Raw genomic sequence first — 144,179 nt, forward strand, 5'->3', positions numbered from 1 at the left:
GTTAAAATGGCATACCGGAGAATTAAGGCGATGAGAAGTCTGGTCTAGCCAAAAGAGCAGCTGTCATCTGAAGATGGAGAAGGAGGGGAGGAAGTCGCTTGGATTCAGCTGAAGGAAGAGCTTTCCCTCATCTAGCGGCCTCCTCAAGCCCTGTAAGTCCTCCCCGTCTTGCATATGGAAGAAGCGCTTCCAAAAGGCCTCTTAAGGGGAGTAGGAGCGCCAGAAGAGGCGTACTGCAAGTGCTAGTGAAGGCTCTGGAGAAGGGAGGGGAAGCAGAGCGTGTGTCAGTGTATGCTTGTAAAAGCTGAGGGGTGTGTGTGTGCACGCGTGTGACGGGAGGGGGAGATTTGTGAAGGAAATTCAAAAGGATCTCAGTCTGAAACTTCACAGAAGCAAACCACCTTTGCCCAGAATCAGCTCAGGCAGGAAGGGTGGGGCAGGAGGCAGTGGAACGACTGACGTTCCCTCGCAAATGAAACTAACTCTCCAGTCCAGTGGCAAAGAACTAAGTTCCCTCTCTTTGTGAAGCCAGCACCTGATTTAGTCTCCAGCCTCTTTTTTCACCATAAAAGAGTAAGTCTACTAACCATTTTAATTTGGGCTGACAGGCTTTTGTGTTGGCTGTTTGAATGATTGCTGTTTTTGTGAGGGAGATGATGCTTTACAAATATTTTAGGAAAGTGTTTTCAGCAACTTAATTTCCAGCTGAGAGTTCCCACTGCCTGGGAGATTGGAGGGGGGTGGGGGGTGGGAAGGGCCCCCTGGAGGCTCAGCTTCTTGGCTGGAACCCTCTCACCTTGGAATAGGTTGCCCAACATCAATATGGCTTTGATAGGTGTATATTTTCTGATTGTAAGCCACTTAGAATCTATGGGGTATGAATTTATTTGTACAGGTATTTATACAAATACTGTGTAAATAAATTCGGTAGGAAAGTAGGTAAATAAATACCTATGCTACATGTTGTATATGAATAAAATATAATATTCCCCAGCCGACTTACTATGAACAATATCTTAGTAGAGCCTGGCTCCTAACACTAATAGTATCTAATTACAAATCGATGGCTGTTTGGAAGTTCTGCAGTTGGTTTTTAGAAAACATCATTCACATCTTCTCATCGATTGAATGGGTAATATTAGACAGCAACAACATTATGATTTTTTATTGCTTCCTCTATTTTGACCCAGTTGGCCTATACAGTTTTGCCAAATTCTTTCACTTGGATTTCTGAGGAGGTGTCAATAGTTTTTCATGGTCAGCAGAACTTCTCCTCCCTTGCTCTTGGTCTTATTCCTTTTAAAGAAATTGTACCCTGGGCATGAGGTGGAAATGGCACTGGTTGCTCTTGTTGACAGCCTCGGAGGGGGACACTCTGTGACTACAAGACCACTGATCACGATGTCCTTTTCGACTACCTGTGAGGGTTGTGGATAAGGGGCACTGCTTTACAGCAGTTCTGTACCTTCCCAGTGGATGGTTTCAACTCGCGTTACTGGGGGAAGAGAGGCCAAGCCCTTGACGCTTTCAGGGGGTGGGGCCCCCACGCTCATTCCTCACATTTATTCTCTTTAATATTTACATAAAGCAGCTGGAAGGGATTGTCTGTCAGTTTGGGGTAAAGTCTTCTTAATATGCTGATGAGACCCAGCTCCACTCTGGGCCAAGCAAGACAGAGTTATAATTTGTGCAAAAGTCCTCAGGTACCAAGAAAGTTCAACCTTTCACCAAGAGAGCAGTTGCACAATCTGGAGTCTATCTGGATGTATGGCTTGTGCAAGAGCAGCAAATGGAGGCTGTGACCTTCAGCTGATTCCCCTGGTGTGAGCTTTCCTGAACCAGTAGGGGCTGATAAAAGGGACCTATCCCTTTCACATCTCCTGCTTAGTATTGTAATCCACTTTATATCAGTCTCCCTTGAATAGTACAGCTGGTGCAGAATTCAGACATCTGGAAGCTGCTTTAGGAAATCAGCTTGTATTTAAGGAGCTGTAGTGACTGCCATTAGGATTCTGAGCCCAATTCAAAGCGATGGTTATCATCACCAATAAAGCCATTTCTGGCTTAGGTCCTTGTTACTTTTGGGGTTCCAGATGGAATCTCCCCTCCCAATATATGCAAGTCAAGAGGAGAGCTCTGGGCTCTACCATCTGATAGGTTAGGAGGAAACCCTGTAGGTTGCAACCGCCTCACCTTGCAAAAACCTTGCCCTTCCAGCTTAGAATGACTCTGGGCAGCTTACAAAAATAAGTATATATAATGAGGACCATGAATTTTGGTTCATAATGGTTCACCGAGCAGTGTGATAAGCGGCATTACACTAACACTGCAATTCCTTCTGCAGTTTCTAAGCCTTTTGCTGAGGCAGCTACTTCAGTTTTTTACTTTCAGCTTCCACTAAATTCATTTGGAAGCCATCTTAATGATGTGTGCCATGCTTCAGCCAGACAGTTTTATGTCAGTACTTGTGAGATGGAAGCCATCTTGGGTCAGCAGTCCCTCAAGTCATGGTCCAAGCAACTAAATCTCTCCATGTCTTGAATTCTCAGTATCAGAGAATCCTCTCAGCTGCTGTGGGAGAAGGGTTTTGCTCTTAGCCAACACAATAAGGCATTAGCAGAAGGGGAATCTGCAGAAATGGCTACCCACTCCAATTGTGAGGTGTTCACAGACCTTGGCCAAGTGCCCCTCCAAAGGTGAACAGAATGGAGCAAAAAAGGCCCCTGAATCTTTTACAAAAGAAGAGACGTTAAGCAAACTCCCTAGAACAAAGCAATATTATTATATTCATATCCTGACTTTTCATTTCTACATACATTTAAGTTGGTCACTATGTGTGCATGTATGCATATGCATGTGTGTGTGTGTATATATATTCACAAAGTGTGAATCATAAGAATAAAAGCAACACAATTAAAATCAATCATTAAAATTGTTGAATCAATTGTTACTTAGATGAACACTGGAAGAGTTGGGACCAAAAGCTCCTTCATTTGCCATCCACAGTGTGAGAGCCCCACAGCAGAAAGGCCCTTCCCGTCTCTCAGAGAGTTCCAGTCTGTGGGGAGGCTGCCCCTGAACTGTGTTCAGAAATCTTACTTTCTCCTATGTTTTTATTTTTGTTTGGAGGAATGTCGAATATTAGTGTGAGATGAGGTGAAGTAGTAAAGGTTAATGACAGGAACACCACGTTCTGGGTGTGATTGTTTTTTTTTTCTGATCTGCGCTCAGTCGCTACCGACTCTGCAGTAACTGCTTGGACGAGTCCTTGCAGTTTTCAAGGCAAGGTGTTTCGGAAGTGGTTTGCCAGAGCCTCCTTCCTAGAGCAGAGCCCAGCTGGCGAGCGCAGGAGGCGGGGTTTCCGTTGCTTTGCGCCCTTTTCGAGCGAGCGCGGTTTCGCGCTTAGCGGCAACTGCTCCTGACTCCTTTTGATGTGCATTGGGACAAAGGGCTGTATAATTTTAAGATGAAACAAATCCATTTGTGCTAGAGGAAACCCCCTGGAAGTCAATGGATCTGCTTTTTGCTGTTTCTGCTTGAAGGAGGGATAGATGTAGATACATATGTTGGGTTTCTCTTCGTGAGGAAGGTTTGTCTGTATGTGAGAGAAGTCTTGGCATATGCAGACTGGGATGAATTACTCAATCTCCAGTAAGGTGGAGAAAGTGGGCATTGCACAGGATTTTTGCCTGGGTTTAATTCTTTTATTCAGTCTACTTTCCTTTTGGGGGCAGTCATAGTAATTTCAGATAAATAGAGTCTTCCGCTTTCCCACTTTGATGGCATTGTTCTACCAGTGTATCTCTCGTCTGCAAAATCTACAGCAGTTTTGGTCCTTGGGCAATAAAGGTGATTTTCTCACTGTCAAGAAGTGACCCCACTTGGAAGTGTATTGTAGTAGTTCTTGTGTAATTATCACTGATGATGTTGATTATTATGTGCCATGAAGTTGTGTTGACTATTAGCGACCACATAAATAGGTTTTCTCCATGACGAACTGCCCCTAACCTGGTCCTTCAAGTCTTCCAACCATCCATTGGCACTGTAACTGAGTCCATCCACCTTGCTGTTGCTGGTCCTCTTCTCATTCCTTCCACCTTTCCCAGCATTAGAGCCTTTTCCAGAAAGCAGGTCTTTCCATAACATCTCTGAAATTGGATAATTTGAACCTGGTCATTTGTACTTCGAGTGAGAACTCTGTGTTGATTTGTTCAATGATCCATTGGGTTTGTATCAATCCTTTGGCATGAGCAGATCACTGCCACAATCAACTTCTGTGGCAGGTTGGTGTCATTCAGTGGGCCATCCGAGAGATTTTATGGATCTGACTGGTTTCCGGTGGGTGATTGGCAAGTTTCCTGTTGGGTGCCTTGTTGAAGCTTGGAACAGAAAAGGGACAGAGGGGTTACATTTGCTTCCCCTTGAGTGGCTTTTTCCTGAACAGCAGTCCTAGACTGCTCCTTGGCAAACCAAATTGCTCTGGCAGATGAAGCATCAGAAGAGATGCCTGAAGTGGTGCTTGTGAAAAAATAAGGAGGGAATATAAACAGATACTGGTACAAGCTCAGGTTTGAACTTACATTGTGGTGGTAAAATGACAAAGTGTCCGTGCTTCTCTGCATACTTCATTTCTTCAGAAAGCCTTCTAGTGGAGTTCTGGGGAGGTATGGCGCACTGAAGACAGCACTGCGAAAGCAGAGCTGACAACTGTGGCCAAGACCAAGGAACCAATAAGTAGACTAGTTTCTTGGAACCTCTCTGGATATGGAGGATGCGGGAGATTGCCCACATGTGTTCCGGATGGCTGCTCCCCATGAAGAGACCGCAGGACAGTGGTTTTCTAGGGGTCTGAGTGCTGGAAGATGCCGGGATTAGCCATCTTGCTCGCAACCGCGGCACTGACTTTTAAAAGACACTAAGTTCTCAAATTTCACTTTCTAATCAAAATAACAATATACTATCAAGAAGAAGAAGAAAAAAACACTAAAAAGTGACAAAAATACAAGAAAATAAAAAAATTAGCATAGTCTATTATTATAACAGTAAATAATTACAAATCTATACAGGTAGTCCTCACCTAACAACCACAGTTGGGACCGGAATCTTGATCGTTAAGTGAAGTGGTCATTAAGCAAGCCACCCACGTGACTGATTCATTCAACAGCTCTAATCCTGCACACCCAGTTGCAGTTGTTAAGTGATCTCCTAGGTTGTTAAGTGGACGCAGCGAAAGAACTGTCTGCTAAAATCCTTCTGGCAGGCAGTTGTTTGAGAGTGAAATGGCTTCCTGCCAGATGGTTTCAGCTCTGCATGGAGCTGAAATCCTCCTGGCGGGCAGCCCTTTCACTTTCAACCATTCCTAAAGCCGACTGAAGTGTTTGCCCTCCAGTCTGTTGACGGAGGGGAAATCCTTTGTGGGACTGGAGGAACAAAATTCAAATTTTCAGGGTTTGAGCCCCATTCTGGCCCAACGCTGAGAGGTTTCCCCTCCGTCCATGGAGGGGAGAGGAAACTGCTCGGCGGTGTGCAGGAACATAGCTCAAACCTGAAAATTTGAGCTCCGTTTCTGCATACTTCTGAGAGGTTTACCTCCGATCCCATCATCTTGCAACTTTCCCTACATTGACTTTCTGGGGAAGCCAGCAGAGAAGACTGCAAATGGCAATCACGTGATCACTGGGCACTTGGCAACTGGTTGTAAATGTGAGCCAGTTGCCAAATGCCCAAAATGCAGCCATGTGACTGCAGGTGGGGGGGGCGTGGTGTGATGTTTTACGAGGCCATCGTAATTTCAAACTGTTGTTAAAGGAACAGTCATTAAGCGAGGACTACTTGTATATATTTATCTAATGCATATATTATTCAGATGCATATATATATTTCCAATACATTCATGTGACTATCATTTTTTTTTACCTACTGTATTTTGTATAAATCACTCCCATATTTCATTGTACTTGTCCGTACAAAGTCTACATCTATAGGCAATCTGCTCATGAGTGGCAAGAGCAATCACGTCTTCAATCCGTTGATTAATGGGGCCATATATTTATCTTTCCAATGCTGCAGTGTCAGTCTTTGGCCATAGTAAGGGCACAGAGAATCCATTTACATGGTCCAGATGTCAAATTCCACGTACTAGGTATATAGTTCAAAAGAATAGTATCCTCTGAGGATTTTAGCTTTTGTCACACAATCATATTCATAGAGTCCACTACTTCCTCCCAAAACTTACAGTAGGACATTGTAAAAACATATGGTTTATAGAGGCATCATTACATCTCCAACAAAATACTGTTTTTCACAATCTTTTTCTATACAAGTGTAGTGGAGTCCAATAAATTTTAAATATTATTTTTTGTTGTATAAGTCATAGTTTAAGCTCCATTGACATTCTCGCTATAGAAGTTATTGTCTAGGCAATATAGAAACCACTAATTCTTTATTCCACTCATCCCTTAATATCTCCATATCAAATTGATTTATTGATAAGAAACATCTGTAAAAGCTAATTGTAGGTTTTTTAGTTCTAAAGGCTTTAACAAGTTGTTCTATATCTCAGGCTCTCAGAAGCTGAAAATGCTACTGGTCCAAACAATGTTAAAAATGTTAGAGTTGTAGATTTTGCCACTGGGATGCATCTGATAGATGATATTTATCTCTTGACACAGCATATGTTAAAAATTCATCTTCATCATCTATCAGTTGGTCCAAAGTCAATATCCCTGCTTCCATCCGATTTTTCTATATCGCCATCTTTTTCCCAATTTTTAATGTTCTGTTTCCCCACAGAGTCAATTTAGCATGAGAAAAAGGATTGAATCTTTTTTTTTATTAGACATTACATTCCATAGCTTTCTTACTGACAATCATTTCCAAAGATATAAAAGTTCTGTTGTATTTAGCTCCTAATACTGTCCATCCAACCAAAGGTGCTATATATGTGTGGAATCAAAACGCAGGACACAAATGCAGAATAATCAAGGCTTCACTGCAGTGTTTATTGAGCAGTACGTACTGGAGGGGGACCCCACCAGAGGTTAGTGGGAGGCACTCCCCTATAGGCAAAATGGATGCTCTGATATTTATGCAGTTCTATAAGAAGGGGAAGGGAAAAAGAACTCACACACATACATATTCATATGATGATACCTAAATAAGCAATAGTTCTCAAGTTACTCTCTGCCCCTCTGTTATCTGTTAACTGCTAGTAAAACAACAGTGTCACAGAGAAGAAGAAACAAATTAGTTCAAGGTGCCAAATGCCAGGAAGAAGGCATCCTCCCTCAGGGCAGATGCCTAGATTGCTATGGGGATGTTTGTTGTAAGGAGTTTACAACTGGCCTGGTTCACATCAGCTTCAAGGATGCTTCCACATTCCTTTCACGATCCCATTCCAATTCCAAGGCGATCCCATTCCTCGGAGGGCCCTAAAAATTTGTCTTTTTCACCCAAAGGTTCACCCAAAGATATATTTTTCTCACATATGTATACTCCAATGTTGCATCACTTGGAAATCCTAAACCTCATTGATAGAAAACTAGAGGAATTATGGAACGAACTTCAAGACATTGTTCAGGATGAGTTTGAAAACAGACTGCCAAAACTGAAGAAACGGAAGAAAGCAAACTGGATGTCAGAACATACTGTGGAAACTTCCAAGAAGAGAAGAGAAGCCAATGCCAAGAAAGACAAAAATCTCAGGAAGGAACTTAACAAAAAGTTTCAGAGAGCTGTTAGAAGAGACAAAAAGCAGTATTGCAACAACATCTGTAAAGACATTGAAGATAGAAACAGAGATGGAAAAACAAGGAAAGTCTCTCAAAAGATCTCTGAACTCAGGAGGTTTCATCCTTGAATTGGCATGCTAAAGGATATCAATGGGCAGATAGGAACTGATTCAAAAGAGATCAAACGAAGATGGAAGGAGTACATTGAAACACTATACAGTAGAGATGTCAACATCCAAGATAACTTAGAAGATATTCTCTACTCACAAGAACATCTGGTGCTAGAAGATTAGGTTAGATCAGCACTCCGGTCATTACCTGGTATTTGAGAAAGCCAAAGAATACAAAAAAGAAGTTACTACATGCATCATTGATTATAGAAAAATGGGAATCCCTAAGCATCTCATTGACTTCATGAGAAATATATATACAAGTCAATGGAGAAGCTGGCAGGGAAAGTCACAAGTTGCTGGGGTAAGTCTTCTGTGCCTGCACATCCTCCCCAACCCCTCTGCACTCAGGCCACACCAGCCACTTGCACACCCCTGTGTGCCCTCCCGACTCATGCAGCTCCTCTCACTAACCCCTGTGCACCCCCACACACACTTCTTGACTCGCATGGCACCTCTCGCGCATCTCCTCACATGCTCCCTGCACCCCCATATACCCCCTTGTCCACTTACTCATTCCTGCTTACTGGCCTGGGACTTGTAACTTCTTGCTGGCTTCCCTGCTGAAGCTGGCAGGAAGTTGCCTCACCTAATGACCATGGGATTCAGTTAACAATGGCAAGTGGGGCTGCAGAGGTTGCTGTCATTAAGCAATGCTGTTGCACTTTACGACCACACCATTAAGCAATGGAAATTCCAGTCCCAATTTCCATCATAAGTCAAGGACTACCTGTAATTTGAACTGGACTTTTTGATAAAGATTTTTGAATATATGGACTTTGGGGAGAATTTTATTACATGGGTGAAATTGATATATACTATGCAAGTGGCAAAATTATTCTGAATGGGGAACTGACTAAAGCCTATCAAATACAGAAAGGAACGAGGCAAGAATGCCCACTTTCACCATTGTTATTCGTTTTGGCCCTTGAACTTCTGAACAGAAATATAAGACAAGACAAGAGAAGAGTTGGAGTGAATGTTAAAAAATAAATATATAAATTAAGGGCATTTGCTGGGGATTTGGTTTTAATTCTGGAAAATCCTATAGAAGGAATAGATATATTAATGGAAAAAATAAAGGAATTAGCTGGGTTTCAAATTAATAAGGAAAAAAGAAAGAAGTTGACAAAGAATATGAGGATGGAAGATCAAAAAGTAAAAACATTTTTGTCTATAAAGTAAAAACAATTTTGCCTGTAAAAACAAGGTTTCAGGCTGAGAAGGGTAATATTATGACTAATATGAATTGCATGTTGTTTCAAAATAATTATGCTAAGGTATGGAATGAAATTAAGAACGATCTTAGCTATCTTCTTCAGGACTCAAATCCAGCCATTACTCGTGTAGTAGCTAAATTTTGTGCTGCTGCAATGATAATAAGGCAAAACTGGTTAAAGAAGTAAGGATTTTTGTTTATATTTTTACCTCCACTAATACTTTGTTTAGCTATCCTTTAATAATTTTTAGAGGATATATATTTCACACCATAGTTTTAATATATTGGAACTATTAATGTTTAGGTAAATAAATATGTAATTATTATAATAGGGATCTATAGATTATACTATAATTGTTCTATTTCACATAAATAATTGTTCTATTTTATAGCTGTTTATATAAAATTGTATTCATTTGATTTAGTCTGATTCTTTCTGTTACCTTTTATTCTGATCTTTATTAATTTTATGTGGCTGGTCATTGACCGAATAAATATTACTTACTTAATTTTTGCTGGCACCTAGATTGGAAAACACGTTGTTTATTGGATTTGTCTAAACACTGGAACTTTGGGTTACGAACGCTTCTGTTAACAAATTTTTTGGGTTACGACCAGCTCCGGCCGCAAAATTTTGCTTCTGTTTGCGAACTTCGCCTCGGGGTACGAACAGGATACGCGGCCATTTTCCCTCCCGTGACACGGTCCACGGCCATTTTCCCGCCTGTGACACATGGTCCGCGGCCATTTTCCCGCCCCGACACGTGGTCCGCGGCCATTTTCCGCCCCTGACACGTGGTCCACGGCCATTTTCCGCCCCTGACACGTGCTCCGCGGTCATTTTCCGCCCCTGACACGTGGTCGTAGGGAGGGGGACTCTCCCTCCAAGCAATAGCCGCCTCCCTGTCCTCCACGCCAGAACGGATTAACGGTAATTACATTGAACCTTATGGGAAAATTTGCTTCGGGTTGCGACCAATTCGGGTCGCGACCAGAGTCGCGGAACGAATTAAGTTTGTAAACCGAGGTACCACTGTATTAAAAGTTGAGTTATGAGATGAAGAGTTTTACATCTGTTAATTGTTAACTAAGAGGAGGTGAAGAGATAGTGATTTTTTTTAAAAAAATATAATTTTTATTAAAGCTTTTAAACAAGAAACTAAAAACTAACACAAACTAATATACAGTAAGGAAGAAGAAGAAGAAGAAAAGAAAGAAATCAAAGAAAAAGCAAAAACTGCAAGAAAAGAAAAAAGTTAAGAAAAAATATAAAGAAATGGCATCCAATATTCTTCACAGCAGTTATAAGTAAAATATATTTCAACCTCTCTCTCTAATGGTTCATCATATTACTCTTCTTTCCATAATTTCTCTTGTCTAATCATCAAAACCATAAATCACAAGTTCATTTTTTTTTCATTTTTACACAAGAAGTCTATAACAGGTTTCCAGTCACCAATAAATGTAGATAGTGTCTTTTACCTGGTCAAAGAAGTCAATTTATCCATTTCAGCAAAATCTATCAACTTCACCAACCATTCCTCCACAAAGGGTAGTGTCGAATCTTTCCATCTTTGTGCATATAACAATCTCGCTGCAGTAATCATATACTGAAATCATCTTCCATGGCTTCCTTCTTCCATTTCCTTCTTAGCTGTTGCAGTCATCTTTGTGCCAAATTCTTCAAGCATTTTCTGCAATAATCCTAATGAAATAGCGTGACTGGTAATTTGTTCTAATGAACCCCTGCATTCTTGCCCCAATTTGGCAGATTTCCTTGTGGTTGCCATGGTGAGAAAGTGAAAGTATGTCCATAACTGCGGGAGAAGTAAAAGGCAAGCTTCTTCTTCTTCTTCTTCTTTTCCCCCGTTTTGCTTTTTTCTGTCTTTAATACTTTAGTCCCAACTGGCGCTCCATAGTGAGAGTCATACAGTCTAGCTCATGTTACTGTTATCTTCTTGTTTTATAAAATCCACCAATTACTACTGTCCTTAAAAATAAACAAACAGCATTCCCATGAAGGTCTGGTCTGTTAGTTTAATTAATTTTACAATTTTTAAAGGCACTTTCATCAGAAAAAAATATTTATTCTATCTTTTTTTAAATCACTGTCCTCTTTGTCCGTTTGAAGCTTTCTTATTTCACAGTCTTATTAAGCTTTATGCTTTTAAATTAAAACCCTTGAAGATAAAGTTTTCTTTTTTTCTCTTCTTAATTTCAAAAAGAGAGTTTTTGGATCTTCACTTCTGTTAGGAATATCTCTCTTATGTTGTAAAGCAATTAAATTGTAAAGTGATTAAGAAGGTGAGGCTTTTGCCAGTCCAATGTCCATAAAGGCTGCACAGTGATTTAGGGCGCTTTGTAAATCCCGGCTTCCAAACTGCTCAACCCACAATTGGTCACAAGAAACTAAATTCCTGCAGTTTTCTCATGCGGAGCAGCTCTTCCAGAGCACCAATGGTTCATCCCCCAATTTCTCCTTCCTCCGGAGAAATTCCTGTCAGCCAGAACCGTCTCCTGGCTGAAAATGCCACCGCTGGGCTGGCCCTGCTTGCAAAGCCACTCACAAAGACGACTAACTGGCCGTAATGCCTCACCCGGAAGCTGATAGTGAAACTGTTTATACTTCTTGTGATGAGGGTGGAAAGTTGTTTTCTTAGCCTTTTTTCTTTTTCTTTCTATTTTTTCTTTCTATTTTACTTTCTTGCCATTTTTATTCTCTTTTTCTATTTTTTTCTCCTTAGTTTGTGTTACAGGTAGTCCTTGCTATCTGAACACAATTGGGACCGGAATTTAGGTTGCTAAGCGATGTGGTTACTAGCAAATTATCACATGACCGCTTTGCTTAGCAACTGCAATCCCAGCACTCCCAGCTACCATCATTTAGCAAGAATTGCAGGTCGTTAAGTGGACAGAGTCCCAGGTAAGGAGTGCAGTGATGCCTCAGAGGTTGGGGGAGGCCCGGTGCAGGCCATGCGCAAGTTCAGGGGGTGCTGCAGTGTGGCACAAAGCCGCAGCCGCCCCTGGAGGCCTCAGCTGCCCCTGCAGCGCTTATGACTGCAGGGGCGCTGCAGCGCCTCCCCCCCATCTATGCCCTTTTGCCTGCCCTGCACAGTGGCACTCAGGAGCAGCAGCGCTGGGGCCGGGGCTGAAGTAGAGGCCCGAGGCCTTCAGCAGTTTCAGCCAGCCGCCGCTGCCCTCCGGCCTTGACTTCAGCCCCAGCACTGCCACTGGCACTGAGAAATGCCGCCTCATGACTCATGCCACTGGCCTGAGATTGTTGAAGGTCTCGGGCCTTTACTTGAGCCCTGGTGCTCCCACCGCTGAGTGCCACTGTACAGGGCGGCCAAAAGGACATAGATGGGGGGGGGAGATAGGCGAGTAGGGTGAGTTGCAGTGCCCCAGCAGTGGTAAGTGTGGATGAGCTGCCAAGCACCCAAATTTTGATTACATGACCGTGGGGGGTACTACAACGGCCATTCCTTCCGGCACAAGTTGTAAGTCCATTTTTTTGGTGCTGTAAGGTTCACAGCTACCCAGAAAACTTGAAATCAATCAACAGCACAAAACAAAAGACTTCAAGCAGGGACTTCTCTAAGCAGCGTTTTATTTGGCCAAGCAAAAGTCTGGGTGCTCACACCATGCACCAAGAGAGAGCAGGGTGGCACGCCCTCAGAGACAAAAACACAGCCTTTTATAGTATTCTTAAAAGGGCAGAACTAATTAACATTATGATGAAGATGAGGTTTTTTCTCATGCCCTTATATGGTTTGGTTCTCTTTTTCTGGTCAGTCACCTACTAAACATTCCTGACATTCCTTTCCCCCTGACCTCTCCTCAGCAGGTATCAATTTACACAAAGCCCGCTTCTCAACCTTCTGGCTATCATTTTACACGAGGCCCCTTTTCTCAACATTTTACACATACACCTTTTTCTTAATAATCATGTAATCCTTCATTCAATAGTTATTCAGTTTACACATAACCCTTCATTTCCTCCCTTTTAATTTGCCTAGGATGCTTCCTAGGGGTCAAAAGGGTCTCTGGGGAGTCCGGTTGGACGGAAAACATTTCTGGGACCCTGTGGTCTCATGGCCAGGTACACGTTCCCCTTCTTCTGTATCACTCCTTCTACAGTACTCTGTACTATACTCCTAATTAGGGGAATCAGGCACCGGAGGCATATAAGGCCCAAGAATATAAGTGCACTCACCATTAGGGCTTGCTTCCAGTTATTAAATATTCCTCAGAGCACTCCTTTGGAATCCAAGACTCCTGTCCAAGTCCGCACGGGTACGCGTACCAGTTTTCTCAGATCTGCTGCCAGGAGTCAGTGATTCATTGTCTTATTTCAGAAACTTTCTCTTTTAGTTCCCTGACTACATGCCGAACCACTCCAGATTTGTTGACACAGAAGCAGCACTCTTCCCCAAGGGAGAGGCATAGACCTCCTTTCTCAGCTGTGAGAAGGTCCAATCTTCTCCTGTTCTGGAGAACTATGGCTGCTACTGAATCTAGTTGGTTCTGCAGTTCCCCCAGACTCTGTGCTATTTGGTCCAGACCACTCTGGAAATCTCGTGACAATGTCTGAATTTTCAATACCAATACCAGTGACTATTCTGCTGCCTAAGTGGTTAGCCCCTGTTAGGCTTTAGTTACTGTCCCATCAGGGGCGGTTGCTGGTTGTAATAAATGTAGTTTATCCAGTCCACATTCTTATTTATGGTTACCCACCAAAACAAGAATGATTCAAATCCTGCAGCTATTTGATTCCTAGCCTTGAACTCATCAGGAACTCCCCTGGGTACCCCTATAGCATCAATAGAAATTCTGTCATCAAAAGATGTTGCTAGAGCATCTCTTCTTTAACTCCCTTTCTAGCTACTGTTTCCTTTTTAAATGCCAGGGTAAATGGAATAGCCAATTATACAATTGCACAGGTGCCTGTCCAGAAGGGAGGAAGTCTGGATCTTAAATTTCTTCTCCACAATACCACCATAAATCAGCCCTGGGAATTTTCAGGTTAGAGTAATTCCCATATTCACCAATTATTTTACTTACATTCAGAACATCAGTGCATGTTTCTAATTCTGCTACAGCTGTGGTGAATACTACACCCTGCCTGGTAAGGCATGCCGTGTGGTTCCCATACGCTGCAGAGAATGAGGGTGGCATTTTCCTCTTAAATTCTGTTTCCATCCCAAGGGAAAGGGGACCACTTGGGCTACAGATTTACCAGAGACACATGCATAGCAATTGCTCTTGTTTAAGCTTTTTACTGTATATTTGACCCATTCTACCCAGACATTTGCATCTCCATACTCTGTCTCTATTTCAGTAGTTTGTTGCAGATCAGTTACCTCAATTATTTTTACTCCTACTGGATCACTAGTTAATCTTACCTTAGATCTTGGGTCTGGTTGTCCAACTGTCTGCCTCTGTTCTATGATTATCTGGAAACAACAACCTTGCACTAGTGTTGTCCTGTGTAACCTTAAGGACATCCATACTTCCATCCCAAAAAGTGTGCCATTAGATTTAGTAGGCCTTTCAGGGTCTAACATGAAAGATATTATCACAGGGTTACACTCATATTTCTCACACCAGGGACTGGCAGGCTTTCTATAAAGCTTTGCAGTTAGTCCCCCCTTCCCGGGTCATATGTGGAATTGGTTTCCCATGGACAACCTAATTTATCTTCCACAACACACAGAATCTTATCTGAGGTTCTGAGCTCTCTGTGAGTAATAAGACCCCCTTCAAGACCAGTACACTCTAGTACTTTGCAAGCATCAAATTGAATTACCTGGGGGTTACTGGTTTCCTATATCTGCACTTAATCTTTATCCCTTCATTCCCCTTCTTACCCTGAGTTTGACTCAACATCAGGCTCAGAGGAAGTATCAAATAATTCCACATTTTCACAATTCTCATTTTTCTCCCCAATGATAGTATTTAAATCTATATTATCACACTCCCCTTGGTACACTCAACATGTACCACACAACAATCCACAGAATGAGCACAACAACAATTAGTTATACACTTACAATCACAAAATACACATTCTTACACATTGGTCGTTTCCACACGATCTGTTTCCTCTTTCACTTCTTCCCCACAGAAGAACTGACGTTGCACACAGAAAACCACAATCAACCCGATAATGACTAATAGTACAAAACCCCATCCCCAGGACACCATACTCCAGCATGACTTTATTTTCTCTGGAACGTAAGGTCCATCGGGTCCTCTTAAGGTTTGGATTGCCCACTCAGGTTTTGGCTCTTCCACTGGGCCCTTGACTCTGGTGCAGTGGGTCCACCCTTTTTCTTTTGTCCTTACAGATGTCTCAGTGGTTAGGAGCACTTGGAACGGCCTCCCCACTCTGGTTGCAGCGTGGACTCTTTCCAGGACTTGATCAGGACCCAGTCTCCTGGTTGGATATTGTGGACTGCAAATTCTAAGGGTGGTGTTTGTGCTAGAAGACCTTTATTTCTGAGAAAAGATAAAGAGGACAACCCCAGTATATATTCCAACACAACCATATTTCTTAAGCATTAGATCATCCATTGCTTGTGCCCCCCACCCTTTGGCTTCCTTGATGTAACATTGCCATTAATTCTCTCATAATTTGTTTATTTACCATTTCTCTTCCATCTAGGAGAACCCATTTCCCCATTAACAATTGCATATAAACAATCATGTTCAAGATCTTGGTTCTCTGTTTCTCCTCTCCACAGGAAGGTGGCTGGATTGAGGCAGGAATCAGTCATCAGAATCGCCTCATATTTCAGAATCCTTGAATCTGTAAGCCACCTGCCTGCCCTTTGAGTTAGAATTGTTCTAACTGACCTGGTGGGGGTGCTTACCACCAATGCACCTCCAAAAGTTAACTTTCTGCTTTAAAATAGGCCCCTGGTTGTCACTTACCTCTCCATTTTTGAGCTACGACTCCTAAAGCTGTTCCTCTGTTCACCATGGCAAACAGATGGAAGGGCTTGTTTAGGGACGATAAAGCCAACACGAGGGTAGTAATCAAACTTTGTTTTAATTTATGCACCAATTCTTCCTCCTGAGGTCCCGCCTTTAAATTTTTCAAGGGTTCTTGGTGGGACCTTAAGAAACTCCTGACTCCCCTATTCACCATCCCCAGATGTCATCAGGGGAATGACTCTCTCTCCCCTCTGTGAGACTGTTAGGCACTCGCCTTTGCTTATTTGTTTACCCAAGTTCAGAGAACCAAATAGAACTTGAGATTCCTTGAAAGTAAACAGATATATTTTGGCCAAGACACATCTGGGTGAACCCAATCAACATAGTGGCAATGAATGCTGATTGAATCACACCTTCCAAAAGCAAACATCAGGAATTTATAGACAGTTACAAATGCATTCAGATAGTACATCCCCTCATGCCCATACAAGGGATTTTTGGGATGGTCTAAGGAGGAGTAAAGGTGGGTCCTAAAGAGGTGAATCTAAGTTTAACTTTTTTCTTCTGGTTACCAAGGAAACACCCCATGTCGGTCCTTATCTCTTCTTTGGAATTTGAAACTTCTTCTGCCACTTTTCTTTGCCTGGTACCAGCCTGTAATGAGCTAATTTATGGCTTCAAAGGCAGTCAGGCATCTGGCTAATTGCTTCTAAAGGAAATGGGGTGGGGAATGCTGTGCTCTTTGTAAAGCAAGTTAACCCTTTATAAGTAAGATAGAGTGCACTGTTACATGTATGTTTATACATTATGTGAAATATATAGAGAGAGTATAAAATTGTGTATTAAAATAATGCCCTTCAAGATTAGGCTGAAGCTGCCATAGCCTAAAAATGAATCAGGCACTTAAGCAGAGAGGAAAAAGCTAAGAAACATATCTGTAAGATCCCTTCAGGGAGTTAAAGAAGGAAGCAAGTCATTAAGGAAACAAAGGACCTGAACCAGACAAAAGAAGTTGGCCCTGAGCACATGGAAACCCTCACCCCAATCCCGTCAACTTGTAAATCAACCCAGCAAGGACCTTTGGGGATAAAACGGGTCCCAAAGCCCGCCCACTCTGAGTCACCTTTGGATCCAGACTTAGCTGCTTCCCTTCCTCTAGCTAGTGCCTGGCAGCCTAGTTGGGGAGGACCTGGGTAAGTGTGGATGAGCGTGTGTGTGTGTGTGTGTGTGTGTGTGTATGAGAAAGAACAAATGTACCTTGCAACCAGTAGAGTTTTACTGTTACTTTAAATTCACTGGGTCTCCGTGTATTACAAAGAACCTCTTGTGCCTCAACAGGCTGTGAGTGGGTGAGTGGATGACCATAAGCCAAACCTGGGAGCAGCGTGTGTAACACCTCACCTCCCTTTTAACAAATCCTTTCTGAGCTTCTTTTAACAATTCTTCAAGTGGTCTCTTATCCCAAGCATCTATTTTCTGAATCTTTTTCTGAATATCAGGCCATGCTTTGGTAACAAAATGGATTTTTAACAAACTTTGATTTACTGGGTCCTCTGGATTCATATCAAAATATTTCCTCACGATCTCTCAGACGCTATAAAAACGCTGAGGGTGCCTCTCCTTTTTCCTGTTGTATCTCAAATACTAGGACGTCAACTAGGACCAAGTATATAAATTTGGCCCCAAAACCTGATCAAATTGTTCTGCCAATCCAACTGGATCCTCTATAAGATTCTTCATTTCCTTTTTAAAATTCCTTACTTCTGCAGCCACTTAAAGGGGCACTTACATATCCAATTTGCCCCTGTCCCATAGGTACTTCTCTTAAGGGACACATTGTATTTTTCTCAATGTTCTTAGTTCCAGACGCCAGGGGGAAATTAATTAAATCCGTCTGGCATTGTCTTAACTCTTGTTGCAATCTTGGATACAAAGGGGCCGTAGCTGTTTCAGGTCTATCCACGCTCTGCCCCTCCTGATTTGATGGTGATGTTTCTGGAGGTCTTGCGACCCAAGGAGGATTATGGGGAGCTGGGAAATTATCCAGTGGCTCCCAGAATTCTCCTTTTTTACTTCTACTTGTTTACCTTCAGTTTTACTTTTCACCACAAACAGTTCCATTAGAACTCCCTACCCAACAGGAGGCATAGTCTGATTCCTCCTGGGACCAAGGTTTCTTGATATTCACATATATATTTAAAGTCTGACATACCCAATCTTTATCTGACCCAAACCTTGGCCAAAATAGAGCCGGGGGTCTGATATTTTCTTTAGTTCACACAAAACATCAGTATTGAATCATCTTTTTTCTTATCACCAGACCCCTCCTTCCTTTTCTGAGATTTTTCACATGCACAATCGCTACCTCTCTAGGTAGCATTAATGTCTGCATTTCTGCTAAATTATTTCCCACTGCTTCAAAACTACCTCCTTTCTGATGTCCATCAACATACACTACCGCTATTTCTGTTGGTAGCATAAGGGCTTGCATTACTTCCTTTATCAAGCCCTCATGCACCAATCCCTTTCCTTTACTGGTCATTAACCCTCTTTCTGTCCAGATTTTCCCAAAAGTGTGCACTACACCATAGGCATATTCAGAGTCAGTATAGATTGTTGTCCCTGTTGTCCTTCTAGAAGCAGAAGTAGACCCTGTTGTCCTTCTAGAAGCAGGAGGGCTTGCTTAAGTGCATATAACTCACAGGTCTGTGCAGACCAGTGAGTCAGTAACCTCCCTGCTTCCAGTACCACTCTCTCTCTACCATCAATTACAGCATATCCATTCTGCCTTTTCCCCTTTATTACTCTAGAAGATCCATCTATAAATAGGTGGCATCCCTCCTCTTCAGGGTCTGGTTTGACTTTTGTTTGTAATTCAATTACATCTACACAGTAGTGTTCTAGTTCTCTTTCATTTTCATGTTCATTGGCTAAGAACTGGGCTGGGTTCACATTTGGATCTGTAATCAAGATCAAGTCTGGTTTTTCCATCAAAATGGCTTCATACTTTAGGACCCTTGAGTCAGTCAGCCACCTCCTTGCCTTCTGATGCAGAATAGCCCTGACCTGGTGAGGGGTGCTTACAATTAAAGCTCCCCCACAATGTTAGCTTTCTGCTCTCCTGCACCAAAATAGCAGTGGCTGCAACTGCCTGTACACAACTGGCCATCCTCTGATTACTTGGTCCATAATTTGGATAAGAAAGCCACTCTCTCTGTCCAGCCCACGTCTTAGTCAATACCCCCTTTGCTATTCCATTTTCAGTATTTACATATTCACATAAAGCATGCCACTGGAAGTAGTCATTAGACCCATCCTGGGGCCATGCAACTTGTTTGTTTTCCCACCACACATAACAACACAAATTTACCACATTAAAAAGATCACTGTACAAAAACTAAATTATCCCCCAAGGGAACTTGCCAGAGGGGTGCCATTGTAGACGTTGCAGAGACAGAGGGGCCATAAAACTGACCCACTCTGATGTGGGACGGACTGGCACGTTCAACTATATCCCTCAATGGCTGAAATGGCGAAGGGGGGGGGCAAGTTCTCAAAAGAAAAAACTGGTGTAAAGTTCCTCTTCTGACTTCCCCTCCGTGGCCAAAGATTAGACAAATTAGTTAAAACTTCCAGATTCAGGGTCCCCCCACCACCACCAGGGAGGTTGCCTGAATCCCAAGAAATACATTGGCCAAAAGGAGTTACAAAAGGTCTTCAGTTTTAGGATATTCCAGTGAGACAAGACACAATCTAAGGGGGTACATAAATTCTTAATTCCTACACTTAGGCTCTGACTTTTGGACAGGCAGGAAATTTTATTTCCCATCGTGACTGTTACTATTGGCCACCGGGGGAGGAGTCTTCTTTCACCCAGATCTGGTCTCTTCCTCGGCTGTGACAGCCTGCCAGCAGACGCTGGTCATTTAAAGGCACCACTCCAGGAATTAAAATACCCCAGTCTACCAGCAGGCACTGGCTGTTTAAAGACTGGCAAGATCCAGACTAAGTAAGTAAAAAAAAAAACCCCTCCCCCTCTCTCAGGCCAATACTCATGATCCCCAGGAGATTTCTAGGAGCCACTTACAACAGTTGCGTTCGAGGCATTCAAATGCCCTCCCTTTCCAGGGATTTCTCGGGCCGGGGCCTTTTCCCCCACTCGAGGCACCAACGCCCTCCTGCTTGCGGTTTCTGACAGCCAAACTGGCTAACCACAACCCACGGGGAGGATTTCTCGGACCAATCTGATGGGCTAGGGACTGGCCAGGTCCTCTCCTATATGGGGATCCACATGGAGCTTTGATTTCTCACCAGTCACTCAAATCTCACATTGCACGCAGATCCCTAGGGGACGTTTCCCGCGTCTCAGATACACGCACTCACTCAGCACTCCCCCCAATACTTCCCTCTGAAGTATTAACCAGCTCCCCAAAATACTTACACCGTGGGCGCCAAAACCTCTACTGCGTCACCGAAGGGATTCTCACAACCTGTCCAATGAAGATCAAGAAGTCCCTTAACATTCAGGTTCAGACTCGAATCAGGGTCTGCCGGCCCCGCCCGGCACAAGGTCGCTGGAAACAAAAGGTCCAGGAGCGCTCATGATCTTGTTACCGGTCTGGGTCGGTTTCCCCTGTGAGTTGTCACTGAAGGCAGAACCTCAACGGGGCTCTGAGGTGGGGGGGGGGGGGAACATTGCCTTCATCAAGTCCCTGTTCGGGCGCCAAAAATGTAAGGTTCACAGCTACCCAGAAAACGTGAAATCAATCAACAGCACAAAACAAAAGATTTCAAGCAGGGACTTCTCTAAACAGTGTTTTATTTGGCCAAGCAAAAGTCTGGGTGCTCACACCATGCACCAAGAGAGAGCAGGGTGGCACACCCTCGGAGACAAAAACACAGCCTTTTATAGTATTCTTAAAAGGGCAGAACTAATTAACATTATGATGAAGATGAGGTTTTTTCTCATGCCCTTGTATGGTTTGGTTCTCTTTTTCTGGTCAGTCACCTACTATAAACATTCCTGACATTCCTTTCCCCCTGACCTCTCCTCAGCAGGTATCAGTTTACACAAAGCCCCCTTCTCAACCTTCTGGCTAACATTTTACACGAGGTCCCTTTTCTCAACATTTTACACATACAACTTTTTCTTAATAATCATGTAATCCTTCATTCAATAGTTATTCAGTTTACACATAACCCTTCAGCGCAATCATAATTTCAAAGATTCACTGAATGAATGGTTGGATAGTAAGGACTACCTGTATCTTCTATCACTGCAGTCAAAACTTTTATTTATTTATTTATTTATTTATTTATTTATTTATCATATTTATATCACCGCCCATCTCACACAAGATGACTCTGGGCAGTGTACAATAATTAAGAAAATAAATAAATAAAAACAACTACACTTAAAAAAAAACTGTAAAAAAACTGTAAAAACACACAAGATAGGAGGGGATAAAAGTAATAATGGAGCCATTGTAAAATCTGCCTGGCCCCCTGGGAGCACCAGGCCTGATGACATAGCCAGGACTTGTGGAATGTTAAGAGGGGTGGAGTTAATCTCACTTCTGGGGGGAGAAGGAGGGGAGGAAGTCGCTTGGATTCAGCTGAAGGAAGAGCTTTCCCTCATCTAGCGGCCTCCTCAAGCCCTGTAAGTCCTCCCCGTCTTGCATATGGAAGAAGCGCTTCCAAAAGGCCTCTTAAGGGGAGTAGGAGCGCCAGAAGAGGCGTACTGCAAGTGCTAGTGAAGGCTCTGGAGAAGGGAGGGGAAGCAGAGCGTGTGTCAGTGTATGCTTGTAAAAGCTGAGGGGGGGGGGGTGTGCACGCGTGTGACGGGAGGGGGAATATACCTAGTACATGGAGCTTGACAATTGGACAAAATAAATGGATTCTCCATGCCCTTACTAGGGCCAAAGGCTGATACTGCAGCATTGGAAAGATAAATATAGGGCCCCATTTACTCAGTGGACTGAAGACCTGTGTGCACTTGCCATTTATGGGCAGATTGCCTATAGATGTAGACTTTGTCTGCACAAGTATAATGAAATATGGGACTCATTTTTACAAAATACAGTAAGTAAAAAAAGGATAGTCACATAAATGTATTGGAAATATATGTGCATCTGAATCATATTTGCATTAGATAAATATATACAGGTAGTCCTCACTTAATGACACTTCATTTAATGATGGTTCAAAGTTACATTTAGTGATGGTTCAAAGTTGCAATGGCCTCATAAAAAGTCACGCCCCTGCCCCCATCTGCGGTCATGTGGCTGCATTTTGGGCACTTGGCAATGGGCTCGCATTTATGACTGGTTACCAAGTGCCCAGCTATCATGTGATCAATATTTGCAATCTTCTCTGCTTCTGCAGAGGGGATGGAGGGAAACCTCTTAGTGGTGTGCAGGAACGGAGCTCAAACTCTGAAAATTTGAGCTCTGCTCCTCCAGCCCCACAAAGCATTTCCCCTCCATCCATGGGAGGGGAGGGCAAATCCTTCAGCGGGCTTTAGGAATGGTTGAAAGTGAAAGAGCTGCCTGCCAGGAAGAGCTGAAATCCTTTAGCAGACAACTATTTTGCTCTGTCCACTTAATGACCTGGGAGATCGCTTAATGACTGAAACTGGGAGTGCTCAAATTGTGGTTGTTGAGTGAAGCAGTCATGTGGGCATCTCAATTTTGGTTAAGATTTTTGAATATATGGAAGAATGTTATTACATGGGTGAAATTCATATGGAAATACAGAAAAGAACGAGGCAAGAATGCCTACTTTCACCATTGTTATTCATTTTTGCCCTTGAACTTCTGAATAAAGATATAAGACAAAATGAGAGAATTGCTGGAGTGAAAGTTAAAAATTCTGGAAAATCCTATAGATAGAATGGATGTATTAATGGAAAAATAAAGGAATTGGCTGGGTTTCAAATAATGAGAAAATGAAGATGTTGATAAAGAATATGAGGATGGAAGATCAAAAAGTAAAAACATTTTTGTCTGTAAAGTAGAAAAAAGTTTGTAAAAACAAGGTTTCAGGCTGAGAAGGGTCATATTATGACTAATATGAATTGTATGTTATTTCAACATAATTTAGTTAAGGTATGAAGTGAAATTAAGAAGGATTTATTAAGATGGGAAAAGTTAGAATTATCATTGTTTGGAAGAATTTCTGTGGTGAAAATGAATGTCTCACCTAGAATGATGTTTGTATTTCAAATAACCTGTTTTGAGAAATGATGCACCCTTTAAACAATGGCAAAAGGATCTATCCCAATTTATATGGCAGCAGAAAAACCAAGGGTGAAATATAAAAGGAGGAATGGGATTGCCTGACTTGAAATAGAATTTTGCAGCCTGCTGTTTGGTGTGGACAAAAGAATGGCTGTTGCTAGGAAAGAAGAGAATATTAGAATTAGAAGCCCCCAACTAAGGTTTGGATGGCATGGTTATTTGTGGTACGATAAAGTTAAAGTTAATGTAGACTTCCAAAATCATTATGTTAGGAGTGCCATATTAAGAATATGGATATAACCCAGGTTGTCCCAAAAATACCTTTAGCGGCCTGAGCACAAGAAGCATTTCATAGAAAAGAAATTGCGGCCTAAGAAAAATGCTTAACATATCAAGATGTGCTAGTAGAGGTAAATGGAGAATGTAAGATGAAATCAAGAGAACAGCTGACTGCAGAGGGATTTACTTGTCAATGGTTTTCATATGCACAACTAAGGGAGAGATTTAGTATGGATAAAAAACTACCAGATATAGAAAAACATATGATAGAGTTTGGAACGGAATTATATACAAATGATGAACACGTAATTGCTAAACCTCTGCTGATATTTGAAATGGAAGAACAAGTTAAAGAGTGCATGAAAAAATGGTCTAGGAATTTTGGTTATAACATTCAAATGGATCAATGGGAGAATGTCCTCACAAGGTCAGAAATTCACACTGTCTTATAACCTAAAAGAGAATTTTTATAAAATGATGTATTGTTGATATATGACACCTGAGAAATTATTTAAAATGTATAAAGATATTTCTAAGTGCTGTTGGAAATGTGAAAAGCATGAAGGGACATTTTACCATGCATGGTGGGCTTCTGGAAAAGTGAAAAAATATTGGATACAAATATATATGATGATGCAGAGAATTTAAAAAATTAATATTCAGATGAAACCAGAACTTTTCCTACTAGGACTTATGGATAGCCAATGAGAAAAGACTTATGAACCATTGGTTTTATATATGGTGACTGCAGCGAGGCTATTACTGTATATGCAGAAAGATGGAAAAATATAGAAATACCCAGAACGCAGAAGTGGATCGTGACGATGGTAGAACTTGCAGAAATGGCTAAACTGACCTGTTTGATTAGTGAAGGAACAACAATCACTTTTACAAAAGAGTGGAAACCCCTTATGGGCTTTTTACTGAAAATGGATAAAAATGAACTGGTGATTTCTGGATTTACCAATTAAAAAGGGCTATATACTGTATGTGAAGAATGGAACAATGTTATGCAATTTTGAGGGGGGAAATATATCAGGTATGCGTGTAACTCCTGTAAAGAAGATCGGAAGTCACTTCTTTAAGTAGTTTTTCTCCTTTTCTTTCTTTCTTTTGTTTTCCACACTTTTTTGTATATCTTTTCCTTTATTATTTCTTTTTTATATCTGTGTTCATCTTTTAAGTTTGTAAAAGATTATCTAATAAAAATTATATATACAAATTTTACAAAATTATCTAAATTTTCTTAGATAATTTTTTATATAAAGCCATCACTTGAGCCAGCCATTTTAGATAATTATCACCCTATCTCCAACTTCCCCATTTTAGGGAAGGGTATACCAAAGGTAGTGGGATGGATCTACAATCATAAAGGTTTATTCATCCAATCCCCTTCTCAGTGCAGGATCCATCTCTGACAGATCCACCTTCTCTTTGAAGCTGTCCACCAAGGGGCCACCCTTACTACCAAGGGCTCTGGATGAAGCAGAGTATCTCCATCTGTTCATGCCTGGGTTCAGGTCTGGGCAAGGGATGGAAGTCACATGAGTTGTGCTTATGGATGACCTACACAGAATTGGATAGTGGGGGAACACCCTCTACGTATCTGTGGCCTCCTTTTTGACAGTCTGCAAGGGGCAGTTTTCAGTGTTTCTGCACCTTCCAAACTGAGACGTGCTACTCAAGGTGGAATCTGCCTGTCCATTACATGCGAGTCAAGAGGAAAGTTCTGAGTTTGCATCACTGGATAGGATAGGGGGCACCCTGAAGGGTAGGCTTCTTGGTTACAGCTTTCCACCCCAGGTGAGGATGAATGATGCCTAGAATGCATGGAGTAGGTCACATACACAAACTTGTAGAAATCAAATAATAAATAAACTGCTATGCTAATGGTAGCATAATATCTCTGTGAATGTGTTTCTAGTTTAACTTGAGAATAAAAAAAATACTGTTCCCTTCAAACTTCATTTTCCATAAATATTAGTTTAATTCTCTAATTTTAATTTTAGATTGGATGTAATCCACCATGACTGATATGAACAGCATTGTGAGAGAAGATCTTTACAAAGCATTGAATGAACTCCTTGAAAAGCAATTTGAAGAATTTAAATGGAGGTTAAAATATATTGACTATGATGAAAAGTCAAACATTCCTCCAGCTTCATTGGAGAAAGCTAATCAACAAGAAGTTGTAGATCTCATGATTCAATATTATGAAGAAGATGCCCTAAAGGTGTCCATTTGTGTTCTTCGAAAAAGTAATATAAACGATGTTGCTAAAAAACTTGAAGAAACTCTACAGAAAGGTAAGAAAACGCAACATATTACACAAATGTTCTCTCTCCACTTAAGGTCAACTGAAAATAAAGACCCATTGTGATTTGGGAAGCTGTCTTCCACTGAATCTTGTTCAACTGATTCATTGTTGTTGACTAGGTGGCAGTGGCTCCCTGGGATTTCAGAGGGGGGCTTCCCTTATAGTCTGAGATTCCATGTCTGGAGCCTGGAATCAAGCATAAGAGAAGCATCTGCTCTCTCACTCAGCTTGGCATTTTCCTCTCACTGTCAGAGTAAAATTACTAGCCAAGGTCAAGCAAAACAAGCTAGTCCATTGATCTAAATTTAAGGGAGATGGTTAAAAATTGAGCATCTATAATCAAACATAAGGAAAGCATCTGCTCTATCACTCAGCTTGGCCTTTTCCTATCACTGTCAAAGTAAAATTATAAAAAAGTACAATTATAAGCCAAGTTCAAGCAAAACAAGTTAGTCCATCCTTCGAAGATCCTTAAAAGTTGAATTTAGTCCATCCTTTTTTCAAGCATGCTTCCTGACATGATTCAGTATTACAATACCTTACAGGTGGTGATGCCATTGTTGCTACTAGGGAAGAGAACAGAGCATGTAATGCTGGGGGGAGCCAGAGAAAAAAGAAGGGAAGCATTTTCTTCCAGGAGTCCCAAGTGGAAAGGAAGTTAGAGCTGACCTTGGGGAAGGACAGCCCCCAAATATCTCAAATCCCGTGTGTACATTTCTGCACTAGGGACCCCAAATCTGGGAGCCAAGAAGTGTCCCAGAACCAGTCCTAATCCCAAGAAGAAATGAGATTCGTGCCTTGTTGTGACCTGTGTGGTTGCTTTAGTTTGCCCCACGTTCTGTTGGAGGGCATCAGACTGGTCTATGCAGAAACAAGAGCATTCCTGAAGGAGGGCACAACGCCCACCCCTTGAAGAGCTGTCCAAAGATCTAGGGGACTGCAATTTCATCCAATCACCCAGGCTAGAGAAGAAAAGACTGAAGAGATTGGATAGCTGACATGGAGTCACTGAAACCCAGTTCACGTTCAGAGGAAATGTGGTGAGGAGCTCATTCGGCTTCTAAAACTGCAATGCCTGAAAGAGACATATGCACAGTTTGATCTGTTACCCAAAGGGGGGCTTTGCTGTGATGAACATGGTAGGCAAAGCTCCCCAAATTTAAGACATACTTGGAAAATAAATTGTGGAGGATTGTAATGTTGGGATATACCCACCTGACACTACAAAGTCCTCACTGTTGGGCTGGCAAGGATTCCTACACACACCATCCAGATACTGTATGCAAAACAAATCAGGATAGAAAAGTAGTGGTGAAGGTAATGCAGGGTGGGGACTCTATGCAGAGGCCCACAGGATGAAAAATGCTGCCCAGTAGGGTACTGTCACTAAACACTGCTGCAGGAGGGATCGGGGGGCCCTGCAGGCAGAGCCATTGAGCACCCAGACCCACCTCTTGCTTTCCCAAAAGGAGGGGATTGGGGGAGCTCGGGGTGAGGAGACAAGTCAGCGCTACTTTAGTAGGAGGTAGCTCAGGCTAACTGATTTTTCTCCTTCCTGACAAGAGAAGCTTTGCTACACAAAAAGAACACAATTCCTGATATTGATTTCTTGGCTGCCCTTCTCACTATGTGCTGTGCTTCTAATTCTGAGGATTCATCTTTATAGTTCCTATGAATTGTTATGAACTCTTTTCTCTCTTTTCCACTTTTCCTTCATTGTCAAGCTGGAGTTGCCTTACACCTGTGCCAAGCAACTGGCCTTGGCTGCTCTCTCAGCTGTGACTCGTGGGTTGACTCCTCTTAGCCACCCTTTACTTACCTTAGGTTTCATTGGTGTTTTAGTATTTTCAGCCAAGTTCTGGTTCCTGCTATCCCAAACTTCGGAAGGGACTTCAGCATCTCATAGACTTTCAGCGTTTGGCTGGGTGGGGAAAGGTTCATTACCAGCTGCCATATGGCTGTTCAATATTGGTATTTCTCTGCTTCACCGATTTCAGCTGCTGGTGCATCTGAATTCCTCAGCTGATTTTCCCACACTGTCCGTCACCCACTGCACACTGCATAAGCCAACTTGTCCTGTCATTTGAACCAGTTAGCCTTGAGGAAGGGGCTCAAGTCCTTGGGGGGTTGAATCCTGCCCTCTTTTAGATCCATGTCCCTCCTGGCTGGTTAAGGCCTTCCAGGAGACCACACGTCATTGAATCCAAGAGATGGTAAATCCTTCTTGATGGGAGGGGATGATTCCACCTGGTTAAAAGGAAATGATGGTTCAGTCTCTTCTTAAGAGCCATCACTGGATCCAACTTTTGTTCGATTTGCAAACTTCCCTTTTTAGGGATGGTTCTTGAGAAGGTGGTACAATTGCAGCTTTGAAGAGCCCTGGAGGAAATGATGATCTAGGTCCTTTCCAGTCCTGTTTCAGGTTGGAATGTAGCACTGAGATGGTGTGATGGACTGGAATGGAGGAAGGGGGGTGAAAACGGTGCTCTCGTCTCCAGAGCAACGCTCTGGAGATAAGCGGAGAAAGCTGGTGCATCCCTAAACATTCCAGAAGATAGTAGAGAGTTGTGCCTGGGAACTACTGGTCAGTCTGAAAAGATTCTGTAAATAAGCGCTATCTAATAAACCTTGCTGATTGAACCTACACGGTCTCCAGGAGTTCCTTGGGCTGGGCCTGACATCAATCTTTTCAGAGTGACCAGTAGTTCCCAGGCACAACTCTCTACTATCTTCTGGAATGTTTAGGGATGCACCAGCTTTCTCCGCTTATCTCCAGAGCGTTGCTCTGGAGACGAGAGCACCGTTTTCACCCCCCTTCCTCCATTCCAGTCCATCACAGATGGTCTTGATAGCATTTATGGATGGCCTCTGACAGGATCAGGACATGGGGAGTATATCCATCCTAGCCCTCCTTGATCTCTGGATGGCCTTTGATACCATTGATCATGATATCCTTCTGGAATGGCTTAGTGTGTTAGCAGTAAGGGGAATGGTTTACTGGTGGTTCTCCTCCTTCCAAGAGCAGTTCTGCAACCCAGAGGTGGGAGAGAGGGCAAGGGCATGGTTAGCTAATCCTGGTAATTTTCACAGTTATGAGCCATTCAAGCCTACCTATAGAAGAAAAGAGGGAAAGAGGAAAAGAAGTTTATAGAAGTTCATAGGAATTATTAGAGAAGAAATGTAGTATACATAGTAAATATAGACATCCATAGAATTTATACACCCATGCATTTACCTATTTTAAAACTCATGCTTTGTAATTGATCCATATTTATCATCTATATTTCACTAATTCCAGTCCTTCTTCACTTGCAGATGTTGAAGCTCAACAACTGCCAGATTCATCAGGTAAGGCAGGAATCATTCAGAGGATCACAGAATTATGTGTGGAATCAAAACTCAGGACACAAGTGCAAAATAGTCAAGGCTTCACTGCAGTGTTTATTAGACAGTACGTACTGGAGGGGGACCCCACCAAAGGTTAGTGGGAGACTCTCTCCATAGGCAAAATGGATGGCCTGATATTTATACAGTTCTACAAGAAAGGGGAGAGAAAAGAACACATATGTATACATACATATTCATGTGATGATGCAGGCATACCTAAATGAGCTATACTTCTCAAGTTACTTTCTGCCCCTGTTCTTGTCTGCTATCTACAAGGACAGAACCACTGCTATCTATGAGGAAAGCAATAGTGTCAGAGAGGAAGAAACAAATTGGTTCAAGGTGCCAACTGCCAGGAAGAAGGCATCCTCCCTTACGTTGCTAGGGGGATGTTTGTGATAAGGAGTTTACAATCAGCCTAGTTCACACCAGCTTCAAGGGTGCTGCACATTCCTTTATCTTTCAATTTTATTAAAGCAATCCCGTTCATCTGAGGCCTCTAAAAACTTGCTTCTTTCACCCAAAGATATATTTTCCTCACATATGTTTAAAGCTAATTCAACATGGTCGAGTCCTCCCCCCACCCCCAACTATGCAAGAAGCTGTTGTAAGTATTACTCACCATGAAACTCTTAATGGGAAAAGCTCCAGGGTGGTTTTTGCAGTCCTGGCCGGAAGGAAGGAAGGAAGGAAGGAAGGAAGGAAGGAAGGAAGGAAGGAAGGAAGGACCTAACTTTCAAACATTTCAAAAGATTTTGTAAACTCATATCTATTGGTAAACTAATGAATTTGGAGGAGAAATTACAGCCCTAAATTTAAGTTTGTTAAGTATTACATAACAGCTGCAAAATAGATTCTGAACTTAGAAAAAAAATTCTAAAATATTATAATTTGTACCAACAGAACAGTAAAAAGAGAGAAACCAATAATAAAAGAAATATATGTAATCATCTCTTAGTTTTACATAGAAGCTTCAATAAAAGATGGTCTTATTACATTATAATTGTTCATTCATAGTCTCTTCTGAACACCTAACTTGTTCAGAACTTGCAAGTAACCTGAAGTCTTCAGTCCTCTGGCTAATTAGGGCCATAAATGTATCTTTCCAATCTTGAACAACAAGTCTGCTAGTGATAAGAATGGCCCAGAGAATCCATTTCTGCTCTCCAGCCACCAGTTTCCATGTAATAGATAGTAGTTCAAAAGAAAATAGCCATCCCCAAATATTGAAACCCATCTCAAGTGAACCTGATACACATAATAACCTCTTCTCAAAATATAATAATTATAGGACATTGCAAACATGTATGCTTAAATGACACTTTATTCTCATCATATCTCTAACAAGGCAATGACTTATGGATTCCTTTTCTGTAAAAGTGTAATAGGGACCTATAAATCCAAAACATAATTTTATGTTGAATAAATTATAATCTAAGATATATTGAAAATTTTGATACAGATGTTAAGAAAATCTTCTGTGTTAGATTAGATTAGATCTCAATTTATTTATTCCATTCAGTTTTTAAAATGTACATATCAAACTGATTTATTGGAAATCAGTATTTATAATGACTAATTTTAAGTTTCATAAGATTTGATTATCACTTCTAATCATTTATGTGTCTCAGAAGCTGAAATGCTGCAGGTCCGAATTAACATGACAGCAGATGTTGTAGTTGTCAATATTGTCATTGGAATACTAAAGTAAAAAGATATTTACCCTTTAACAAAGGAAATAATAAAAACCCATCATTATCATTCCATAACTGTTCTAAAGTAAAAACCCAGCATCTATTCAAGTCTTCCATATAATACAGTTTTTTAAAAAAAAAAATCAGTTTTCAGGTCTGGATTATTGCATTGCATCAACTTAGCACAAGAAAAGTCATGAAAATGCAGTTTTCCAAAAATAGTATACCACAATATTCAACTTGAGGTAATAATGACAGGGGTTATGTCTAATATGTTATGACTGGAAGGCAGTTGCATCTAAGTAATTAAGAATGCCATAGATAAATATTCCAAAAGGGCCTAGGAAGGAGAATTTATACTGAATGAAGTTGTCCCAAATTTGGTATGATCAGTAGATATGCATAATGGTATAATTCAGAATTTGGGAAACCCAAGCCCCATCTTTAAATAACAACTGCATGTTTTTCTAAGATATTTTGAGAAAGTTACTTTGAAATAGATAGTTGGTATTGAAGAACCCTATAAAAATTTACAGTAGAAGATATTTAAATTGTGGTACATCTATCATCTCTGTGTGTGTGTGTCTTTCTCGGAATAAAAAAAATTCACACAAAATATAAAGTATACTGCGAATTACATTCATTCTGAGAGTATTTACCATATCCCAACGGGATGAGGTTTAAAGAATGTCCAATCAATATCCAAAGAAACACCTATATTTAAATATAGATTGTACACACACAAACACATATACATCTGTATGAATATAAAGTATGCGATGAATTACATTCATTTTGAGAGTATTTACCATATCCCAAGGGGGTAAGGTTTAAAGATTTCCATCTATCAATGTATAAAGAAACATCTTTATATAACATATTTAATGCAATTATTTGAGAAATATTATGTGAAATAATAAAAAGTAAATAATTAATATATGCCAATTATTTAATGTATTGGTTAACAAATATTTGCCTATTCTGATAAAGTTCTGATTTAGAACAATTAACAGAGTATCCTGCAACTTCCCTCAACACATTAATCCAGGGGGTAGATGAGGGTGGCTTCAAGGAGAAGATCCAGAAGCAAAACCCCTAATTGAGTGGCTTGTGCAGGCCTTACTTTCATGCTTCCTTTTTGAGTCATCCTTCCTTTTGATTTCACACTTCTTTATTGATTCATCCTTCCTTTAGATTACAGAAGCCATGTTAAAAAAAAAATTCAAAGAATTGAAGATCCTAATTCTATTCCTGGTGAATACGTGCCCCTAAACCAGAGATACTCAAACCTAATCGTCCTAGATTATCCCTGGTCTGAAGAGGAGAGAGAACATGAAATTACGGCAACAGGAAGGAAACATGCTGAAATCATCAGCAAGAGAGTCGAGTCTTCAACCAGCATTGAAACATTATTTAACCCTGATAAATATGGTCTAACTCCACAAGTTGTTGTGTTGAAAGGAGCTGCAGGAATTGGAAAAACCACAATGGCAAAAAAAATCATGTTTGACTGGGCTTCTCAACAACTTTACAAGGACAAATTTAATTATGTTTTCTATATTTCCTGTAGAGAGATGAACCTCCATGCAGATTCAGAGAAGAGTAGTATTGCAGGGATAATTTCAAAACAATGTCCCAACAGTCATGCAGTGAAAAAGGTCATTCAGAACATACTGAAGAATGTGGAGAAGCTTCTGTTTATAATTGATGGGTTTGATGAATTAAGGTATTCCTTTGATCAGCCTGGAGACTACTTTTGCACTGACCCCTGGAAGAAAGAGCCAGTGAAAATTCTTTTGAGCAGCTTATTTCAAAAAAAGCTTCTTCCTGAATCCTATCTTATAATCACAACAAGACCAACTGCTTTGAAGAAACTCCATGGATGTTTAGAGCACCCACGTTATTTTGAGATATTGGGGTTTTCTCTAAAGGAGAGGCAAGAATATTTCAATAGATTTTTTGAAAAGAAAGACCAAGCAACTCAAGCTTTCAGATTGGTTAAACAAAATGATACCCTTCTCACCATGTGCGTGATTCCCCTTGTGAGCTGGATCATCTGCACAGTGATGAAACAAGAGATGGAGAGAGGCCAGGATCTCCAGAAGACGCCATACACCATCACTGCAGTCTATATGCTGTATCTCTCCAGTTTGCTAAAGTTTCACCATAATGCATCCAACCAGGATTTCCAAATAAACATGAAAGGCTTGTGCTCTTTGGCTGCAGAAGGACTCTGGAAACAGGAAATACTGTTTATGGAAGAAGAAGTCAAGAAGCACAATTTAGATGAGAAAAACTCCCTCTCCCTCTTTCTGAATCAGAGCATCTTCAAAAGGGACATTGATTGTATTCAAACCTACAGCTTCATTCACTTAAGCTTCCAGGAGTTTTTTGCTGCTTTGTTTTACGTTCTAGAAGGAGGAGAGGAGCAGCATTCTGAAAATGTCAGTAAAAATTTGCAGACACTGTTAGAACAGTCTTTATCTTCTAGGTTTGATTTAACAATGACAGTTCGCTTCCTCTTTGGTATTTTAAATGAAGAAAAAAGAATGACACGGTTAAAACAAGAATTTGGATGGAAAATTCCTCCTAAGAATAAAGAGTTCTTATTAGACTGGGTGAAAAATGAAATTCAAAACGGGGGAATTAGTACCGGTTTGGAACAACAAATGTTTAGTTATTTGTGTGAGACACAAGATGACAGTGTTGTAAAAAATGCATTGTATAATGTGACTGCAGTACGTTATGAGTGTAACTCAGTTATGGAATTGATGATCTTGGTCTATTGTGTACAACACTGCAAGAATTTGGAGGATCTCACTGTTAAAGGCTGTATATTTCTAAATGAGATAGAGGAAGAAATATTTCCACCAGAAAATGCGTAAGTATTTTTGAAAATCTGTTGAACATTTAATTCAGTTTATGATCCTGGCACCACTAATCTCTAATGTGCCATCTTAAATATAACAATAGGCTAGGAAAAATGCCACTTAATAGTATGCATAAATGTCTTTGGGCAATTAAGTTAAGGAGGGGTTTCAAATCCTTAGCGAGATATTGCTTGGTTGGGTGGGTATGGAAGGATCATGAACTAAAAATGAGCACTTGTCCATTGATGAGGCCAACCCCAATCAATCCCACTTCAACTTAAGAAACTGATGGTCAAATCACCAGGAAGTGTTCAGCTCAGCTCAGTTGGTGAGGCAATTGCTGTTGAAATCTAGAGGCTTTAACAAATTTAAATAAATAAATAAATAAATAAAAGAATAATGCCATTTAAAAAATGTGAACATCTTATACATAGCCCAACACTGTCTTTGATAACTGCATGCTAATTCAAGGTTGGAACCCCCTTCTCAGTTCAGAGATCTTTTGAAAAACTATTTTTTTCCATGTCTGTTTCCATCTTCAATGTCTTTACAGATGTTGTTGTAATACAGGTAGTCCTCAGTTTATGTCCATTCATTCAGGAACTGTTCAAAGTTAGAGCAGTGCTGAAAAAATGGACTTATGACCAGTCATTGAAGCTGTAGCTGTCACAGCATCCCTGTGGTCATGTGAGCGCAATCTAGGCACTAGGGTGCCTGGATTGCAATTACAACAGTAAGCTTCATCAGGTGGATTGCCATTTGTGCCCTTCTCTGCTGGCTTCCCATAAGCCAAGTCAATGGGAAGCTGGCAGGGAAGGTCGCAAGTCACTCCAGTAAGTCACTCCTGCCGCTTTTTCTCCTGAGGAGCTCACTATGATTTATGAGATCCATGGGCTCTCATACTCCGTAGCACTCCCTGCCTGCCTGAACTCTGTAGTGTATGCCCACCCACAGCAAACCCATGCCCACATGTAGCCCCTGCTGACCCACCTGCACCTCCCACCTGTCCTCCTGCAGTATCCGCCAACCTGCCCGAGGCCTCAACTGGCACTCCTGCAACACCCATAGCCCTCCCTCTGGCCTACCTATGCTCTGTAGCACTTCACCCCTACTTGGACTTCCAGGTTTGCTGTCGCTAAGTGATGCAGTCACATGACATCATGCTTTGCAACTTCATCACTTATGGGTAGCAATCCCAGTCCCAAATGCCATCATAACCCGAGGACTACCTGTACTGCTTCTTGTTGCTTCTAACAGCTCCATGAAACTCTTAAGTTCCTTCCTGAGATTTTTGTCTTTTTGATAATAGCTCAGGAATAAAGTGACTAACAGAGCAGTTAATCTTCAGAACTTGTCTTGGAACTCGTATCATCAGAGTGGTCTGTTACAGTCCAGTATTCAAGCACCAGAGAATCCATGAGCCAGTCTGAATGTCAGGCCTGGGATCTGGAGGCTGGAGGATCACTACTGGAGCTGCTCTCATATAGTGCCATGGGCTGACATGTCTTGATTAGGTGCACTGCTGCCACCTTCTTTCAAGGAGATGCACTGATTGCCTCTGCTCAGCCCTTCATAGCTCCCAGTGTGTCCTTGCCTAGGCTCCCCGCTAGAATGCGTTCCCCCAATATCTGAACTGGGCCTCATCTGCTCTGACTCTTTGTCCCCTGAAGCTGTCATGGGTGCATGATTGCCTGCTTGCTTTTCAGGCCGACAATCGGTCTGGTCCCCCCTTCAACCCCTGACTCAGAAGACTGATAGAATCATAACAGTATTAGGGAAGCAAGCACAAATCCGTCACTTGTGGGGAGGGGGGTCTTGGACAACACCTACTTAGACATTTTGTACTAGCACTCTTGTCAACTTCACATTGCTTAAAACAGATAGGTCCACCATTTGCTATTCCATCTGTGAATAGCAGATGGTGGTTTTTTATAAATGTCCAGCCTTTCCAGTGATTTTGTACAATTAAAAAAAAAAAAAACCTAAAAAAATGTCCATGGAGGCAACAGCCAGTGACCAGAGGGAAGAAGGCATTCGTGCCAGAGTGCAGAATAGCCAGTTGGAGCAGAGATGTTTGCCTAAAATAAAATGAAGCTCAGCCAGTGATCGAGACAGTCCCACTTGTTTGTAATTATAGGCAATGGTTATCCTTTGAATATGAATAGATATGACCACATATGAGTGTGGTATGCATGTGTGCATGAGTGTGTCATATTTAGACATTCCTTCTCACTTCTAAGTTGTGGCACTTAGAGATTCCTGAAATATTCTCTCTGCTTATTCCTTTTCTTTGTATCTAGAATGCCATGCCAAATCTTAATTCCTTTAAGCGATGCTCTATAACCATTTCATTTACAAAATGGTCTTTTCTTACCAGTATTTTCCCTTACTACAACATGAGTGCTTTCTTTTATGGTTACTTGACAAATAGACTGGAATGCCAATTGTATTTGAAAAGTAGAGGAAGTGGAAACACTGAAATCAAAGTCTGAGAGTAAAAATGTCTTTCCCCTTTAGGGAATGGAGTATGCGTGAAAGATATATGGAAGACTTTTTTAAAGCACTGATGGAGCTGAGAAACTTAACAAGCCTAGAGTAAGAAACTGCTTGCATTTTATCACAAATGTTTTTGATACAAAACCAATACATGGCATTAGAAGCTTGCATATTATCTTAAATATTATGGTTATAGCAGTCTCTCATCAATTTCTTATGATATGAAAAACTGAGAAGAAACCACTCCACCCTCAGTATTGATTTCAGCTCTGAGCATAACAGACCTGCTGTGGTCTGCTGTTAGGGAGGCTTAAGCTTCTGAAGCCTGGGAATGATCTTGATGCATGAAGTTCTTGACACATGATAACAATGATCTACTTTCATCAGCAGGTAGGTCAGCTCCATTACAATGATTGTTTCCTTGAGGAAACATTGGGACACAAGCTCAAAGGGTTGTGAGTCAAATCTTTCTGCTTGAATTGCATTTTTGAATGTGAGGATGAGGAGAAAGCTCAGGGCTGCCGCAGCAGATGAACAATCCTGGGACTGGGTGTTGTGTCCATGGCTTCAAGAGGTCTACTTGAAAGATGCAGGACTAAAGCTTTCCAGTGTCAGCAGAGATTTAACAAAATAGTCAAGGAGTTTTGATTTATGACTTTGAGCATCACTAATCAGAACTCCAACTCCAAAAAGAGGAGGAGGCAGGAGGCAGGACAGTGGTGTGGGCAGAGGAGCCCTGACTACTTCTGCCAATGCAAGGAGCGATAGCCAGCAGACTGTGGAGAGCGCAGTGGGACAAGCCGGTGGGGCATGTGCACTCTGTCGCCGGGCGAGGCAGGAGAGGTGGCAACGGTGGCAGCTGTGCTGGAGTACTGTTGAGGGTGGTGATGGAACTGGAGGAAGCAGAGGGATGAGCGCTTCCTGGAGGCACAGCATGCACTCTGCAGCTTATGTTGGAAACCGCTGGTCCTTCACGAGGCCTTGCAGGAGGAAGGCTGATGATCGTGGCTTCCCAATGCACGCAGTAAGCTAAGCCTTTCTGGGAACTCCAACTCCAGTGCCAACCTCCAACCTCCCAGAAGGCAGGGGAAGGAGGGAAAGGGAACAGGTCTGCACTACCCAAAGTGGGGAGGGGGTGGCGGCCCTGACAGAGAAGGGACTGGATGAGAAGAGGACCAAGAGGATGGAGAGGGAATGGAGGAGAAGAGGGCACATCTGCAAAGCAAGGATGGGCAGCCCAGAAGAGGTGAAATGTGTGTTGAACCTTAAGAAACATTCAGAAGCTTTTAGACAGAGGCTTCATAAATACATGCAGGACATTTTTGTCAAGTGAAGCTTATATTCGAACATTCACACATGCACATGCTTGGAACAAGAACAAGATACTGTATGTGCAAACAAGCTGCAACATTTCTTTATTGTAATCCAGTGTAAATAGTAATCAATGTCACCCACCTCTGTTTGTGTCTGACTTGGTATCTATCCTTACCCACCTTTCAGCAGATATAAGTACTGTAAACCTTTCCTGCCTAAGCTGAGGAAAGACATACAGAGAAACTGTGCAACTAGAACAAACATTCTTCCTTTCTCTAAGCCTTTGAAACATATACCTAATATTGGACAGGTTCTATTCCCAGCAGGTTGAGATGAAATCTTTATTATTACCGCCATAAGGCCAGAAGTCAAACACAAACTGGCAATGTTGCAAAGGTCAGTAATACTGGAAAATAATTCATTATAGAACGGAACAAATTTTGAAAGTCGTAATCCCATTTCATCCTGAGATATTTTTATTAAATGCCACTAAACTACATTTCTTCAAAATATACTGAACTAGGATTGAATATGTCAACTGCTGCAAGGATTTTATACACTTTATTCAAAAAGAAGTTTAAACCCCTCTGTTGAAGAATGGCTAACCAAACTGTGGGAGTATATTTCAATGTTGAGATTAGTTTAAAGGAAATTGGATTTGGAAGTCAATTCTATTTGGAAACCGTTTTTAGATTACAACAACACACATGAAATGGTGCAACGTCCAACATCTGGGTTTCAGAGTCTCTTTCTCTGACATACAATCTACATATGATTTACAGGATTCTTTTAATGTATTTTTTATTATCTCTAGTGTTTCTCTTTCCATCTTGTTGACTCCAGTTTGTGTTAACCGAGTATCTTTAGAGTTCAATAGAGACATGTTTTTTCACTAGAAATTGGGTATGAAATGCCTTGTAATATTTTAATATGTATTAGTCATATAATATTTTAGATTTGTTGGTTATCTGCCCATATTAATTGCTTTTATTGGGGGTTTTAAAATTATAGTTATCTGTACCATCTATTGTTATATATGATACTTTTGTATCAGTATTACTTTTCCTCCCATTCTTCTTTGAAAATTATAATAACTAGCTTTTAAAACTAAATAAAATGGAAAGCAAACCCGGAAGATATCATTTTAATTCTTCTAAATATTTGCTGCAGTTTTTGGAGATGGTCCTTCACAGAGTCTTGCAGCAAGCATCTTGCTGAAGTCCTCAGGAAAAAACAGAGTTTGAGAAAGTTATATTTGTGGTTTGAAGATAGAGATGACAAAGCAGTGGAACTGCTGTGCGAGGGGCTCCAACATCCAGAGTGCAAAGTAGAGAAACTAAGGTGAGTGGGCAGTGTTTCTTTTTCTGTTTGATGTGTGTTGCTTTCTCTTGAGTATTTCTGTTCTGGAAACATATCCAAGGAAAGGCAGTTCCAGTTGGAATATATATTCTCTTCAGTTCCTTCCAGAGGACATATGCCTTTTAAGATTCAATTCTATCTGTGATTATAACCAAAAGGCCAGGAAGATGGTTTGCTAGGAGGCGTGAGATCTGTGTCCTTCCTGACTGTAAAAACACTTTCTTAGCTGTTAATTGCTGAAAACCTGGCAGAAGGGCTACACCTTCTCTGAGGTCTGTTCCTAGGCGTGAGCCCCGAAGATTAAACATCTTCATTAAGACACTTGCAATTTCGGCAGCAATTACCCTGATAAGAATATCTGGTGCTAGATTTCATACATTTATAGGTCTGCAACGTTTGTTTTTTCTTTGCAGATAGTTTACTCCAATTTGTTTAACCTCTAAGAAAACTTTTACATTGGGGTTTACAACAATCCTTTTGTTATTAGGGTGGATTATATCATCTTGCTATCGCTTCCTGGACTTCCTCTTCAATTCTTTACTAGCTTCCTTTAATAGAATTAAGATCCTTGAAACTTTCTTCTACTTTCAGTTTTGGAATCTGCTTTGATATAAACCTTGGCTTGCAAATTATTTGCTAATCTACATTAAAATTTTTAATTTCCATCTACATTCAAGAGAGCCTTGCCTTGCTATAAATATTATTTTGATTATTATTAGCATTGAATAATTTTAACTCATCTCTCTTGATTAACATAATTCTATATGGTTTGTTGTGCTGAATATGTTTAACTGATCTTTTCAATTATATTTGTTTCACTGTTTCTGATTGTGACATTTCGCATTTGGCTAGCTTTGTTTGGCTATTTTTCTTCGTCCCTTCCCACCTAAATGTAGACTTATTTTAACCACAAATGGGCATGCCAATGTAAGATAGCATTTTTTTCTTTCTCTTTAAGCACAATAATTTTTTTTTTTTAATTGAATCTCTCAGGACTGTTTCCTTTCTTTGAATGAAGATGACAACATGTGAATAATACATTAATTTCTTCTGACAAAGATACTCTTAATTTTTAATACTGAAGATATGTTCATTCACTAATTGAATTCAGTGTTAGAACTTTGTGTACATTTCTCATAATGTATTAATTGTTTATGATGTTGTATTATATATCAGATATTAATTATTTTTTATTAATTTTTTACTATTACCATTTGATTCATTTTAATTTCATGAGTACAAGTAGAAATACTAAGCACAAGGTTCTGTATCATTTTTCAAAAATGAGTAAGAGAAAACAGAGTAAGGACCTTTCTAATTTGGAAGAATCCCAGCAAGATACCTCAGCTTCTTCTCCACAATCCCAAGACTCCTTTACAGGAGAGCTTTATGTATTGGAAGGTGATCTCTTCAGTTATTTCAAGAGTAAACAGTAGGAAATGAGAGAAAATTTCAATTCTCAATCAGGAAATATCAAAGACAGATAGGACAGATTCAGAAATCAGGTTGAATCTCAGATTAAAGGAATCAAAAAGTTGAAGACTGAACACTCAAAATTCTCTAGTTCAAAAGTTTCAGCAGACAGGACTAAACAAATTGGAAATGAAAGTGGAATTAGTGGAAACCGATTTCTGTAAATACCATTTTAAACTGAGAGGTATACAAGAAGATTTTGGTAATGTTGCCTTGGAAAGGAATATAGAAAACTTAAGACTCATTTTGATCTCAGTGTGGATGAATCTCTAGAAATTCAAGGAAATAATGGAATAAATGTTAGGATTTTCTCATGGGAAGAAGTGCAGCTCATTATCTTTAAAAACGTATTTGTTATGGCTAAGAAAGTCATGTGAAAATTGTTATTGTTGGTTTGCACGTTTACTGCTATTTACTGCCACCTGTTGGCGTATGTGGGGGACGCGGTGGCGCAGCGGCTTAATGACGCTGAAAGTTGCTGGCCAGAAATGGTCGACGCTTCAGCGGTTCGAGTCCAGCCTTCGCGTTAAACAGGGTGAGCTCCTGTTTCCTCCCCAGTTCCTGTCAACCCAACAGGTTGAAAACTCACGTGAGTAGATAAATGGTACTATCACTCCGGTGGGAGGAAAAATGCTGGCGGCGCCTTGCAAAAAAGGAGTCGGGAACAGTTGCCGGTAAGCGCGAAAAACCGTGCGCGCCCGAAAAGGGCGCGAAGCAACGGAAACCCCGCCTCCTGCGCTCGCCAGCTGGGCTCTGCTCTAGGAAGGAGGCTCTGGCAAACCACTTCCGAAACAATTGCCTTGAAAACTGCAAGGACTTGTCCAAGCAGTCACTGCAGAGTCAGTAACGACTGAGCACAGATTAAAAAAAAAAAAATTGGCGTATGTATGCTAGTTATTCAAGGGGTGGCAATAAAACGGAAGGATTATATGCCCAGCCTCTCAGTAGAGTTTTAGCTACCATGTACAGTAGTTAGTTTTTATGGGTTATGTAGTAGTAACTAATAACCAAGTAGTGTACCTCTTCTCTGAGAGTTTGTTTAGCTAGAGACTTTGTTATACCTGTGTAGTTGTTAAGTTTTGGATGCTAAATACATGAGAAGAAGTGTTTTTTCCTATATTTTGTATGAAACTTGTATTTTATGGAGTTTTGCATTTTTATCAATAAAAACCAGATATTTTATACTTTCTGGCTGGATTTCTTTGGAGAACAAGATATGGACATTGCATTTTGTAAATCTCTCATGCTGATGTGTATTTTTGCCAATTTCCTGAGAGTATTGCTGCACGCTGCGCAACAGTAAATTCCTGGATAGCCTGAAGAAGAAAACTGCCACATGACATACTTGTAAAATTTACATATTTTAAGACTAAAGAGGCCATTTTAGAAGTAAAAAGTAATGAAGCTCCTTTGAAAGTGGGGGTATTATAATCAAACTTTCACAAGAGACTAGCCCAATCTTCTGAGAAAGCAAAGGAATCTAAGATTCTTGACAACCATTCTCCAAAATTAAAAAATAAGATACAAACGGACTATTCCATTCCATCAGAGCTCTTTTGGAAAGTGCTAACGCTTTCATGCACACCATTGGATGCAGGAAACATGGTCCACTCTTTAGATCTGTAATGCAAAAAGATGTAAGATTGGAACTTGGATCAACCAACTGGCATTTCTGGGAATGATGACTGAGAACAGGTAGAAGATCACAAGTCTGACAAAGCAACTGCTATTCCTTCATAAAATTAATTTAGAGTTGTAATTATGGATCAACTCAAAGTAGTTTCTACTAATATCAATGCTTTGAATAGTTCATTTAAAAGGATAAAAATATTTTACCAATTGAAAAAAATAAAGCACACTTGATATGTTTGCAAGAGACATGTTAAACAATACCATGAGAACTTACTGTAACACAGCGTTCTTGTTCAAAAATTTGTAGCCTCAGACAGTCAGGAAAAAAAAAACGATTAACCATAAATGCAAAATCTACCATGCTGTATAAAAAAAATTGGACTGGGGATGAACAAGGTACATTTATAATACTACATTTTCACACTAAATTCAGTAAGGTAACAATTGCCTAAATTTATGCTCCAAATGACAATAAAACCAGATTTTATGAAAGATTTTTTTGACTCCTGCTTTTAATTGTCTAGGGTAATAACTTAGTACATGGCGTATGTATGAGGTTTTCTCCCCTTTTCTGGATAAGTCAACTTTATCAAAAAGAAGTGTCAGTAAACTTCCTCAAAATGTTCCAGATCACATGAGATTGCTCTCTCTTGGATGCATGGAGATATAAGCGTCCTGCAGAGAGAGAGAGTATACTTACTCTTGTGTAGTCCAAAAATCATAATCAAGAATAGATATGTGTTGGATTTCAAATTCATTGTTGGCTAACCTTTTCCATGTGGAGGTGACAACTTGAAAATACATAGATCATAATCCAGCAATTGTAAGATTAAATAGAGAAATCCCTATATTGAAACTTAAAGAGCTGTTATTATTAGAAGAGGAAATAAAGTTGAAATGTCAAAAGGAACTAAATAGTTTCTTCAAGACTGACTTAGCTTCTGAAACTTCATTAACTATATACTGTATCTATATATTAAAAGATCTGAAACCACTGGAAACAAGTCATGAATTAAAATCAACCTTGGATCTAGAACAAAAGATAAGAATGAGCTTGATTTATGGGAAGTAGTTTAGTTACACAAACTTGAATTTTACCAGACAGAAATCTTTTAAAAAGGCAATAAGTCAAACAACTTTTCAATTGTTGAAGAAACAGCATAAAATAATTATTACTTCTATTTCGGATAGAACCCAATATGTCTCTGCAATGAAAGAAATTCTCTAGTAATCCATGATTTACTTTTCTAAATTGTATAATAGAAAGGTATCTGATCCAGCAAAAATTGAAGAGTGCTTAAATGGAATATTACCTGCAAAATTTACTGATCAATGAAAATAGGCTTTTAACCAACCTATGACAGAAGATAAAATTAAAGAGACAACTAGTTTGCAATTCCCTCACCCAGAAGTCCCTGAGACGGTTGTGCGTGATTCAGGGACAAATGAAAAGTCAGAGGTTGAGAGAGCTCAACTTGTCTCTCAAGAAACCAGATGAAAAACCATGGGAATGTGGCATGAGGGGCTCAAACATCCAGAATGTAAAATAGGGACACTACAGTAAGTGATATTTTTTTCCTTTCAGTTTGATGTGCCCAACTGTCTCTTTGCTGTTGGTGTTCTGGAAATATATCCATGGAGAGGCAGATCAGCTGCCATATAGAAACATATTCTCTTCAGTGCCTACAAGAATACAGTCCATGCTTGTTTTTCAAGAAATAATTGTATTTTTTCGAATAGAATTTCAACTCTTCCCTACAGGCTTTACGGAACATATCTGACCAAATCCCGCAGCAGGCATTTTGCAGAAATACTCAGGAAAAATCAGAGATTGAGAGAGTTAATATTGTCGTTCTACGACACAGATGACAGAGGAGTGCAAATACTGTTTGAGGGGCTGAAACATCCAGACTGTACAGTAGAGAAACTATGGTGAGTGAGCAGTGCTTGTTTTTCAGTTAGATGTGTGTTACTTTCTCTTGAGTGTTTCTGTTCTGGAAACATATCTATGGAAAGACAGTTCCAGTTGGGATATATGTGCATGTTCTTTTCAGTTCTTACAAGAATATAGTCCATGCTTGTTTTTCAAGAAATAATTGTACTTTTTTTTTGCACTCTTCTCTACAGCCTTGATGGAATATTCTGGCCTGAATCCCATGGCAGACGTTTTGCAGAAGTAATCAGAAAAAATCAGAAATTGAGGGAGTTAAAATTGTCCCTCTCCAGCAGAGATGACAGAGTAGTACAAATGCTGTGTGAGGGGCTCAGACATCCAGACTGTAAAATAGAAAAACTATGGTGAGTGAGCAGTGTTTGTTTTTCAGTTTGATCTGTGTTACTTTCCCTTGAGTGTTTCTGTTTTGGAAACATATCCATGGAAAGACAGTTCCACTTGTAATATATTCTCTTCAGTTCCTACAAGAATACAGTCCATGTTAGTTTTTTGAGAAATAATTGTAATTTTTTGCACTCTTCATTACAGGCTTAATGGAGCATTCTGCACTGAATCCAGCAGCAGACATTTTGCAGAAGTACTCAGGAAGAATCAGAAATTGAGAGAGTTAATATTGTCCTTCTGCAAATCAGATGAGAAAGCTGTGGAAATGATGCTTGAGGGGCTGAAACATCCACACTGTACAGTAGAGAAACTATGGTGAGTGAGCTGTGTTTGTTTTTCAGTTAGATGTGTGTTACTTTCTCTTGAGTGTTTCTGTTCTGGAAACACAGCCATGGAAAGACAGTTCCACTTGCGATATATACCCATATTCTCTTCAGTTCCTACAAGAATACAGTCCATGCTTGTTTTTCAACAAATAATTGTAATTTTTCACACTTCCCTACAGGCTTGATGGAGCATTCTATGCTGAGTCCTGCAGCAGGCATTTTGCAGAAGTACTCTGGAAAAATCAGAGATTGAGAGATTTAAAATTGTCCCTCTACAACAAAGATGACAGAGGAGTAGAAATCCTGTGTGAGGGGCTCAAACATCCAGACTGTAAAGTAGAGAAACTATGGTGAGCAAGCAGTGTTTCTTTTTCAGTTAGATTTGTGTTACTTTCTCTTGAGTGTTTCTGTTCTGGAGACATAGCCATGGTAAGACAGTTCCAGTTGCGATATATAGCCATATTGTCTTCAGTTCGTAGAGGAATAAAGTCCATGCTTGTTTTTCAAGAAATAATTGTAATTTTTTGCACTCTTCCCTACAGCCTTGATGGAAGATTCCTGACCGAATCGAGTGGCAGGCATCTTGCAGAAGTACTAAGCAAAAATCAGAAATTGACAGAGTTAATATTGTCCTTCTACAACTCAGATGAGAAAGCTGTGGAAATGTTGTTTGAGGGGCTGAAAGATCCAGAGTGTAAACTAAAGAATCTAAGGTGCGTGGGCAGTGTCTGTTTTTCAGTTGGATGTGTGTTACTTTCTCCTGAGTGTTTCTGTTCTGGAAACATATCCAGGGAAAGACAGTTCCAGTTGTGATATACAGTATAGCAATTTTGTCTTCAGTTCCTGAAGGGGGGAATGGATTTCTTTCTCTAATCACATGTCGTATCCTATAAAGCCAGGAGGTGGCGCCATAGACTTAATTTCATTTCTGTCAGATTCTTACCCAAGATGGTATGTAGACCCAGGAGACTTTGTGGGGAGGAGGTTTCAGTCCCCAACCTTTTATCCCACTGGCTCAGTTCTGCTACTACAGTGTTCAGGATCTCCCAACTCTCTGAATTTGTTCTTTTAAATGTTTAGTGGTTGAATTTACTGGGTTTGTTGAAATTAGTTTTCTTACAGTCCAAAGGACGCATCTGATTAAGCTTATTTTTCACAACTCTTCTTTTCAAGATAGATATATAGGTAGGTTTTTGAATGAGCACAACAGCATTCTGCTATTAAAAACAAAGTTTGACTTTAAAATAGTAGGGAAATGTGCTGATGCTTGCATGAGATCTGAACAGTTTCTTCCTAATGGTTTACAAAGCATTCACAACAACCTACATGTTTCTTACGGTAAGTATATATATATGCAGGAAAGGATCCAGACTTAGTCATATTTAGACAAGATCCACTGAAATCAATGGCTGCTTATTTGTTTGTTTGTCAGTCACATTTATATAGCCACCCATCTCACACAAACCGACTCTGGGCAGTGTACAGGTGAAACTTGAAAAATTAGAATATCGTGCAAATGTTCATTTATGTCAGTAAGGCAACTCAAAAGGTGAAACCAGTATATGAGATAGACGCATTACATGCAAAGCGAGATATGTCAAGCCTTACTTTGGTATAATTGTGATGATTATGGCGTACAGCTTATGAAAACCCCAAATTCACAATCTCAGAAAATTAGAATATTACATGACATCAATAACACAAGGATTGGAAATAGAACAATATCAGACCTCTGCAAAGTATAAGCATGCATATGTACTCAGTACTTGGTTTGGGCCCCTTTTGCAGCAATGACTGCCGCAATGCGGCGTGGCATGGGTGCTATCAGCCTGTGGCACTGCTGAGGTGTTATGGAAGACCAGGATGCTTTAATAGCGGCCTTCAGCTCCACTGCATTGTTCAGTCTCGTCCCTCATCTTTCTCTTGGCAATGCCCCATAGATTCTCTATGGGGTTCAGGTCAGGCGAGTTTGCTGACCAATCAAGTACAGTAATCCCATGGTCACTGAACCAGGTTTTGGTACTTTTGGCAGTGTGGGCAGGTGCCAAGTCCTGCTGGAAAATGAAGTCAGCATCCCCATAAAGCTCGTCTGCGGAAGGAAGCATGAAGTGCTCCAAAATCTCCTGGTAGACGGCTGCGTTGACCCTGGACTTAATGAAGCACAGTGGACCAACACCAGCAGATGACATGGCTCCCCAAATCAACACAGACTGTGGAAACTTCACACTGGACTTCAAGCATTGTGCATTGTGTGCCTCTCCATTCTTCCTCCAGACTCTGGGTCCTTGGTTCCCAAATGAGATGCAAAAGTTGCTCTCATCAGAAAAGAGGACTTTGGACCACTGGGCAACAGACCAGTTCTTTTTTTCTGTAGCCCAGGTAAGACGCTTCTGACGTTGTTTGTTGTTCAGGAGCGGCTTGACAAGAGGAATACGACATTCGAAGCCCATGTCTGGGATCCGTCTGTGTGTGGTGGCTCTTGATGCACTAACTCCAGCCTCAGTCCACTCCTTGTGAAAGTCCCCAACACTTTTGAATGGCCTTTTCCTGACAATCCTCTCCAGGCTGCGGTCATCCCTGCTGCTTGTGCACCTTTTTCTACCACACTTTTCCCTTCCACATAACCTTCTGTTGATGTGCTTTGATACAGCACTTTGGGAACATCCAACTTCTTTTGCAATTACCTTTTGGGGCTTTCCCTCCTTATAGAGGGTGTCAATGATGGTTTTCTGCACAACTGTCAGGTCAGCAGTCTTTCCCATGCTTGTGATTCCTACTGAACCAGCCTGAGAGACCATTTAAAGGCTCAGGAACCCTTTGCAGGTGTTATGGATTCATTAGCTGATTAGAGTGGGAGACTTTGAGCCTAGAATATTGAACCTTTTCACACTATTCTAATTTTCTGAGATTGTGAATTTGGGGTTTTCATAAGCTGTACGCCATAATCATCACAATTATACCAAAGTAAGGCTTGACATATCTCGCTTTGCATGTAATGCGTCTATCTCATATATTGGTTTCACCTTTTGAGTTGCCTTACTGACATAAATGAACATTTGCATGATATTCTAATTTTTCAAGTTTCACCTGTATAGCAAATGAGTTATGAGATGTATAGCACTGCGATAACTTATAAGTTTAAATCCATTCAGTAAATTATCACCATTATCGAATATCACAGATAGGATAGACAAATCACTTATGCCTGGCATATTCCGTTCATCCTACCGCCAGAACTTCCCTGATTGTGGAACTCAGTCTTCTAATATTCAGACTTGGACTTTGCTCCAGCCCATTACAAAGCCCAAATTCTGAGCAGATTGTGGAAATGTGGGAGAGATTTTAATTGGTCCAAAACAAAGTGAGGATCTCTCCTTGATCCTGTCTAAAACCAAAACCTTCTAAGTAGCTCAGCCTGATCCAGAGCACTATGCGAGTGAATGCATGTACAGGAATGTTATTTGCGCATTCTCAGTTAAAAGAGGGGTCACTAGATCTTCCAAATACTATACAATAGAATATGCTTTGTTGTTTTATAATGGCAAATTAATCCCACTTTTAGGATTGAAGATACACAGTAACCAATCAATAATTATAAGTCTAAAATATAAAATTCAATTCAGGTAAACAGATGACATTTCAGATTAAAAAAACTTCCAGCACTCTATAAGATAGACTTTGCCTATAACAAAACAATAACACATTTCTTGTGTCATCATTCCATTTCTTCTTTTTTCAAATTTGGTGGTTGGTGTGGAAATCACTCTTAAGCTACTATTTTCTTTCATATTTTTTCACCTTCCTGATTTGTCCTAAAACTTTATTACAGAGCCTTAAACCAAACTATTCCTTGAAGTCTTTCCAAAGTAAACTTTTTCTCTTGAATCAAAATGACCCTTTTGATGCATCCCCCACTCAGTACAGCCCTCACAATGAGTCCATTATTGGCCCCCGGTCACATCTTGGACAGGTGGTGAAATCACAGAAGAGACTTCTTGGCTCCTGATTGGGCAGGGAGAACCGGGCTGGATCAATTAAGGGGGGGAGGGGTGTTGTTCAGGTTCAGAGATGAAATGAAAATATGAGAAAACTATGAAGTTTACCTCATCCTGGAAAAAAAATGATGCAGACCAATTTGGGAAACACTGGGGCACCAAGAATTAAAAAAAATAAAACATAAAAGAATTCCCTTCCTAAAATGGATCGATTTTGTAAGGAGAGCAAATCTTCCCAAAGAGAATGGAAATCAAGTTTTCTGAATCAGACAAAACACCTGGAAAGAATGAGATCAAATAAATCCTGGAATTGTCTGGGGTGGATCAGATTATATTTGGAGGTCTGGGTCTGCCCTCAGAGATGATCAAGTGGGTCTCTGCATAGCCCTGATAGAGACATTGCTGGGGATTTTTCTTTTGCTGAGAGGTTAAAATAAGATTTCTTTTTTTATTATAGGTTGAATGAAAAATGTATTATACGCAGTGGAGAATGGAATGATGTTGCAATGATGTGTGAGAATGACCTTGGGAGACAGGAGGAAGAGCTGCAGCCTAGAGAACAGTCAGACAAAAGGCAGCTGAGCCTGCAGGAGGAAACTGGATGTGGCAAACGTCTCAGAAGGGACCCTCCCTAGTTTCTCAGACTGTAAACGTGAGGGGGGAAAGATGTACTTTCAGACTTGCAAGATTCTCTTAATGTAACCTTACAACAAAGATAGAGCTAGTACTCCTGGGTGTGATTCTTGTCTGGACTACCTCAAAGGGCTAACAGACATGGACCAGAAAGCTAGAGCTTCCAATGTCAATTTTTATTCATAGCTGCATTTTTAAGTTATCTACTTTTATTTCTATTCAGGGTATGGTTAGGAAGAGTTGGAATTTAATACATTCCAAGTGAAAATCTGAAGATCGTCCCTTCAGGAACTGCAGTCTGATCTGAGGACATTTAAAGAATCAGTCTAGGGCTTTTCTCTTTAGTCATCTGAAAAATGCCAAGCTACAAGAAAGAAAGTTGGCACACAAACCAGTTCATGGAAAAGTGGACAATAAATCATAACAATCTTTTACATTGTGAGATATGTTATTCTCCTTTGAAGTCTGAGTAGGGGAAGGAAACATTGATTGTTTGTTTGATTGATTGATTGATTGATTAGGTGCCATCAAATCCATGTTGACTCCTAGTGACCACATGGATTAAAACTACTCTGTTTTCTTTGATGTACTATATAGACATGGAGCCATTTACCACTTACTTACCAGAATTTACTGGAATTGGTAAAACTAGGAACTATAAATAATGTTATATATTCTTAAGTACATATAATTCTGTACAAGGGTTTGACATTATTACTGTTCTGTCATATCTGTGTTTCAATCCACAATCCTGATCAATAGAGAAACTAGTTGTATTTTAAGAGAATATAGAAAGATCTAGCTTCAATAACTTTGAAAGTTGGTGTTATCTTTGCTGTGTTTGGGTAACAATTGGTTTCAATTTCAATCTCTCTCTCTCTTTCTTACTCTCTGCACACTCACCCATCCAGCAGGAGCCATAGGAGTTGTATTTCTTGCTTTTTGGGTATACTGTAACATATTATATTTATTTTCTTTTATTTCTATTCTTTTACTCTCAAAGGATTTCTGAGATTCCAGTTAAAATGTTGATGTCAACACAAGCAGCCTGACAAGAATGAAACATTTAGAAGGACATTTATGCCATGGTTGCCGATAGGAGATTTCAAAACACGGAAAGCCAAAGGATCAAAGATTCAAAGAAATGAGTGAAGGTTAAGACTAAGAATTCCATGTTGGTAGATAGTCAGCTGTCAGTGAGAATCCAAAGAGATAACCAATGAAATTTGAGGGGAAACATCAATAGCTAAACAGGCAATCAGATAATGAAGCCTCATGCTTATGTTACAAAGAGCTGATCGTCATGGCCAGGTTGCCCAGTCAGGTGTACCCAACCATTTCTAGAGGGCAGGATCAGATGATGTTTATTTATTTTTTATTAGATTTATCTCTGCCCATCTCCCCTGATGGGGGACTCTGGGTGGTTCACAAGATCCATTAAAACAATAAATATATATAAAATTACTTTTATATTTATTACTATATTAAAAAAACTATCCAAAGCAATACCGAAAGAAAAGAGAAAGTCCAAGAGGCTGATGGTTCCAGAGCTGCAGATGACAGGCCTCTAAGGGGCTAGCCATCCCCATACTTGGTGTCTTCCCTCCCTACCCCAGGCCAAGAGGCAGAGCCAGGTCTTCAGATCTCTCCGAGAGGCCAGGAGTGAAGGGGCCAATCTCACCTCCAGGGGCAAGATATTCCAAAGGGCAGGGGCTGCAGCAGAGAAGGCCCGCCTTCTGGACCCCGCTGATAGGAGTTCTTTTATTGAGACCACCCCCAGTACAATCTCCACTCCTCTCTTCCTGCTCCAGGATAAAAGTAGTCCTTTCTGGCTTCTGCCAGCTCCAGCAATGCTTCTCAGTTTGCCTGTCCTGCTCTTATCCATCTAGGCACCTCCTGCCCTTCAGTTGGCTCCGGGGTGCAGTGGCAGGGATGGCCCCTCGTCCAGGTCAATTTTGCTCCCTTCCCTTCCCTTCCCTTCCCTTCCCTTCCCTTCCCTTCCCTTCCCTTCCCTTCCCTTCCCTTCCCTTCCCTTCCCTTCCCTTCCCTTCCCTTCCCTTCCCTTCCCTTCCCTTCCCTTCCCTTCCCTTCCCTTCCCTTCCCTCCCTCCCTCCCTCCCTCCCTTCCTTCCTTCCTTCCTTCCTTCCTTCCTCCAATTGGTGATTGGGTCAATCAGTGCACCCAGTAGAAGAAACTAACTAACTAAAAGGAAAAATGGGTCTATTAGACAGGCAAAGACAACCCAAGGCAAGGGCAGTCCTCATGTGCCCACCCACAGCTAGGGCAAGAAGGTGAGAAGCTAGAGCAATGGGGGGGGGCACAGCAGGAGAGGGACTGGCCAATGAGGGCCCAGCAATCCCACCATCCAGACCGAACCCCTGGCAGTCACTGTTGAAGCATCGCAATCTAAGCAGAGTCTTCTCAAGCTGGCCTAGAGTCTAGCCAGCATCAATATGGTACAAGTACAGCTTAATGCAATGCTGAACTGCCCTACGACGGTGTTTCTTAAACTTTTTTTCTCTCAGAAACACTTCCCACTTTTAAAATTTATGAAGGATGGGTGATGATGGTGTCATACCAATGGGCTGAAATCTCTCTTTAATTAATAAGCAAACCACACCAGAAAAAAAGGTTTGGCAGTAACCCTTGCTTGCTTCTCAAAGGATCACACTTTTAACATAATCGGAAAAAAAACTTTTTCCTTCTCTGGGTGACCAAAGTATCCTCCGAGCCAGAAGGACAGTCACAAAGATGGCCGTGCACCAATTCTTGCGTGAGAAAGGTTCGTGACAAGTGCTCCCTCTCAGCTGCATGCATGTGTGTGAGAGAGAGACATCCTTTAGCAAAGCCAGGTGCTGCCCTGTGATTTGAGATGATGTTATCGCAGGCAGGTTGGTTAGGCGGCTCCTGATCTTGCCTGAAGGAATGAAGGAGACTCAAGGACTTGAAGAGGAGGATAAAACAAGAGGAATTGGACGCAAAGAGAACAGGCAACTGATAGGAGATCCTTCAGTATTAGGCAGCATATCGAAGGATAGGATAAATAGAGAAAAGGAATCAGTTTGGACACTTCATCTTTTGCTTTGTTATTAAATACTTATTTTCGTGAAGATGAGACTTCACATATATTCACACAGTGGAGAGACAGTGGATTGTATAGAATGCAAATCTTAATAATTCAGAATGGCCAGAACCACCGGAGCAGTTTGAATATTTCAAATAAGCCCCATAGTTCTAAAGTAATTACAAAACTGAGATGAATGGTTGAAGACTTGACTGAATTTGGAAACCTTATAACACAATATTTGGAACATTTGCAGAGACTTATATATAGATTGCTGGGTGATAAAATATGATACAGAAACTGAACAAGCTAAACACACTAAGTAAACTGATGCAGAATTTAGACAGAACAATTGATATGCAACTATGGGAATTTCAATGGAAGAAAAATATTAAATTTTCAGAGAATGTTATACTTGGAGAAAACTGGTATAAGAAGTTTTACTGAACACATGTTGGTCAAGTCCTCAATGACTAAAACCAATAGTTCATTTTCCAAAAGATGTTGGAAATTTAATTATTAGATTTGATCATTAAATCTTCATATTTGGTGATATTGTAATAGAAATAAAAATTTGTTTGTAAAATAAAATTTTGTTTGTAAAATAAACAAAATTTGTTTGTAAAATAAAAATTTGTTTTATCTGTAAAAATACAGTAGGTAAAAAAATGAGTCACATAAATGTACTGTATTGGAAATATATATCCATCTGAATCATATTTGCATTAGATAAATATATACAGGTAGTCCTCACTTAATGACCTTCATTTAATGATGGTTCAAAGTTGCAATGGCCTCATAAAACATTGTGTGCCCCCCCCACCTGCGGTCACGTGGCTGCATTTTGGGCGCTTGGCAAGCGGCTCACATTTATGACTGGTTGCCAAGTGCCCACTGATCATGTGATCACCATTTGCAATCTTCTCTGCTCCCGCAGAGGGGATGGAGAGAAGCCTCTCAGTGGTGTGCAGGAATGGAGCTCAAATCATCAGATTTCAGCTACGTTCCTGCACACCACTGAAAGGGCTCCCCTCTCCTCTGTGGATGGAGGAAAAACCTCTTAGCAGTGTGCTAGAACAGAGCTCAGACTCTGAAAGTCTGAGCTCTGTTCCTCCACCCCATAAAGGATTTCCTCTCCATCCACAGAAGGGAGGGCAAACCCTTTAGCGGGCTTTAGGGACTGTTGAAAGCAAAAGACTGCCTGCTGGCAGGAGCTGAAATCCTTTAGCAGACAGCTAAACAACTGAAACTGGGAGTGCTCGGATTGCGGTTGTTGAGTGAAGCAGTCATATGGGCATCTCAGTTTGAACTGGATTTTTTTGGTTAAGATTTTTGAATATATGGATTTTGGGGAGAATGTTATTAGATGGGTGAAATTGATATATATTATACAAGTGGCACAAATTATTGTGAATGGGGAACTGACTAAACCCTGTGAAATACAGAAAGAAACGAGGCAAGAATGCCCACTTTCACCGTTATTATTCGTTTTGGTCCCTGAACTTCTGAACAGAGATATAAGACAAGACAAGAGAATTGCTGGACTGAAAGTTAAAAAATAAATATATAAGTTAAGGGCATTTGCTGGTGATTTGGTTTTAATTCTGGAAAATCCAATAAAAGGAATAAATATCTTAATGGAAAAAATAAAGGAAATGGCTGGCTTTCAAATTAATAAGGAGAAAATGAAGATGTTGACAAAGAATATGAGGATGGAAGAGCAAAAAGTAAAAACAATTTTGTCTGTAAAAACAGGGTCAGGTTGAGAAGGGTAATATTATGACTAGTAAGAATTGCATGTTATGTCAATATCATTATGTTAAGGTATGGAGTGAAATTAAGAAGGATTTATTAAGATGAGAAAAGCTACAATTACCATTGTTTGGAAGAATTTCTGTGGTGAAAATGAATGTGTCACCTAGAATAATATTTTTATTTCAGACAACCTGTTTTGAGAAATGATGCACCCTTTAAACAAGGGCAAAAGCATCTATCCAGATTTATATGGCAGGGGAAGAAACCAAGGGTCAAATATAAAAGGAGGATTGAGACTGCCTGATTTGAAATGGTATTTTGCATCCTGCTGTTTGGTTCAGATGAAAGAATGGCTGTTGCTGAGAAAGAAGAGAATATTAGAATTAGAAGAGCCCAACTGAGGTTTGGATGGCATGGTTAATCATGGTATGTTAAAGTTGATGTAGACTTCCAAAATCATTATGTTAGGAGTGCCATATTAAGAATATGGATATAACCCAGGTTCTGTCCAAAAATACCTGTAGCAGCCTCAGCACAAGAAGCGTTTTATAGAAAAGAAATTTCGGCCTAAGAAAAATGCTTAACATATCAAGATGTGCTAGTAGAGGTAAATGGAGAACGTAAGATGAAATCAAGAGAAGAACTGATGGCAGAGGGATTTACTTGTCAATGGTTTTCATACGCACAACTAAGGGAGAGATTTAATATGGATAAAAAGCTGCCAGGTATAGAACAACATGTAACGGAGTTTGAAATGGAATTATGTACAAATGATGAACATATAATTGCTAAACCCCTGCTGAGATTTGAAATGGAAGAAGAACAAGTTAAAGAGTGCATGAAAAAAATGGGCTAAGAATTTTGGTTATAACCTACAAATGGATCAATGGGAGAATGTGCTCAAAAGGAATTCACAGTGTCTTATAACTTAAAAGAGAAATTTTATAAAACTATGTTGATACCGTATATGATGCCTGAGAAATTATTTAAAATGTATAAAGGTACTTCTAATTGCTGTTGGAAATGTGAAAAGCATGAAGGGACATTTTACCATGTGTGGTGGATGTGTGAAAAAGTGAAAAAATATTGGATACAAATATATATGATGATGCAGAGAATTTAAAAAAATAATATTCAGATGAAACCAGAACTTTTCTTACTAGGACTTCTGGATAGCCAATTAGAAAAAAACTTATGAACCATTGGTTTTATATATGGTGACTGCAGTGAGGCTATTATATGCACAAAGATGGACAAATACAGAAATTCCCAGAATGGAGAAGTGGATCGTGACGAAGAGAGAACTTGCAGATATGGCTAAACTGACTTGTTTGCTTAGGGAAGGAACAACCATCATTTTTATAAAAGACTGGAAACCCCTTTTGGACTTTTTGCTGAAAATGGATAAAAATTAAATGGTGATTTCTGGATTTACCAATTAAAAAAGGCTATATATGTGAAGAATGGAACAGTGTTATGCAATTTTGAGGGGGGAAATGGTATCAAGTATGCATGTAACTCCTGTAAAGAAGATCGGAAGTCAACTAGCCCAATAGTTTTTCTTTTTCTTCTCTTTCTTTCTATTGTTTTCCACACTTTTTTGTATATCTCCTTTCTTTACTATTCCTTTTTTATATCTGTTTGAGTTCATCTTTTAACTTTGTAAAAAAAATTATATATATATATATTGCATCACTTGAGCCAGCCATTTTAGATCATTATCACCTGATCTCCAATTTCCCCAGTTTTAGGGAAGGTTGTACCAAAGGTCCTGGGATGGGGCTAGAATCATAAAGGACATTTAGCCCAATATCCTTCTCAGTGCAGGGCCATCCATCTTCTCCTTGAAGCTGTCCAGCAAGGGGCCACCCTTACTACAGAGGGCTCTGGATGAAGCAGAGCATCTGCAAATCTTCTGGTTGGGTTCAGGTCTGGGCAAGGGATAAAAGCTACATTGGTTGCTCTTATGGGTGACCTCAACCGAATTGGATAGTGGGGGAACACCCTCTACTTATCTTTGGCCGCCTTTTTGACAATCTACAAGAGGCAGCTTTCAATGTTTCTGCAGCTTCCAAATAGTGTGGCTCCAAACAGGGACGTGTTACTCAAGGTGGAATCTGTCTGCCCATTAGATGCAAGCCGAGAGAAAAGCTCTGGGTTCACATCACTGGATAGGATAGGGGGCACCCTGAAGGTAGGCTTCTTGGTTACACCTTGCCAACCCAGGTCAAGATGAGTGCCATATATGTTTTAAGACTGTAACCTGCCTAGAATGTATGCAGTAGGTGACATATGCAGACTTATAGAAATCAAATAATAAACTGCTGTGCTTTGGGTAGCATGATATCTTTGTGAATGTACTATCTAGTTTAACTTGAAAATAAAAAATACTGTTCCCTTCAAACTTCATTTTCCATAAATATTAGTTTAATTCTCTAATTTTAATTCTAGATCGGATATAATCCATCATAATTGACATGAACAACATTGTGAGAGAAGATCTTTACAAAGCATTGAATGAACTCCTTGAGAAGCAATTTGAAGATTTTAAGTGGTGGCTAAAATGTATTGACTATGATGGGAAGCCAAACATTCCTCCAGTGTCATTGGAGAAAGCTAATCAACAAGAAGTTGTAGATCTCATGATTCAATATTATGAAGAAGATGCTCTAAAGGTGTGCATTTGTGTTCCTCGAAAAAGTAATATAAACGATGTTGCTAAAAAACTTGAAGAAACTCTACCGAAAGGTAAGAAAACGCAACATGTTCTCTCTCCACTTAAGGTCAACTGGAAATAAAGACCCATTGTGATTTGGGAAGCTGTCTTCCACTGTATCTTGTTCAACTGACTCATTGTTGTTGACTAGGGTTGGCAGTGGCTCCCTGGGATTTCAGAGTGGGGCTTCCCTTATATCTGAGATTCCATGTCTGGAGCCTGAAATCAAACATAAGGGAAGCATCTGCTCTCTCACTCGGCCTGGCATTTTCCTCTCACTGTCGAAGTAAAATTACAAGCCAAGGTCAAGCAAAACAAGCTAGCCCATTGATCTAAATTTAAGGGAGTTCCTTAAAAGTTGAATTTAGTCCATCCTTTTTTCTAGCATGCTTCCTGACATGATAACTATATTAAGATATCTTACAGGTGGTGATTCCATTGTTGCTACTAGGGAAGATAGCAGAGCATGTAATGCTGGGTGGAGCCAGAGAAAAAAGAAGGGAAGCATTTTCTTGCAGGAGCCTGAGTTAGAAAGAAATTTAGAGCAGACATTAGGAAGGGCAAATCCCAAATATCTGTAACCCCTGTGTACATTTCTGTACTAGGGAGCCAAGAAGTGTCCCAGAACCAGTCCTAATCCCAAGAAGAAATGAGATTTGTGTCTCATTGCAACCTGTGTGGCTGCTTTAGTTTGCCCCACATTCTGTTGGCGGGCATCAGACTGGTCTATGTAGAAACAAGAGCATTCCTGAAGGAGGGCACAACCTGCCCATTCCTTGAAGAGCTGTCCAAAGCTTTGGGGACTGCAATTTCAACAAACTACCTCTCTGTCTTTTCCCTTTTTCCTTTATTGTCAAGCTTGAGTTGCCTTACACCTGTGCCAAGCAACTGGCCTTGGCTGCTCTCTCAGCTGTGACTTGTGGGTTGACTCTTCTTAGCCACCCTTTACCTACCTTAGGTTTCATTGGTGTTTTAGTATTTTTGGCCAAGTTCTGGTTCCTGCTCTCCCAGACTTCAGAAGAGTCTTCAGCATCTCATAGACTTTCAGTGTTTGGATGGGTGGGGAAAGCTTCATTACCAGCTGCCAGATGGCTGTTGGTTATTGGTGTTTCTCTGCTTCACTCAGATTTCAGCTGCTCATCTAAATTCCTCAGCTCATTCTCCCACACTGTCCATCACTCACTGCACACTACACAAGCCAATTTGTCCTGGCATTTGAACCAGTTAGCCTGGAGGAAGGGGCTCAAGTCCTTGGGAGCTTGAATCCTGCCCTCTTTTAGATCCATGTCCCTCCTGGCTGGTTAAGGCCTCCCAGGAGACCACATGTAGCTGAATCCAAGACATGGTGAATGCTTCCTGATCGGAGGGGATGATTTCACCTGCTTGAAAGGAAGTGACAATTCAGCCTCTCCTTAAGAGCCATCACTGGATCCAATTCTTGTTCGATCTGCAAACTTCCCTTTTTAGGGAAGGTTCTTGAGAAGGTGGTAGACTTGTAGCTTTGAGCAGCACTGGAGTAAACTTTCCAGTCATGTTTCAGGTTGGGATATAGCACTGAGTGTGATGGAAGGTATCTACAAGGAGGAGACTGGTATGGGAGATCAAGGCTATCAGGAAGGAGGGAGTGCATTCCAGGAGACGGAAGGAGGCAAAAGGCTTCTCAGTCTGCAAGAGGACCGTGGGAAGAGCAAGAGATTTAGAGTAGCCCCTCCCTAGAATCCCCCAGGGTATATCCACTAGTTGCTGTAGTATAGATTTAGTCTGGCAAGATTCTGTCTATAAGGTGTAAGCAAATAAAGGAACTGTACTCGACTGAACTGTTTCACCATTGTTCTTGGGCTGGGCCTGACACTGAGATGGTTGAAGGGCATTATTTTGATACACAATTTTATATTCTATATATACACAATTTTATATTTTATATTTTATGTATATATGCTTCACATAATGTATAACCATACCTGTAACAGTGCACTCTATTTTATTTCTAAAGGGTTAACCTGCTTTTGTTTTGTAAAGAGCACTGGTTTCTTCCCCCCCCCCCCTTATCTCTTTGCTGAATGCCCGATTGTCTTTGAATAAGCAATTAGCCAAGTGCAAGCTCAATAAAAGTTGCCTTCTAAAGAGCCCAGCATCCCCCACCCCATCTCCCTTAGAACTAGGCAGATGCTGCAAGCCATAACTTAATTCGATGCAAAGCTGGTGCTGGCAGGGTTTGTTGTACCAAGCTTTTTGCAACAGTTGTGAGGCCCTACATTCTAGAGAAAGATAAGAAGAATCTGGTATGCCATTCCCTTGGTAACCAGAAGAAAAAGTTACATTTAAGTTTACCTTCCTAAGAACCACTTTTCACTTGCTCAGACCGTCCCAAAAATCCCTTGTATGGGTATGAGGGGATGTACTATCTGATTACAGATTTAAATGTCTATAAAGCCTCTGATGTTTGTTTTGTGAGGTGTGATTCCATCAACATCTCTTGTTAATGTGTTGATTGGGGTCACCCAGCTGTGTCTTGATCAAAATACATCTGCTATTCATCAGAAGTCTCATCTCAAGTCTTCTTATTGGCATTTTATTGAAACTTGGGAAATAAAAGTGCCATACGTGGTCTTGACTGAATTTTTGGATGGCCTCTGACAGGATCAGGTCATGGATAGTATATCCATCCTAGCCCTCCTTGATCTCTGGATGGCCTTTGATACCATTGATCACAGTAACCTTCTGGAATGGCTTAGTGTGTTAGGAGTGTGGGGAATGGTTTAAGGGGAGTTCTCCTCCTTCTTCCAAGACCAGTTCTACAACCCAGAGCTGGGAGAGAGGGCAAGGGCACAGTTAGCTAAGCCTGGTAATTTTCATAGCTGTAGGCCATTCAAGCTTGCCTATAAAAGAAAAGGGGGAAAGAGGAAAAGAAGTTTATAGAAATGCATATGAACTATTAGATAAGAAATCTAATATGCACAGTAAATATAGACATCCATGGAAATTACACACCCATGTATTTATCTGTTTAAAAAAATGCTTAGTAATTAACCCATATTTATCATCTATGTTTCACTAATTCCAGTCTATCTTCAGTTGCAGATGTTGATGCTCATCAACCACCAGATTCATCAGGTAAGGCAGAAATCATTCAAAGGATCACTGAATTATCACTAATTCAGCATGATCAGCTCCTACCCTCTCCCCTCCCCAAGTATGCAAGAAGCTGTTGTAAATATTAATCACCCCAAAAATCCTGATGGGGAAAGCTTGATGGTGGTTTTTGCAGTGCTGACCATAAAAAGGCAGGGAGGGAAGAAGGCATGAAGGCAGGGCCTAACTTTCACACATTTCAAAAGATTTTGTAACAAATATTTCCCTATTGACCTCAGTTCTGACTTAGACTAATTAACAGAGTATTCTGCAACTTCCCTCAACACATTAACCCAGAGGGTGGATGAAGGTGGCTTCGAGGAGAAGATCCAGAGACAAAACCCCTAATTCCCTAATTGAGTGGCTTCTGCAGGCCATATTTTTCACACTTCCTTATTGATTCATCCTTCCTTTAGATTACAGAAGCCATGTTAAAAAAAATTTCGAAGAATTGAAGATCCTAATTCTATTCCTGGTGAATACATGCCCCTAAACCAGAGATACTCAAACCTAATCATCCTAGATTATCCCCGGTCTGAAGAGGAGAGAGAACATGAAATTATGGCAACAGGAAGGAGACATGCTGAAATCATCAGCAAGAGAGCCGAGTCGTCAATGAGCATTGAAACATTATTTAGCCCTGATAAATATGGCCTAACTCCACAAGTTGTTGTGTTGCAAGGAGCTGCAGGAATTGGAAAAACCACAATGGCAAAAAAAATCATGTTTGACTGGGCTTCTCAACAACTTTACAAGGACAAATTTAATTATGTTTTCTATATTTCCTGTAGAGAGATGAACCTCCATGCAGATTCAGAGAAGAGTAGTATTGCAGGGATAATTTCAAAACAATGTCCCAACAGTCATGCAGTGAAAAAGGTCATTCAAAGCATACTGAAGAATGTGGAGAAGCTTCTGTTTATAATTGATGGGTTTGATGAATTAAGGTATTCCTTTGATCAGCCTGGAGACTACTTTTGCACTGACCCCTGGAAGAAAGAGCCAGTGAAAATTCTTTTGAGCAGCTTATTTCAAAAAAAGCTTCTTCCTGAATCCTATCTTATAATCACAACAAGACCAACTGCTTTGAAGAAACTCCATGGATGTTTAGAACACCCACGTTATTTTGAGATATTGGGGTTTTCTCTAAAGGAGAGGCAAGAATATTTCAATAGATTTTTTGAAAAGGAAGACCATGCATTTCAGGCTTTCAGATTGATTAGACAACATGATACCCTTTTCAGCATGTGTGTGATTCCCCTTGTGAGCTGGATTATCTGCACAGTGATGAAACAAGAGATGGAGAGAGGCCAGGATCTCCAGAGGATGCCATACACCCTCACTGCAGTCTATATGCTGTATCTCTCCAGTTTGTTAAAGTTGCACCATAAAGCATCCAACCAGGATTTCCAAATAAACGTGAAAGGGTTGTGCTCTTTGGCTGCAGAAGGACTCTGGAAACAGGAAATACTGTTCATGGAAGAAGAAGTCAAGAAGCACAGTTAAGATGAGGAAGACTCCCTCCCTCTCTTTCTGAATCAGAGCATCTTCAAAAGGGACATTGATTGTATTCAAACCTACAGCTTCATTCACTTAAGCTTCCAGGAGTTTTTTGCTGCTTTGTTTTATGTTCTAGAAGAAGGAGAGGAGCAGCCTTCTGAAAATCTCAGTAAAAATTTGCAGACCCTATTAGAACAGTCTCTATCTTCCAGGCTTGATTTAACAATGACAGTTCGCTTCCTCTTTGGTTTTTTAAGTGAAGAAAAAAGAATGACACAGTTAAAACAAGAATTTGGATGGAAAATTCCTCCTAAGAATAAAGAATTCTTATTAGACTGTGTGAAAACTATCTGCAAAAAATTGAAGAGCAATTCCCCTTTGTGGAATGAAGTTTTCAATTTTTTTTATGAATTACAAGATGACAGTTTTTTAAAAAACTCTTTGGAAGATGTGATTTTATTAAATTTTGTGTGTCAGTCGGTCTGGGATTTTATCATCCTGGCATATTGCATACAACACTGCAACAGCTTGAAGGTTCTTGAAGTTGATAGACCTGATTTTTTATATTTCAAATCTCCTGTGAAACAATTTAAATATTGGTAAGTATCTTTCAACATTTGTAAAGCCTGTTGGGCATTCCATTCAGTTTATGACCCTGCCGCTAGCCGAGGGCTTTTCCAGCTTTAAGTTGGGCAACTCCCATTCATAATCAGCTGGAAGTAAAGCCATTTTAAGCAATCCTTTTCCAGATTTCAACCTGTTGCCAGGGGATGGCCTGCTGTTTTTTCCAGACCACACTCACCACAGCCCTGGTTGGTGGATTTCCCTTCTTCTTTACCCCTCCCACTCATGGCTGTGAAGCAAGCACCAAATTGCTTTCATTCCCAGGGGTTTCCACGCATAGACTTTTGTGTGAGCTTCCCTTCATTGAAATCCCTCTCATATCTGACACCTTCCCACGTGATCTGTCCACAGGTGAATCATTAATAAAATGAAAGGAAGGAGGCACCACCATTTTCTCATGGTCCTGTCACATGGTCTAAAAGGAAAAACTGGAAATGCTCTTGTCGATTTCACTTGACTAAAAAACAGAGAAAAGGACAAAGAAAGGCCCATAGTTGTACCATTCCTTCCCTGAGCTTGTTAAAGAAACCCAGTTTTTTACTAATCTACCAATGAACTTGTGCAAACAAAAACAGTTCCAGCACTTCACTGGTCCAGCAGCTCAGGATGAAATGGCTGTGGACTGTCTGTGCACCTGTCATGGTGCATAGTAGCCAGCTAGAGGGGAGAGGGTTGCCTGCAATGCAGTTTATACAGCAGGTAACCTGGAGAGGACTGCTTGATCCAGGACATCCAGAAAACCCTGCTTTTTATGCAGAGCAGGATTAAACTGGCAGAAGTTCCCTTCCTGGGGGGGCTGGGCATGAGCAGAGGATAATGGGTGTTCTTGGCCTCAGGAAATGTTTGTGGCCCATACTGGCACTGGGGCAATCTAATTGCAAGGATCAAGTGTCTCTTTGGCTCTCTTGCTACTTCCTGTCTTGATCAGGATTGACCAGGACTTGCTAAGGATTTGGTAGGATTGAAATAACCAATTTTGCTCCTGCCAGGATTGTGAGAGGACTTGATTTCCATCCTGAGTAAAGAATAGAAAAGTCACTGTTCTGCTTTCAGAAGGATTTCTGAAGAATCACAGACTTTGGGGAAACCCTCTTCCCATCCTGAAGATTAGCTGATATTAGTCTGCCTCGCCCTCATAGGGAGATTATTAACATGGCCCCTGAGCATCTATGTACTCCCAGCTTACTTATGTGTACCTACTTCTTGGATCCTTCTTACCACTCCTAGCTTTGTGGGTTTTTCCCAATGATTGATACTATTCTAGCTTGAATTGCCTCTCTCTCTCTCTCTCTCTTCTCCTCAATAGCATTCCTTCCAAGACTGGAGAAGAGTGAGGCTCTGCAGTGTCATCAAAGTGGTTTTCCAGGAATAAAACCACCTGTATAAGCTCCTGAGCCCCTTGCTGCCATTGCCACGGTTACTTCCTCTGGGGACTTTTCCCTCTCCCACTTATTTTATTTTATTTTGCTTGTTTATTTGTTTTAAAGATTTGTATGGCAACTCTGGGCAGCTCACATTTGCATCTAATCATGGTGTAAACCTGCCCTGGCAACCTGTTTTTTCTGCTGTGTCCCAATAATGTTGTGCTCATCTCATCTGCAGCCCATGTGGGAGACAGGCTCTAGTCATCCTTAGCTATTCAGGGCTTAAAATAGTATTTTCTCCTTACACCAGTATTGTATCCTGAGGGTGTCAGAATATTATAAGTATCCCCTTGTTGCTGAGATGAGGATAAACAGTGTGCTGGCTTGCAAGGTAGTTTTTAGAGTAGAGATCCTCATTTACAATGATTAGCGGAATCATTATCCTTCTGCTTTCCTGACCATTTTGGCTACTTTCTCAGATAGTGATTACTCAGAAAGTGTTGCTACTTTTTGATAAAACCTAAATGACTAGCAAATTGTGAGACGTTGAATGCCATTGAAAGATGGTCCATCGTTCTCTTTGACTGTTTCAGGTATGACACAGGCTGAAGAGGTGTAGCGTTGTGATGGGAGATAACATTTTTAGCTGAAGTGACATTGTTCAGTTGAATGACTGAACACTGATGACAACAATAAAGTATTAATCTGAAGGGCGAATGGGCTAACTCCTTGCTGGGATAAGAAGCTAAATGGTCATCTGAAGAGGTGGCACTGTGTAATTTGACAGTTCTGACTGACGAAATAGACCAGTTCTGATAAATGTGTTGACTTCTCAATCCATCATCTGGAACCAGATCTTTTCTATAAGGAGCTTTTTCCATAAGAGTCAATTTTCACAACACTTTAATGTCCTTTATATGCTAAAGTAACAATGAGGTATAAAAAGCCTAGCTCCTGAAACTAGAAGATTTGCACCGGTTGTAGTCAGGTCTTGTCTGATGTTACAAAAGTTCTGGAAAAGGAGGAAGGCTCTGCAAGGAAATGGCATTCACACCTTGGAGAAATTCAGCCCTTTTTCCCTGCTAGATTATGCTTACCACTTGCTGGAGGGTATCAGTGCCTGGGATGTGTGGTGTCTGCTTTAGGATCGTAGCCTTGGAGATGGCATTAGATGTGAGAACAAATTTGTCTCTGCAGTGTCTGTAGTAGGGCCTGAAGTGAAAGATGCTTAGGAACGTATCAGCAGGATTGTTCCTAGCAGGACAATAACATAAAATGCCATCACAGGCCTACTGTATGCATGGAACCCAATGTCTGATACAAGGAGAAGATGGGCCAAAACACTGGTGAATATATGCTGTAGATGCTTTAAATGTGAAAGCACTCAACTGCTTAGGCAATCCTTGAACTATTCTGGTCCTATTTCAGTATAAACTTGTTCAGGCATTATAATCAGGTTGTTTAAGCTGCTCCTGTATTTGAAGCCTTGTGTTTCACATAGAAGAGGGTCTTTTCCTGTGCTGCAAATAGTGAAGGCAGAGGAAGTGGCTACCTTCAGACCTGGAGTCATGAGAGCCCAGGATCTCTCTTGCCTTGTGTTCGCTCCATCCTCCAACTTGAAACAACGGCAGCAGTGGTCTTAGTAAAGAAGCAGCAGAACAGAAGGAGGGAGGGAGGAAAGGAGGGAGTAGCATCATGGCTGCTGTTGTTGTGGCATTACTGCCACCACTGCCAACCTCCTCTTTCTCCTCTAATCAGTTGGATCACTCGAGGTGGAGCAAGGTGGTGCTAGACCATGTGGATGAAAGATTGCCTGTGGAGGCCTTAGCAGCTTCCCCAGCACTCACTGTTGGGTACTTCTTCCTCTTCTTGTGAGCACATGGTGGAGTTCAGACCCTCCTCTGTGGCAGCAAAGTGGAACCAGCAGCTATATAACCTTCCTCCTCCCTTTCTCCCACCTGCTCTCAAGTGCTGCAGCCTGGGGAGGCGGGGGGTGGGGGGAGGATCAACATCATTGCAGCAGCCCTCTGAGACATTTGCCTCGGTGCTCAGAGATCCCTATTTATGTCCCAGGCTGCTCCCAAGCTATGGAATACCGTCCCTTGGAAATTGCACTTCAGCCTTACCTGCCATTCTCCAGAAAATCCTTCCTCGTCAGTCAGGGCTTTTGCATTATTTAGTTATGATTTTAGATGTTATTAATGCAGTTTTAATTGGCTACTTTTGTTAGTAGCTTGGAGCACCATTTTGGTGAAAAGGTAGAATGAATAAAGAACAGTCTCAGTCATAAGGAAATCCATGGATTGGCAATAATATATACTCAAAACCTAGTTATAAAGTTTTATAAAAGGTAGGCATAACAGAAAAGTTGACGATCTAACATTAACAAACTTTTTATTTTCTAAATACTTTCTCACTGACTGTCCTTTGAAAGTCCTACCTTACATGGTCATAGCAAAGCTCATCTGCAGTGTTCCTCTACTGGAAATTCAGTTAGCAATAATGTACCTTCTTCTACCAGTGATTTTTACATATTCCTCTTTTCTCCCACCCCAAATTTCTTGCGCTGTTGGCATTTCTTTCTGTAGATTGGGGAAAAGAAACAACTGAGTGTAGAATCATCAGATGTCCCTTGGATATGAAGCACATGTCTATTACTGGAATGATAACCTGTTTCTGGAGAAAGACTAGTATTTTCTCCCCAAACTTACATCAAAGTGCCACACCTTGAGGTGCTTACTCCAACTTCAAAGGCCTCCTGACCCCCAACAGGCATTCTCTAGCTGCACAGGCAGTTCAGCAGGGAATTGGGTGCTTACAAGCTTAGAAGCTAAGAAAGGCTTTGGACATTTCATCATGTCATTTCTGAAAATGCAATCAGGACATGTCAAATATCTGCTCTTCCACTATGCAATTTTGTACATGTGTGCCTTGGAGTCACAATCAGCGAAGAGTGATTAGATGAGACTTGGTGGTAGAACAGTTAAAATACTCCAGACATCTTGACACATTGACTGCTGTGGTAAGTCATGGTGGTTTGGGTAAAGGGAACTCCTCTGACAAATATCAAAAAAGGATGCCTGAACATGTAAAGTAATTAGAATAGAAAAGGTCTAATTTAATGGACATGAATTGTGAACTCAGTGTTATTGCATAAGCGAGCTTGTTTATCTGTTTGACCTGAAATAAACTTGTATCCTGCATATTCCTGACTTCTAAAGCCAAAATTACACATGAGCCTTTCCAATTTAAATGGCGGAAAACAGAAGATGATGCTCTTATAGTAACTGGAAGCACCTTAGACTCCTATCTTAAACCAAGGCCCTTTAAAAAATGATTGACTATGCAGTTGTATGAGAGAAATTTGACTCAAAAACTACCTCCATTTTAATCTCTGTTGAATAAGAGGAATGGGTTGAAAAAGGAATGGAAATTCTCCCTTTTGGCAGGACACTGAAATCGGGGGAGGGGGGGATTTTCTCTGTTTCAGAACAAAATAAAACTGGGGAGAGAGACCAGTAGCCCTTTTCTAGACCAGAAGGGAGTAGGGAATATTACATTTGTTAATAACAATAACTGCAATATTTACTTTTGCGGCATATCATCTTATGCTTTATGACTGTCCAATTGTTCTTTTTGCTTTTAAACTCATTTTGGGTGTCTATGAGCTATAACTTCAATATTTTTCCCTGTAGTAGAATAAAACAAAATTTCCAGTTTTCCGTTTCTTACTTGTAATCATATATATGCATGAAAGCATTATTTTGTTGTGGTTAAAGGCTTTTTGAAGTGGTAATAACAAGTGTTCATAAATTAGCCTCTGAATATACAGTATATACGTATATGTCTCTTTGTTTTTTGGGTGTCTGAAGTTTATGAATTCATTCACAATTCTAAAATGGAGCGTTTAGGTGTTTTTTTTTTAATATCGTCTCTCTGATTATTCTTTTTCTTCATATCTACAATGCCTATGCACAAATACTAATTTCTTCAATCCATGCTCTGGAAAAAATGTCATTTAAAAAGTACCTTGTTGCTACTACCAATTTCCTATACTACAATATGAGTAAAATAATGTATGATTGATATACAAGTTTGTAGTCCTCAATGCTATTTTATTTTATTTTTTAAAAAAGGAACTAGAAATACAGAAGTAAAAAATCTGAGAGAAAGAAATGTCTTTTTTCTCCCTTTAGTGACGAGAGGGTGGTGCAAAAATATGTGGACCTCTTATTTAAAGGACTGATTTCTGTGGGAAACTTAAGGAAGCTGAGGTAAGAAACTGTTACGCTGTTTTACCGTAGATATGGTTCCTCTAGCAGCTCAGATATTTCTGTAATGTTACACAACCAGACCCACAGCTCTGAAATATTTTAGGCTGAATATTTCTGATCAGTCTGTATTCTCCCCCTTCTATCCCTGCCTCCGTCCCAGCACATTTATTCTACTAAAACTAAGAAGTAAACTAACTCTCATTCAAATCCCACCTCCCTTTGGCTGCAACATCATTTGGAAGCTTCTTGGGAATGAGTAGATCTATGCCCTCATTTTTTTAGAGCAAGGACGCCACTCAAGAAACAATAATAATGTGTTGTTTGCTCAGATCCCTCAAAGCAATAAAAATATTTTGTTATGAAAAATAATGTGAAGAACTAGAAGTATTTAATAAAAATAATGTTTGGTATTATGGCACCCATGTTAGGTTGGATTGAAGCTGTAAATATACAAAATGAACACATCTTTTTTATGCTGCGTATTCATTTATTTAGTAAATGGCCATAGACTGTAAAAGGAAAAAACAGAAACATTTACAATAATTAAAAGAAGTGAGAAACATGCAAGCAGCAGCATTAGTTAAAAACAAAATAAAAATGGGAAGACATAGGAAAGGCACAGAGCCATTTCACAAGGAAGTACTGGAAACTGATATTGAAAATAACAAATTAAATAGGCAATGAATGAGACTAATGTGAAAAATAATGTTGAAAAAACTAAATTTGGAGTTACTGATACCAAGACTGGGTGAGAAGGCAAAGGGTTGCAGAATTCAGTGTTAGCATCACATCAAGAGATGTTAAACGTGTACTTGGGATTTTCACTTATGAGTTAATTAGTGGTACAAGTGTGATTGCTTTGCAGAATCATCTTAAACGTGACTGCTGGAGCCGAGTGGCATCACGTTGCTTCACTTCAGGGCCAGCAGTTGCTTTAAGGTTCAGTCCTCCGTTTCTGTGCATCAGAGTCCGTTGTCGTGCAGTGCTGGGACTTCATCCCAATGCCCAGAAGGTCAGCTCTGCTGCCCTTTGGAAGGGAACTCTCCGAGGGGAATTTCGTCAAAAGCTCAAGTGAAGCTAAGTGGCCTTTTGAGGTTTCACAGAGGTCTACAAGTTAATGCTCATGTATTGTTCGGAGTGATCCCCAGTGGAATAACAGCAGGCAAAAGATTGCTAGAAACATTTCCTCTAATGTTCATCAGGTATAGGTATAGGGGCTCTCGTGGACAAGATAAATCATTGTATAATGGGCTATTATTAGCAGCAACATTTATAATCATCTGCAAACCTTTTTAAAATAACACATATGAATCTTTGTGCAGATTTTGAAATATAAATCCATCATAAAGGGCACTTCCGCCTTGGGCTTTGATGCCAGCCTCATATTGGTATGTCAGGGTTCCACTCAGCTGGAACTAACTACGCAACAGACTTTTGAGAGAAAAGGATGATGCTACAAACTAATCTTTAATGAGAGTCAATAAAAGCAGCCATAACATACAGTTGACTATTTTTGAGTAGGGAGGAGATGGTTCAGTATATATTCCAACAGACTGGAAGTACATCATGCTCTTTTCCTTTGAAACCCCCTATGATAGGAAGATCTGACTGTACCCAACATATGGTCCTTAATGGATTGATGTCTACATGGAGGGAAGTATGCAGTGAAGTACCTCAAGGTTTTATCCTGGGGCAAGTCCTCTTCAACATTTTCATAAAAGTCTTAGATAAGGGGATAGAAGGGATGCTCACCAAATTTGCAGATTACACAAAACTGGGAAGGTGGGGAGCAAGATCACTAACACCTCAGAAGACAGCCTCAGAGTTCAAAAGGATTCTGAACATTAGGCTCTATGCACAAAAGGGAGTTCAGTTACAAGAAATGTAGGGTTCTGCACTTAGATAGAATAAACCAAAAACAGAGCTACAAGATAGGTGGTGCCTGTACTTGTGAGAATGATCTGGGTGTCTTGACAGACCACAGATTAAGCATGAGCCAGCAATGTACTGCAGCTGCCAAGAAAACTAATGCAGTCTTGGGCTGCATCAACAGAGATTTAGTGTCAAGATCACAGGAAGTGATACCTCCACTCTATACTGCACTAGTCAGACCACACCTGGAATACTATGTCTAGTTTTGGCCACCACAATACAAGAAAGATCCTGAGGAAGTAGAATGAATTCAGAGAAGAGCAACAAAGACGGTGAGGAGCTTGGAGGAAAAAAATTATGAAGAATCTTATGAAGAATTGTTTTAAAAAACTGGATATGTTTAGCCTAAAGAAGAGGAGACTAAGGGGAGAGATGATAGCAGTCTTCCAGTCCTTGAAGGGATATCCCAAGGAAGAGGATGTGGATTTATTCTCCATAATGCCTGAGGTGGGACAAGAACCAGTGGGCAGAAGCTTTGCAAATAGGTTTCAGGATCATTAGAGTGACTTTCCCACTAAAACTCAAAGGACTTAGGATTGCAGCACTTTGGCTGAAACTTTCAATCATTTAGATATAAACATTATAAATGGAGCCATCATTGGGGACTGTCTGGAGAAATTTCCATGGCCAGGAGCTACTATAAATAGCATTGACTATATAGCAAACTATATAGCAAACTCTCATAGATGGTTACATTTCTTGAACATCTTTAAGACTAACTGTTGTTCAAAGAGTGGTCAACCCCTCTCTCCTGGAAGGGAAGTCACTTACTGTTCCCTGTGGATTGCCTGAATGCAATTTTTCAGGATCCAGCTTCTGGCATCTTGCTGGCATTCTCAAGAGAAAACAGAGATGCACATCTGCAATTCCAGCTTATCCCAGCATGAGCACTAGCCACCCACCATTTCAAAAGGGCAGGAATGCAGGACAACATTCTTAACCCACCCCTAGCCAGCAGGTAACAAACCCCCCATGTTTTTGGAGTCTGCTTTAAAGGTACTGATACCTGTTTTGCACTAGCTCAGGTTATGTTGCCTGACTTGCATGTTTCCCTTCAGTTCCTTGTAAGTAAACCCCTCTACTCCAATTGACTATTGCAGATTGTGGTGGAAATGCCCCTTTCTCACTGGGCACTGCCTTCCACTGCCATTTTTTTTAACAAGTTCAGCACTGGAATAGTAGAAAGCGGGACTTTTGTTATAACAAGCTCATTAATAGACCAGTGAAACAGCAGGCCTTTTTCCTTTTCTTTGTTAAAAGTACATTGATAGAACACAGCAACTATGGATATTTATTCCTCTGTCTGTCTGTCTGTCTATCTCCAGGTGAAATTAATACATTTCAAAATGGACTTTTCCAAGTGATAGGAAAAATGGTAAAACAATTAGTGCTTTCTTTTTTCTCTGTTTCCCTGGCCAAAGAGGGGTAAAGAAGCAGGGAAATCCCCCAACTGGGATCTTGGTAAGCATTGTCCAGGCAGAGCATCAAGCCACCACTGTGGACTGTTGGAAAATATGGGGTTTCAACCAAGCCTATCTCACGCGAGCACAAAGGGAGGGGCGGCTTCGCTGCAGCCCAGCTTTGCTGCTTCGTGTGGGAGGGGCTTGGAGCCCACCTTTTTTCCAGTTTCCCTCATTTCCTTCTCTTCTCCTCATGGTTCTTCAGAGGTAGGAATGAATCCTCTTTCCTCCTCAGTTTTTTGAATTAACATTTAACAAACCCCAACATGGACAAAGTGGAAGAAGAAGCTGAAATTTGGATTTTTATGGCCAGCTGAATTTGCAGCCAGTTTACACATGGGAGTAAAGCAGCTGAAGGCTGCAGTGCAGAAATGCCCATAAACAGCAAAAGATTGAAATTGCTACATGTGGATCAAAATTATTGAGCGTAACGAGATAAACTATAGTAAATGGCCTGCTTTCTTTTCATTGTGCTAAGGGTAAACTTCTTCCGACTATCAACATTTTGTAAATGTAGCCAGAGGGGTATCTTCATTTGAACAAATAGTCCTACTTTCTGCAGGATTTTGAAATTTTAATACACATGATTTCTAATTTGACTGATTACAGTTCATTGCAGGCTGTTTATTGCTGCGTGGCAAAATTCCCCAGAAGATATTTTAGAAAAGTTCTCAGAGAAAACCAGAAGAGCTTTCTCCAGCTGCAACTCTTTCATTCCCTTAGATCAGTGTTGTCCAAACTTGGCCACTTTAAGATGAGTGGACTTCAACTCCCAGAATTCTCCAGCCAGCATGGCTGGCTGGGGAATTCTGGGAGTTGAAGTCCACTCATCTTAAAGTGGCCAAGTTTGGACAACACTGCCTTAAATCATCACACAATTTATTTTCCTTTTGCTTACCCTGCATGTAGAACAAATTACAGTAGTAGGTTAGAGGAAATAAAAGCAATGTCACAATCAACAAAAGGAGGCTGAAAAATAGTCAGTAGCTGTACCAAAAGCCCAACAATGGAGAAGTATTTTACAAAGCCCTCGTGTAGATGTGTCCTAATTTATTCCTAAACTTTCAAGCCCGTAATGTTGTTCCCTGCAGCATTTCTACTTGGTCCTTGAATGAATCCGGCTGCAGGCACCTTGCAGAATTTCTCAGGAAAAATCATAAACTGAGAGAGTTATGTCTGCCTTGGTGTAACATCAGTGACAACGGATTGAAGTTACTGTGTGAAGAGCTAAAACATCCAGACTGTGAACTAGAAGTGCTACAGTAGGTCACTTATGTTTTCTTTTCACTCTTATATCTGTAGCTCTCTCTTAAAAGTTCAAATTCAGGAAATGTCTCCAAGAAGAGGCAGTTTTAATTGAATCAAGTAATTGCATTCAGTCTTGTTCTTTGAAGACTATAATTCATATTTATCCTAAAAAATAATTCCACTTTAACCTTCAAATAATTTAATTTGCTTGGATTGTAACTAAGAAAAGGCGCCTGAACTAGTTTTTCTCTTCCCTCTCCACATCCTTTTCCTCATGTCTTGTGTCTCTTAGACACACAATATCTATATCGCTTACTAAGTATTACAGTAATATTTAGCCCAGCAAACTGAAGACATTTTGTTGCAGTAAATACTCCATCACCCCTGCCACTTCAACTCATTTCTGGAAGGTCTGGCAGGAAGGGATAAGAAGGCAATCAGTGATATCTCAATTGGCTTGTGAAAGCGAACGGAGAGAAAAATGGCTGATGTGGGTCTTCCGGGCTGTGTGGTCGTGTTCTGGAAATTTTGGTTCCTAACGTTTCACCAGCATCTGTGACCGGCATCTTCAGAGGACAGGAGCTCCCTTTTCTCACATCTTAGAATGTGGAATCACCCAATGCAGCTGAAAGAGGAGACTTGGGACAGACTTCATTCATGTAACCAGGGGTTATGCTTCGGAGTCTGCTTCCCTTTGATGTGTAAATGGCTACCAATCCAGATAGCTTTAAAAGAAAATTGACAAATATATTGAGGATAAAATAGGGAATGGCCATTATGGCTAAAAACTCCCATCTGTGATGAGAAAGTACAGAGCGAATGGAGGATGTATAGATATTTTTCCTTCAACTCCAGAAGGAACAGGCTACTTGTAAATCATAATTATTGTTGCAATTGTGATTTATTTATTCTACTGTTGTAATTAAAAATTGTATCTCATCTGACGATTCTCTGCAGGCTTTCTTGGGAGACCTTGACAGTATCCTCCAGCAGGCATCTCGCTGATGTTCTCAGGAAAAAACAGAGGCTGGTGGAGTTACACCTGTCTTTCCACAATTGTGTTACGCATGAAAGAAGGGAAGAAGCATTCCAATTATTATGTGAGGGGCTAAAAGATCCAGACTGTAAATTAGACACACTCAGGTAAGTTATCACTCTTTTCTTTTCCATTTGATTTGCACATCCCTCTCTTGACAGCTTAACTTCTGCAAATTTATCCAAGGAGCAGCAGTTTTAGTTTGATCAAGTAATTACATTCACTCCGGTTCATTCAGGAATTTAGTTTTGGCCGCTATAAAATATATCATTGTAAATCATTTTTTGCTTTCTCCTCCAGGATTCCTGAGCTAATGTTGACATTATCCTGCTACAGACAGCTTGCTGAAGTTCTTTGGGAAAACCAGAGACTGAGAGAGTTAGATTTGACTCAGTATCACCAAAAAGGTGAAGACATAAAGTTACTGTCTGAGGGACTAAAACATTCAGACTGTAAACTGGAGACACTAACGTGAGTAATCATTATTTCCCTTTCAGTTTGTTTTGTGTAACTCTCTTGATTGTTGAATTTCTGACAGTGTATCCAGGGAAAGACAGTTTTAGTTTAATGAAATAATCACATTCCTCCATCTCTTTCAAGACTATGATTCGTGGTTGTTTTCAGAAATATAATTCCTACTTTTCCCTCCAGGCTTTCTGCAGACCACTTGAGAGAATCCCCCTGCAAATACCTTGCTGAAGTTCTCAAGGAAAACCAGAGTCTGAAAAAGTTATATCTGAAGGCCACTGTTGTACATGACAAAGGAATGGAACTGCTGTTTGAGGCACTTAAAGGCCCTTGTTGTAAACTAGAGAAACTATGGTCAGTCATCAATATTTTCTTTTCCATTTGATGCATATAGCTGTCTCTTAACCATTTAACTTCTGGAAATTTAACCAGGCACAGGCAGATTTAATTTAACCATATCATCACATTTTTCCCATTCTTTCAAGGCAATAATTCACAGGCGTTTTCAGAAATATAATCCTGACTCTCCTTTGCAGGCTGTCTAAAGCATTCTTCAGCACATCCTTCTGCCAGTGTCTTGCTGATATTCTCAGGGAAAACCAGGTGCTAAAAGAGTTAGCCCTGATAAGCCTACACATAACCGATAAAGAAATGGAAGAACTGTGTGAGGTACTAAAACATCCCAACTGTAAATTAGAGAAATTTGGGTAAGTCGTCATTGTTTTCTTTTATTCAAATAATACTCTCTTGACTGCTTAACTTCTGGAAATTTACCCATAGACAGGTAGCTTTGGTTTAACTAAATAATATTATTCATTCCAGTTTTCTGAAGACTGTAGCTCATAGTTGCTTTCAAAAATATAACTGTAATTCAGCTGACTCCTTCCTACAGGATTTTTAACACACACTTGAGAGAATCTTGGTGCAGGTATCTCGCTGAAGTTCTCAAGGAAAACCAGACACTGAGACAGTTAGCTCTGCATCAATGTCACGGAGGCAGCCAGGAAATGGAACTGCTGTGTGAGGAGCTAAAACATCCTAACTGCAAACTAGAGAAAGTGTGGTAAGTTCTTTGGTGGTAAAAGGTAGCCCCCAACATACACACATGAGTTGCATTCACTGCCCAACCTATGAGATGCCCCCATACACGTGAACAGCTTGAAGCACCCTTCTAATAAAGCCTGGCTCACCTACAGCAACCCTATCACATTGCAGATACAACACAAATTTATCAAGCATGCCAACCATCACAGTGTCTGTAGTGGTTGGCATGCTTAATAAATGTATGGCTATAATTGTTGGTGTGCTTAATAAATTTACGTTGTATCTCCAAAGTGATTTGGTTGCTGTAGGTGTGCCAGCTTTTGGCCACAACAATCAGCGTTTGATGTGTCCAACTCACTCTTGACTGTTTAAATTCTGGGAATATATACAGGGAGAGGAAGGTGGCTGAATCACATAATCACATTCCTCATGTTCTTTTAAGATTTTAGTACATGGCAGTTTAAAAATAAATGTTGAAATTCATCTTACTATTCTCGGCAGGATTCCTGCGGTATCCTTGACAGAATCTTGCTGCAGGCATCTTGCTCAAGTTTTTAAGGAAAACCAGAATCTGAGAGAGTTGGATCTCTTTCACTGTGACATCGGTGACAGAGAAAAAGAGCTGCTGTATGAGGGGCTAAAGCATCCAGCCTGTAAATTAGAGAAACTATTGTAAGTCCTCGTGTTTCATTTTCCATCTGCTTTGTATAATCCCTTGCTGACGGTTTAATTTTTATGTTTACTTAGGCAGTTTTAATTTAAACAGAATTCAGAGAAATATTTTGGGATATTGGAGTTCACTGACCTTAGTTTTCTTCTTGCAAATATTTCATGACCAAAATAGATAAAGTACCTTTGCTTTGACATGACAGAGTGGGGTTTGCCGGCTTTTTACACAGTATATGCGTGTCCTACCTGTCTTGATCAAGGATGTTGGATGCCTGTTTCTGATTGACCTGCCTGGCTTGGTTGGCTGTATTGTGTCATTTCTGGTTGTTGCTGTCTTTTGTGTTGGTTGCCTGTGGTTGTCGCTTATCTGAGTGTTGATTGTTGGTGGGTCATAAGGGAAGATGTGCTCTGGGCTGCTGGCTGCTTTCTTGGCCTCCCTTTGCTTTTTTAAAATCGTTTGTAAACCACGTTTATCTCTATGGGTCTATGAATGACTCACCTATCAGAATACCAGGCCTCCAGGAATTCTCTTGCATTTTTGGGTGGCTTGATCAAAAATGGTTAGTTTCCCAGTTGAATTTGCAGTTCAGTTTGTCTGTGGGTTTTGAAATTAAAGATTTTTCATCGTGTCTTCTGACTGCCAATTGATGTTCATGGATCTGTTCTGCTAATCATTTGCCTGTTTGTCTGGCATAGTGGCTTTCACAACCCTTGCGCTATATGTTGTAAGTAGAGGCATCTGCAGGATCCAGTGTTTTCATCAAAATGGTTAAAGCCTCATTGTGATGGCATAAAAGAACCTCTTCCCCTTTCCTCTGTGTGTGTGTAACATCACAATGCAAATACAGAAGGGACAGAGCTTATTTCATAAGAGCATGAAGCTACTTTAATCATTTATCTCCCTTGATCTTTCTGACACCTCTCTTTTAGAAGTATTTCTTTCTTTCTGTATTTCTTTATTATTACACTTACGCTGCCCAACTCTCAGTGACTCTGGGTGGCTCATTCTTGTTTTCAAATATATTTGTAATCACCTGTTCTTTGAAGATTGTGTAACTACTTGTTGGATGGCGGCTTTTTGGGAGCTTTTTCCTAGTTCTTATTGAGAAACTGGCACTGAAATCTTTAAAAATGTCTTAAATATCTTACTTAGGAGTAAATATAGTAATTCTGTTGTGTGAAGAGTTAAAACATCCAAAGGGCACAGGCGGATTGTTATGTTAATGTCCATGCCTTCTGTCCTCCTGTCAGCCAAGAAGTATGCCATGTAATGTAAGATGCCCTCTCAGCCGAGTCTCTTCTGCCTCAGAAATGAGATTAGCAAGTGTGTTATCCTTACAGCTTTAATGTGGAACAATTTAACTGCAAAAATTGGTAGATTCTTCTGGCTTTGTTTTCTTTCCCAACCATCATCACCTGTTGGCAGGAAAATCAACCATTAGATGCTTTCCTTAACAGGTGATGAGCAGTTTTGGCCAAGCGTTGGAGACAGAGGGTCTCACCCCCTATCAAGTTACCCAAGTAACACATCACCAGCATTTTTTCTAAACATGAATCTTGCACTCCTATGGAACGGCAACAAACCTGTGTTCCAAAATAGCCCAGCTGATTAGTTTGTGGGCAGAGAAGGGTACAAGGTGAAGGGAGGGGGCAGTTCTCCAGGGGAAGCTCCCTCCCATTTTATCCTCTATCCCACAATATGGTCACCAGGATTCTTTCTATGCATGCATGCATGCATGCATGCATGCATGCATGCATCTATCTATCTATCTATCTATCTATCTATCTATCTATCTATCTATCTATCTATCTAATCAAATGTGTATGCCACCTGACTCCCAATTACTGTTTTTGAGCACAGGTATAATACTCTTCTAGAAGATTGCTAATCCCATGTTCAAATTTAGTCTGACTGACAGCTCAGAAGCACTGTGGAGGGGTTGCAAGGAACATCTAGGTTTTTTCCATCTACTCACTCCATGTACTGCATCTCTGTCTGGGACCTGTAATGGAGGCTAAAAGGAGAAATAGGCAGGCCTCTGGTTAGCTTTCCTCCAGTTCTTTTTTGGGGGGGGGGAGGGGGGTTCCATTCAATTGTGTCCAATTCTTGGAGACTCCCTGGACAAGTCCCTGCAGTTTTCTTGACAAGATTTCAGAAGTGGTTTGCCACTGCCTCCTTCCTAGGGCTGAGGGAAAGTGACTGGCCCAAAGTCACCCAGCTGGTTTTGTGCCTCAGGCAGGACTAGAACTCACAATATCCCGGTTCCTAGTCTGAGGCTGTAACCACTACACCAAACTGGCTCTCCCTCCAGCTGTAATATTTCTCAAATTAGTAAGTGCTGCAAGATTATGGCAATGCTAGCAGCAAGTGGCTACATCGAGCAGCACCTGGAATTATCCCAAGGGATACATAAAATAGGGTTGGAGTAGGCAAAATGGCATCACTCTCCACCTAGTAAGAGAAAGAGTAGAAAGCATGGCCATCTGACATCCCCCCCACCCCACATTGGTAGAAGCAGCAGCCAAATATCTGGAATGTATTCATTTGAATCAAAACAAGCACCACACAGTTGGCATAACCTGGCTCTCTTTCCCAGTTTAAACTGATGTTCCATGCAGCACAGAAGCCTTGTTGTTGTAAACAAAGGGGTAATGCTCTTTCAGAGGACCTCTAAACATGGGCTGAAAAGAGAGCTCTAGCATTTTTTCATAAGAACACTACAACTGCATATAAGCTGCCCACATGGTGCCTGGCCAGTGCTTTGTAAACCACCAGTCAGGTAATGTGCAGGCATAGGCCACTGAAAAAAACAGATGTCTGATGTCTCTTGTGGCCCATGTCAAAAACAATTGGAGGGGAAAAAGATTCACAGAGCTGCCTTCAGTGGCCATAGGAACTGGGCAGTCCCCAGCCTTGTTTGTGTATTCACACTAATGTTATTGGTAAGGCACAGTAGATTTTTCCTTTGGCAAGACTTGTTCCACAAGAAGAGAGAAAGCACTACTTTACAACTAGAACATTTAAAGATGAATGCAGGTGGCCTCTGCAAATGAGTTAGGCCTGAAACAAAGGCCATGTCTTGAGGACATGCCTTGTAAAAACAGTTTGCAAATCATCTTTCTGCCACAAATTGTAAGATGTGAGAGTGTAAAACATTGCTGGCTTTTTCTTTTCAGTATGACTAATATAACTTCTTTTTGCTGCTTAACTTGTGCTTCTTTTTGGCTCTCTGGTTTGAAGTACCAGATGGACACCATGCCACTGGGGTGACAAGGATGAGGTACTTTTGAACAACAATTCTGGCCTTCCAGACCATGTGTCCAGCACATCTGTCTTGTGCTGATAAAAATTATAAGAAACCATACTAAGGTCTATCAGGCTCTTAATTTATGAGAGCAATAGAGCATAGGGAGAGATAGATCAGCAGTGGTACTTCACTTGGACAACACCTGGTACTTAGGGTCCTGGTTGTGTTCCTCAGAGAGCTATATTATTAAAAGGGGGGAGGGGGGAAGGACTATAAGGTTTCCAGTCATCTGGAGGGTTCCCATAAGATAAAATATCAGATTAAAGGTAAAGGGATTTCTGTAGCAACAGGGAAGAGGAGCAGAATAAATGTGTATTTTTGGAGAAAAAGTTCTCTGGTATTTTGTTCACCTTTTATCAGTCTTATGGAAGGATTTGAGGCATCTGGAAAGACTTTCTGGCCTCCACAATATTCATAGGCCTTCACTTTAGAGCTGTTCTCTTCTCAGGAAAAGAAGGTTATGGCTGCCTATATTCCTAAGTCTATTATACTTTTATGGAGTTTATGGCCTGGAGTTTCCAAGCCACGCCTGGGAGGAACTCATTATATTAATGTGCACCAGAGACCTTATGGAACAAATAAACTCACAAGGCATCTGACATCCTCCCTAGGACCTGATCCATTATTTATTGGTGTGCCATATAAAAGACCTAAAGAGCTCAGTAGGAGCTTGAGTAAGAAATGTTCAAGATGGAAACTCTACACTCCTTATTTCGTTCTGAGGCAGCCTTCTTTGTTTCCATACATAAGGAGACTGGATCAAAAGCTATTACTCTTGAAATACAAAGTTGCATCTGGGTTGGGGGGTGCCATGCTTCTAAATATCCATTGCAGAATAAAAACAGTGAGAAAGTAATTTCTCCATTTCCTGCTTGCAAGTAACCAAGATGCATTGCCACTGTGAGAGACAAAATACTGGATTAAGATGATCCTTAAGTTGATGCTGTTCTTATGTAAATAAAAGAATTATTTACCTTTCTCAACTTTTAGAAAAACTTGTCTCCTGTCATGACATTCTATGGATATCTACCTCAACAAAATAAAAATGCTAAGTACAATCAGGTTGTTTTTTTTCTTAGAAGACAGTTAGTTTCAATCCATCTGCACGGGCTTCAGTTACATAGAACTATTTTCAGAAGATTCTCCAATTCTGCATCCAAGAAGCAATTTCCAAGTAAATAAAATTAATTCTAGCAGTTTTTCCTACAAATTTTCCATCTGCTGTAGTTTTTTTGGCCAGAGACCCCAGCTTCAGAATACAAGTAGTCCTCGCTTACCGACCCCAATTGGGACCAGCAATTCAATCAGTAAGTGACACAGTCATTAAATGAAACATCACGAGACCGCACCAGACTTAGGACATCAGTTCTGCTGAGGTCATTAAGCGAATCACCGTGGGTCATGAAGTGCAACATGACATGACCGTGACTTGTGACTTCCTGCCAGCTTCCCCACTGATGCTTGTCGGAACGCTGGCTGTGAAGGTCACAAATGGCAATCGTGACTGTGAGATGCTGCAACCATCATAAATGCACATCAGTTGCCAAGCACCTGAATCATAATCATGTGACCATGGGGACACTACGACGGCCACAAGTTTGAGGACCAATCATAAACCTACTTTTTTAGCGCTATCATAACTTTGGTCCCTGAATGAGGCAGTCGGTAAGTGAAAACTACCTGTATAGGTTTGAGCTTTGTGTATGCTGGCTATTAATATACTGAATGAGATATACAGACATACATAACAAATATAAATTATAAATGAAGGCTCTATTGATCAACATTAACATAAAATTGTATTTATAATTTCATGAGAATTAATAATTATAATTTCACGAGATGGGCGGTGACAAATTTGATGAATAAATTAAAAAATAAAATAAAATGAATGATAAGCTCTTATGCAATTACGCAGGATATGTTGCTTTTAGTCAAAGACAAAGACATACAGTTGGGATCATTCCTCCAGGCAGAGTCTCTAGACCAGAGGAGACCAACCCAACCCAAGATATAAACCTGTGTTGTCTACAATCTTGAATAATATTTAGGAGTTAATCCCAGAACTATGTAAGATATAAAACTATATTGTAGGAGCAGAAGAAATGGTGAAATAACAGTCTTCCAAAATACTTGAAGAGGATGTCTTAAAAAGCAGAAGTCAGCTTTCAGAACTCAAGAGCCACAAAGGGGAAGTGGAAAAATGGTGCAAGTTGGTAAAGCTATACGAGGAAAATAGGCATTATGAAATAGGATATGTAAAGGAAGGAACAGGAAAGTGAATACCAGTCAGTGGCTTATGCATGGGACAAATAGAACAGATCCTGAACCAAAAGACATGAAATGATGGATTTTTCAAGACCAGATCAACAAGCCAGGAAGTCTCTAAAGTCAATGTTTTCATAGAATATCAAGCAGTGTATGAAAGGGCCAACTAAGTTTAAGACACGGGCTATGGCATGCCATCAAGTTTCTAAACCACTTACACCCTTTCCTAGATCAGGGGCCCTTCAGACAGTCACTCATGCCCTAGTCACCTTGTGGCTTAACCACTGCAATGCACTCTGTATGGGGCTATCCTTGAAGAGCACCCAGAAGCTTCATCTGGTCCAGAATGCAGCAGTGCAAGCAGTGATGGCCGTGTCTCGTATGCCCGTGTGTAACACCTCTGCTTGGCAAGCTGCACCGGTTGCCAGTTTGCTTCCAGATGCAATTCAAGGTGCTGGTCATTACTTATAAAGCCCTATAGGGCCTGGTTACTTGAAGGACTGCCTGTCTCCCATAGTGTCTGCCCAGCTGATTTGATCCTGCAGGGTTAGTGGACTCCAGGTTCCTTTGATTAGACAGTGTAACCTATTTGGACCCTAGAAGTCTGCCTTCTCTGTAGCATGAGAAAGAGCTGGATGGCCCCCACTCTGCTGTTGTTTGGAAGAGCCACGAAGAGCTGGCTCTTCACCCAGGCCTTTGGTGAGGGAGAGGGAGACCCATTGCTTCATTCCACCTGGTCTGTCATTCTTGCTCTTTTGGAATGAATGGGATTGAAACACCCTTGAAATCTGGGGTGGATCAGACTATTTCTGTAGGTCTGGGTCATTCCTCAAAGGTAATCGGGTGGGTCTCTGCACAGACTGAATATAGGCATTATTAGGGACTTATCTTTTGTTGCAAGATTATAATCAAGATTCTTTGTTTCCATTACAGGGTGAATGAAAAATGTGTAGTCTTGAATCATAGGGAGAAAGCCTCCACTGGAATTACAGAGAGGATATTTTCCTTTATCCGTAAAGTATTTAGGATGAATAAGTAGGCTTATGCTGGGAATAGATCTAAGAAGAAAGTCTGCAAGACTTCCTTTGAGGAACCACAGTCTGATCCAAGGACTGCTTTAAAGAAACTACATTGCAATTTTCTCTCTGTTCATCTGAAAAATGCCAAGCTACAAGAATAAAAGTTGATACCTGACCAAGCTCATGGAAAGGTGGACAATAAATCACAGAAATTTTCTACACTGTGAAATAGACATGTGACCTTTTGAAATCTGGATAAGGGAAGATAATGTCAATACATCTTCAGAATTTTAAAAAAGGAATTAAAAACCATAGATTTATTTTGGATTATAGGAGTGGAAGAATCCAGCACTTGTCAGAACTTACTGAAGTATATAAAACTGGAGACATAAACTGTGTTAAGAACCCTGTGCATTAATCCTTATGAAATGTATAGATAATTTTACATACCATTTTTCAATATTTTTCTGCAATTTGTCACTAGTTTGCTTACCACTGCAATACATTTTAAATTTGTGTATAGTTTACTTAAATGATTGGCCTCCTTCAACTCAGTGGAGCAATTCAAAATAAAAGGAATTACAGAAAGAAACGTCCAGTGTGAAATAAGCATTTTGCTTTCCTCAGTTAGAAAATGTGTTTTATTTGCATTCCACTTAACCTTCGTGGAGTCCTTGGGGTTCTCTGAGCTTGGTTGTTTTCTTGCAAGCATTTAGTTACTTGGTTAGATAACATCTTCAGTGCTAGAATGTGGGGTTTGCTCTCCGTTTATATACAGTGGCTTGCCCTGCCAGTGTTGGTCAGGGTGTGGGTTTTGTTTTGTTCTATTTTTTCCCTTCTGGCGGTTCCTTGATTAAGGTATTGTTTATTGCTTGTACATCTGGTGGTAATCTTGGTGTTAATCTCAGCTTATCTGGGTGATGATTGCTGGTGAGGAGATGTTCTGGTCTTTTGTTTTCTTTTTTATTGTCTCTTTTGAATACCCTCGCATTTTTGGATTTAGCTTGGTCCAAGAGGCATGGAATTCCTGGGAGCCTGGTATTCAGACAAGGCAGCCATCAACAGGCACATCGAGATAAACAACATCTACACACTATTCAAAAGAGAATGGGCATTTGTGCTCGCTTGAATAATGTTCTTACACAGCTCCTCTTGTGGGAGGTTGGGTTGTTACTTTGGTAATGGAGTACTTGACTGGTGTGGGTTGTCTCCCAATAAACTTGGGTTTCTAATTTGCCGTTGTTTCCTCTGCTGATGAGGATATCCAGGAAGGGTAGCGTGTTGTTGTTTTCTTCCTCTCTGGTGAATTTTATTCCTTTGAAGATGTTGTTGATGGTTTCATGTGTCTTCTCTAGTTGTTTCTTTTTTATTATAACAAATGTGTCATCTACATACTGGATCCATACTTTAGGTTGAATGTGGGGAAGTGCTATAGCTTCTAGGCGTTGCATTACAATCTCTGCTATGAGTCCTGACAGTGGTGATCCCATGGGTGTGCCTCTGATTTGTTGGTATATTCGTCCATCAAACTGAAAGTAGGTGGTGAGGCAGAGGTTGATGAGGTCCATGATTCTGGGTATTTCGATCTGGGTATATTTGGTTAAGTTGGGTGTGTTGTGTAGTACTGCTGATATGGATTCTTTCACTAGTTCTGGGTTTATGGACGTAAAGAGTGCTGTGACATCAAGTGACGCCATAATTTCATCTTCATCTATGTGTACGTCTTTGATTTTCTGGAGACACTGTAGTGAGGAGTTGATAGAATATTCAGTTTTCTGTGAGGTGTCCAAGCTTTTTTGTCAGTTCTTTCACTATGTTGTATTTTGGAGTCCCTGGTAAAGATACAATTGCTCGGAGTGGTATGTCAGGCTTGTGTATTTTTGGTCGTCCATAGAAGCGTGGGAGGATGGGTCCACTGCTTTTCATCTGCCACTGTTCTTCCTTTGTGATCTGGCCTTTCTTAGTTAGGTCATTGAGGGTTCTCTAAGCAAAGGTTACCACCAGGCACACAATCAAGCAGTAAACATATGCCAATCAAAGAACTACCAGAGGAGCAAAACAAAACCCCCACCCCCACCAGCACTGGCAAGGCAGGCCCCAGTATATAAATAGAGAGCAAACCCCATCCCATTCTAGCACTGAAGATGTTACCTAGCCGGCTAATGAAATGTTTGCAAGAAAACCAGGCTCAGAAAATCCCAAGGACTCCACAGTTCAACACTGAGCTACACATATTCTCTTCTAGTGATACTTTAACCTTCAAATAATTTAATTTGCTTGGATTGTAATTAAGAAATAGTGCTTGGACTTGTTTTTTTCTTCCTTCCCCATAGCCATTTCCTCATTTTTGGAGTCTCTTAGACACACGATATCTGTATATTGCTTACTAAATATTACAATAATATTAAGCCCAGCAAACTGAAGACATTTTGTTGCAGTAAATACTCTACCACCCCTGCCACTTCAACTCATTTCTGGAAGGTCTGGCAGGAAGGGATAAGGTAACCTGCTTCCCCTGGATGTGTGCTGTAAATGGCTCAACCCAGATAGCTTTAAAAGGAATTAGACAAACGTATTGAGGATAAAATAGCGAATGGCCATCATGGCTAAAAACTGCCACCTGTGATAAGAAATTACAAAGTGAATGGAGGATATATAGGTATTTTTCCTTCAACTCCAGAAAGAACAAGCTACAGTGGTACCTCGGTTCACGAACTTAATTCGCTCCACGACTCTCGTCGCGACCCGAATTGGTCGCGACCCAAATCAAATTTTCCCATAAGGTTCAATGTAATTATGGTTAATCCGTTCTGAACCATATGAATTTTTTTTTAAAACCACAAAAATACGACACAAAGTACAGTACGAAGAGAGAGAACGCTAACCTTGCTCGACGTGACTTCTGGCATGGAGGACAGGAAGGCGGGTGGGGAGGCGGTTATTGCTTGGAGGGAGAGTCCCCCTCCAATAGGGAAAGGCGGGAAAATGGCTGCGGACCCCATGTCACGGGCGGGAAAATGGCCGTGGACCGTGGCACGGGAGGGAAAATGGCCACGGATCCTGTTCATCGCCCGATCCTGCGTTCGCGAACGGAGGCAAAATTTTGCGACCGGAGCTGTTCGTGAACCAAATTGTTCGTGAACAGAAGCGTTAGTGACCCGAGGTACCACTGTACGTGTAAATCATCATTGTTGCAATTGTGATTTATTTTATTCTACTGTTGTACAGGTAGACCTTGCTTACCAACTGTCTCACGCAGCAACTGTTCAACAGTGCTGGAAAAAATAACTTTGTGACCAAGGTGTGCATTTACAATCTTTGCAGCATCTGTCTCTCTCAGTCACATATTTGCCATTGTAGTCAATATACATTGTCCTGTGCCTGATCCTTTCCCCCCACCCCCCAGCTTTTTTTCTCCCCTCCTAGAGTAGAGAGATTGCTTAAACAAGCAATCTCTTTAAGCAATCTCTCCTGTGCCTGATCTGTTTTTTTTTCTCCCCCCACCCTCACAGAGTGGAAAGATTGGAGAGGAAGGGATTGCAAGAGAGTAAGCAGGCACACAATGGGGAATACACATCTAAAGGAATGCAGTAGCATTATAGTCAGTCAGTACACATTGTCCTGCGCCTGGCCCTTTTTTTCCTTTTTTTTTTCCCCTCATAGAGCAGAGAGATTGCTTAAACAAGCAATCTCTTTAGGCAAACTCTCCTGTGCGCTCCAATGAATGTAAATACAAACATTAATTCCCGTCTTGCTAATTATCCCAGCACCAGAGTGAACAATCCAAAGGGTGGGGGAGTGGGGAAAAAGGAAAGCTGAAGTAAAATTGTAAGCCCAGTCACAGTCAAGTGATTTTCCACTTAGCGACCACGTCAGTTGGTGACTGAGTAGCCAGTCCCAGTTGTGATCGCTAAATGAGGACGACCTGCAATTCTAGTCTCATAGAATTGAGTTTCATTCTTTTGGCTGAGTTTTCAGGGTAATATTCAGGCAGTGGCAACATTTGGAGAGTGAAAATTCCAATAAGAGGATCCAAGAGCAGATGTTAGGAAGGTTCAGGTTCAGACATTCAGTCAGCAGACACAGCCCAAGTCATCAAGATAAAGGCCATGATCAAAGTTCTTCCAGCACTGAATCCCAGTCTGGCCTAGCCATCAATGCCCAGGATTCCTAGACTCCCCACCCAGACAGAGGTGAAGCTGAGCAGCCCTCCTTTACCAAGGCCTGACTCTGCAGGCTACTGCTTTTGTCAGGTGTCTTCCTTACAAGCAGCCACTTCTCCCTCCTCAGGCCTTTGACTCCGGCTGCTGGGGTTGCCATGAACTAGGAGGCCTTGACTCCAGCTGGTGGACCGAATCACCCAATATCAGTGTTTTTGGCCAAAATCTCTTTCCCCCTTGGTCCTGGGATGTAGCTTAGCAGCTTCTGAGCTGACGAGATGCTATACTTGTTTGTCTTCCAGTGAAGATGACATGGTTGCCTGGGCCCTGACGGGTATGATGGATTTAGCATTTTAGTCTTATTTCAGGTCTTTCCCCCCCAGTTTGTGAATTTGGAAGAATCATTCTTTCTACACTCACACTAGCATGAACTTATTCCCATTCTGCTTATAAAAATGTATAGAAACTGTGAAGGCAAAGCGGTTCATTTTGTTCTTTCTAACAGCTTTGATAACAAATTAAAAAAAAAACAGATAGGAGTTTCTATTTAGACAAATGGCACGAGGCACAAGCTCAGCAAACAATATGTGGGTATTTATCCAACCAGGAAAAGTGTAAGATGTGACGGGATTATTTATTGACTCAATATGTTTTGATCCCTTCCATCTGATATAATGGATGTCTTATGGAATAAGTCGCACATGGTCTTATGGAAAGATTTGCTCACAGATGCGGAACACTGCATAATCCAGAGCATCAGGTATGACCACAGAAAGTATCCTCCTTCTTTCAACATAATGAATGGCGCTTGCAAAGACAGACATTGCCAAACGGGTATTTGGCATTATTTTCCTTTCCTTTAGTAGAAAGCATGAGAAAGAGTCACGTTTGTCAGATCGGTGGCTATAAAAATATGATAAATAAATAAATTCCTGGTTTCCCTATTTTTAAAACTATTTAGGAGAGAGAGAGAGAGAGAGAGAGAGAGAGAGAGAGGCCAAACACTCCTAGTTTTGATATATATGTGTATGCATATATGTATGTATGAACTAGGAGTGTTTGGTTTCTCAATCTCTCTCTCTCCCTCTATATATGGCCTTTTTCTCCATCTTTGTGTCATTTCTCTCTTAACTGATTAGCATGTTCAACTCCTTCTTGGCCAAACTATAGGAGTCTTTATCTCACAGGCTACAGTGAAGGAGATGAAGTTAGGGTAATTTTTAATATCTATATTGTGACGGAGGTCCGGGATTGTGGGAACTAACCTGTTTTTATGTGTGTTTCCTTGTCCAAATTAGTAGATGGAGAAAACTTCCTGACTCCACTTTGAAGTAATGGGAATGAGGTTTTTATCACCGGGGAGAAAGAAGACAGGCTTTAGATGTTAGTAAGCTATAAATTGTTGTAACCAGATAAGATCTTGTGGAGAAACCCCAGTTGTATGTTGATTTGTAACTATTGAAACCTTTGTTAATTAAAATCAAAGCAGTATCCTTAATTGTTGTCACCTGTGAAGAGGGGTGGAGGCCAGCCTGGAAAGAGTACTTAAGATAAGCCCTGGAGCTATAGAGAGAGGATAGAGGGAGCTTTGGAAGAAGACACTGGCTTTGTATCTTTGTTGATCTGCGGAATCCACTTTCCTCAAGGAAGCTGCGAATCTCAAGCCTTAATCTCATTCGAGGGAGGGAGAAACGGCTCTCGGCTCCCTTGGAAGACTACTTCACGTGAGGCTGCTCAGGCGGAAAAGGACTTATCTATCTGCTTTTACTTCTATGGGACTGTTTGCTTTCATTGAGCAAGTTTTAATTTGCAGCTTAAATTTTTTGTATTCAATCCTTTTTTTTTGAGCAGTGAGTAAAGAGCCTCATTTTGGAAAGTATTAACTTGTTTCTTGAGTTGTTCTTGGTATTGCACACAACCAGCAACGGAAAGGACCCAGAGAGAGATGTACCAGCCCCAGGGGTGGTTGTTTTTATAAATCAAGAAGGAATTGATCTTGAGCTATAAGTTTCTGATGACATTCATCTAGCATGCAAGCTCAGGTTTTATTTTTCTGCAATATAGTCACTTAACACCTTGAGAACAGGAGGAGTTACTTCAGCATCTTCTATGGGATGGGGTCTTAATGAACTATACTGTTGTGGGGGGCGGGGAAGAGAAGCTGGGGAGGACAGTTCCTTTGCTGCCAGTTCTCTGATCCCAACAACTGATCACTCCAGTGTCTGGCACCAAAGGAGATATTCTTCTCCTCCCCCCATTTCTGGTGCAGGCAGAACCTCTATTCTGCTTTGTGGAAGAGCCCTTGGATTGGCTTTGATGAAGTGATTCAAGCCATGATTTGATTTACCAAAGTGCAGAGGTGACCCATTTGGCCTCAGATGAAGCCCTCTGAGTGGCTTTTAAGTGCTTTGGACCAGTGTGGTGGGAGGAGGGCCCCTCACCTTCTCTCACAACTATGGCTGAAGAGCTCCCAGGTCACATGGCTTTGGAGTTGCCCACAGCCCACAGTGGAGCCAGACAACTGTGGAGTCCTTCAATGCTCATCAAATGGCTCAAGGATGACTGTCTTCCATGGACCTGCTGAAGAAAGGAGCAATCAAAATGATCACCTTCCCCATTAGGAAGGACTAAAATATTAGAGACTCTACCTTGGAAAAGAAGCAACTGAAGTGGAACATGGTGTATAAAATCATGCATGGCATGGAGAAAGTGGACAATGAGAAGTTTTCCTCCTTCTCAAAATAAGAGATCCTGAAAGCTTTTTCTTAGTGTGAGCTCAGGCTAAGAGAGTCACTGAATATGAAGCAAATATGAAGCAACATTTATTTATTTACTTAACACATTTGTATGCCACCCTGATCAAAAATGCCTATTGGCAGCACACATGAAAAATACAATGTAAAACGAACCGCATGCAAAAATAAAAACACAGCAACACTACAAAGATAGAAAAAATAAATAAAAGATGGCAGTAACAACACAGATCACAGGAATCAAGGGCACCACCTTGCTTCATGAAGCAGGATCTAGGGAAGTTTTGTTTAAAGCTGTTGGAGCAAAGCACTCCTTCAGAGCTTTGCACAGCCTTCAGTTCTATTCCGCTACTCAGATTAACAACCAAGAGTTTCTCAGCAGGTCAGCTGGAATTAAAATAATGTTTTGCCATTGTTTTGTTTTCTTCTGCTCTTGTCGTCTGAAAGCTGCTGTTTAGGGGGATCCTTTCACTTCTTTTATCACTAACCACCACCTGATTTATCACTTATGTTGTCCTAAGATACAAAATGATGTCCTTAAATGACCAGGCAATGTTCAACAGAAGCTGAAGTAAGTTACCTTAGGCTACCATTTGTAAATGAAGTATTTATTTATATTTATATTTCAAATTTGTCACCACCCATCTCACTATGGAATGGCTCTGGGTGGTTTACAGAAAAATAAAATAAACATTAATTAAAATAGATAAAAATTAATTAATTAAAATATGTCAAAAACAAACTTCCTTTATAATATTTCCAAGAGGCAGATGTTAATTAGATGTTAATAAACTTCAGGGAGCATCGTCAAGGTGCCAGCCATCCCCAGGGTCAATTGGATCTTTCCTTGCCCCATGCAAGTTGGCAGAGACAAGTCTTCAATTCCTTCCAAAACATTGGGAGGGTAGGGGCCCACCTTACCTCTGGGGGGAGAGTATTCCATAGGGCGGGGGCAATGGCAGATAAGGTTCTCCTCCTAGGACCTGACAATTGACATTCTCTCACTGACAGGATCTGCAACATGCCTTCTCTGCTGGACTGGGTGGGACAGGTTGATGTAATGGGGATGAGACGGTCCTTCAGGTAACCTGGACCCATGCCATGTAGGCCTTTAAAGGTGATAACCAACACCTTGAATTGGACCCAGAAACAAAGTGGAACCCAATGCAGCTCCCACACCAGAGGTATTACACATGCCATCCTTGGGGCACCCAAGATTGCCCGTATGGCCGCATTTTGAACCAGCTGCAGCTTCTGGATACTCTTCAAGGGTAGCCCCATGTACAGCGCATTGCAATAGTCTAAATGAGAGATGACCAGGGCATGAGTGACAGACTGAAGGGACTCCTGATCAAGGAAGGGGCATAACTGGCGCACAACATGAAGTTGCGCAAAGGCCCTCCTGGCCACGATTGCCACCTGCTCCTCAAGCAGGAGTCGTGAGTCCAGGAGGACCCCCAGATTATGCACCAGGTCTGTCTGGGGCAGTGCAACCCCACTGATTCATTTATTCATTTTAAAATGTCTGTGCTGCTTTTCAAAACAAGTTTTCACAGGGCAGATTACAAAACTTAAATGATGCCTCGTGACGACAAGTGACTTCTTTGTTGTTCAGTCATTTCCAACTCTTCCTGACCTGATGGACATCATTTTGTCAGGATTGTCTATCAGAAACAGCTTCTCTGAGTTCTTATAATCATATGCTTTTGTCATCAGGGATAGCCACCTTGCCTTCCGTTGGCCTCTTCTTTGACTGTCCTAGATTTTCTCAAGCTTTAGGGTCTTCTCCAATAACTTTGGCCTTCACATTATGTGTAAGAAAATAAGCTTCAGCTTCATTATTAATGATTTCAGTGAGTAATCTGGTTTTACTTCATCTACCATTGAATGATTGGTTTCTCTTGCAAATGAAGATACTCTCAACAATTTTCTCCAATACCAGAGTTTAAAGGCATTATTTTGTTGATGTTGTTGTTAATCCTGGAAACTCAGCAATTTTTTAATTCTGTAATTATAATTAATTATATAATTATGAATGTTGCATCCAAAAAAATCTGCAGTTTTTAGGAAAAAAATAATTGTATAAAATCAGCAATTTACTATTGGAGAACTAGGAATATGGTCATCTTATCATCTATGAGGGATCTCTTACAGGCTGAGATTGGCTCAGGGGATCCTTCTCAGCAAGATCTGAATGTGTTGCAATATACTTGGCAACCAGTCCAGTTCAAGAGTGAATGTCTTATCCCTAAAACAAGTTTAGTAAAGCAATGTATGGGAGTTTGTCCAACCAGGGAAAGTACAAGGATTTATAAGATTATTTATTGACCCAATATGTTTTTGATTTTTTTTTCCTGATATAACGTGGTTACAATGCACACATTCTTCAGCATAAGGAAACTGAGGAGGAACATTGCATAATTCAAGATTACCCCTCTTCCTGAATATTAATGAACCCTGCTGAGCTTGTACAAACAGACATTGCAAAACAGATATGGGCATACTTAGCCTTAGTCAGAAAATGTAAGTATTTCCTGATTTCTCTGTTTATACAATCAATCAAGACCTCCATATATATATAAGAGGAGAGAGACTGCACACCTCTGGCTCAGAGAGCTGGAGGGACATTCTGCAAGGCAAGATGAGGCTCTGGGCTGGTTTCCACCTGATTTTCCTGGTTGCTTTGTCTGTGGAGAGAGGAGTCTTGGGCCAGGACACCGAAGCCACTTGCTGTGCACGTGAGTTCCAGCTGAATGATCTTTCAGCTTGGTTCTTAGTCTCACTGGGGTTACTGTGTGCAGAGGAATACTTGCCTCACATTCTTTCTTCTGTCCACAACTACTGTGAGCAGAGGAATCCAGGCCCTGTTGACCAGCAGTTTTGTGGGTCAAGAGATGGCTCAGGAACCCATGAGGGATGGAATCCGGATGCTGTGAAGTTCTGCCTTAGTAAGACTGAGCATTTCTTGGTGGTGCTGGTGGGGTTTAAAGGTTGGGGAAAGAAAGTTGATAAGCTGGGTTGTGATGCTTTTTGAGGGAAAGGAGTTCCTGTAAAAGAAGCAGCACTTTCAGGATAGTTTTTAATGATCAATATGTTACTTTTTAATAAATAAAAACAAAGAATTGATCTTGAGCTCTAATTTTCAGATGACATTTTGCTTGTGCGGAGCATATATTAGCTTGGGTTTTGAATTTCTTTGAAAAGTGATAAAGTAACACCTTTGAGGTTATAGGTATTTGCCTAAGTAGTTTTATATATATATTTGAGAAGGTAAACATGAGAACAAGAACTGTTAATCCTACATCTTCTAGATGTAGACAGGGGCTCCTAATGAACAGTGCTTTATGTGGAAGCTCCTGGTTTCACACTGTGTAAAGGGTGAAAATGAGAGCTAGTTAGATGTAGTGATTAAAGCATCAGGTTAGAAATTGAGAGACCATGAGTTCTAGTCCTGCCTTAGGTACAAAGCCAGTTGGGTGACCTTGGGCCAGTCACACTCTCTCAGCCCTTGGAAGAAGGCAAAGGCGACTTCTGAAAAACATTGCCAAGAAAGGTGCAGGGATTTGTCCAGGCAATTGCCAGGAGTCAAGACTGACTTGGGCACCCCCCCCCCAAAAAAAGGGGGGTAGGTAGGTCAAAGCAAATCAAGGAAATGTTTTAAAAAGAAATATGCACTCTTGTGTTAGAGAAGAGTTCTCAGTTTTCTCCAACAGCTCAGGACAGGAATTACTTTTTATGTGGAAAAATAAGAGTGGAAGAGCTTTTGTGCCTCTTTTGCACCCCAGTTACCTTACCCACTGCTCCATCCTGATTTTCTAGCATTGCACACAGGGCTACCTTTATTTAATATTTTATTGTAAACCGCCCAGAGTCACTTCCTCATGAGATGGCGGTGTCTAAATTTGAAATAGAAATAAATAAATAAAATAATATGAACCTGCTACTCCCTAAGGAGGCCACATTGCTTCTCTCCTGTTTTTCATGTTGTGTCCTATTTATGCTCTTTCTCCTGTTCCAGAGCTGCAGGGCTTAACACAATGTGGAAGTGACAAGATTATTCTCCAGGGTCAGGCAGGGATACCTGGAATTCCAGGTGTGCCAGGAACAAATGGATCACCAGGGCTAAAGGGTGACCCTGGTCCTCAGGGGCCCCCAGGTGAGTAAATGCCCTCCCCCATTGAAGATGTCACACCAGGTAGAAGCAGCCACTCATTTGTTCTCCTTCATCACAACAGTGGGAATCAGGCTTTGCATTTATAAACTGCTTCCTAGAAGAGGGGAAGTTGCTGGCAGAGGGACGAAAGTAATTCCCTTTCTCCCAAATGTTAGATAGGAAATGACAGTCTTAGGCTCTTTGCTCAGTAAGAGGATTCTCAAAGGTCATTGTCTTAGCAAAGTAGTCAGAAGGTGCCTCCCTGGCTGGGTTCTCTGGTGTTGTGGAAACTTTTCTAAGGGAGGTGGACTACATAATTTTGTCCTGTGAGCTGTTCTTAAGCCCATGAGCTTTCTTCCTTTCAGGAATCAGGCAATGTTACCACTGACCTACATATCCAGCATAATTTCCTACAGATCTAGACTCCCAACAATCCTGAGCTAAAATATGAAGCCATCGTCTCAAACCTAAATCTCTTTGATGCTCTCTTGCAGCTGTAATGTACTCATCATTGCAATGTCTGTCTTCAGAAGTCTTTTTCTAGACTTATTTAGATGCTCCTAAGATGATCTAAGCTGCTTTTTCTTCTTCTTCTCCTTTTCTTCCTCCTCCTCTTCAGGTGAAAGAGGTTCTGCTGGGATAACTGGAAAAGCTGGACCCAAAGGAGACAAAGGAGACAAAGGTACTTCTACTGACTGAGATTAGGGGTTGTGCAAGAGCTGGATCAAAAGGGAAGCACTGGTCCAGCTGCATGCCACCAATCACACACTATTTCATGCTGTCCTTGGTCGAACTGCTTGTAATACAGAACCAGATGATGACAGCAGTCCATCACTATGAGGAATGGACAGTACACTGGCACACAAGTGGTTGTTCTTATGTATGGAGCTGGTGAAACCTCTGTCTTTCTGTTTATTCACTGCACAAGAAATTACTTATTTTTTTCTTACAGGAGATGCCTGCAGCTTAGACAATGTTCCCAACTGTCAACAGAAAGGTATGCCTCCACTTCCTCTTCCTCAATAGCTTCCTTGTTGGGTTAGTTCAGCCTTTCCCCCCAGACGGTAGCTGGATGATTCTGGGAGTTGAAGGCCAAGAAACCTGGAAGTGTCTGGTGCAGAAAGCTTGCTTAGGATGCGCATCAACGTCCTCTGGCCTGGCACATTCCTATATGTGTTGACTACAGACTCCGTCATCTACAGCAGACTACCTATCTTAATGGATACAGTGCATTGTCAGTCATCATTTAATGCATTGAATAGCTCAAGTTGGAAAAGCACCTTTCTTTTAGTTAGCTACACTTTATAAGACACCTAAATAGTCTTTATAATCTCGATATTCTCATCAAGCTATAATTTCCAGAATCTTATATAGGAAGTGTTGGCAGTCAATCAGATATAAAAGCAGTAGAAGTTATTAATCTAAGCAGATGGAAAGACTTTGGTTTGATAAGAGTTGATGGCTCTCTCTTTCTTCCTGATTATTTCCTCCCCAAATACCTGAAATTAAAACTAGAAGTACTTACTGAACCATCTGGAAGGTTGTATTTTTATGTATTTTTAGTGAATGTCAGTGAATACAAAGCTGATTAGTTCTGAGACAGTGCAACGCTTTGCATCTAGCGTAGGAGAGGCTTACCATGGTCTGGTGAAAAAATAGATATTTATTGAATATGTATTGTATAAAAAGACACTCAAAATATAAGAAAAAATTCAAATGATACTGTTGAAAATCCTTCAGAAGAGATTACAGATGTATGTTTTCAAATTTTAAATTTTACTCAGACTTATATAGTAAATCTGAGAACTTACCTGATGAAGAGAAAGAAAATGCATTGTAAAAGAGGGTATAGTAGCCATCTCAAGAATGAGGCTTGGACTAGTACAAACTCATTAATCATAGACTGAGGATCATTATGATACATGTTATTTGTATGTATCAGCCTTCCTCAACCTGTACTCTCTGAAGTGTGGGATTCAAACTCCCATGATCCCCAGCCAGTAAACCCAACAGTTCTAGAGATGCCTTCCACAGTATTCCCATGGAATTATCATCCTTTCTTTGTTTAATAACTTTTTACCAGGGATCTCCATGAGATCATTGCATTACAACAAGCATTCATATTCCTACAGCAGAGATGATGGTGATTTCACACTTGCGGGTCTTGCACAGAGACCAATAGCTGTCCCACCACATATATTTTGACAGCAGAGATTGCCTGAAATGACCTACCCATTCCTCCCTATTCTTCCCCCCAGAGACAGAAGCCAGAAACTGCAAGGACCTCCTAGAACGTGGGGAGACCCTGAGTGGCTGGTACACAATCTACCCAACCAAGGGGAACCCCATGATGGTTTTCTGTGACATGGAGACGGATGGAGGGGGCTGGTTGGTAAGCTGGAGCCTGAGGAGGAGGAGGAAGAGATAATAAGTACTTGAACATAACAGAAGAGGGAGAAGCTCCATCTTATGATAATTAAGCTTTTAAACAAGCGGGCTTCATGCTGCCATTCTTGTTACAAAATTATAGCAGCTATTCAGGTGCCCATCATCCTGCTCTCAGCTAAGCAGTTTGCAGCCCCAGGGCTGAATGAAGCTCCCAAGTCCACTCTTGGGAGTTGAGACCAGGACAGCTGAAAACTGAAGACGTGCTTCCCTGTCATCGTGAGATTGAACAGACTGGAAGTCCTAAAACATGGCTATCACACGTCCCAAAATCCAACCCTGCCTATATATGGGATAGGAGCTTCCCACTTTACGGTCTTCATCCCTCATGATTGGGTGCCGTCCATCAGGAAGCAAGCAAGAGAGAAGAGCAGCCCTGCGTAGCATTGCCTCCTCTTGATAACAACAGAGCTCAGAGAGAGGGCACCATTGGTAGTTGCAGGGCCATCCGTACCCTCCCTACCTTCATTCCTTACAAGGGAAGTTCCTCTGCATTTATTATTCCAATCTGAATTCCAACCATCTGGGGGGGAGGGGCAAAAAGTTGAGTTGGCATCCATCTTAACTATTTGCAACCTCCCCTGCAGACATCCCTGACTGATTGTTTCACCCAGCTTGGAAAAAAGTATATTGGCATCTCTCCCTGTGCTCCTTCCAAGGTCCGGCAGGATTCTTTTCTCTAGCAATAAATTTATCACAGCATCTTTTAAGAAGATAAATTAGGTTGACTGAGTAATCTGCCTAAAGCTACATATTGAGTTGCATGGTTCGATGGTGATTTGAGTCCAGGCTTCTTTGATCCTAGTCCAACAATGCTCTAATCACTACCCCACATTTGGCGTGTTCTTCATGGGCCTTTCTACCATGGTGGACAACCTTTGGATTTATTTATTTATTTATTTGTTGATTTAAAACATTTATATGGATGCTAGGAACTTCACTTTTTTTCAGCACCATGGGCTGCAGGATAATTTTCTAGGTTTTTTGTCATTTTAGTTTTGGGAGGGTATAAAATATATTTCACCTATTCTAAGGCTTGAGACATTAAAATAGCTTTTTAAACAGCAACAAACAGCGACGCATTGTCTCAGGGTTTTGCTAGCAAGGCTTAGAGGTCATCATTCTGTTCAAAACCAGACTGAAAGGCACCCCCCCATTTCAGAAATGGGGTAAGATTAGGAAAGCAGCTTCTCCATCAGGCGGACACTGAGATATCGCTCCCTCTCTTTCCACCTAGGTCTTCCAGAGGCGGCAGGATGGATCGGTTGATTTCTACCGTGACTGGGAATCATACAAGAAAGGATTTGGGAGGCAAGGATCAGAATTCTGGCTGGGCAATGATAAGATCTATCTTCTCACCAGCTCTGGTAAGCCCCAAATCTCCTCTTCTACCTGATGCTCAATTTGATACGTAAGTCCTTTTACATGGATAATGCTTAACTTTTTCAGAATTTATAAGGAAAGATGAGTATCAGTCCTTCCAGATTCACCCTTTAATATTACCAGAGACTCTCTTTGCATCACAGGGACACAATATGCATAAAAGAAAGACTCTGATCTGCTCATGTCAGTCTGTAAGACCTAAGTTCCATTTCCTTCCATAGAGATTAATGGTACATTCCAAACTGATACATCTGGGAAAAATATTTTTTCTGTAATTTGGAAATGGTCTCAGAGATTTATGCAGCATGATTCCTCGAGAGGGTTGATCACTAACCCAAAAATAAAATAAATCAGAAAGTGGGAAAAAGGAGAAAGTTGCCTTCTTTCTCTTGAGGGACCATACATTCTCCTGTTTTTGAAAAATTACATGGAGCCAGGACACCCCAGCAGCAATCTATATCTCTCCTCACTGCCTTACCCATCGTATGTAGGTAGAAAGTTATTGAAAGATTGGCTTTGTGAAAATAAAGATAAAAAGGGGCAATGCAGAGGATCTCTTTCTGGCTAACTGCGCAAAAACTCCAGACAAAGTTCAAGTGAAATCCCGACAGTGGTTTAATTCACCTGGGCCAACACTTGTGCTCCTGGGATCCTGTTCCTCCATGTCGTTTAGCTCTCTTTGCCTTTGGACTAGAATGACCCATCATCCCATTTTGTACTTGTTCACTGTGATAATCAATAGGCTTTCCTTAAAGGACTTCTGCATCGCCACTGTTCATTCTCTAATAGCATCTATCCCTCTGGGTTCAGGAACCCAGCAGTTGCGGATTGATCTGGAAGATTTCAACAGTTCCAGAACCTTTGCGACATATTCCAGTTTCAGAATCGCAAATGAAAGTGAAAACTACAGGCTAACAGTGGGCTCCTCTTTGGATAGTAACATGGGTGAGTAATCCAGAGAATGCCTTTTCATCTGAGTACTTTCTTACAGCAAATATAAAAAACATAAATGTCACTTGATCTGATGCAGAATGCAGAAACATTTTAAGCCAGGAGCTGCCTAATTCCTTTCTGGCCTATCACAGGGGACAATATGGGAGTACAAATATGAAGGGGTATAGTGGATGGCTTAAGCCTATTGAAGTCTTCAGGCAGCTGTTTGGCCATTTATCCTCCACAAACTGCAAAAATGATCCAAAAATGTCATTCTAACTCATTCTGAGGGGCTCTACTATCCCTAAGTGGAGTGTTGTGGAGGGATGAAGCCACAGGTTGCCCAGCCCATTTTTACTGAATAAGTTCAAAATATATGGTCCAGAGACTTTTTCCCCACAATATCTAACCAGGGCAGGAGATCCCAGAAGCTATCAGGCAGCATATGAAAGTATGAACCACCTTTGGTGGATTGTCCCCATCACCTGAGCATCAGAGGCTTTGAATATGGGTTTTACTGTAGCAATCATCACTAACGTTGTGTGAAGAGATTCACAATTTCAGCATGGCTGCATTTCACAATTGCCAATGAAAATGTATTTTTCATAGATTGATTTAGAAAGAAATATCTGAGAAGTTGTGGCCATTCTCCTTCCCATTTTGTATAGTGAATTCTTAATACAATCGTGATTTGGCTAAAGAAACACTTCATCTTCTCCTTCTTGAACCAACCCAAAGTCAATTTCATTGTGAGTTGAAGTTCTCTTCCTGGGACATGACACTTTGAGTCATCATTTTATTGTTTCATTCAGACTTTGATGAAGTGGGAGTCATTTGGAGGACCCCAAGTAGAAGATGTGGAATAGAAATTGATTTATTAATAAATATTCTTGACCTATAATATTTATTAACATTGCGATTATTATATGTCAGGCTTAGCCCAAGAACAACAGTGAAACAGTCCAGTTGAGTGCAGTTCCTTTATTTGCTTACACCATATAGACAGAATCTTGCCAGGCTAAATCTATACTACTACAACTAGTGGAAATATGCTGGGAGATTCTAGGCTATCCTGAACCTCTTCCACTTCCCACACTCCCCCTGTGGACTGTGTTGTCTTCTGTTTCCTTTCCCCTCCTGGAATGCACCCCCTCCTTCCTGATAGCCTTGCTCTCTGTTGCTATCCACCACATTATATTATATTTTTTTCAAAATCTAGATAATCTTTGAATTCATTTTTTTCCTAACTAAAAATCTCAAAACCTTTAAATATATATATATGATAAGGAAGATATTTCTAATTCCTTGGATTAGTGTAGGAGTGGGCAATCAGTGGCAATTCAGCAGTAAAGTGGCTTTTTTTCAGTGACATCGTTTCTTAAAACCTCCCCAGGCAGAGAGTAGGGAGAAGAAAAATTCAGTCCTGCTCCTAATGCTATCAGCACATCAACAGAAGACCTGGCAGCCCTTCAACTGGTCCAGGGAGAAAAATGCAGTCCCAGACTCAGGGAAGTTGCCCATCCCTTAGCTTAATGTGATAATGGAATTCAGGCATTCTGGTTTATCAATCATGATCTATAACATGGCCTGTTAGATGGACCTCCAGGTGGTATATTCAGCAAGCCAGGTTAAGCAAACCATGGCTTCAAGAGACCGGTGAAGCACACACTATATCATCTTGACTGGGCTTCCCTGTGATCCCCTTAACTCAGTGCTTCCCTGTGATTTTCTCCTTTTAGGTAATTCTTTCTCGGGACACAACAACCAGGCATTCTCTACAAAAGACAGAGACAATGATAACTATTCTGGAAATTGTGCCGTAACTTTCAAAGGAGGCTGGTGGTACAGTAATTGCCACTCTTCCAATCTGAATGGCCTGTATCACAAAGGAGAACATGCCTCTTACGCTGATGGCATCAACTGGTATACTGGGAGGGGGCACTATTATTCTTACAAGTATGCAGATATGAAAATTAGACCGCAATAAATGAAACCGCAGTTTGACAGATTCTTCAACAGACATGACCCAAAAATTTACTAGCAGATGAATATTCTTCTGCATTCTCTTCCTGAAAAAGCAAATTAAATGCTATAAATCTTTAAAGCTGCTCCTTCACATGTGCATTGGAATATTCTCCCTTATTGTACTCCCTTTTTTATGTACACAGGGGTGGGGTTCAAACCCTTCTCCCTCCTCATTCTCCAAATTTTTTGCTAAAGAGAAAAGTGCTCCTGGATGTGTTGCAAAACTGACATTTATTGATCTATAATCTCAGAGCGGTAAGTAAGGCTAGCCTCCAACTCAAGCAATTTCTGGGACTGTCCACAGAGGTCACCACCTTGCATCATTTTGTTGAAGAGACACTCCTTAGTCTTTGTCAATGTCTAGACAGGGAGCTTGGCATCTTTTCTTAGATCAACTACTTACCTGATTAGGGAACCTGAAGGGGCTGCAAAACTCTGGACGCTCTGTCATCCTTAGGGCAAACCCAGAACTATCCCTAATTTTGCTACCAAATAGTCCTTTGTGTTTCACCTGGCTGTTTGGGTCATGTCCTGCTGACACTGTAAAACAAAGGAAAACTGAAGTAAAATTGTAAGCACAGTCATGGTCATGTGATTTTCACTTACCGACTGCTTCGCTTAATCAAGTTGCCGGTCCCAACTGCAGTCACTAAATGAGGACTACTTGTACATTAATCATCTTACCTGAATGCAATTAATCCTCTTACCTTGTAAGCCGCACGGAGTCACCGTGAGTTGGGCGGCCATATAAATTGCTTAAACAAATAAAAGAAATAAATAAATGTGCAGAGCTCCTTCCCTGGTATTCCCTGAAGAAGTGTGATTTGTGTAAGATCTAGAGTCACTCAAAATAAATGTGCCTATATTTATAGCATATCAGAATCACATATATCTGGAAAAAGAGAGGCCACTCATAAGAAATCTGACTTGAATGGACCGTGCACACAGAAGGCTTGGGAAATGGAAAGACTGATAGGTTGGAAATGCCCCAGTTACTGCTCCCTCCTTTTTTTTTTTTCATGTCTCTTCCAATGTTTTTCCTTTCAGGAACAGCAGGCAGCGGGAAAAAGAACCACAGTTGCAGAATGTGTTTTGGCTGGTGATGCAAAGAGTGCTCCATCAGCTAAGTGCATCATCAGTTCAACATCCAATAGGACACCAGTGGCCACCAGTATGTCCATGGGCAGCTCTCATGGTGCCTGCCAGGATCCGTGTCCTATTTTCACTATGACAGAGTTTTAAAGATTCCCCTCAATCAAATAACAACAAAATCCATAAATGAAAAAAAATGTCCTAGAAAAGTCAACTGTTGGTGGCTGACTTCAATAGAAAGCAAAATTCTCCCAGAATCTCTTTTCCCAAGGTTTCTTGAAAGGGGATGGGATAATTTGCAGAAACCTCAACCAAATGGATGGTTTTCACTTTAGAACCCAATATATCTTTTGTTAAGGCACAGATTTTTTCAGCCGCTGCATTAAGTGGGGAGGAACCTGTTCTCTCAGCTGATAAGTGAGAAATGTCCGGGTAGCCAGGGTCTCTGTCAGGCTGTGATAAGCTACATGTAAGCCTCCCACATCCTGCTTCAAGACTGCTGCTTCTTGAACTCATATGGAATCCATAGCTATCAGTATGTACTAAGAGCTAGTTTGGTGTAGTGGTTAGGAGTTGGGTTAGGGAGTACATGAGTTTTAGCCCTTTCGGGGTTGTTGTTGTTGTTGTAAGGGAAAATAGGAAAGAGTATTATGTAGGCCACTTTCACAAATAAAGATGGGATAAAACTCTAACAAAACTGATTGGTGGTTGCAGCCCAATGCTTTCTTGGCAGTGTGCCCACTCATCCTGACCCTTCAGAAAGGGGAGAATGAAGGATAGTAGAGGACCTCTGAGAAAGAGACAGTGGAAGGAACTTAAAGCCATTCCAAAGCAAGGGGGAAGACAGCAATTCAATCGTCCCCCTTCCAGTCCTATCAGCACAAAGGGAAGGTCTCCTACAGTCTTTCACTGGTTTAAGGAGTAAGCGGCAGTCCCAAATTCAGGAAAGTTGCCCATCCTTTGGCTTAATGAGTTAAATGAATCTAGTTATTTGTTTTTTCTTTTTTGTAAGTCATGGTTTCTGGCTTGGAACATTAGATGGACCTCATCGTGCGATAGTCAATAAGTATAACAGTTTAGATTGACAAGCCCCTCTCACTCATGGCCTGGAGGTAGGATGAAGGCAACGTCAGGGCATACAGCAGAATAAAGAAGTTACCAGGGTGCTCCATGGTTAGAAGCAAGTGGGGAAAGCCCCATAGTATTACTTGTGAGAAGAGATCCAATATTACCCAGAATAGACTGCTCTCTCACAAGAGTTCCAAGTGTGCATTATGTTCAAATAGGTACATATTCAAAGCAATTGCTGCATGAAATCCAGCATCGCAGATCCGAAATGCATGACTGTTGCAAAGCTAACTTGCCTTGAGGAAAGTCTGTATAGGAAGTGACCCAACGAGAACAGCTGATGCTGACTCCTCAGAAGGGCCAAGGAACTGTAGTTACCACAGAGGACTTGAAGGTCCTTCTGATCTCATGGCTTGTGAGCAGGCAGCTTTTGCCCAGCTTTGGCTGGTGCACCAGTTGCAATCCTACTTGGACCAGGATGCCCTGATATCAGTAACTCATGTCCTGACTACCACTCATCTGGACTACCGTGAAACTAAAACTCATACAAAGTACAATGACAAGATTGCTGGTGGAACAAACTCAGCTGCCTGGAAGAATAAATCTGTATTAAAGGTGCTGTTTGGTTACTGGTAAGGATCTGGCCCCAGTTAAAAATGGTGGTCAAATGGTAGTTATACAACACAGCCCTGGAATAAAAAAGGCAATGCCTTGTCAAGATTGAATCTACCCTATTGAAAGTACTCCTTCCTTGCCAGGGGCATGGGGGAGTCCTTGTCTGTAGTAGCCCCCCCCCAAACTCTCCTGATGAGGTGTAACCCCACCCCCCGCTGATAGTCTCAAAATTACTTAGATATGTAAGTAGGGAGCCTTTGGCTCCAGATGACTGGGGGTGTCTGCCTTAGGTTTTGTTCTGGATTTTATTGTGATGTTGTTGCTGTCAGGTTCAGTCAGCACGAGGCTTCAGGGAAGCACGGGGCTGCAGGGAAGCTCGCAGCCAGACCACGCGGAATCCACCGGCGGTAGCTAGCGGGGAAAAGAGGAACCGAAAGCGCCGCTAATTAACGGGCCACCTGCGCCCAGCCAAACAGGAAAACCACAGCGGAAGCTTTTAACTATAAACTGATAACGGCGCGAGCCAGCAATGAACAGGGCCGCAGGCAGCGAAACAAGATCGCAATGCAGCACAGAACCCGCGGGCTTGCACGTAGCGGGGAGGAACCAACCCAGCCGGAGGGGGACTGGCAATCAAGGACAATGGACTCTGACCGATCCTGCCATCATGAACAATCAAGGGGGATTATTGGGGGGCCAATAATCCGCAGCTGCAACGTGATCGCGGGGCGGGAAAAAGCGCGGGAAGGGGGGAATATAACAAGTGATGCAATTGTACCAAGCCAGTCCTGGCTTTGCTTGTGACTACTACGTTACGCATGAGTAAACCTTCTTTGTGAACCACACGTGTCACGAGAGTTTCTCTGTCGAACGGGGCAAACCTTACATAAAGCCAGGACTCACCGTTAGCGCTACCCGGTACCACCGAGGAGCATTTCCTTTCTCAATACAGGCATGACCAGCGACGAGGAATCCATGGGTCAGCTGGAGCGCGAGGAACCCAGGCTCGAGGAGGGGCGGTCAGAGCCACCCGGGAGCGACGGGGCAGCGGCCAGCGCCGGGCGCCCTCCATCCGAGCGGTGGTCGATGGGCGTGAACCAAGGGCCAGACGGTTCAGGCGTCACGATAACCCGAGGTTCCGGGATCCGGAACCGCAAGTGGAGTGAGAAGTTCGCCCGACTAGAGGAGAGAGTCGAGCGGCGCCTAGACGCCATGGAGGCGATGCTCCAGACCCTGCTACAGAGAGTGGGACCACCGGCGGCAAACGATGGGGCGAGCAACAGGGGTGGCGGTCTGGCACCCCCGCCGGCACCACCCACGGCGCCCCGGTCGGAGGACCAACGGGCGGCAGACGCCCTGAGACTTCGAGGTATCACTGGGAAGTTCTCAGGGGACCCCGAACAGCTGCCGCACTTTCTGACGCACGTCAGGGGGTTCATGCAGAGGGGTGGTCACCTATTCGCTAGAGACGAGGACAGAGTATCCTACGTGGCCGAGCTGCTAGATGGCCAAGCAGCTAGCTGGGTGATCGGACTGTACGATGCCAACGCGGCGGAACTACGGAGTTTCCCGGACTTCATGCAGGCGCTCCGGGACAGATTCGAGGACACATTGAGCGCCAAGCGGGCGGAGGACGACATCCTGCAGTTCAGACAGCGGGGCAAATCGGTATCGGAGTATGCCCTGGAGTTCCGGAGGTTGGCAGAGAAGCTCACGGACTGGCCGGAGTCCCTGAAAGTGAAGTATTTTAAGAGGGGGCTCAACCCAGAGATCCTGGAGCGGGCACTGGGGCGGGACGACCCGCCCACAGTGAAGGATTGGATCTGGCTGGCCGGAACGGCGGAATCGGCATGGAGGCAGATCCAACAGAGCGCGAGACGACGGGACCAGCCGAGGGACCAGCCGAGGGAAAGAACCCCCGAGGAGAGGCGGAGCAGTCGGCGGCAATCCACCGGGGGGCGAGAGGCGACCAGAGCCCTGAACCTGTGCTTCCGGTGCGGAGGCAGAGGCCACCGAGCGGCGCAGTGCCCGACGGAGCGGGAAGGAGCCCCACCACGGCCCAAAGTCAAGCCCCCGCGTGCGACCGGGAAAAGGACCGGCGACCGACCGCGGAAGGGGGCAGTGGCGGCGGTGACCGAGAAAGGACGCGGGGGGTGGTCGACCCCGGAGACGGCGTCCTCCGGAGAGGACTCGGAGCCGGCGGGAAACGAGGCGCGCTCGCACTGAACGGCGTCCCAGTGCGAGCAGGGGAGTCGAGGCGCGCGGACCCAATAGGAGATGAGGACTGCCCACCGTTCCGGGTGAGAATACACATCCGGGGGGTGAGATCCGGAGGGGAGGCACAGCTGCGAGCGCTACTGGATTCAGGCTGCACCCACTGCTTGATGCACCCAGCGGTGGTCTCGGGGCTCGGACTACAGCTGAGGCGCCTCCGGGAGCCCATTTCATTCAGCCAGCTAGATGGCACGCTGGCAGGAGGGGGGGCCAGCTCAATATTACACCGAGCCGGTCCAGATGACGATCGGGAGTCACCGGGAAGAACTGAGATTTGTGGTGGTCCCGGTGGCCAACTACGCGGTGGTACTCGGCTTGGCGTGGCTGCGGCGGTGGAACCCACGAGTCGACTGGACGGCGGAGGCAGTGCGGTTCGGGGTCGACAGACCGGCGAGGTGCGAGAGCAGAGGGGACCGAGCCGTGGAGACAAAGGCGGCCGCAACCATCGGCGGGCAAGTGGAGGGTCCGGGACGCCGGGAGACGGGGCGAGAGCAGATGGAGCCTGAGACCCGGGCGGCAACGGCAGCAGCAGCAGCGCCGGGACCCCGGAGACCCGCCACGATCCCGAGGCGTGGGGAGGCAGCGGCGACTGGCGAGACGACCGCAAAGCGAGAGGCCGGGCCCGGGGAACCCACGACGGGCGGCGGAATCCTGAGGCAGTATCGAGACCTGGCGGCAGCGTTCGGGGAGAAGGAGTCCGACCAGCTCCCACCACACCGGCCCAGTGATTGCGCCATCGAGTTAGAGCCAGGAGCAACCCTGCCTAAGCCGAAAATGTACTCCCTGTCAAGGAGGGAGATGGGGGCCCTGCGGGAGTTCATAGACAAGAACCTAGTGCGGGGATTCATCCAACCCGCGAAGTCACCATTAGCGGCCCCGGTGCTATTCCGGGAGAAGAAGGATGGCTCGCTCCGAATGTGCGTGGACTACCGGGGGCTGAACGCAATCAGCACGGAGTACAAATACCCCCTCCCCCTGATGAAGGACTTGATGTCGCATCTGTCTAAGGGGAGGGTGTTCACAAAACTGGACTTCCGCGAAGCTTACTTCAGAGTCAGGATCCGCGCAAAAGATGAGTGGAAGACAGCGTTCAACACGCCGCTCGGAAGCTACCAGTTTTCCGTGATGCCGTTCGGATTAAAAGGGGCCCCGGGGGTATTTATGCAGCTAATAAATGAGGTGCTGCACGACCTACTCTACCGGGGCGTCCTGGTCTACCTGGACGACATCCTCATCTACACCGAAACCCTGGCGGAGCACGTGAGCCTGGTGCGCACGGTGCTCCAGAGACTGCTGAAGGCACAACTGTACGCAAAGCTATCGAAATGCGAGTTCCATCGAGAGCAACTAGACTACCTCGGCTACCGAATATCCAGCCGGGGAATTGAGATGGACCCGGCGAAAGTAAGGGATGTCCTGGGTTGGGAAGCGCCGCGAACCCGGAGGCAACTCCAAAGCTTCCTAGGGTTTGCGAACTTCTATAGACAGTTTATCCCGAACTTCGCCCAAATCGCCCTTCCCCTAACCGACCTGCTAAAAACCAAGGGCACTGGGAAACCCCCCAAGCCCAGCATGGCACTTGCGTGGACTGCAGAATGCCAGGGGGCGTTTGAGGAGCTAAAACGGTGGTTCACAGCGGAGCCGATCCTGCGCCATCCCGACCCAGACTGGCGGTTTATAATCCAAGTAGATGCGTCAGACGTGGCAACAGGGGCAGTCCTGCTCCAGCCCAGCCCGGAGGGGGCCATCCACCCATGCGCCTACGCCTCCCGCAAATTCACCGAGACGGAGAGGAGGTGGATGGTGTGGGAGAAAGAGGCGTACGCGGTCAAGTGGGCACTGGCCACGTGGAGGCATCTACTGGAGGGGGCAGCTGAACCGTTCGAGGTGTGGACGGACCATAAGAACCTCGAGGCCCTGAAGACCCCGCGTAAGCTATCCCCCAAACAGGCGCGGTGGTCCCAATACTTCGGGAGGTTCAGGTTCACACTAAAACACATCCCCGGGAAGCGCAACTTCCTAGCAGATGGACTGTCTCGCATGCCCCAGCACGCCAGCCTACGGGAGGAGATCGTGGACTCCATCATCCCTGCCAGCAGACTGGCTGCAAAGGCGGTGACCCGAAGCCAGACCAAGGGGGAGCGACGGGACGTGGCGCCTGAAGTAAGGCAAGGGTTCGCGGAGGCGGCGGAGCGGGACGCTTGGCTCAAGCAGAACCGAGAGGCGCTAACCAGCCAAGAGGGGTTGTGGTGGCACGAAAGAAAGCTGTACGTGCCTGAGCGTTGCCGATGGGAGGTCATGGAAAGAGCCCACGACAGCCGGAGCGCGGGGCATTACGGCTTCGTAAAGACGCTCCACTTAATCCGGCGGCAGTTTTGGTGGCCCACGCTCCGGAAGGACGTGGAGGCGTACTCGGGGGGTTGCCCGGTGTGCGCGACGGCGAAAGGGGCTAAAGGAAAACCTAGAGGGCTACTCCAGTCGGTAGCGGAACCCGACGGCCCATGGCAAGAGGTCGCCATGGACTTCATAGTGGAGCTCCCGGAGAGTAAGGGGAAGACCGCCATTTGGGTGGTTACGGACTTATTCTCCAAACAAGCGCACTTTGTAGCGTGCCGGCGAGTCCCCACGGCCGAGGGGTTGGCGAGACTGTTCGTGCAACATGTCTACCGACTCCACGGCGCGCCCCGATGGGTCGTCAGCGATCGGGGCGGCAACTTCATCGCGCGGTTCTGGAGGGAGTTCCTGAAGCGGGTGGGGACGAAACAAGCCCTTTCTTCCGCGGCGCATCCGCAGACGGACGGAGCCACGGAACGCCTGAACGGGGGGCTCGAACAGTACCTGCGCTGCTACGTGGGACACCAACAGGACGATTGGGCGGAGCTACTACCATTCGCGGAAGTGGCATACAACAACGCCGTCCACAAGAGTACCGGGTTCTCTCCGTTCAAAGTAGCCACCGGGAGAGACTTCGTCCCCATGCCGGAGTTGCCTCAGCCGGAATCCCAGATCAACTCCCTGGACGCCTGGTTCGCCCAAATCGACGCGACCCGGCGAGCGGCGCACGCGGCATTGCAAAGAGCCAAAGCCGACTACAAGGAACACGCGGACCGCAAGAGGCTCCCCGAGGAGAAATGGAAAGTGGGGGACCAGGTGTATCTGTCAACCAAAAACCTAAAGACGCACCAGGCATCGAAAAAACTCAGCCCGAGTTTTGTGGGGCCGTTCCCCATTGCAGAGGTCATCAATCCGGTGACCGTCAGGCTGACGCTCCCGAAAAGCCTCGGGAAGATCCACCCGGTGTTCCATTGCAGCCTGCTAAAGCTGCACCAGCCGGGGAACGCCTGGCACAAGGCAGAGGGAGTGCCACCACCCATCATGGTCGGGGGGGAGCAGCACTTCGAGATCAACCAGATACTGGACGCCCGGAGGCACAAGGGGCAGACCCAGCTCCTAGTGCAATGGAAACATTTCCCCAAGTCCCACAGCGAATGGGTGAGTAAAACCCACATAAGGGCGCCGGACCTAGTGCGGGACTTTTACAATAAATACCCCGGGAAGCCGAAGTAGAGCCGGGGGGGGGAGTTGTCTTCAGGGGGGCGGCATGTCAGGTTCGGTCAGCACGAGGCTTCAGGGAAGCACGGGGCTGCAGGGAAGCTCGCAGCCAGACCACGCGGAATCCACCAGCGGTAGCTAGCGGGGAAAAGAGGAACCGAAAGCGCCACTAATTAACGGGCCACCTGCGCCCAGCCAAACAGGAAAACCACAGCGGAAGCTTTTAACTATAAACTGATAACGGCGCGAGCCAGCAAGGAACGGGGCCGCAGGCAGCGAAACAAGATCGCAACGCAGCACAGAACCCGCGGGCTTGCACGTAGCGGGGAGGAACCAACCCAGCTGGAGGGGGACTGGCAATCAAGGACAATGGACTCTGACCGATCCTGCCATCATGAACAATCAAGGGGGATTATTGGGGGGCCAATAATCCGCAGCTGCAACGTGATCGCGGGGCGGGAAAAAGCGCGGGAAGGGGGGAATATAACAAGTGATGCAATTGTACCAAGCCAGTCCTGGCTTTGCTTGTGACTACTACGTTACGCATGAGTAAACCTTCTTTGTGAACCACACGTGTCACGAGAGTTTCTCTGTCGAATGGGGCAAACCTTACAGTTGCTTCCTGGTTTTGTTGGGTTTTTTTATTTGTTTGTTTGTTTTTTGCCTTCCTTTTTTAGTGTATTCCACCCAGAGTCCTTTGGGATTAGGGTGGGCTATTAAAATATGGAATAAGTAAATGACTAAGCAGACAAACCAGCCTTTGCCACTCCTGTCCAAAATGAGGAAGGCAAGGACTGAAAGAAAAAAATCTTCAGCCTCAGCCATGTCTAAAGCATCCAGATGCTTAGCTTTAGTGGAACAACTGCAGCAGGAACAGATGCTTTGGGAGTATGTGAGTCTACTCCAAACCAGGCCTGCCTTTAAGGCATTCCTGGGGAAGGGATGGAAACCCATAGCTTTCCGGAGTTTGCAAACTGTGGGTCCTTTGCTGGGCTGCCAAGCTCTGGAGTTCAGCAATTTCTGGAAGATCATAGATTCCCCATCCCTGACCTGATAGGATAAATCATATTTCAAGTTATCTCCATCAAGCCAAGGCAAAGGGATTAAGGGCCTATTCTCACATCCTCAATAAATAGCAAAAGGAAGATCTGCAGATAGGTTGTACCACCTCAGATAACAGAAAGAAAGAGAGGGATCACAGTTTTAAAGTTCCTCCCCATTAAGAGCTCCCTGGGTTAATACCTACTTCTCTATTGTTAGATGCCACTCCTGGAGAAGAACTTTTGGCATCCTTATACCTTATCCTGATTTTGGGGGGTGGGGGCTAGAATGACTTATTGCTTCTGGCCTGTGTAATACAGAACATATTCAATTATCCTTCTGCCTAATGTTTGGTTTAGTGACTGTTTATGGGGCTCTGTGGAATCCAACATCTGAAGTCATTGGCCTAATATTAATGTTCCCAATAGATGTCTCCACACTGGGGTTCAAGTGAAATCCAGGATTACCTGAGCAGAAATCTGCTCTTGCCAAAGGACTTTCTCATCTGTCCCACCCTGCATGCTTTCCTCAGCCAACTTCTCCCTTCTCTGCTAGGGGCCCCTGTTCCTCTGGATTAGCCTGCCATGTTATGGTGACAGAGGAAGCATCCATGTGACCGAACTTCTGAAAGATGGCTTGCTAACTCTTCTTTAAGAACATCTCTGCATAGCATGGCCATTTCCCATCCCCAGACCATAGCCATGGCGGGAAGACTTTTTTTTTTTTAATCTGATGCAGAAGTAGCATTTTTCATCTTCTTCTGATGCAACCCTTGCTATTTGTATGGTAAGTCCTGTTTCAGTGGTATGCGTCAGAATGACGCAGGAGGGCTGGGATCTGTCCAACTCCTCCTGGCTGCTGCGGGTGCACTCCCTTCTTTTTGTCACTGCCAACTTCCCTCCATGGCCGTGAGGAGCACCGTGGTGCACCGATATTGCTAGAGAAAACCTGAGAGCTGGAGTCTCAAGGCACTTTCTCTAGCAGATAAAGAGGCCCTCTGGGGAGTTAGATCACACTGGCCTTCCAGTAGAGGAACAGTACAGACTACTTTCTGTCCCTTTCTCTAGTGATATCAGAACTGCTGGAGATACCAGTACCTCTCTAAAGCAAACCAGAAGGATTCTGAGAAAGGGCTGAACCTGCCATTCCATCCACCGACCAAAACTGACCTTCTCTTCCAGCTTCAGCACCAGCCCACTTGAGGAGCAGCTATATAAATCAGACAAATAAATAAATTGCTGGATGTTTTTCCAATCAAAGGGGAAATCCCCCATTGTTCCTGAACCTGTGAAGTGCTGTGCCCACAGCAAACTGTTAGGAGAGTACCAGCTGCCAGCTTCATTACTCAGTTTATTTGGGCATACTTCCTAAACTGGCTGCCTGGGTGTGCCCAGAAGGAACTCCATCACGGGAAAAACTGCATTGCCCTCCATCCTTTGTTTTTCTTAGAAGAGAGCTACTGAAATCAGGAGGACAAAACAGTCGAAACTGACTTCAAATCCATTCATTTCAAAAGGTCTCCTGTACTGACGAGTCAGTCTGAATCCAAATTTAGGTTTTCATGTGACAATGTTTTAGTATGATCATTCAGTTTTCAGCTGGCATTTCTGCATGTTGTTGTCACTTTTGTATTTTCCAGGCACTGCTTCCCCCTTTTCTCGGACTGCAGAAAATGGGATTTTTTTAAAAGGGAGAAATTAGCAGTGATAATTTAGATAAATTTAGATAAATTAGAACAATTTATTATTGTTCTTTTTAAAAATCAGGATACATGTATAATAGGACTTACAGTACATTTGAAAAAGTTACAATCGTGTAAATTATTATTTTTAACTGATTTATTTAAAAGTTCCTGCACTGCATTTCTATCAGGACATCATGCTTATCTTTTCCAGATCTGACGCCACCTTGAATAAGGTAAAATAGTCCCTAAATGATTAGTCCCCCCACCATATTTGGGGGACCAGTTTTGCTATATCTCCGCAAAATGTCCACATTCGTTCCTCAAATTGCACTTCTTAACTGTTTGCTTTTTGGAGGTGAATATGTGTAGCTCAGGGTTGAACTGTGGAGTCCTTGGGGTTCTCTGAGCTTGGTTCTTTTCTTGCAAACGTTTCATTACCTGGCTAGGTAACATCTTCAGTGCCGCACTGAAGATGTTACCTAGCCGGGTAATGAAACGTTTGCAAGAAAAGAACCAAGCTCAGAAGGACTCCACTGTTTGCTTTTTAAAATAACTTGCTGGTAGTAGATGATTTTGGCCAATTTGCAGAGAAGTTATAGGACTAGAACAAATCACAGTTAAGTCCTGTCAGGCATTTCTGTTTTACTCTAAAAATAAATATTGGAAAAATTATCCCAAGTTCATTTGTTTGTTTGTTTTTCCTTCTTCCATCGTGAGCAGCGCCTGACTCAAAAACATTGAGAACAATTCTATAGCACATGGAAGTCTCTGACAAACATTCTCTAGTAGGCATCTTCCCATTTGACTTTAATTGTATGGAAGCTTAGATATTTCTACTCTGGTACCTATATGGAGCCTTACTGGCTGATCTCTGCCATAGTTCCACTTATTGGATAGTTGGGTAATGTCAGGAGCTGGCTGGGTGTGGGGAAGGATTTCCCTGGTGCACATTTCTCTTGCTATCCCTGTCCTCTGTTTCTTCCTCTTGTTGTCTTATTTTGCATTCTAATAAATATACCTAGTAAGCCCCTTGGATAGGTCAGTTACTAGCATCTGTTTCATAGCATGCAAGAGTGTGGTGAGGGATCTGTATCTTCCCAATGGTAGAGCTGGGTGCTAACCCTGGACACAGATGCCTACTGCTTGGATGGAAGAGAACTGCGAAGTTACGGAGTTCTTAAACAATGCTTCGGCACTGAGCGTGGAATGAGACAAGGATGTGGCATGGACAGATACATAAATGGTTTGGTATAAAGTGGTTTCAGCTACTTTTTTTTCTTATCATTTTCTTATGACATTAATTTCTTTGGCCCCTTATTGTTTCCTCATGCTCTGCCTGCATAATTTTGCTTATATCAAAAGGGAATGATGTGATAGTTTTATATGGGTTTATGTATGTATGTATATATGCATGTTTTGGAATCCATAAGATTTTTGTTTCAATGTATTTTTGATTGCAGAAAAGAAACAGGATTTACTTTTGCTTTTTGATTCGCACTTTAAGTAAAACATGCCTACCGTATTAACATGCATAAAAATGTTCCAACAAATTTGACTTTTTCAATGTTTAGATTTTAAAAAATTATTTTAAAAATCTTTAAAAATTTTAAGAAGTGGCATCCCTCTGCCCAGATATATACAAAAGAAGATTGGAAAGTTTTGTTGCATTTTTGTTCAGTTACTTTCATTCTTTTCCTTTTTCAAAACACTTTGGTCCTTCTTGCCCCTTAATGCTGGATCTCTGTGATTTTTAAAAGACATTTGTGTTTTTTGACCACATTGGTAAAGAAGCAGCTGGAATACAATAGTGCATTCTGAATTCCCAAATACGTAAAATATAGTACTGAGGAATTAGAAACACCATAGCCCAAATTTGAGGTAGAATATTTTTTCCTCCCCTTTAGTGAACAGAGTATGGATCAGATACCTCTGGAACACATCTGCAAAGCTCTGGGGTCTCTTAGTAATAATTTAGCAACATTGAAGTAAGAAACTACTTTCCATATTCCTTAGTCACTGGCAGACAACATGTGAGCCTAAAAGAAACTGAATCAAGCCAACAACTTCATAAGCAAACTACATAGTGGGGTTGTATAGATTTGGCAGCCTTTCAGAAGAAATGCTTTGAAGCTCATGGGAGCTTGAAGGCACTACCTTTCTGCAACTCAAACATGGGAGGGTTCTGCAACTGCCACAATTGTGGAAAAGTGACATAGCTGCTTTGATGAGTTCCAGACAGGTGGAGCATTCATGCTCCTGCAGTCTGAGGCAGTCTTCCAAATGATTTCCACCTGCTTCACTACAAGCACAGGGCTTCTAGGAGAGGGCCCACCTGCAGTTGGATATATCCGTGCTCATCTCCTATCTTATGATCGTCCTGTCCAGTTTTCACCCTTCATCTTTGTCATGCAGTTGGCTGTGTATTCAGGCTCATCCTAAATTATTCTTCTGTTATATTCTAGCTATTGACTCTATTGCTTGATGACCCCAAACTCCTTAATCTACCAGGCAGAGGACTAGAAACTATCCAGTAGAAAGGGTTGTCTGCAGCAGCTGTGTTCATCTCCTAAGCTATTTCTGTGTTCCAGAGAACGAACAAGTCTCCCTCAATGTCTGCCAGAAAAAATCATACAGAACCACAGTTACTCAAAGTATCATATTTAGTTCCCATCCTCCTCATGGCTCAGGGATGGCCAAACTGCACCACCAGGGCCATAGGTCTCTTTCAAAGCCATTTTTATGTCCCCAGAACAGCTACAGCTCACTGAATTCCAGTGTCCTATCACTGAGGCAGAAAATACAGTGGAACCTCGGTTTACGAACTTAATTCGTTCCGTGACTCTGGTCACACCCCGAATTGGTCGCAACCCGAAGGAAATTTCCCCATAAGGTTCAATGTAATTACCGTTAATCCATTCTGGTGTGGAGGACAGGGAGGTGGCTATTGCTTGGAGGGAGAGTCCCCCTCCCTACGACCACGTGTCAGGGGCGGAAAATGGCCACGGATCACATGTCAGGGGCAGAAAAATGGCTGCGGACCACGTGTCAGGGGCGGAAAATGGCCATGGACCACATGTCAGGGGCGGAAAAATGGCCGCGGACCACGTGTCAGGAGCGGAAAAATGCCCGCGGACCGTGTCACGGGAGGGAAAATGGCTGCGTATCCTGTTCGTACCCCGAGGCGGAGTTCGCAAACCAAGGTAAATTTTTGCGGCCGGAGCTGGTCGTAACCCGAAAAGTTCGTTAACAGAGGCGTTCATAAACCGAGGTACCACTGTATCTGAAAATTGTAAGAAGGCCTAAACTAGGCTTTATATCATTACCCCACGCCAGCCCACCCCAAAATGGAGAAAAAAGGAGAACATCCTGGAGCAGCCCATATGCAGCCCACCGAATGCAGCCTTGTTCCTGCAACAATTAAGTCTGGCCTCTGACTATGAACAGTTGCCCTCCTGTGAAAGGAAGGCAAGGCTGTCTCCACAGAGGAGTGGGACGAAGAAGGGGATGTTGTCATGGATCTACCAAGACAGAGTGGATTTGCCTGCTCACCAGTCCAAGCCTTTCCATTCCACTAGAACTACTGGGATGAAACTTCAAGGATGTAGATCAGATTAGACATGAGGAAGAACTTCTTGAGAGTAAGAGCTGCCAGTCAGTGGAATGGCGGTTTCTTCCGCTTTAGAAGAAAAGTGGTTTTCTATAGAAAAGTGGTTTCTTCTGCTTCCCTGGAGGTTTTCAAACAGAGACTGGTAGTCCTCTATCAGGGATAGTATAGTGAATCCTGCAGTGTGCAGGGGGTTGGACTTGTTGACCTTTTAGGTCTCTTCCAGTTCTATGATTCTGCACATGTGATGGGACACTCACTGAGAATATGTGCATTTCCCTAGTTTCCCATCCATTGAATTCTTTCTCCCTCAAAATGAGGCAGGAAAGGGGGTTTGTTTGGTTGCAGTTTTCAACTCCAAAGCTAGTGCAAATGAGACAAAAATGAGGCTTCCTGTAAAGCCTGGCAGTGAGAACAGAACACATGGGCAATCAATGGTTGGTGATTCAGCTTGTTCTTTCTTTCTCAGGATATGGGAAAGTGATCTGACAACAGCATGTTGTCAGGATCTTGCCTCCCTCCTCAGGACAAGCCACACCTTCACGCTCCTGGAGTTATCCCAGAAGCCCCTGGGAGATGCTGAATCCCGCCTGTGGTGTGAAGGGCTAAAGCACCCTCATCGCCAGCTGCAGAGACTCCAGTGAGTAGCTTTGCATAGAGGAGCAGCAATGAGGATAACAACCCACAATAGGGCTCTGCCCCTCAGCTTTTTCCCCCTTTGCCACTGCCTGGCACAGGAGAGGGAAAACAGATCCCTTTGTGTACCAAGCGACTCCAGGCACCTTGTTACTATGGAAGAGTGGACAGAAATTAAACGTTCAAGAAAAGTATAAACACAGGCCCCAGGAGCAGAGGTCATGGGAAATGGGGTTGTTTTCAAGTAAAGAGAAGAAGAATTGTGTGAATTTGTGTGGCTTGTCAGCTGCTGTTTGGGAGCATCTCTCCACCACTCTCACCACTAATCAGCATCTGAATGAACTGATCATCGCTGATGTTGTCCTGAGAGAGTCAGATAGGACACAATTCTGAATGCCCAGAAATGTACCATGGAAACTACGGTAAGGTACCTGTGTCTGCAAATCTGTTTTGAAATTGTGTATGCCACTCTCGTTTTTAGGCAGGACGGATGGTTTCCACCTATTTCTACTTGTCTGATCCGTACCTTCCAGTAGTCTGTTACCATCATAAGCCTGGTTTCTAGATTTTTCTTCTGAATTAGCTTTCACAATGATGCAGCCCATGGGAATGGGAATGTTGGATGGTCTATCAGAAGATGCAAAGGTACTGAAGCTCTTCGTTCCAGGATAGAACGAATGGGGTTTTTCTTGAGCAAGCTCAACAGACTTGGGTGGATTTGGGTCAGGCTTGATGAACACCGCTAGCTAAAGCAGGGAAACTTGAGCTCCAGTAAAAAGCTCTGTTGAGAAGGAGCTCCAAAGCTAGAAGGAACATCTATTTTTTGCAAGCCTGCGTGACTGGCTGCCCTTGCTGCTTCAACCTTCCCTGTGACAGAGCTCCCTGGTAGAGCACGTCTTCACAGATTGGACCCTGACTGCTGTCTTGCTTTCTGCTCCGTATTGGGTTGGCTTTGATGCCTGGGCTGCTTTTCTCTTCGGAGCTGGGCGTAGCTCATTTTGGCTTCAAACTCAGGCAATCCAATTACACTTTTGTCTCTCCCAATCCCTAACCCAGACTCAAGACAGAATAAACTGTTGTTAATAAAACATTCGGCACATTTTCAAGGCAATCTGTCCCATATCCCCAATGGGGGCATCAAAAAGTCAATGTGACAGCCACGACCACAATCAAAGCTCTACCCTTTTTAAAGCATACAGTGATGTTCACAAGGCAAATTTATATATTAATTCATTCATTCAAATTTGTTATAGCTGTCCAACTTCAACTCTTTAAAAGTTAAAAAGGAGTGGGGGTTCAATTGTGTGGTTCCCCCCTTCATATGCCCCTGGTCCCCAAGTACCAATTGCACATAGGTTGCAACTGAAATGAGAAGAAAATTAGCCATTATCTGGAATGCAAGAAGAAAACTGGAGGAGTAAAAAGAAGACTGTGGTAACTGACTGAGAGAATGCAAGCTTCATCTTTCCACTATAATAACATGTACAGGTAGTCCTTGGGTTATGATGACAATTGTGATCAGAATTTCCATTGCTAAGCGATGTGGTCGTAAAGCACGACATCATGTGACAGCATCACTTAGCAATGGCAATCCCAGCAGTCCCCAGGAGTCCCCATTGCTATTATAACTGCAGGAGCATGCAAGTCGTTAAGTGGGAAGAGGTGGGAGTCCCAGGCAAGCAGGCTGGTCGGTGAGAGTGGGTGACAGCTACGATCAGCAGAGGGTGCCACAGGCAGGTGCTACGGAGTGCAGGTGGGTGCACAGGTGCCATGGAAGAGCAGGGGGGTGCTGCAGGCAGGTGCTATGGAGCATGGGCAAAAAAGCAGGAGCAGGAGCGACTTCCAACTTTCTGCTGGCTTCCCCATTGACTTTGCTTGCGGGCAGCCAGCAGGGAACATTGAAAATCATGATCATGTGACATTGGCTTGGTTTAATGTTATTATTGCAAGCCGGGCACCAAGCGCCCGGATTGCAATCATGTGACCATGGGGATGCTGCAACAGCTGCAACTTTGCAGACTGGTCATAAGTGTCCTTCATTCAGCACCATCGTAACTTTGAACAGTCACTGAATGAGTGGTCATAATCCAAGGACTATCTGTAGTAAAACCCTTAGTCAGAAAAAAAAAAATGATGAAGGAAAGAGAGAAATCACTGTATGATGACAAATGAAAATATATGGACTCCTTGATGATGATGATGCTATCTGTTCAATTGTATCTGATTCTTAACGATTCTATGTACCAGCTGTCTCCACATTTTCCAATCTAGTACAGCGTCTTTCAGTTGTTTTATGCTCTGGCTGGTGTCAGCTTTGATGGTGTCTGGCCACCATGTTTTTTGGTGGCCTCGTTTCCTTTTACCATTCTGAGCATAACTGCCTTTTCCAGTGAGTTTGATCACATGACATGGCTGAAATAAGTAAGACAGAATTTTGTGATTTTGCCTTCCAGTGATAGTGCCTGGTTTTATATGCTCCAGTACTTGCCTGTTTGTCATCTTTGCTATCCAAGGAATGCATAGGAGCCTTCTCCAAAACCACAGCTTGAACGAGTTAATTTTCTCCTGTCTAGCTTTTTCATGGTCCAACTTTCACAACCATGGGAAACATGATAGTGCAGACTAATCTCCAACTAGTTGCCAGGCTGATGTCCTTGCTTTTCCATACTCAATTCATGCTTATCATTGCTGTGTGACCCAGTGCAATTCAACACTTTATTTCTGGACTGCATTCACTGCTTTGATCAATCTGTAATCCTAGGAAAGTGAATTCTTGCACACATTCAATCTCTGTACCGTCAGTTGCTATTTTGACATTTCCATTCCTCACAGTGGTCATGAGCTTGGTCTTTTTGATGTTCAGGAAGAGGCCAAATTTCTCGCTTTCTTCTTTAATCCTTTTGATCAGATGTTTCAGGCCTTCTTTGGTTTCTGAGAGGAGAGTTGTATTGTCAGCATATTGAATATTGTTGATGTTCCTTCCTCCAATCTTTACTCCAATTTTTGATTCTTCCAGCCTCCTCATGGTCACATTGGCATACAGGTTGAATAAGAAAGGTGAAAGAATGCATCCTTGCTGCACTCCTTTCTCTATCTTGAACCAATCAGTGTTTCCATTTGGTGTTTGCACAGTAGCTTCCTGAGTTTTGTAGTGACTGCACCAACTTGTCTAGATGTTTTGGTACCTCCAGGTTTTCTAGGGCTTTCTGCAGCTTGTCATGATTGACACAATGAAAGGCTTTCTTGTAGTCAACAAACAGGTGTAGATGTTCTTTCGATATTCTTAACATTTTTCCATGATCCAGTGTAGATTTGCAATATAATCACAAGTGCCACAACCCCTTCTGAAGCCAGCTTAATCATCTGATAATTCCCTTTCAGTGGTTGGTACCAGACATTATTGTATGATCTTAAGGAGAATCTTGCTAGTGTGAGGGATTAAGGCAATGGCACGGTAATTGGAGCAATCCTCGGAGTCGCCCTTTTTTGGCAATGGAATGAACACTGATTGTTTCCAATCCTGTGGCCATGTGTTCATTTCCCAAATTTTCTGGCACAAGGCTGATGGTTGTGGGTGGTTCAAGCTCAGCAGTTCTGCAGGGATCACATCAAGACCTGGGACCTTGTATTTTGGCAGTTGGCTCATTGTCCACAAAACTTCTTCCTGAAGGACTGGCTGGTTCAATTTCTGCTCCTTACCACATCATTCTGAGGAGGCTGGGCCTCTTTGCTGCTGGCATATTGCTCTTCTATATATTCTCACCATCTGTTCTTGACACCTTGTTGGTCAGACTATTCTTCCCCTTGTTTGTTTTTGATTATGCTTTTATGAGCAGTAAAGGTGTTCGAATCCTTTTGACCTGCACAAATGCATTCCTGGTGTGGCCCTTCAGGCAGTCCTCTTCTAACTGATTGCAGCACTGGTCCCAGTAAACTTGGTTGTCTTTCCTTGCTAAATTCTTGGAAATCCGCATTCAGTCTCCTGGCTTCCTCCCGTTTGCCTGCTGCTTTGGCTGCTTTTCTTTGCTCAACTATTCTGATGGTTTCATCTGAGAGTCACTTGTGCCTTTTCTCTGGCTTCTTGTACGGTGTGTGTTCAACTGCTGTTTCAGTGATGGTCGACTGAATTTCCTGCCACAGTTTGTTGGGCATCTTCTTAGCAGTGTCCAGCAGTTCAAATCTATTTTTCACCTCAGTTGCATACATGGAAGGGATTTTGGTGACGTCTTTGGTGGTGCTGTCTTTTTGATGTTGCATAATTTGACTCTGATCTTAGCCACCAGCAATTGGATATGTCTTGACAGCAAGGACTGAACTGGTCCACCGATGGTTCCATAGGACATAATCGATCTGATTACGGTACAGTTTATTTGGTGAGATCCAAGTGAATAAGCGATGCTTGTGCTGTTGGAACCAGGTGTTCATGATTCGGAATTAGTTTTCATGACAAAATGGTGCCAAACTATCGCCTGCATCATTCCTCTCCCCAAGTCCAAAGCTGCCAGTGATGCCTGTCTGTGCTTGGCTGCCAACTTTTGCATTAAAATCACCCAGTATTTAAACAATGTCTTTTGGGGGCACTTGCTTTACTTGGCATGGAAACCCTCTATTTCAAGTTCCGTGGGATCAGGTGTTGGGCCATAGACTTGGACAACTGTGATTTTGAGGGGCTTGGCACAGATTCAGATGGTCATAACGCAAATCCTTACCATTGAGAAGCCTTCCACCGCTTGGGTGAGTTTCTTGCTTGTGATAAATGCCACTCCATTCATTTTTCTGGTGTCCCGTCCTGAGTAATAGATAGTGAATTCCTCATACTGGAAACAGCTGTTGTCTGTCCAGTGTGTTCATTGGCGCCAAGGAGGTCGGTTTTCAACCTGGCCATCTTGCATTTGATGATATACAATTTACCCCGGCTCACCCCTCGGACATTCCACATTGCTATCTTCATGCAGTGCAGACCCTTGCTTTCACCAACGGCTGCACCAGCAACTGGGATTCCTGCTGGATTTGCTCCAGGCACATCGTTAATGCCTTGACTACTCACTGCAGGGCCTTGCTCTTACCCAGGGGGGTAGGTAAGGAAGGTACCCTTGCTGGGTACCTCCTGGCCTAGGGGGTCCTACCACTGGGCACCATATCTGAATCATCTGAGAGCCTTTCCGTAAAATGTTCTTGGCAAGGTTTTTACAAAGCAGGTCACCAGGTCTTTCCTCAACCCTCCCCATTTATCCAGGCTTGGGGCCAGCATGCAAGTACATGGCTGGGTTATGGACTCCTTACAAATTATTCATTAGCCAATTAAAAAAAACAAAAATCCTGTCTGGAAGCACTTTTGGAATACAGATACAAGGTAAGGCTGTTAATAAAATGGACTTGCTATTTCATATAACCAAATACTGGTTTAGCCAAATAAGGAGAGTAGAGGAGATGTGTTTTACACATACTGTAGATATCGGCTTTGTGGGATAAACCAGATAGGAACCACAACTAGATGAGCTATTTCTACTTTATTGTAAACGTGCATTGACAGAATCTTGCAAGTATGAAAGTACAATTCTCCCCCCTCTCTTCGCAATCTCCTTTACAGCCTGAGAAACTAGGGAGGGTCTCTTCTGAGTCTCTTGCCCCTCCCACTATCTAGCTGCAGGCTATGCTATCTCTTATCTGACCATTCCCTTGGCAGCGTCCCTTTTCCCAGTCTCCCAGGGTCTTTCTCAAATACCATTACAGGAGATTATTTATTTTTAGTTTAATCTATAACCAAGATTCAAGATGGTGACCAGGAGTGGGCGAGTGCCAGCTGCTGCACTGATCTAGGCAGAGGGATGGTTGCTACAGGTTTTTTCTACCTTTACCTGAATGCCTGAATGCCCTGAGAGCTTACCTGTGTGCCCTGAAACTTGGACGCCAAACCACAGACTTTGGGGGTACCCTATGGTAGAGTTTGGCAGAGCCGGTATGGCTGGGCAGAGCCCCACAGTTGAGTCAGACGCGGCGTGGCAAGCAGCATACAAGGCAAGCGGCGTGAGCTCAAGGAGCGGCCGGGGCTGCAGAGAACCTTTGGCTCTAGTAATTCAAATCTGAAATATAAATAAAATAAAATAATCTGTTTTTTAGGGCAAGACCAGGCTAGCATACGTTGCTTTTTGAGAAAAGCCCGATGGATGTTAATCTACTTTCTGACATTGTTTTCACTCTGTATATTTTTAAAAACAATTTAATCTATACGCACACTCAGCCGGGCTTAAAATACATTTGTAATCTGTACAAACATATGGAAATTGCAAAAGAGATGAATGAATAGGTATTCATTTTTAGACATAACGTCATGGCATCAACTTCGTCAGGCTAGTTATGGAGGTATTGATCCAAGAAGGAAAACTGGAAGAGCTGACGTATTTGTTTACCTGAAGTGCAGATCACTCCTGTTTCTGCTTCTTTCCTTCCGATAACAGGGGCTAAAAGATCCACACTGTTCCACAGAAAATGCTCAACGAAGGACAAGGGGGTGGGGAAAGTAATGCAATGCAGGGACTTCTGTCCTTTCTAGAGATCCATCCCTCACCTGTAAATACCGTGAGCGGTGCCAAGGTTGTGAAAGCCGGCGTTGCAAAACAAGACTTTCAACATAGTTTCTTCCTGTACCTTAGCAAGAAATTCTATTATTTCCTAATTTCTCTGTTTACAGAATTAATCAGCATTGCTGCATATACAGGAAGGCATAGCCCCCTCAGCCCAGCTCAAAGAGATATTCAAAGGACAGCAAACTAGGCTCCCCAAAGCAAGATGACAACTTGGGTTGCTTTTTGCTTCATATGCCTGGTTGCTCTGTCTGTGGAGAGAGGACTGTCCACACAGGAGGAGACAGAAACCAACTGCTGTGCGCGTGAGTGTCAACTGAGCCAGTTAGTTAAGGTACAGTAGAGTCTCGTTTAACCGACCTTCGCTTATCCGACATTCCGTCTTAACCGACGCCCCTAAAAAAACAACACCACCCATAAATCGGCAACGAGAAAAGTGTGCCGCTTGTTTGCGAGCGTGAGTGTACTTTCTGGTTGCTCCTGACGGTGGCGCCGCAACGCAAAAATCGATTGCAACAGCCGCGGCGGATCGGGGTTTTTTTTTTTTTTTTACCGCACTCAATCGTTACTGTGTGTTATCCGACATTTTCGCTTATCCGACGTTCTGCCGGCCCATTTATGTCGGATAAGCGAGACTCTACTCTAGATGGGTCCAGAAAGCTTCCTGCATAACTGTAGGGCACTTCCTCATCAGTGGGAACTCCAGCTCTTCTCATTCCACCCTCCAGCTCTTGGGACTGCCCCTCCCTTCAGAGAAGGTGCTGCCTGGTCCCTTTGCCACAGCTCCATGCAATGACTAATTTTGGTTTTTATTTTTTCCTCGTTGTGAAAAGCAAATGCAACAAAGGGAGAACAAGGAACGGGGGGGGGGGCACTGACTAGTGGCGATTTTGTGCTTCGTTATTGGCCAGAGGGTCTGGCTGATTCAAGCTGAGGGGGGGGGGGGCGGGCAGGGAATTGATGTTTGAGGAACAAAGTTGGCAGACCCATGGAAAGCTTTAGTGAAGTTAGAGCAGTTCTGGGAGAAGGATTTAATGGATGGAGAAAGAAATAGCCAAGTGGAACTTGTCTTTGGCCAAAGAGACGTGCCTTAAAAATATGCCTTCTCTATTCCATAGCATGCACTGTTTCCCAGCCTGAAAGATGCTCCTAGCGAGACCACAGGGAGCTTTGTGACAAAAGGACCTTTCACACATAAGGACTGATTTGATCTGAGATCGGTGCTAACACTGCAGTCATGAGAGGCTACAGCTGGGCTTTACATGCTGAATCCGTCAGCTTTGGAAGCGGATCAACTTAGCTCATACACCAGGGTAAACACAGTGAAGACAGTTTTGCAGGATTTCCACTTTTGCTGGAGTTCCCCACTGGCAGAAACACAGATCACCCAGTTCCTGGGGGTTCAACTCCCCAAATCAAAGTTACCCTGGCACCTTGCCACTACTCCCCCGCAGCACCAAGACGGGGCTTTGCCATTCTGCTTGCTGCAAGAAGCAAATACTGGAATGAAAGCGGGTAGGGCTCCTCCCAGGCCCTTTTTTTTTTTTAGCATTCTGCCATTGGCCAGTTGGAGGGACAGTGGTTGGCTCCTGAAGCAGCTGGTGAGGTTGCTCGCTGCAGATCAGCGAGCAAAAATGCTGCCTAGGCTGGATAGAGCCAGAGACTTCAGCGAAAGAGGGACCTAATTACACATTTTGTGAAAATTGAGCTAAATCTGTCAGTAAATATCAGGTCTTTTAAATATATGGATTTGGTATTGCTACATATCATTAAATACATACTAACTCAGGTGTGTGTCTTTTTAAATGTAGTGAATGTATAACCTGTATATTATCAAAGAATTTACCTAACAAGTTTTAAGCATGCATTTGAAAATATGAATGAGAAGAAAGACATCTGATCCTTGTACATACAGATGGATTCATTAGAGAACAAATATTTCCTGGGCTCCCAACAACGTGTACTTTTGCAGAAACACCTTTTCCCATTATGTAAAGTGTGAAGGGTAATCAACTAGAATATTTTAAAGGAAAATATGTACGCATTAGTATCAGGGATTGTTTCCTGACTGTAACCTGTCCATTTTATTGTTTTTCTTCCTCTTGCCCCTTCCCCTCCCCCCTTCTTCAAACAGTTCAAGAAATGCAGGCTTTAAAAGCTCCTCGTGACTTTAGTAAAAAAATAAGAGTGGAGGAGTGCTTGAGCTTCTACCGGATTCCCCATCATAGAAATACAGCATTACCTGTTGCATCATCCTGGCTTTCTAGCATCCAAACCAGGACTACCTTGTTTTAGTATGGCCTGTTCGTCTGTGAGGAAAACCTCACTGCTTCTCTCTAGTTTTTCACTCTGTTTATGCTCTTTCCCCATTCCAGAGCTAAAGGGCTTAGCCCAATGTGGAGGTGACAGGACTGTTTTCCAGGGCCAGGCAGGGATACCTGGAATTCCAGGTGTGCCAGGAACAAATGGACTTCCTGGAGCCAAGGGTGAGCCAGGGCCTCAGGGCCCCCCAGGTAAGTTGAGGTCTACTTCTGGTGACCATTTGGTGTCAGGTAGTTCTCGCAGCTTATTTGCTCTGTTTCTTAGGATCAGAGAGAAAAACTCACAGCCTGGTCCATCTAGAGGAGAGGATGTTGGGGCAAGCATCACAGAGGTTGCTGGCAGAGGGTTGAAAACAGTGCCCTGACTCTCAGATTCCAGCTAGGAAGGGACTGTGTCGTACTAACAAGGTTGCACTTCTGTTGGGGAAGAGGATTTTAAAAGGCTGATGACTGTACCGTAGTAGCAATCAGGGGGTGCTCCTGTAGTTGGAACTTCTAGTACTTTTTTAGGGAGGGTGTAATGTATCATTCTGTTAAAGGAACTGTTCTTACGCACACCAGCTTTCTTCCTTTCTAGGGATCAGGCAATTCTTCCCTAGCAAGGTGTTATGGTCTTTCAGTGCTTGAGAAAGATGAGGAAAACTTGAAAAACACTGCAAGTTCAGAACAGCTATACATTCTTCCATTATATGGAAAATGGATGGTTAGCTTTCCTCTTCATCAAAGGGTTATTGCCGAGAAACTGAAGAAAACTCCACCAAACTGAGAGATAGAAGCCTCTGTGAACTTAGCTGCCAAGAGCTTGACACAAAGGGAGAACCAACATCATTGACTTGCTCCAACTTGGGGGGTCCACAGCAAACTGACATTGCCCCAAAATGATGGCCCATGCAGTGGGTGTCATGGCACAAACTCTGATTTTAAATGCTTGTGACCTGACCTTTGATACAAGTATGTAAATCATGCATTTTGATTATTATGTCATGGGACATGCTTCATCGTTTGTCCCCCTTGCTCCTCTCTGTGGATGTTCATACCCAACCTTACATGATTTCCTACAAACCTGAGCTGAAGTCTTAAAGTCTTAACAGCTTGAGCTGTTAAGTGGTTAACAGCTCAGAAAATGACCATCACATTTTTTAAAATGTTCGGAGAAATCAGAATAGGTTCAGAGAAAGGCAACAAAGATATTTCTTTGAGTTTCCCTGGAAACTATACGTTACAAGTGAGGGAGCTGAGTATATTTAGCTTTGAGGAGAATATGATAGCATATTTCAAACAGTAAAAGGAATGTAGTTATAAAATATATTGGATCTTATATACAGTGTCAGAGCATAAACAGCAAAGGCCCTAATTAACAAGCCGGGAGCATATTCTACAAGCACACAAACACACATCTCTTTACATACACCCCATATGCATACCCAAAAGGAAGATGAGTGGAAAGAAAGAGCACCCTTCCCTCCACTGCCCAAGTGGATGAAAGGAAGAAGAGAGGCTCCAAAAAGCTCTTTGTGGAAGTAATTCAGGTTTTTCAATACCGTGTTCCCATCTTTTATAATGTGTGGATCATGGTATCTGTGCTAGTTCTCACAACAAGCGTTAGTTTTCACACTTTGTTCCTGGCTCATACATTTCCACCTTTTTAGATATTTTCAGTTCCTTTCTCAAGGAAATAAAGCCTTGTTTATTAGTACTGGCTATACAATCAGGATAGCTGTTTCCTTAGTTTGTTTATCAGTTCTAAATGGTGCCAGTAAAAGGTTTAGCCTGCATTCTTCAGCTCTCTTTTCTTGTTCTTCCCTTTTCTGGTCAGCTAGTAATAGAACTATACATATAGCACATAGTAGGATTCAGAGAGAATATAATGAAAGGATAGGGCATTGAATGAAGATAAAAATGCAAAGAATAAAGAAAGTGTGTAGAGAATACAATACGCATTTCATAACCAAGTCACACAGAAGACCTGTTGTCTATCATCCTGGAATGCATGACATGAAACAACAGATTAAGTTACAGAAGGGCAGGATTCCGGATGAACGTTAGGAAGAATTCACTAAGAACCGTTTGACAGTGGAAGCCATTATCAAGAGAGGTGGTGAGTTCAAGCAGGATAGACAATTAGGATTCCTACCCTGAGAAAAGGCTTGGAGTTGATGGCCTGAAAGGCCCCTTCCAATGCTACAACTATGAAACCAAATCCCCTTCCTCTTTGCTGCGTTGTGTCTAGCTACCCTGAGGTATTTACTAGCACAGGGCAAGGTTTGGAAGGCTGCTTTCTAGGTATATTCCAAATGTTCTCTAAGAAGCATTGTTCCATTCTCCTTAGGTGAAAGGGGCTCTGTTGGGGTACCTGGAAAAGCTGGACCAAAGGGAGAGAAAGGAGACAAGGGTAATGTATCTCCAAAGCATTTTTTTCTGAGGGGGGCAGAGTGAAATCCCAGGCCACTTGGGCACCAAACAATATATAATCATTCATGCTTTTGCTTTGGGGATCACTCTGCAGGACAAGCTCTTAGCAGCCTATTTCCTACACCTCTATTCCTCTGTGCAAGAAAATAGAAAACAAACTCACAGAAAGAGGTGTTGTTATATTCAGAGTTTGTGAAATAGTTCTCATGTTCACTTTTCATTTTACTTGGAGTTTACCTGGACTTTGTTCAGCTCACAAGCAGGTTTCCCCCCCCTTTCTTTCTACAGGAGAGTCCTGCCAATCGGAAGGGTGCCAGCAGGAAGGTATGTCTAAGCATTCTCCTCTTCCTTGTTCAGTCATTTCGACCTTTCCCAGCTGATAGCCTTGCAGTCTGGAGAATTTTGGGAGCTTAAGCTCAGTACATCTGAAGAACACCATATTGGGATAGTTGGATTATTTGTTTATTTTTATACAGCCATACACCCCAAGGATTCCTGGCACATACCAATACCAATACTTTAATGGCCAAGTATAAAACATACACAAGGAATTTATCTTCGGTGATAACAGCAAAAACATCATATTTCTCCTAAATATTATAATAGATGCATGGAGATCTGTTGCAAACTGAGATGTTATCAAAATGACAGCACGTGGACCATGACATCATGATGCCAGCTCTGCCCTTACATACTTGCATCTTGACATCTGACGCAAGTATGTAATTTGCGGGTTTTGTGCCATGAGGTCATGATCTGTTTTTTGCCACTTGCACCCTGGCCCTCACTGTGGATGCCTATGAGATGGTTTCAGGCTTACAAATCAACCTTCTTCAGCCTGTTATCATCCAGATGACAGCTCTGTGCTCCCATCATTCTCATTAAGATCACTTTTGTTCAATGGAGATGATGGGAAGTGGTGGAATCAGGACAGACGTGAAAAACTATAGGAGAGAGAAAGTGGAAGTGTGCATGACTAACAAGTTAGAAGCAAATTTTCAGGTTTCAATACATGCAGAAAAGTTAAAAATATGCTCATACACATTGGGAAGATGTATCCAGGTATGTCATTTGATGCAGATCCAGTTTGTAATAAGAATGAGCACCAAGGCTACACTTGGAGTGCCATCTTGGGATGATTCAGCAGAAATGACATCAGCTTGGTCTTAACTTCTTTTTGATCTTCCTTTGTTTGCCCTTTATCACTCAGGATAATAAATGTAGAACTGCTTTAACAAGCTGGAACAGATGTTTGGACTAGTACAAATTCACTGATCACAGATTAAGGATCATTGTGATGCATTTCATACACACATATCAGCCTTCCCCAACTTGTGTCTTTTTAGAAATGTTAGACTCCATCTCCCATAACCCCCCCCCCCCCAGATAGCGTAATCAATAGCTCTAGTTTGGGGAAGGCTGACACATACTCAAATATGTCTTCTTCAGGTTTCTTTTGTCTTGAAGGATCTATATTTTCTTTCTTTAATATTTTTAATGAGATCATTGCATACCACTGTGTATCCGTAATCCTATAGCAGACATTATGGTGATTTCACTGGGAGTTCTTGTGCAGAGACCTATAGTTGTCCCACCACATATATTTCCAGAACAGAGAGAACCTGAACTGATCCACACATCCCCCCTATTTTTCTCCCAGAGGCAAGAGCCAGAAACTGCAAGGAGCTCCAAGAACGTGGGGAGGCCCTGACTGGCTGGTATACCATCTACCCAACCACAGGGAAAGTGATGGTGGTTTTTTGTGACATGGAGACGGATGGAGGGGGCTGGTTGGTAAGTCAGTGATAGTAGAGAAGCTATGATGAAAACAGGAAAATGACTTTTTCTTCATTAGGCTGTTAATAGTAATATCAAAAGCTAACTCAGTTTTTTCCCACCTAAATCTGTTGGGGTGATAGTACCTAGGATTCCCAGCTGTTGGCCTGCTGGCTGAGAATTCCAAGAGTTGCTATCCCAGCATATCTGGAAGGTGCCAGTTAGAGAAGCTACATGATAGGAACCGCTCCTCTGTCTGCCTGAAGTAGAGTCCAGGAGACCCTGGGCCCACACACTCCTCAGCATCCACCCCTACAAGCTCTGTAAAGAAGAGAAGGCAAGCCACACTAGATAAAAATAGGCAATCCCTACTCCAACTTAATTTTAATTGCTTGCTTTCTTTTGGCCTTGTATACTGCAGGGAGGGCTGGCAAAGGTGGCCTTTCATACTGTATTTTATGTCCAGAGAACTGGGTAAGAGTGCTTCCAGACAACTTTTTAATTATGCAGTCACCCTGCCACACTGGTATACTTTTAAAGAACTGGCCTAGTAAGAACTGGAAAAGGTATAAAATTAAGAAAACAGTTTCTCTCTCTCTACCCAGGTCTTCCAGAGGCGGCAGGATGGATCGGTTGATTTCTACCGTGACTGGGAATCATACAAGAAAGGATTTGGGAAGCAAGGATCAGAATTCTGGCTGGGCAATGATAAGATCCATCTTCTCACCAGCTCTGGTAAGCCCCAAATCTCCTCTTCTACCTAATGCTCAGTTTGATACATTAGGTCCTTTTCCACGGATAATGCTTATCAGAATTAATTTATAAGGAAAGATAAATATCAATTCTTCCAGATTCAGCCCTTTAATATTACCAGAGACTCTCTTTGCATCACAGGGACACAATATGCATAAAAGAAAGACTCTGATCTGTTCATGGCAGTCCATAAGACTTAACTTCCATTTCCTTCCATAAAGATTAATGGTATATTCCAAATTTATAAATCAAATCTGAGAAAAATAGATTTTTTTTTCTGTACCCAGGCCTTCCAGAGGCGGCAGAAATTTGGAAATTTTCTGACAGCTTTATGCAGCATGATTCCCCAAGAGGGTTGATCAGTAACCCAGAAATAAAGTGTTTAAAAATGAGGAAAAGAAGAAAGTTGTCTTCTTTCTCTTGAGGGACCATGCTTTTTTTTCTAAAAAAAAAAAAAAGTAGAGTCAGGACTCAGCAATTTATATCCCTTCTCAGTGCCTTACCCATCGTATGTAGGTAGAAGATTGACTTTGTGAAGGTAAAGGAAAATGTGACAGTGCAGAGGATCTCTTTCTGGCTAATTGTACAAAAAGTCCAGACAAAGTTAAAGTGAAATCCCAACAGTGGTTTAATTCACCTGGGCCAACACTTGTGCTCCTGGGATCCTGTTCCTCCATATCAGTTAGTTCTCTTTGCCTCTGAACTAGAACTCATCATCCCACTGTGATCATGTACTTGTGGAATAAGAGTGTACTCTGATGACCAACAGGCTTCCCTTCAAGAGTTTCTCCATCGCCACTGTTCATTCTCTAATAGCATATATTCTTTGGGGTTCAGGAACCCAGCAGTTGCGGATTGATGTGGAAGATTTCAATGGTTCCACAACCTTTGCAACATATTCCAGTCTCAAAATTGCAGATGAGAATGAAAACTACAGGCTAACGGTGGGCTCCTATTTGGATGGCAACATGGGTGAGTGATATCGAGAATGCCTAGTCATCTGAGTACCTTGTTATAGATCATAAAACACAACAATTATCTTAAGACAGTTAAAAATCTATCATACAGCAGTTGGTTTTCCAAAGGCATTCAGCCAAGTCACATGAGTTTCAAGGCACCATATGAACATATGAACCATTTTTTATGGTTTGTTCCTCAGCCTCTGTTCATAAGAAGTGTATTATTTTCGACAATGAGTTTTAGAGTTACCATTATGGCTAATGGTGAAGAAAATACATTATTTCAGTACAGCTGCATGTAACATTAGGCTTCATGGGTTTCTCTAACCCTTTAAACAAATCCAGCCAAGTACTGATGGTCAGTTACCATATTTTACATATGAATTCTGCAAGCTAACTTAAGTCTAAGTATAGACATACTTCCTTTTGTCAGCCCTGAACTGAGAAGTCAATTTAATTGGGGATCCTATAGTGCTGTAACAAAACCATCCTTTTATTGTTTCATTATATATTTAGATCATCTGTAGGTCACTGTATGGCCCCCAATTGTGGAGGGAAGATATAGGGTTAGGGTTATAGACTAAAAATAGTTTTATAAATAAATACTCCTAAATTATAATACTAATAGCTTTATTATAATTTTCAAAACCTGTATCATCCTGAAGTTAGTTTATTGTGACCTTTCAGTTGGCTCTGATCATGCCTTACTTTGAAAAAGCCTTTATAGACCAAAGACTGTATTTGGATCTTCAGAAAAAGATTTAAGACCTCGCAACAGAATCTTTTTTATAGGCTTTTCTCTACACACACTACCCTACCCTACCCTACCCTACCCTACCCTACTCTGTTTGTTCCTCATAGGAGACCTTTTACTCTAGCCAGGCTTGATGTCTTCCTACTAGGGTGCTAGAGGGAAAATATTGTTGTGTCCCTCTCTTGGAACATTTATGTCTGTCTATGAAGCTATCAAAATATGTATACACAGTCCTCACTTAGCAACCACAACTGGGACTGGCAACTCAGCTGTTAAGTGAAGCGGTCACCGAGTGAAACCATGACTGTGCTTACGATCTTAATTCAGCTTTCCTTTGCTTTGCAGACCTGCGAAGGTCATAAATTTGGGCATTGCTCGCAAAGTTACCTTTTTATCACTGTCATAACTGTAAATGGTCACTGTCTGAGGCAGTTGCTAAACAAGGACTACTGTATTGCCTGTGTATTGCTGTCCTGTCCTTTTAGGACAGGAGGTGCTCCACGTGAATAACTCCTTCCTTACTATTTAGCTTGCTCTGAAGAACTAACCAACTTTATGCATTTGAGTCAGTTTTGACTCCTGGCAATCACATGGACATGTCCCTAAGATTTTCCTGGCAAGATTTCAGAAGTGATTTGCCATTGCCTACTTCCTAGGGCTGAGATAGAGTGACTGGCACAAAGTCACCGAGCTGGCTTTATGCCTAAAGGCTGGACTAGAACTCACAGTCTCTCAGTTTCCAGCCTGGTGCCCTAAGCACTATGTCAAACTGGCTCCCTGGTCTGAAGAGGAAGTAGTATATTTTCTGTTAGAGGATTGGTCCATTACTATATCTGTGAAAGGAGCTAAATTCTTTGCCACCAGGAAGCAAAAGGTTTGAATTTGGCCTTAAGGTTGCTTTTCTATTAATTTGTGTTATTTCATTTTGTGTTTTTTAAATGAATTTCTGTTAATTGTGTCATGTGTGGTATATATTTGATTCTTTATCAATTTTGGTCTTTGATCATGAATAAATAAATAAGTAATCTCCAGAACTGCATGTAGAGTTTAACATAGGTTAAATATAATTCATATACTGTATATGTATATATAATACAATAATTTACATATATAATAGCATGTTGGTGATCTTATTACGTTGCTTTATGTTGGCTGGCTGTTTATTTAGGGGTGAGGATGTTATGAAGCCTAGCTGTTTGTGTTTGTAAACCATGGTTTATAGCTTGGCATGTGACATGAATCCAGTCAATTGGAGTTTATTTAATAAACTATGGTTAAGCAAACAATGGTATAAGGTATTCTTCTCCCTCCTACCTGATAATGTGATAGACTGAATTGGGAATTTCTGCATGTAAGTTATGTCATTATATTTGATTCCCTGCTGAATTCTTCCTAGCAGAGAATATGCATTTTTCACTGCTGTAGCTTTGTGACTGAAAGCAACAATACAGTAAATTCATTGATTTTCTCCTCTGATTATCTGCATTCAGGTGATTCCTTCTCAGGACATAATGGCATGGCATTTTCTACAAAAGACAAAGACAACGATACCTATGAACCCAGAAGTTGTGCTGCAGTTTACAAGGGAGGCTGGTGGTACAGTAATTGCCACTCTTCCAACCTGAATGGCCTGTATCACAAAGGGGAACATGCCTCTTACGCTGATGGCATCAACTGGTCTGCTGGGAGGGGGCACCATTATTCTTACAAGTACGTGGACATGAAAATTAGACCACAATAGGTGAAATGTCAGTATATTCGGAATTTTTTAATTCTGACTTCCTGAGAATTTATTAGCAGATGCATGTCCTTCTGAATTCTGTTCCTGAAGAAACCAAACTAAATGGTGGCTACTCAAACTATTGCATATACAGTACTGTGCAAAAGTTTTAGGCAGGTGTGAAAAAATGCTGTAAAGAAAGAATGCTTTCAAAAATATATATTGTAATTGTTTATGTTTATCAATTTACAAAATGCAGAAAGAAAAACAAAAGAAAAACCCAAATCAAATCAATATTTGGTGTGACCACTCTTTGCCTTCAAAACAGCATCAATTCTTCTAGGTACACTTGGATACAGTTTTTGAAGGAACTCGGCATGTAAGTTGTTCCAAACATCTTGGAGAACTAATCACATATCTCCTGTGGATGTAGGCTGCCTCAAATCCTTCTGTCTCTTCATGTAATCCCAGACAGACTCGATGTTGAGATCAGGGCTCTGTGGGGGCCAAACCATCACTTCCAGGACCCCTTGTTCTTCTTTACATTGAAGATAGTTCTTCATGACATTGGCGGTATGTCTGGGGTCGTTGTCCTGCTGCAGAATAAATTTGGGGCCAATCACACGCCTCCCTGATGGTATGGCATGATGGATAAGTATCTGCCTGTATTTCTCAACGTTGAGGACACCACTGATCCTGACCAAATCTCCAACTCCATTTGCAGAAATGCAGCCCCAAACTTGCAAGGAACCTCCACCATGCTTCACTGTTGTCTGCAGACACTCATTATTGTACCAGTCTCCAGCCTTTCAGCAAACTGCCTCCTGCTACAGCCAAATATTTCAAATTTTGACTCATCAGTCCAGAGCACCTGTTGCCATTTTTCTGTACTCCAGTTCCTATGTTTTTGTGCATAGTCGAGTCACTTAGCCTTGTTTCCATGTTGGAGGTATGGCTTTTTGGCTGCAATTCTTCCATGAAGACCACTTCTGGCCAGACGTCTCCAGACAGTAGATGGGTACCTGGGTCCCACTGGTTTCCACCAGTTCTGTGCTGATGGCACTGCTGGACATCTTCCAATGTCAAAGGAAAGTAAGCATGATGTGTCTTCCATCTGCTGCATTAAGTTTCCTTGGCCGACCACTGTGTCTACAGTCCTCAAGGTTGCCCGTTTGTGTTTCTTCAAAAGAGCTTGAACAGCACATCTTGAAACACCAGTCTGCTTTGAAATTTTTGCCTGGGAGAGACCTTGCTGATGCAGTAGAACCCCCTCATGTCTTGTTGCTGTGCTCAGTCTTACCATGGTGTACAACCTGTGGCAAGAAACCATCTCCCACAACCTCACCTTAGTAGCAGAGTTTGGCTGTTCCTCACCCAGTTTTAAGCCTCCTGCACAGCTGTTTCTATTTCAGTTAATGACTGTGTTTCAACCTACATATGAAATTGATGATCATTAGCACCTGTTTGGTATAATTGCTTAATCATACACCTGACTCTAATCCTACAAGATCCCTGACTTTGTGCAAGTGCACAAAGTGTGCAAGTGTAAGAATTGATGCTTGTTTGAAGCCAAAGGGTACTCACACCGCATGTTGATTTGATTTAGATTTCTCTTCTGTTCACTCACTTTGCATTTTGTAAATTGATAAACATAAACAATTACAACATGTATTTTTGAAAGCATTCTTACTTTACAGCATTTTTTCATACCTGCCTAAAACTTTTGCACAGTACTGTATGTGTGTATATGTATGTGTGTGTAAATAAATAAATAAATAATAAATGAGGGGGCTTGTTTGGGAATTAAAAGTATTTGAAAGGAAAAGGCTAGTTTCAGGATGAAAGGTACCTAGCTGTCTCTTGCATGAGAATTAGTATCTTCAGTTTGGGATGTTATCCACTGTTATCTTATGGAAGGCCACTAGCCTAGTAAATTTTGATTGCATGTCTAGAATCCTCACACTGTGAACGCAAAGTAGTTATTCTGATTATTGTATCATCAGAAGGAGCTTACAACATTGATATAATTTTTCAATTATATGTATTATTTAATTCTCTTATAAAGTCTCCCCATTCCTCGGGTTGTGGCATGAGGCTGCCTTATACCACTATAAAGCTGAGTGCCAAAGGAAGCATGGGCATTATCGATCCATTTGAGCTGATGAGCTGAATATGTGAGGCTTTGCAACCTGAGGATGTCACCTTGAGCTAATGGTCATTTGAGGAAAGGAGGGAAAGTATTGTATGGACGGAACTAAATCTTGATAAGGTTCCTCCAATCATAGATTTCACGTAAGACAAATGCTTCTTAATGGAGACAATTAAACTAACAATGTATGAACAGATTCTTCTTTCCTTTTGGAGGAAGGTTTTATTTTCTGTATTGCAACTTGGAAAGAGGAACACTAAAGGAAATATCCATACTTATTTTTGAAAATACGTAAGCTACATGGATCTCACTCTACTAAGAAACATCAACCTGATTGTCACAGTCTGAAAATAGTGAAGAGATTTCAGGGTTGTTTTTTTCTTTTTTTATTGCTCTGTCCCCAGATATTTTTACCAAATCCCCAAAAGCACACCAGTGAAACATGATAGGATCCTAGTGCAATTTTTAGTACCGTCACCTCAGCATTGCTTTGTGTGGTGCAGGGCTGGGGAACTTTAAGAGGATGCTGAAGCAAAATTCCCAGCAGTTCTAGCCTCTGTGGCAAATTTGGAACTTGCAGTTCAGATTCCCTGCCATCGGCACAGTATTTTATGAAGGCACATCTTCACATTGATATCATAGTAATGGGGAAGAGGAACCATTCATTTGCAAGCCTTCGATGTATAGTTCATTATATATCATTTGGATATAAATGGCTACTGAAAAATTCCTAACGTTCAAATTCTACCCTGTGTTTCTTTGTCATACTACATGGGGATGTTATGAAATCCTAACATTCATGTTTGGATACCCTCATAAATGTTTGCGAACATTCCTCTCATGCATATGTGCAGTATCAACTCAGCCAAAGCCAAGTGCAGCTACCAGATATGAAGAAGAGAGAGCAGAACAGCAACTTGCATAAAAGAAACAAAGGGTTTTGAGTGAGGATAAATGGAAGGAATACAGTGTGCTGAACTTCTGCAAAAAGAGAGAGTGTGTGTTAATGCAGTGTATAAATAAAAATGTGTTTACAAATATTCCTCAACCTACTACCAACCAGCGATAGTTCGAAATTACAACAGCACTGAACAAATGGTGATTAATATCGGTCCTTGGAGTTCTGGCCGTCTCAGCGCCCCTGCAGTCACGTGATCACGATCTGGGCACTTGGCAACTAATTTGCAGTTACAACCAGTTGCAGCACCCTGTGATCATGTGATCGCCATTTACAATCTTCCCTGCTGGCTTCCCCAGAAAGTCAATGGGGAAGCCTGCAGGGAACATCACAAGCCACTGGGATAAGTTTCCCTCCCTGTGACCCTCTCCCAGTTACTCTGTGCTCATGCCACACCGGCCACTTGCATACTCCCAGGCACCCTCCCCAACCTCCCTTGCACTCTCCCCAACCCTCCCTCACAACTTCATGCACCCTCCCCAATCTGCATCTCTCAGACATCCCCTTGCACCTGGCATCAGCCACTTATCTGCCTGCTGTCCTGGGACTTGCAACTTCCTGCTGGCTTCCCCATTGACTTTGGTTGTGGGATGCCAGCAGGAAGTTGCCTTGCCTAATGACCGTGCAATTCAGTTAACAGCAGCAACCAGGACTGCAGGGATTGCCATCACTAAGCAATGCGGTCATACTTTATGATCGCATCGCTTAGCAACGGAAATTGCAGTCCCAACTGCCTTTTTAAGTTGAGGACTACCAGTACATGTTTAGGCATGATGTGAGCCCTCTCTCACCCTGGTGATCAAACAGCATTGGGACTGGAGGCTTGTAGTGTGTGAAATCTTGATATATCCCTCCTGTTTCTATGGATGGGGCTGTTTCAAGGCACTTGCTCTTAGGCTGGCTTGCCTTCTATGGAAGAAAAAGAGGACTTTTTCATTCTTGCTAATGAATGCTGGTCAATTTCACCTCTTCTTATAGCCTACTGAATGCAGATGCAAAGAAGGGAATAGAGGGAATAGGCACTAATAAGTTTAAAACAGGTGGGATCAATCTTGGGTGCATTTTGCTCTGGACTCAGAACAGCTGGGACACTGAAAAGCTGGTCATCTGGAGGAGCCTAGAGACATGGAGACTGACACGTTTTCTAAACTTTCCCATTAGATTTGTTTTGCATTTATTAGTATCCTCTAATCTTCCTATTGGATGAATTCCTATTGCATTATGACATGCTTCCCATGGACTATTTTACTACTGGGAAAAGACATGTAACAAATTTCATTATTTTATGATGCAGGCAATGAGTCTGTGTCCCTTGTCTTACACTATCAAAGTGAGATAGCTCATTAGACCCGAGTTATATAGACTTCCGGTGGCGATTTCAACAGAGCTGGACTACATCTCCCTGGGAGGCGACCGAAGACGCTATCGGGGGGGGGGGTTCTATTCATTAAAACCCTGACTATACCACAAGAGAATTGTGGATGGAAGGAAAGCTAGGCTGAGCAAGCGCCTTGCTGAAAAAGAGGGGAAATTACCTTGAAACCCAGCGTTGAAACGCCCAGCTGAAGATCCTGGTGTCTGAGGAAAGCTCAAGAAATTTAAACTTGAGCAAACGACTCTGCTTATTCTCCACCCCACTGAAAGAAGATTAGAAATTTGAAGATCTTAAGGAGTAAACAACAGTAAGAACTTACCGTTGAAGCTGGTGTACAAAGCTTGGGGAAAGTGAAATACTTTGAGTAACTGGGGTATCAAGTTACAAGCTGATAGTAAGTAAAATTATATTATTGCAGAGAGTTGCCTATACAATAGCATCATCTAGTGTCTACTAATAGAGGTGAAGGAGGAAAAATAGAGACACTGAATTACAATTACAATTTAAAGGTACAGTGGTACCTCGGGTCACGAACTTAATTCGTTCCGCGACTCTGGTTGCGACCCGAATTGGTCGCGACCCGAATCAAATTTTCCCATAAGGTTCAATGTAAATACGGTTAATCCGTTCTGACCCCTACGAATTTGGTCACCAACCGATTTTGGTTGCGACCCGAATCAAATTTTCCCATAAGGTTCAATGTAATTACAGTTAATCTGTTCTGAACCATATGTATTTTTTTTAAAAACCACAAAAATATGACACAAAGTACAGTACGAAGAGAGAGAATGCTAACCTTGCTCGACGCGACTTCTGGAGTGGAGGACAGGAAGGTGGGTAGGGAGGCGGTTATTGCTTGGAGGGAGAGTCCCCCTCCCTACAGCAAGCCATGGCCATGTGTCACGGCAGGGAAAATGGCCACGGATCCTGTTTATCACCCGATCCGGCGTTCATGAACGGAAGCAAAATTTTGCGAACGGTGCTGTTCGTGACCCTAATTGGTCGTGAACAGAAGTGTTCATGACCCGAGGTACCACTGTAATGTGAGGAGAAGTGTATGAGAAAGTGAATACTTAAGTAACACTGTAAAAGTAACCTGGAGACTAGAAGTGGTAAAGTCCTAATGGCGACAGGCCCAAAAGAAAAAAGGAGAGATTCTAAAGCAGGAAGAGAAGGACAGCCAGGAGAGGAAGTTATAACAATGGAAATGATGAAAAATTTAATGAAAATGATACAGAATACTAACGAATGTATTACAAAATTGGAAAATAAAATTGAGAAAAACTTTGAGAAAATGGGAGGAAGATTTGATAGAATTGAAAAGAGATTAGAAATGATGGATAAAGAAGTAAAAACAATAAGAATAGAACAGGAAGAAGTAAAAAATAGAGTAGAGAAGGTTGAAAAAGTATCAAATCAAAATGTGGAATATAATGAAAAAATGGCTCAACAGATGGATATGCTTGAATACAGACAAAAGGAAAATATGATAAGATTAAGGAATATACCAGAACAAGCAGAAGGAGAAGATTTAAAGAAATTTATGAAACATAGCTTGGCAAAATGGCTAAATATGGATGAAGAAGAGTTAACATTCCTGATTGATAAAACTTATAGAGTAAATTCATTATATGCAAGGAAGAATAAAGTACCAAGAGATGTTATGTTGATAGTGACTATTAAATCTTTTAAAGATAAAATTTTTAAACTGAATTTTGAAAATCCATTAAAGATTGAAGGAAATATAATTTGTTTGTTGAAGGAAATCCCACAAAGAATGTTGAGGAAATGAAAAGAATTTAATTATACTGTCCAGGCCTTGAGAAGGAATAATATTCAGTTTAGATGGGAGATCCCACAAGGACTGTCATTTATTTTTAAAGGTAAAAGGCAAATAATAAAAACAGAAACTGAAAGGGAAATTTTTTGAAAGAGCTATGAACGTGATTTGATTGAGGGGGATCCAGAAGAAGAAGAAGATATGAAAAAAGATGGAGAAATAGGAGACCCAATAGTAGGATTAGAGGAAGAGGATATATAATCATAACAATGACAATGAAACTATATTCTGAAAATGTTAAAGGTCTTAATTCAGTAGTGAAAAGGAAAAGAGTATTTCATAATCTGAAAAAGAAAAACTTAGATATAATTTGTTTACAGGAAACTCATATTAAAAAAGTAGGTAGAAGACTCTTATTAAATAAGAAATTAGGAAAAGAATATATTACATCTGATAATAATAATAAGAAAGGAGTAGTAATATATGTGAATGAAAGATATGATTCTAAACTAATTTGGTCAGATAAAGAAGGAAGAATAATGATGGTGGAAGTGAGAATTGGGGTGGATTCTATAACTGTTATTGGAGTATATGCACCACAAGAAAAACAAGAGGAATTTTATAAAAATCTGCTGAGTAAGATGTTGGAATTAGCTAATAAACAATTTATAATCTTGGGAGATTTCAATGGAATTGTTTCAAAAAATTTAGATCGAGATAGTGGAAAGAAACAAAGGAAATATGTGAGGACATTACCAAAGAGTTTCTTTGACATGATAGATATGTTTAAACTAATGGACACTTGGAGAAGTAAATATGGAGAGGCCAAAGAATTTATGTTTTATTCAATACCTAATGATTCTTATAGTAGAATCGATATGATATGGATATCTCCAGAGTTGTTCTTTAGGGTCAAGAAGATGGAAGTACTCCCAAGGGTTTATTCTGATCATAATCCTATTTTAATTAATTGGAATGTGAAAACTAACAGAATTGGACTAAAAGGTGGAGATTGGATAATTTTTTATTGAAAGATGAAAAGGTGGTTAACCAATTTAAGGAAAAGATTAAAAGTTACTTCGAATTAAACTTAAAAGAAGAACCACATATTGCTATAATTTGGGATGCAGCTAAAGCGGTTTAGAGAGGACAGTGGATTCAGATAAAAGCTAAAATAAACAGGGACAAAAAGAAAAAAGAAGAAGAATTATATAAAGAACTGGACCAGGTAGAAAAGTTAATGAGAAAGAAGGGGAAATCAAAGGAACATATTATAAAAATGGACTACATAAGAAAAGAGATTATGTCTATCCACACAGAAGAAATTGGGAGAAAAATATTTTTTATGAAATGGAAGAGTTTTGAAATGGGAAATAAACCAAGTAAACTTTTATCATGGCAAGTAAGGGAAAAGCAAAGGAGAAACATGATATTAAGAATTCAGCATAAAGACAATATGATACAAAATGAAGAACAGATTCAAAAGATTTTTCAAAGTTACTATGGAAAGTTATATAAACAAAGTCCAGAAAATGTAAATAAAATGGAAGAATATTTGAAGGATTGCAAAATAATGAAGTTTACAAAGGAAATGAAAGAAAACTTAAATGAAAGGATAATACCAATGGAAATTGATTGGGTGATAAAAGAAACTAAATTAAATTCTACCCCTGGTCAAGATGGCTTCTCTTATGAATTCTATAAAACTTTTAAAGAAAAATTATTAATTCCGTTACAAAAAACCTGAAATACAATTCTGGAAGAAGGGAGAATGCCAGAATCTTGGAAGGGAGCAAATATTACTGTAATTCCAAAACCGGATCGAGACTTAACATTAGTGAAAAATTATAGACCAATCTCTTTGTTGAACTGTGATTATAAACTATTTGCTGCAATTCTGGCAAGAAGATTAAAAAATCAGTTAAAAAATTATATACATGTAGATCAATCAGGATTTTTGCCCAATAGACATTTAGCTGATAATGTAAGAACGGTATTAAATGTTATTGAGTATTATGAATATCATCATCAACAAAAATTGGCTTTGCTCTTCCTTGGTGCTGAAAAAGCATTTGACAACATATCTTGGAGTTATATGAAATTAGTTATGAAAAAAATAGGAGTAGGAGCTAAGTTTGAAAGAGCATTGGAAACAATTTATAGTGAACAAACTGCAAAACTAATTATAAATGGACAATTGACTCAGAATATAGTTATACAAAAAGGAACCAGACAAGGTTGCCCTTTATCTCCATTAATTTTTATTACAGTTTTGGAAATTTTATTTCAAAAAATTAGAGATAATGAAAATATAAAAGGTTTGAAAATTGGGAAACAAGAATATAAGTTGAGAGCATATGCTGATGATGTGGTATGTATTTTGGACAACCCAATAGATACTGCCAAAAACTTACTGGAAGAAATTAAGAAATTTGGTCAAGTGGCAGGTTTTGTTATTAATAAAGATAAAACGGATATAATTACAAAGAACATCTCAAAAGAAGAAATAGAGGAATTGGAAGAAATATTGAAGATTAAAATAGTTAAGAAAACAAAATACTTAGGAATAAATTTAACCTCAACAAATAAATCTCTTTTTGAAGAAAATTATATGAAAAAGTGGAGGGAAATAAAACAGGATATTATTAAATGGAGTAGACTGAAATTAAGTTTATTAGGAAGAATGGCATTAGTGAAGATGAACTTATTGCCTAAAATGAATTTTTTATTTCAAACAATACCAATTATAAGGAATGAAAAAATTTTTATAGAATGGAAAAGAGATATTTTGAAGTTTATATGGGATAATAAAAAACCAAGAATTAGATATATAAATTTGATTGATTTAAAAGAAAAAGGAGGATTTGGTCTCCCAGATTTGCAAGTGTATTATGAATCAGCTTGTCTTACTTGGATTAAAGATTGGATTTTACTGAAGGATGCAAGGAAATTAGATTTAGAGGGCTTTAATAAAATTTATAGTTGGCACGTATACCTTTGGTATGGAAAAGAAAAAAAACATCAAATATTTTTAAAGAATATCCCAAGACAGAGTATTTTTACAGTCTGGAAAAAATATAGACTAGAAGTTAAAACACCAATGTGGCTGTCCCCCAAAGAAATTCAATCTAGTTGTATGAAAAATTTAGATACCACATGTTTGAAATATAGAGATTTTTTGATTAAATATAATGGGAATTATAAAATGAAAACACAGGGGGAATTACAAATAGATTGGTTTAAATACCATCAATGAAATGCAGTCTTTCAGCAAGATTTAAAAGAAGGATTTCAAAAAGAGGAATCGGAATTTGAAAAAGTTGTTAAAAGTGAGGAGAAAATTATGTCAAAAATATATAGAATTTTGCTGTTATGGAAAACAGAGGAAGAAAATGTAAAACATTGTATGATTAAATGGGCACAGGATTTAGGACATAATATTATGATGGAAAGGTGGGAAAGATGGTGGGAAAAAGATATAAAATTTACAATATGTCAAGATACAGTGGAACCTCGAGTTACGAATTTAATCCGTTCCATGACTCTGGTTGCAACTCGAATTGGTTGCAACACGAGGCAAATTTTCCCATAAGGTTCAATGTAATTACCGATAATCTGTTCTGGCGTGGAGGACAGGGAGGCGGCTATTGCTTGGAGGGAGAGTCAGGGGGGGAAAAATGGCTGCGGACCACGTCAGGGGCGGAAAAATGGCTGTGGACCACGTGTCAGGGGCGGAAAATGGCTGCAGACCATGTGTCAGGGGCGGAAAAATGGCTGCGGACCACATGTCAGGGGCGGAAAATGGCCGCGGACCATGTGTCAGGGGCGGAAAAATCGCCGCGGACCACGTGTCGGGCGGAAAAATGGCCACGGACCACGTGTCACGGGAGGGAAAATGCCTGCAGATCCGGTTCGTAATTCGAGGTGGTTCGCAACACGACGTAAATTTTTGGGGCCGGAGCTGGTCGTATCTTGAAAAATTCGTAAGGAGGAGCGTTCGTAACTAGAGGTACCACTGTATAAGAGAAAATAGTTACAAAATGTTGTATAGGTGGTACCTGACCCCAAGTAAATTGGAAAAAATGTATAAAAAAATAGAGGTTAAATGTTGGAAATGTGGGGAGAAGGGTGCCTTTTTTCACATGTGGTGGAGTTGTAAGGAAGTGAAAAAATTATGGGATATTATACATATAGAAAAGATGATTGGAACGAATTTTGTTAAAAAGCCAGAATATTATCTGTTGGGGATGCTTGATGAAAAAATTAAGAAAAAGACATGGGATTGTATTATGTATGCAACAGCAGCCGTAAGAATGATTATCGCTCAACATTGGAAGTCTGAGAAGATTGAGAATTGGGAACTACAATGGAAGAAGAAATTGAACCACTTCAAGCAAATGGCAAAGATAACAGCGTGGATTAAAGATAAGACTCTGGAGAAATATAAAGAAGATTGGATGGAATATGAACACTAGATGAGAAAACAGAACTGAACCCTAAATAAATTCCCCAAAGAATGCTAATTAAAACATTATTTTGGTGTTTAATAATTTAAAAAGTAGAATAGAAATAGCAGCTTATTTACGTATACATTTGTTTTTACTGTTAGGATACTGGAAGTTAAATCTGTCTATTATGTAATAATAAAAATTATACCCCCCCCCCAAAAAAAGACCCAAGTTATATAAAGAAAGGGAAAGGAGGTTAAATTTTAACCAGTTGCTAAAAAGTAGTCAAATATTAAACAGGAATCTAGCACACAATGTTTTCCAGATACATACAAACATCTTTGGCTACCTTGAAAACCACTGTGTGTAAAGCGGCTTCCACTTCCATCTATAAAATGTTCAGGGTCAATATGCTATGAAGACCTTTTAGGTATATAAAAAAATAGCTCTATTATTGTAGAAGTAGAGTTGATTTATTTATTAAA

The 144,179-nt window shown here is 41.8% G+C and overlaps 4 protein-coding genes across 7 annotated transcripts; all 4 read left to right on the top strand.

Annotated features, from left to right (window-relative positions):
- Positions 1-431: 431 nt before the first annotated feature.
- Positions 432-53,024, top strand: LOC103064904 (NACHT, LRR and PYD domains-containing protein 12-like). 4 transcript variants are annotated; one of them, XM_088146169.1, is made up of 12 exons: positions 432-573; positions 25,582-25,878; positions 29,205-29,237; positions 32,165-33,851; positions 36,358-36,435; positions 38,821-38,991; positions 43,876-44,046; positions 44,242-44,412; positions 44,597-44,767; positions 44,958-45,128; positions 45,321-45,491; positions 46,811-49,215. In XM_088146169.1, the coding sequence occupies exons 2-12, from the start codon at positions 25,599-25,601 to the stop codon at positions 46,962-46,964; spliced, it is 3,258 nt and encodes a 1,085-aa protein (XP_088002295.1). In that variant the 5' UTR covers positions 432-573; positions 25,582-25,598; the 3' UTR covers positions 46,965-49,215. The 4 variants fall into 4 exon arrangements, with proteins under 4 accessions (XP_088002295.1, XP_088002292.1, XP_088002294.1 ...); XM_088146166.1 differs by lacking the exon at positions 46,811-49,215 and adding an exon at positions 49,231-53,024 and having other exon boundaries at positions 436-573; XM_088146168.1 differs by lacking the exons at positions 432-573; positions 46,811-49,215 and adding exons at positions 17,834-20,064; positions 49,231-53,024.
- Positions 53,025-56,629: 3,605 nt separating this feature from the next.
- LOC103055256 (NACHT, LRR and PYD domains-containing protein 12-like) lies at positions 56,630-87,405 on the top strand. Its single transcript, XM_025175690.2, is given in 13 exon segments — positions 56,630-56,973; positions 60,017-60,055; positions 60,490-60,519; positions 60,522-62,172; positions 67,758-67,835; positions 72,319-72,489; positions 73,433-73,618; positions 73,812-73,982; positions 74,163-74,333; positions 74,516-74,686; positions 74,872-75,042; positions 75,525-75,695; positions 82,202-87,405. Coding segments are annotated over 13 exon segments (3,387 nt in total). The 5' UTR covers positions 56,630-56,702; the 3' UTR covers positions 82,308-87,405.
- Positions 87,406-91,732: 4,327 nt separating this feature from the next.
- On the top strand, positions 91,733-103,666 carry LOC103055009 (ryncolin-3-like). The gene is made up of 8 exons (XM_025175692.2): positions 91,733-91,938; positions 93,219-93,356; positions 93,973-94,035; positions 94,306-94,350; positions 95,612-95,745; positions 97,036-97,165; positions 97,992-98,126; positions 99,854-103,666. Exons 1-8 carry the CDS (start codon positions 91,842-91,844, stop codon positions 100,099-100,101), a joined length of 990 nt encoding a protein of 329 aa, XP_025031460.1. The 5' UTR covers positions 91,733-91,841; the 3' UTR covers positions 100,102-103,666.
- An 18,752-nt stretch (positions 103,667-122,418) lies between these two features.
- On the top strand, positions 122,419-136,523 carry LOC103051468 (veficolin-1-like). The gene is made up of 8 exons (XM_025176526.2): positions 122,419-122,594; positions 124,665-124,802; positions 126,940-127,002; positions 127,311-127,346; positions 128,683-128,816; positions 129,404-129,533; positions 130,389-130,523; positions 132,755-136,523. Exons 1-8 carry the CDS (start codon positions 122,495-122,497, stop codon positions 133,003-133,005), a joined length of 987 nt encoding a protein of 328 aa, XP_025032294.1. The 5' UTR covers positions 122,419-122,494; the 3' UTR covers positions 133,006-136,523.
- Positions 136,524-144,179: the final 7,656 nt, after the last annotated feature.

This window comes from Python bivittatus, unplaced genomic scaffold (assembly GCF_059951505.1).
Source record: "Python bivittatus isolate LINGU-HERP-01145 unplaced genomic scaffold, Pbiv_v1 ctg000480_np1212, whole genome shotgun sequence".
Lineage (NCBI taxonomy): Eukaryota > Metazoa > Chordata > Lepidosauria > Squamata > Pythonidae > Python > Python bivittatus.

Bases quoted from the DNA above. Each gene is read 5' to 3' on its own strand.
- LOC103064904 (XM_088146166.1), top strand. From the start codon at position 25,599: ATGACTGATATGAACAGCATTGTGAGAGAAGATCTTTACAAAGCATTG. The intron at 29,238-32,164 runs GTAAGGCAGGAA...TCCTTCCTTTAG, and splicing joins ACAACTGCCAGATTCATCAG to ATTACAGAAGCCATGTTAAA. The intron at 36,436-38,820 runs GTAAGAAACTGC...TATTTGCTGCAG, and splicing joins AGAAACTTAACAAGCCTAGA to TTTTTGGAGATGGTCCTTCA.
- LOC103055009 (XM_025175692.2), top strand. From the start codon at position 91,842: ATGAGGCTCTGGGCTGGTTTCCACCTGATTTTCCTGGTTGCTTTGTCT. The intron at 94,036-94,305 runs GTACTTCTACTG...TTTTTCTTACAG, and splicing joins AGGAGACAAAGGAGACAAAG to GAGATGCCTGCAGCTTAGAC. The intron at 94,351-95,611 runs GTATGCCTCCAC...TCTTCCCCCCAG, and splicing joins TCCCAACTGTCAACAGAAAG to AGACAGAAGCCAGAAACTGC.
- LOC103051468 (XM_025176526.2), top strand. From the start codon at position 122,495: ATGACAACTTGGGTTGCTTTTTGCTTCATATGCCTGGTTGCTCTGTCT. The intron at 127,003-127,310 runs GTAATGTATCTC...TTCTTTCTACAG, and splicing joins GGGAGAGAAAGGAGACAAGG to GAGAGTCCTGCCAATCGGAA. The intron at 127,347-128,682 runs GTATGTCTAAGC...TTTTTCTCCCAG, and splicing joins GGAAGGGTGCCAGCAGGAAG to AGGCAAGAGCCAGAAACTGC.